The sequence below is a fragment of the Crotalus tigris genome, unplaced genomic scaffold, assembly GCF_016545835.1.
Source record: "Crotalus tigris isolate CLP2741 ecotype Arizona unplaced genomic scaffold, ASM1654583v1 scf7180000020523.1239640, whole genome shotgun sequence".
NCBI lineage: Eukaryota > Metazoa > Chordata > Lepidosauria > Squamata > Viperidae > Crotalus > Crotalus tigris.
In genome coordinates this window covers 300395-444573 of record NW_024098059.1, presented here as the reverse complement: position 1 = coordinate 444573, position 144179 = coordinate 300395, and the positions used below count along the sequence as shown (strand labels likewise).

Genomic DNA, 144179 nt, shown 5'->3' with positions numbered 1-144179 from the left:
TACATGCACGAGAATGTCAAATACAAATATGATAGATATAATACTAGAATGAGAACAAAGACTTATCTATTGCTGCATTCTATTTCTATAATGATCAACTAGGCATCCATGGGAACCCCCAAAACACAAGGCTTCCAGAGAGGATCTCTAGTGGGTTAAACATCTCTGAGAGCATCTCTATGAACAGGGTAACATTGTGGTGAAATCAGTGGCCAGGAAACAGATTCTAGCTGACAAAAATTGCTCCGGAACAAGGAGAGATAGAGGTTCACCTACTTGCATCCTGGGTACCTGCTCCTCACAAGCAGACCACAGGAATTCGATTTGTGGTGGATTGTGAGTTGAGTCTGCTTTGGAACCAAGGGATAATCAACCTGCCCAAAACTACTGTGCAGCCTGTATGGACCCATGAGTGGCAAAAAAAATCTCACTTTCTTAAATATCTTTGGGCATAATTAATTGAAAATTGAAAGAAAGAAAAAAAAATACTCAGTGTATTGCCTTCTTTTTGGGATTAAAAAGAGAAAAACAAAATTAACAAGAGAAAAATGGATTTTAATTTAAAAACAAAAAGCTTAACACAAGACAGACTGGACATTTGTGGGAATGCTGACTGTTTATTATTAAGGAAAATAGATCATAGATGGATTTTATAAAATGAAAAAATGAGGGCAATATGAGCCAGGGATCTTCAAACTTGGCCCTTTTGTGACTTGTGGACGTCAACTCCCAGAATTCCTCAACCAGGCACGCTGGCTGAGACATTCTGGGAGTTGAAGTCCACAAGTCATAAAACGGCCAAGTTTGAAGAGCCCTGAGCTAGACTGTGTGATTGTGGCTACAGAGACACATTTGGGACTAAAGAGAGAAAAAAAGCAAAACAGGGGGAAAGGAGAAGTTTGCTTTGTACTTTCACTCTAGTAATTGACATACTTTCACTTTACATATTGGCAACCACAAGTAAAGCAGCCAAAATAGGAGAAGGAAGAAAAGGTTCATTAGAACAACCTACATGGCTTTACATCAGATTTAGTGCACAAAATGTTTGAGGAATTTGGAACAAAGATGGTGGCAACAGTTGCCAATAATTTGGATGCTTTTAAATAGGAAATGGAAGAAAGGGTATGAAAGAAGTAGTTAAGAAGACTGAAGAAACTGTTGGACAATTGGATGGAGATATAACATAAATTAATGACAAAGTGAAAAGTTTGGAAACAAACTATAAATAGAGAGATAGAAAAGGATTTGGATAACTTGGCAATACTGGATTTGAAAGATAAAGAATTTTAAGATTTAGAGCAATTTCAGAAAACCCTGGGGAAAATACCAGAGAATTTTTTTAAAAAAAAAAAAGTCCCTAACTTCTTGGATTGAGATGAATGTGACACTGAGATAGAGATTGGTAAAATGTATAGTATCAATACATGATTTGCAAAATTAAGAAATGTTCCCAGGGATGTGCTTGTACACTATGTCAGGAAGAAAACGAAAGACCAAATCTTACAACAGCACTTTAATACTAAATTGAGGATTGCTAATATGGATATGATTGTACTTAAGGAAGTCCCAATTAGAATATTATGCAAGAGAAAAAAGGGAGTGAAGATAACAGACAAATTTAAACTAAAGCAATGTTAATAAAGCCTGGAACTTCATCTCCTGCTTACCAATATTTGCTTCAATTCCTCAAGTTCAGCTTTTGCAAATACCAGTTCCGAGTAAGATATACATTTCTTAAATAGTGCAGGGGAATGTAAAGAAATCATCCATCTTCTCTGCAGTTTCTAAAATTTCATTTAAGTCTTAGATTGTTGTCACTAATGCACCCCTTTGTAGCCATTTTCTTGCTTCTTCTTCTCATTTGGACACGTTTCTTCAAGGAAACTTTGTTTTTTCCACCTCTATTAGATTCTTTGGCAGTGTTTGTTAACAATACCGGTGACCTCTTGGACTTTTCAGATACTCCATATATATTTTATTTGAGGTTTTTTTTATTGTAGCTTTTAAAAAAAGCATTCTGGAGATGTGATCCTCTTGACTTTCCAATTTTCCGTTATGCCACTTTGTTTAGAATTTCCTCTTTCTAAATAAAATCTGACTCTGTTGGCCTTTGTAGGCAATTTTCCTCTTCTATATAGATTAAAACTGATTATAGTCGTTGTTTCTTTCTGATTTAATAACACCTCTCATGCTAGATCTTTGTTTTCACTTAGGATTAGTCCAGAGTCACATCCCCTGGGGTCATTTATGATATACAGAATTTTAACTCTTCATCATGATATGCAAATTTAGCTACTCTACAGGAGGCTAATTGAAGCCATCCATTATTATAACACTTTCTCCCTGATTTGATTCTTCGTCTAAAGATCCAACTAACCCTCTGGGTGGTATATTCACAACAGCTTGTTTTCTTTATGCTACTAAAGAAAATCTTTTTTAAAAGCTGTTCATATGCATGGTTCTTATTCCTAATGGTAGTGGAGGCTGGGAGATGGAACCACATTTTTAAGCACTCTATAAAGATTGTACACCATCGCTAAGGATTTTCTCCAGCTGCAACTTTTGGTCCCTCTTCCCCAATACGTCCACACATCCTCAGCAGGTGGCAGCACCTGGTCATCCTTGGTTTAAATAGAATCAGGTCTGTTTGACAAACTAGCAGAAGATATCAGGGTTACAGGTTAGCTAGACTGAATAGTAAAAAAAAAAAAAAGTGGAAGAAAATGACAAAACACCTTTGTACTGTTGCCAAGAAAACTGTACAATTCTGTGACCTCACCAAGTTTGATCGAAAGATTTTACTTTTTTTTACTTCTACACATATTTTTTTCCAATTGGGGCAATAATGATGTACAGATCTGAGGGGGGGGGGGTCTTGAAATAGAATCTCAGGCTCCCAATGCTCATTGTCCTATTTCTCTGGTGCATCTGATGTGCTAATTTTTCTGCTAACTCTTCAAGTCCTGCTCACTATCTAGGATTCTGATCAGCCTGCCTGAACATTATCAAAATCCCACTGATCAACTGAATTCAAATTTTCTCCTCAGAGCTATGTTTCAATCTGAATAATCCAAAGAGCTGGTCCAATCCAGAGAACTAGATAACCTGAAGCTAAATTATAGCAATCTTGGCAACTTCCAGATGTAGGCACCTCAATTCCCAGAATAGTCATGTTGGTTGTGTAAATTTGAGATTTGGAGTCTACACATCTAGAAACTGTCAAGGTTGGGAAACAATGGATTAGTGGGTTGGGGACTTTTTTTTTGTAACTAAAGATTTACCAGGAGTAATGAGAATGTTGTTTCTTCTCATTACATAAAATGGGAATTGTTCTAATACTATAATTATTAGAATACTGGTCCTTCTCAGTTTCAGTCTTAGCAAGATGAATAATTTCCCCCTTAGTTCTATATAATTTAGAGCTTTTATATTTCAGGAAAGAGGAATATTTCTTTCTCTGCCACCCTATATATTCCTGTACTTATTATGCTTCTGAAAAAAAAGACCGTTCTACTATTGCTGCTATGGCATTCATGGAATATTTTGATGCAAAAGATTTTAGCAGGAGTATTGCATTTGTCAATTAAATTTCTGTTTCTATGAGTGACCAAATATCCCCAAAATATAAAAAATGCATTTCTTCATCAACGCTAGCAGAACAAAGCAGCATTATATATGACAATGATTGAAATTGACGTTCAGAGTCAGAATTTTTATCCCTGTTCTCAAAATATCTACAACCATTGCTAGGGTCAGGCTGAAAGAATTGCACTTTCCCCATGATATTCTAAGATCCTTTAATAATTATTATTCAAAATATAAGAAAAAGGATACATGAAGTCTTGTTATATTTCATATTCCTTTGGAGGTGAGATTTATAGCCCATTGGGATAATGATGTTACAAACAAAACAATTTGCACTTAGGATTTACAATCATCCATGTCAAATACCAGTAAAAAAACAACATGTAAATCTCAGTGGTGGTGCTCAAGAAGCTTTGTCTGCTCTTAGGCTGAAATGGGATTAATTGCAGAAGCCAATGAGCTCCTTTGATGTGTTTGAGCTAACTCATTCATACACGTGCCACTTATTTATTTCCTACCCAAAGGAAAAATATGAACTGAATATCATCCAGCCTCAACAAATATCCACCATCCCTGTGTGTATGTGGTGCTTTCCGGCACAAATACAACTTATCAGGCAGCAAGCAGTAGAGAACCTATACTTCATTTGGCTGATGTTAAATCCTTGGGGGAGGGGAGTAAATCAATCTCTCAATTTCCTCTAGTTTAGGTGTAATAAAACCTCTTAACTGCCTAGCAGAATCTCTCACAAAGAAATTGCTTTAAGCAAAGATTAGTCGGTCTGTTTATAGACCCCAATTCATATGCTGAGATGAAGGCTTAAGGCTCTTTTCTCATACCTACTTGGTATGCTATATACATCCAGAACTATTTTACAATACCATCCCTGTTGCTTTGGCCATCCTCAGATCTTATTGTGCATACATGCATGTAAGCAACATGAACCATGAGCTCTTCATCTATCAGAGAAACAGGAGTTATGAGTGACATGTCACCTGCTGGTCTCATCCCACTCCAGCACTCTCCTATACCATCTTCCCCTAAGTGCTCCCACTAGTTCCCCAGCAACTGCTAGTGCTTTCATTTCTGCTTGCTACCATCCCTGGCCTTCTGATGCTTTCATTATACCCTAAAATGAAGCTCATCCTCACTTCCACTTTTAGGGAAAAATCCATTTCTATGGAAAACAAGCTAGGAATCTCATTTTGCTTTCAGTGCTGTGACACGAAATAACTCTGGATGGTTGTTATTTAACAAACATCAGGTGAGGGGCTGCTCAGTTCATTATTGCCTAGTCCCAATTGCAGCCTTAGAAAATTGCTTTCCATTTTAAAACTTCACAGACTGAATAGGAATTCCTTATCCGGTAACTAGGGAGCATAGGGACATTATAATATCAAAGGAAACTGATTCAGAACAAGAAAAATTAAAGTGGTAGGCCCAACGGCCCCTAACTAAATTTATCTCTTAGTATCTAAGCATGTGCTAGATAAGAATTGTTTGGCAGGCTCACTTCCATCTGGAAAACCCTTGGAAGGGCTGCTTTTCATTGCCTCCTTTTTAAACTATTAAAAATAGTAGGAGACCTTGCCATGAGCAGATTGGCCTTATTCCCAAAGTGGACAACTTTCAAACTAAGAATACACAAGATCACAAGGAACAAAATGGTAGAATTGTAGCAGAATATGTTGTGTCTCGTCACGCGGGTGTTGGGTGGTATCACTGAGAGAAATATATTAAATGAGACAGGATAATTTAAATGCACAGCTGCACATTTAGAAATAATAACTGTAATTTAAATAATGATAAAGGTCACCGTACTGTAACCAGTCGACCGTCATGCATCATAGGAACTTCAGGAGCCTGGTGTGCCTTCCTGTTTTTAGAGTGCTAGATCGTTAACCAGATAGGAGCATAACAATCCTCCAATCAGAAATGTCCTCTGTAAAATATAAATGGCCATCCTTACTTTTTTCATAATGACAACTCAAACTAAAAACCAAGCACTGTTGTCCTATTTTCAATATGCATGGACAAGTATACATTTACAAATGCCCCAGATATCTGCAAAGTGAAAAACCTGCCATCAGATGCACTTAAGAACAAATCTAAAAGGTCACCCACCTGAACGAGGAAGCCCCTTGCCCCAATTCTATATGTCTTCTAGCATTATAAGATCAGGCACAAATACATGCCACTGCCAATCAGAAAATATTTTCCTCCTTTCCTCAGAACTGTAGATGCTCCCTGCATCAAAATTAAGAGTGTCTTTAGAAATATACATTGTGTGAAGTTTGAGGTTCTCCTTTAAAACACAGAAACCTATCACTCACAAATGGGAATAAGAGGAGAGTAACCAAAAATGAGTTCCTGAGGCTGGAATATTCCCAGCTTCTGGGAATACAAAAGGAACTGGAGCTATAAAACAATTATCAACAAGATACTTGAACTGTCTGATTCTTTGCAGCAACATAAGTCTGTCTGTGGGCTTTCTATTCTATTCTTACCAGGAACAGCTACTCCACTGGATCAGTGAATATCTATGGCCCTAAAGCAGTGGTTCTCAACCTTTTTAATGCTGTGACCCCCAACCGGTCGTAAGTCGAGGACTACCCAACCAGTCGTAAGTCGAGGACTACCCAACCAGTCGTAAGTTGAGGACTATCCAAACAGTCATAAGTCAAGGACTTTCCCTGCCCGGAAGCGCTGCGCATGTGTGGTGCTGCCCCCTGCGCCGGCCGAGGCGTAGCTGGCAAGCGGCAGAGACGGAGAAGGCCGACCACCAGCTGGGCCACCAGCTGGCCCAGCCCAAGGGAGGTAAGGCACCCGCCGGGCCCCATGCACGCCAGCAACCCTCCCTGCGCCCGCCGGCCTCCCACCTCCCACCCTTGGCCCTCTTTTACTTACATTTTTAGTAATTGCTCAGCAGGGAGGGGTGGAAACTTCTAGACAGCTTGCCTTTGCTGCAGACAACTTGCAGCACCATTTGCAGAATGGGACTTTTGGTGGGCTCAGCAGGGCAGAGACAGTCTGGGCAATTCCTATTGGCTTTTGAAAGCCAATAGAATTAAACTCTATTCAAGAGAGTCTATTCTATTGGCTTTCAAAAGCCAATAGAATAAAAGGGAGTAGCACAGCTAAGGAAAAGGGGGAAAAAATTGCGGACTGCGTTGTTTGGCGACCCCCGTGAAATGGTCGTTCGACCCCAAATGGCGTCGCCACCCACAGGTTGAGAACCGCTGCCCTAAAGTCTCTTCAGTTTTTTTGCAACCAACATCCAGCCTTATCCTTAGACAGGGTAAGCAACCGTCTCAAATAGCAGGTGCTGAATGTGTCGCATGGTCTCCTACTACATGCTAGGAAGGCTGCATCACTAGGCCCTGCAAGAAATATATCGGTAAGGTGACCAATCGTCCTCCTTTAGGGAGGACGGTCCTTCTTTTGTAAGTTCTGTCCTCTCTTGAAAAGTGTCATCCTACATGTCCTCCTTTTCGGTATTTGAAGACTAATCTGTAAATCTCCATATTCGATCGATGCCAAGCCGATCCGTTGCGTGTGATGTGACGTATTTGTATTTGACATGACGATTCGTCAAGGCTCAGTACAGTGCAGTGAGACGTGATTATGAGACGCATGCGCTCCGCACAGGAGAATTGTTTCGAGAGAGTGCTCCACGTGCAAGAGTGCATTGCACACAAGTGGCTTTGTTTACTTCTTTACAGAAACACGACAAGGCACATATGCACACATTAGACTCACTTTTTTTTCTTCAATTTATTTGTGTCCTCTTTCTCATTGTAAAAAAGTTGGTCACCTTAATATCGGTATTAACCTAGGTTGGGGGACTCAAAATTCACAAAAGAAGGTTGTGTTCAATAATCACTGTGATTCAAGTATGGATATGCATATCCCCTTCATTTGGGGGGGGGAGGGTAATATGGTTTCACTTTTTGGAAGAGTATAAACAGCTACCCTAGGACTGTTATATATTCCATCTTTCAAGAAGCTCTTCAAATGAGAGGATCCTAATTTGCAGTTCTGTCTTTTGTATCAGTGATGCTACTAGACTTTGTGAGCTTCTTTCACCAAACTAACTATTGTGGATTGGCTTGTAAGCCTCCTGAATCCGTGTTTGCTATGCCCATATATAAAGTGATGGGTTGTCTGAATTATTATATTAAAATGGTGTTTATGTGTTCCCTTCTCTCCAACACTCTGAACTGTTGAATGAACTTTTTTTTCCACTATCTTTCATATTATTCCATTCACCTATTGCAGGGGTAGGCAACCTTGGCTCTTTTATAACTTGTGGACTTCAACTCCCAGCTGGCTCAGGAACTCTGGGAGTTGAAGTCCACGAGTCATAAAAGAGCCAAGGTTGCCTACCCCTAACCTATTGCAAGGCTTCATATCATAATCTAAAAGGCACATAGCAGGTTTAGAAAGAGGGCCATACTTAATCTGAAGCTAGCATCCAATTGTCTACAAACAGGTGCCCTTTTCCAACCACTCAGACCAACCAAATAGTGTAGACAAAGAAGGCTGAAGTTGTAGTCCAAATCTCCAGCCAGAATGGGGCTGAAGACACAGTATTACTCTCTCTTTTTTTTCTTTTTTCTTTTGCTAATGAACATCTGGAAATAGGCTGGCTGGTTAGGGGATGGCAGATTTGTGCCTCCAGGGCAAACAATACCAGCCTGGACAATTTTATTTCCCAGTTTCAAGAACTATGAGAATGTTGAAAGGCTCAAGAAACATGGGATATTTAAAGTCTGAAAAGGAGGGTATGCCAAGCTGGTGATTCACAGAGGAAAAATTATTTTTCCCTGCCTGTCTTTCACCTCTGCAATTTTGGACTAGGCAGGGCTGCCTGAACTTCTGACAGAAAATAAATTTTGAAAATGCACAATCCTAACCAATAATAAAGGCTAAGGTTATTTCATTGTTTGGGGATCAGTGACTCATAGGGGGGGGGGAAATACTTCTTCAGCTATATACTTGAGGAATGGTGGGGGTTGTTGGGTTTTTTTCTCCCTTAAGGTTATAATAATTTATTATAAGACAAACAGTGCAAATCAAAGGTGAAAGTTAACAACTTTTGTGGTCTCCCTTGGGCCTTTTTTTTGGTCAGCTTGAGAGTGTCTCTTCACCTCTGTTTATTGCACTGTTTATTTTAGGATGAACCCATTGAACTACAGTAATCCAGACAGCTCATTAGCTTAATTAATGCATCTTTGGCTGAAGTTTGCTTTGCACATCATTGCAAAATATTAGTAGTCCTCTCTTTTTCCTCCTCGGGACCATGTTAATTTTCAATGAAAATACATTCTAATCAGAATAGATTAGTCCTCCCAAAATAATATTGTGATTCTTTGTGTTTTGTTAGAATGAGCTCCAAATAGTGGCTAGAGCAGTGATACCCAACCCCCCCATCCATGGACCAGTACTGGTCCATGGCCCATTGGGAACCAGGCTGCACAAGCAGCAGGCAAGTGTGCAAAACTTCATTTGCACATGAGTGGGATTAGGTTGCCCATGTGAAACCATCCCCTCCCCCCACCACCACCACTGCTACCACTGCCAATCTATAGAGCCAGAAAGGTTGGGGACCGCTGTGCTAAACCAAATTAGCAGTAGCAGAAATGGAGATCCAAGCCTACCCTATCATGAAAGTTATTGACTGACCTCACACAACATGCTAACATCTCAATTCTAATTAACACATAGTAATTACTGTGTTCCTATAACATACAATGTCGATGGGCGGATGGATGGATAGATAGAGAAATGGATGGATGGATGGATGGATGGATGGATGGATGGATGGATGGACAGACAGATGAAAGGAATAACAGAGTTGGAAGGAGCCTGGGAGATCTTCTAGTTCAACCACATGCTCAAGCAGGAATCCTGTACCATTTCAGACAAATGGTTGTCCAATCTCTTCTTAAAAACCTCCAGTGTTGGAGCACCCACAACTTCTGAAGGCAAGTTGTTCCACTGATTAATTGTTCTGTCAGGAATTTTTTCCTTCGTTCTAGCTTGTTTCTCTCCTTGGTTAGTTTCCATCCGTTGCTTCTTGTCCTGCCTTCAGGCGCTTTGGAGAATAGCTTGACTCCCTCTTCTTTGTGGCAGCCCCTGAGATATTGGAACACTACTATCATGTCCCCCCTCGTCCTTCTCATTAAACTACACATATTCAATTCCAGCAACCATTCTTTATACGTTTTAGCCTCTGGTCCCCTAATCATTTTTGATAGATGGATGGATGGAGGGAGGGAGGGAGAGAGAGAGAGAGAGAGAGAGAGAGAGAGAGAGAGAGAGAGAGAGAATCAGCCTTGCTCAGATAACGGGGGTGGGGGAGCACTGTCAAAATTTGTCCTGGGCTTTGTCATTTTGCCTATGCAAGCCCCCGGTGGTGGTTGCTGTCTTAAATTTGAGAATCTTTGTGATACATAAATTAAAAAGAGATTAAAATAAGTTGTGTGTTTATATTTGCTCAATCCAGATGCCAATAAAATTATCAGCTTTATTCATGGGGATGTCGTACACATGTTCGTTTTAGGCTGGCCCAGAATCAAAAACTTAGAGCCGGTTTGATCTTATGGTGGATGTGCTGGCCTAGAAAAAAAGAGATGGTGAGTTCTAGTCCTGCCTTAGGCATGAAAGCCATCTTAGCGACTTTGGGTCAGCCTCTTGCTCTCAGCCCAACTCACCTCACAGGGTTGCTGTGGGAAAAATAGAAGGAAGAAGTGTCAGTTATGTATGCCACCTTGAATTTTGTACAAAAAAGATGTAAAAAAAGTATACACGGTATATTTAAAAAGTTATATGTAACAAGATGGGATAAAAAAAATTTTCAGAGCAACTGGCATTTGCTTTGTCTGCCACCCCACCTCCCCTTTGCAAATAATTTCCAATTCCAGGTGGGAGCTTATTCCCCCTCCTTTGTGTTCAGGTATCAAAAGCTAATGTGGGCCTGAAACTTGCTGCGGGCACTTAGAGCCAATTATTGCTGTGTCAAAGCTAACCAGTAGCTGCACTCTGAGAATGTGAGCCAATAAGCTGTCAGACTTTCAGCTTCAAACTTGCAAGACCCCCGAGTTTACTCCCACCTCTTCCAAACTGTAAAAGGAACAATGACAGCAAAAAACTTTCAGTTCACCATATACTATTCTAGCAAACCCACGTGGCATGTTGCCCCAGCAAATCCCAATAGCAAGTCAGTAAAGCTATGTTTCGACAGGGTTTTCCTCTAAGCCAAGGTGAGCACTGGATAGTCTATCTCAGAGGTCCCCAACCTTTGGGGCACCAAGGACCGGTTCCGTGGAGAAAGGTTTTTCCATGGACCGGAGAGTGCGTGGTTTTGTGTGCTGCCTGCATCCCACGGATGGGACTTTGCTTGTTTATGCAGACCGGTTGCTGGCATGCTGCAGACCAGTACCGGTCCAAAGACTGGGGGTTGGGGGCCCCTGGTCTATCTAATGCAAAAAAACAAACAAACCCACAAGCACAGGGGAGCCTTCTGGATAATAGAAGTGTGAGAAGGAAAAGATTCCTGATAACAGAGTGGCAAGGATGCTGAATTTCCAGGGCTTTGCAGCACTTCAGCACAGTTTTGCTGCCAATGTCAAGCAATAGGCAAGAAGCATTTGTACATTAGCAGAGGCCTGGTCAGTTCATTCTGTAGTAAGGCTCAATGGTTGTATTCCCAGAACCAGATAAACCACAAACTAGCCAGCCTTATTTTACCATAGTTGTTGTGTGAACCAACCACAGTCTAGTAATTCTCTGTCTCTTGTTCTACTTCATGGAGTTGTGTAGATAAAATGCTGGGTTGCTTAAAGCATGGCTATTTGGAATTGCGATCACCACCACCACCACCACTTTGCTGGAGGAATTTGCTCTGTATTTTTATTGCACTGCATGCTCTCTTGGTGTGGTTGTATTTTGACATGGCTTAGGCCAGTGATGGCGAACCTATGGCACAGGTGCCAGAGGCGGCACTCAGAGCACTCTCTGTGGGCATGCGCACTGCCGCCCCAGTCCTAGACCTTCAGCTGGGTTTTATAAAACCTTTTCGCTTTAGGCCTCTGCCGCCCTGTGCAAAAAAAAAAAGTTCAATCAATCAATTAATTGAAACTTCTTGCGGGAAAAAAAAAAGATTTTGCAAAGTTGGAATTGATTGATTGAACTTTTTAGTCCCATTCAGTCTGCCGTTACCACCGCAGCCACACCCACCTAATAGGCCATGCCCACCCAAAGGGCCACACCCAGCCAATGGGCCACACCCATCTGGCACCCAATGATGCATAAGTGGGTTTTGGGTTGCAGTTTGAGCACTCAGTCTCAAAAAGTTCGCCATCACTGGCTTAGGCTTTGAAATAAAGTATGAATTGACCCTAAATTCCCAGCACCTGCTGACATCAGAGCAATGGTTCTCAACCTGTGGGTCAGGACCCCATTTGGGGTCGAACGACCATTTCACGGGGGTTGCCAAACAACGCAGTCCACCATTTTTTTCCCCTTTTCCTTAGCTGTGCTATTCCCTTTTATTCTGTTGGCTTTTGAAAGCCAATAGAATAGACTCTCTTGAATAGAGTCTAATTCTATTGGCTTTCAAAAGCCAATAGGAATTGTCCAGGCTGTCTCTGCCCTGCTGAGCCTGCCAAAAGTCCCATTCTGCAAATGGTGCTGCACCAGTTGAGTAGTCCCCGACTTATGACCAGTTGAATAGTCCTCGACTTATGATCGGTTGGGGGGTCACAGCATTAAAAAGGTTGAGAACCACTGCATTAGAGGAGGAGAACTGTGTGAGTTGATGGGAGCAAACGATCAGCAGACTAGCGGCACCTTTTTCGACTAACAGATTTTATTAAAAGGCATAAGCTTTTGTGAACTGCCGCTCACCTCGTGTTGTGCAAATCATTTTATGCCTTATGCTTGTGCTTTTTCATAACATTTGTTAATTGGAAAAGGTGCTACCAGATTCCGTCTGATTTTTTGCCAGCACCTGCTGAGTATTCCTCACAAGCATCTGCACAATAATAATAATAATAAAGATCCAGGAAGAAGAAAATAACAGGGCAAAGACGTGCTCCCTAGCATATTGAATCCATTCTAACATGTCTGAGCTTGGCCTTGTAAAAGGCTTATCAAAGAGGAACAGAAAATCAGGTACCAACCAGCTGCAGCAACGACTGAAAACAAAGTAACCTTTGCTAAGAAAAGTCAGAGAGAATGTAGGTTTGACTAAATGGCCTCTAAGATGCCCTCCAAGTATGTATTTCTATGAACATTATCATATGGGATTGTGGGGGAGAGGGATGTAGAAAATACCCCCACAGAAAGCAAGTATATCCCAAGGACTCTTTCTGTGCTACACAAAATCAGCAAGACATCATAGTGCACCGTGAGCTCCTGTGGAAAGGACAGCAAGTATATAATGGGGTATCTCCAAGCACCCCAAAAGTCTAAGAATTGAGATTCGTATCTATGCATACTAAAACAGCCACCCACCAACCTCTCTACCTCTTATTCTACCTTCAGGTTTTATACCAGGCATGGTTAAAAAATAGCCCCACAACTCACTCTCTCTCTCTCTTAGCCACACATTCCAGAACAGATGCAAGGAGGTTACATTAGCAGCTTTATTATGGAAAATTAGGAAGCCATTTGTAAAAATAAGTTCCACATTTGATAGCACACAGGAAATATGCCTGTCAGTTCCAACCAAGTTTTAAATTCTGCAGGTTTTAACTGGGGAACAGCTGTACTCCACATTTCCAAGCACTGGATGTGCTATATCTATTGCACTAGTGAAATATGGCTCCTGCCATAATTTTTTTTTAGCACTTTTTTCATTATATGATTGGCCCTTTATGTGGAATGGCTGGACCACAAAGCAACTGCCCCAAGGGCTGAACCACTGTACTTCAGGAGATAGAAACACAACTACAACTTCTGGCTCCAACTGGCCTTGTGAGCAAGTTGTGGTAGTATAGACTGGAGATGATAACCTTTGGGCCAGGGAGCACGTTGTGAATGTACTGCTATGATACAAACCCAAGTATGATAGGTACCAAGAAGGAGGTCTGTGGGGAGAGGCAAACTTTGGAGACCCCATAGCTATGCTAACATTTCACAAAGTGAAGAAGAAAGAGCTTGCAGCCCACAGGATATATCCCAGACTTGTGGCTCTGTATAAATCATAGAAATAATTCCTTGCTTGATAATAACATCTGCTTGGCCCAAATATTCTCAATCCTCAGTTAATTTGAAAGCTGCTTGCTCTAGCCCAGGGGTGTCAAACTTGCAATGTCATGTGACATGTTGCGACGTACCGCAAATTTTTTTCCCCATTGCCGGCAATGGGGTGCGCATGGTTTTGCCATGACGCATCCGGCCCGCAGGCTGGCAGTTTGACACCCCTGCTCTAGCCTGTCAGGGCATCCTTTAATCTTTCCCTAATGTATTTTCTACCTTATCTTGTGATGGGCTTCTTTTTAATGTTCAGATCTGACAATCAGATCTCCATTTTCAGCTCTGCTTCAGTGACTTAACAAGCAAAAGTTTGTTGTATTCAGTACTCTAACTCAGGGGTCCCCAACCCCTGGTCTGTGGACCGGCACCAGGCCATGGCATACCAGCAACCGGGCCGCGCAAACAGGTGAAGCCCCATCCGCTGGATGCAGGCAGCACACAAAGCCACGCCCCCTCTGGTCTGCACGAAAAATCTTTCTCCACAGAACTGGTCCTTGCTGCTCAAAAGGTTGGGGGCCTCTGCTCTAGCTCCATTGCTCTGTTATTAAGGCGACCAACTTTTTTACAATGAAAAGGAGGACACAAATAAATCGAAGAAAAAAATATCATAAATAAAAGAAACATTTTATTCATTGCAACAATAATACAGAATACACTATAATATGATAAATGCATAATAAAAAACTTTTGTAACAATAACATTTTATATTGTAATTATGCTTACATGCCTATTAATTATTATTTAAATGAGTACTTTTCCATTGAATGAATATTTTTGTCAATTATCATCTTCTAACAATATATTGGAAATATCTGAACAAGAAATATCCTTCATATTGTATTTTATGGCAAGTGCTGCAGCTAGAGTATCAACATTCAATCTCGATTTCTCACTTTTCCAAACATCATTAACAATTGAAAAAACCCTTTCAACTGCTGCATTAGTTCCAGGGCAGCACAACGTAAATTTAACAAGAATAAATAAATTTTCACATGGAATATGTTCATTTTTGAAATGGCTGAATATTTCCACCCATCTTTTATCAATTTCAACGTGTTTATTTTCCCATTGTATTAATTTTTCAGAATTTAAAAATACATTCAGTCTTGTAATTTCTTCAAAGAGACAATTGTCGTCTATTTTAATGTCTGGCATTTCTTTAGATAAAAACTCAACTCAAGATTCAATATCTGTCCAATATACTTGCAATGAAGTCAAAAAACACCATTGAAAACTGTTATTTCCTGTGATGTTTGTTTCAGACCATTCTTCGATATATTGAAAACATTTTTGGTAAAATTTCTGCACTTCTTTGATAAACTTTTCCGTTGATTCCTCTAAGTCTGACAATTTTCTTTTTATAACTAAAGGAAGAAATTTTTCTTCAAATCGAGTTTTATATTGAAGGATAAAGTCATTCAAAATAAGACTAACTTCTGTAGCTGAAATGTGTTCACCTTCAATCTTTTGAATCGTTTTGTGAAAAATAGATGCTTGATTATGTACAAAATACATTAATATCTCAGATATTTCATTATTGAAAAATGATTCCAGGATTTTAGGATATTTGTCTAAACTTAAAAAATATGAATGGAGAGGCTCAAATAATTGTAGAACACGCTCTATAGCAGGTGTTAGAGCAAGCCATCTAACTTTTGAATATCCTAAAAGTTTTTTGTATTGAACATTCGCTTCTTCACAAAATTGTTGTAAAGTAGCCATACGAACAGTAAAATGACTAAAATACAAATAAATTGTAGTTATTATTACTTCTACATCAATTGGCATGGCACATGACACCGTGTTGATTGCATTTGACAAAACATGTGCATTACAACCTATTCCTAGTATTTTCTTTTGGAGTAAATCTTGTAATTTTACATACACATTATTCACCCCTTTGCGTCTTCGCCCACCACAATTTGTGTTTGTATTATCAGCTGTTAGTGCAACAACTTTGGATTTCAAATTGTTTTCATTTATTACTCTGTATAGATGGTTTGACAAAATTTCAGCAGTTTTGCTCTCAATGGATTCTAAATTTAAATTTTTTACTTGAATGCCCTTGGTAACATTAAAATATCTTACTAGTATTGGATACAATTTAGTTTCATTATGATTGGATGCATCGGATAAAACCGTTACAAATGTTGCAGTTTCCAAGTCTTCTGTAAGTATTTTGTCACAGTAATTTTTAAATACTGATTTAATAATAAACTCGCATTTTATCTTGGCGCATGAAAATTTAGCATCGTGAAACTTTTTCAACAATTTAGTTGTACAATCCATACTACGAAAACTTTGATTGTGATTTATGGTATGGAATGCAAATGTTCCCTCCATTGCAGCTAACTGTTTTTCATCTTTAGAATACTTTGAAGTTTTAAAAAAACTTGTTACATTTCAACTGGAAGCAGATGCATCTGATGATTGCTTATATTTCTTGGTGGTCAAGTGTTTCATAATAGCTGCTCTGCCCCCAACTGCAATACAAAATTCTCCGCTGCAAATATTGCAGAAAACAATGTTATCCTTCTTTGATGTGATGAATGGAAATTCCTTATTCAATTTATCGTTGAAATGGCATTTCCTCTTTTTTGATTTTTTCCATCCCTAAATGAAATTTAAAATTAAAAATAAAATATAGAGCTACACGAATGATGCAAGCACATTCATTATAAATAAATAAAATTAATTATTAAAACTGAAACAATAACATAAGCAAATAAACTTGTAAATAAAATTATACCGGCCAGGTGTTTTGGAGTGCTCAGCAGCAATTCCTATTGGCTTTCGAAAGCCAATAGTGGGAGTAGCACAGCTCATGCAAAAGTTGAAAAAAAAACATCAAAAAAGGTGCCGGAATGCCGTTCTGAACGTTCTATGAGAAAAAAAAAGCCCTGCAGATTAGTCTTCAAATACCGAAAAGGAGGACATATAGGAGGACACTTTTCGAGGGAGGACAGAACTTACAAAAGGAGGACTGTCCTCCCTAAAGGAGGATGGTTGGTCACCTTATGTTTATAATGCTCTATAATAATGTCAATTGACAGAACAAGGAATCAGATGATTCACAAAACTATAGAAAACAAAAACAGAATGAGAGTTTGAGCTATGCAAACAACAGATGATACATTAGACAGTAAGAACATGGTAGGCAAATTAGATCCTTTAAGTATAGATTAGTAGTACATGTTTTAGCTCATCTTATTATAGAATAGGTTTTATTGGATCAAGATGTTTATCCATAATTACCTGGGGCTGCTAAATTAACTTCTGGGTTCACACAGCACAGGGTGGGGGTGGGGGGGAAATCAGTAGATTACAGTGTGATTGGCTGTTTTGTTGCTCAATGTGTCACTGAGTTGTCAGAGGCCTTTGAATAAACCATCAAGACTAAGCCTGGGAAATGAAGGTGCTTCCTTTACAGATGGTTCTGCAATTTCTGCTTTTATCTGATTCCTCCTTTAGGTTTTATTCTCAAAAAAGCTGTGATCATAAAGGATTTTCCCCCCATGATCATCTAAAATCTAACTTGTGATTTAAAATCAGGTCATTAAATCTGGTAGCAGAGACTATGCCCTCATTCTCTATGGACTACCCTTGGAACAGTTGAAAAGCAGGAGCACTTATCTTCAATGATCAAGCAAAAGTTCCAAGATGTTAATAGGAAACAGACCAAGCAGGTTTCACATGGAGTTCAATTATGTCTGTTCATATTTGGCAGTTGATCTCCTCTCACTGGGACCTAAAGGTCTTGAAATCTACTTTGAACTCTCTCTCTAGGGGCCACTCCAGCTGTAATAGAAATAGCTATTTTTTAAAAAAAACCACTCCAAGATGACCTGGAGTGTTCCATAAAGCATCCATTCACAACATCATGGAAAATGATGGCTTACTGATGGAATAGGAGGCCCAAATGTGCAGGTAGCACAGCTTGGTAACACATCAAAAGTATTCCAAATGTCAAAGAAAATAATCCTTCTCTTTCACACATCTATCAGAGTTCTGCTCTTTGTCCATCATTTTAAATCAGGGAAAATGTGCTTCCAGGACAAATAATTTGATTCCTTATAATAAGGTTACTCTCAATCATGCATACCATCCCACCTCAGGCACATCCAATTTATTAAATTCACTACGATGGAGTATTTTCAACTTGACATTATCACCGTTACAACAAAAGAGCATTGAATTCTGGGTTTCACTTCTGTCGTTCTGGCTCATAATGGTGGGTAGAAGCTTACTCATGGTTAACCCTATGGATGGTTGAGCTTATCATATGGACATGCTCAGAGGAAATAATAGAGGATGCCGAAGTCTTTCATTTCACCTTACTCCATGCTTACCTTTATTATTACAGATTGATGAAAAGTAAATAAGAGATTCAAAAGAGTGGCTGTTCATGATTCCACAACTCCACTGAAAATCATTCATCCAACATTACTTTATAAGGAACTGCTCCTGATGTTTATTTTTAGGTCCCTGCTGTTTGTAATAGCACAGCAGGGTGTTACTTTTTTTTTTTTAATTAGGCAACATCTGATCTGACACTAGAAGCAGAAGTATTGGGATATTTCTGAAATACCCATCAGCAATCACATCATGAGTGATAATTCATACTAAGTAAAGCAAACCTGTTTTCAGTGAGTGTATTGCTGAATGAAAGGCCTCTTCCATCCTGTCTCCCATGGAAAGGAGCAGATGAAAAGATATTCCTGGAAACAGAACTCACTTCATTTGGAATATTAAGGTAGACCACCTTGAACGATGACAGGAATTTATAGATAGCTGAAGCTCTCTATTTTCTGCCTTTTCCACCTAGGCCACGCTTACCCAGCATGTAGTACTGAATAATAAATTAACCACATAAAGGTAGTCCTCGACTTACAATAGTTCATTTAGTGACCGTTCAAAGTTACAACAGCATTGAAAAAAAGTGATCTATGACCATTTTTCACACTTACAACCATTGCAGAATCCCCGTGGTCACATGATCAAAATTTCGACACATAGCATCTAGTTCACGTTTACGGCGGTTGTGGTGTCCCAGGGTTGTGTGATCAATTTTTGCAAACTTCTGATAAGCAAAGTCAATGGGGAAGTCAGATTCACTGAACAACCATGTTACTAACGTAACCACTGCAGTGATTCGCTTAACAACTGGGGTAAGAAAATGGGCCAAATTCACTTAACAAATGTCTCACTTAGCAACATAATTTTTGGGTTCAATATATATATGGTTAGTTCAACCTTGGCTCTTTGATGACTCGTGGACTTCAACTCCCAGAATTCCTGAGCCAGCATGGCTCAGCTTGGAAACCTCTCCCTTTCCCCTCAGCATGGCTGGCTCAGGAATTCTGGGAGTTGAAGTCCACGAGTCATAAAAGAGCCAAGGTTGCCTACCCTGGGTTAGTTGGTGGGTTCTTTCACCAGCTTTTATTGATAATTACTTATGTGAACACACTTAGGTAGGATTTCAGTTAGGTGAGAGGAATGGAATATCTTTCTATTCACCACCTGATCCATCATCAGTACTGCATTCACCATTCTGTTGAGTGTATCCGAGTCAGCTGCGGTGAGCATGATGGCGATAGTACTGTACCTGACATTCTACCACAAAATAGTTCCAATAAATTCAAGATCCTTTAGCCACGTAATTGAGCTATACAACTGCACTCTAAATAATTTAATGAATGCTGTTCAAGATTTACTGAGAGATATTGGGAATATGTTACTAATCAAAAATAAAAGTGACCATATTTCTGAATGCAGCCGACGCTAAAGATATGAATGGTTTATTGCAAGCTGGAAAGCCAAAGCTATTAAAATTTGTCATCTCTATAACTCCTGTTAAACAATTCTGATTGTGAAGAGATAAATGAACAGCCTATACAATCTTAATAACTTGCCTAGCTCAGACAAGCAGATAGAGCGCAGAATGACTTCATTGCGCTTTTGACTCTTGAATGAAACTGGCACTCAAAATCCTATGGAGGTGGACATAAATCAGCTTGCAAAAAAGAAGCTTGTAGACAGCCAGGTTTTAAAGATCCAAGCTTCAATGTGGGGCTCAACCCTATCTGATGAAGTTGCTAGCGATGGTTGCATATATACTAATATCTTTCCATTTGAATAAGAGTTTAGAATGAAATGTTAGCTGTAGCCTTATTTGGGACTCATGAATATGGTACATGTCCCACATGGTTCACACCCGGGTCACAGGTCTTTACACATGTCTGCTTTGGAAATTAACTTCAAAAATCCATCTGGTGAAAAACCACACTGATGAAGAAAGTCAGGAAATTTTTATATATGATATGCTTTTGATAACAATTTATTAACTGGTTCATTGATATACCACTACAGGTGTGAATGCTGACTTTATCCAAGTCATTTGCAAAGGACTGGCTATCTTAGTCAAATGTTCTAAGAGGCCATTTTCAGTCAAACTTTGGGTCCTTCTCTTCACACTCTTTTAAATAAAAAGCCATACTTTTTATTTAATTAAGAAATACATTTAACCAAAAGTGCAAGCTGCCAGCAGTCTCATTTTCATTTCCATACAGAATCCACAAATTCCTGTTCAGCTCTATTTTGAACAGTGGACAATTGGGGGTGGGGGTGGGGAGATTATTATTTTATCATTTTCCTTCTTGTTATTTTTTTATTCTTTTTATAGAGTGCTTTCATACCTGTGTACACTGCTGCCTTGAGTCCTCGACTTACAGCAGCTCATTTAGTGACCGTTCGAAGTTACAACAGCACTAAAAAAAAGTGATCTATGACCATTTTTCACACTTACGACCGTTGCAGTATCCCCGTGGTCACAGGATCAAAATCTGGACACTTGGCAACTAGTTCATATTTATGGCAGTTGCAGTGTCCCAGGGTCACACGATCAATTTTTGCAACCTTTTGACAAGCAAAGCCGGGTGCGAGTAGGCGGCAGTATAAATTTTCCTAAATAAATAAATTGCTCAAAGAGAGAGAAAGAGAAGAAACAAAAAGGTGAGACAAATTGAGAAAGATTGTCCTGCATGATAAGGAGGGCCCTGGAAGGAGAGGAGGTAGACTAGAGAGAGTGATGAGGGCATTTTCCTTTTATTGTCTGAGTGTGTTCTGTATCTCTGTGTTACACTGGATATTGTATATATCAGCAGGACTGTTTTATGTGATATGTGTGCTTTGCCTGAAGATGTGCGTACACTATGTGGCATTTTTTTTGTTGGGTCTATTTAGACCAGTGGTTCTCAACCTTTTTAATGCCGCGACCCCCAACCGGTCGTAAGTCGAGGACTACTCAACCGGTCGTAAGTCGAGGATTACTCAACTGGTGCAGCACCATTTGCAGAATGGGACTTTTGGTGGGCTCAGCAGGGCAGAGACAGCCTGGACAATTCCTATTGGCTTTTGAAAGCCAATAGAATTAGACTCTATTCAAGAGAGTCTATTCTATTGGCTTTCAAAAGCCAATAGAATAAAAGGGAGTAGCACAGCTAAGGAAAAGGGGGGAAAAAGTGGCGGACTGCATTGTTTGGCGACCCCCGTGAAATGGTCGTTCAACCCCAAATGGGGTCCCGACCCACAGGTTGAGAACCACTGATTTAGACCATATATGTATGCAGGTTTCTTTGGACATCATCAGGTTTCCATTCATAAAATAACTAATCGCGGGAGCAGATTACGGTTCAATATCTGGGAAATTGGCCTTACAACCCTTTTCTTAAAGAAAAAGCACAACAACAAAATATCGAATAATAAACAAGAGCAAACCAAAACCACACCATAGAAGCAAATAATGAACAAAGATGTTTCTTGGGCAAGCAATGTGCCTCATCGGTCTACCTCCTGTGAAATAGTTGTTGGAAAACCAAGCTGAAATGAAAATGATTATTTTGGAGCTCAGACCTCAGTTTTGCCATGTACTTGGATTTTTTTTGAAAAAAAATTACATTGTATTTATTAATAAAATATATAAGGCTATCCAACAGTGTGGCTCTGGGCAATGTGTAGCACAAAAAGAAAACAATAAACCCAACTCCCTAAACCAGGGGTAGGCAACCTTGGCTCTTCCCTAAACTATGTTACCATTCAATATTAACAACATAAAGATACAAAATACTGAATATAATACAGCAACCAAGCAACAGAACAGAATAACCACAAGTCTTAATGGCCTTCCTGAAAGTGAGCAGAGTTGGGGCCTACTGAATATCAGGGAGGAGATGGCTCCAGAAAACAGGAGCAACCCCAGATAAAGCACACTTCCTAGGCCCCATAAGATGACAAGATTTAAAAGAACGAACCTGGAGCAGCCTCGGTGGGGAATTGTCTGGGGCAGGCAAACGTTCTTGAGAGAAGGCGGTCCTTCAAGTAACCCAGTTCTATGGCATGTAGGACCTTCAAGGTAGGAGCACCTTGAATCACACTTGGAAACATATTGGAAGCTCATAGAAAAGTGGTTCCCTGGGAGCCACTCCTTAATGTCATTCTCATAGTGATCTGAATGCTCTAAGCCAGTTTCAAAAAGCTTTGACACATGGGCTGCTGCACATAAATGGTTGAGGACAGTATGCCTGCAGAGAAATGAAACGCCTCACCACTTGTCAGCACCTCAAAATAGCCCAGTCAAGAAGCACACCCAGGGGGCCTAGCCCTATCTTTATAGTATAGTTATATTTAAAAAAAAAAAAAAACCTTGCAAGACCAAAAGTAGATCTCTCCCCTCGCCTTTATAATCCAGGAAAATGGTGGGGAGGGTGTCCTTCTGAGATGCTTTCCCTATCCCCATTCCTTCAGCAGGTTCAGCTGCTTCTTATCTGACCAGTGTCTAGTCTGAGGTTCTTTCTTTTGTCTCCCATGGTCATTCCACCTATCATTACAACACTGACATGTTGTAATGGGCATCAGGGACCGGTTCCATAGAGAGAGGCCCTTCTGCGGATCGGAGGGGGCGTGGTTTGATATGCTGCCTGTATCCCACGGATGGGACTTTGCTTGTTTGCGCGGCCCCTTTGCTGGCATGGCTTGGACTGGTGCCGATCCATGGACTGGAGGTTTGGGGCCCCTGCTCTATTGTTCTCACCACTGTTTGTATATCAGGGCTGGACAAATCTTTACTAATCAGGGTTACGGCTTAGTTTTTCGCTGAATGAAGGTTGCAGTGGAAGGGCAGTGATGCAAAATGGGTGGAGCCCTTTCACACACCTAGGTGGCATCAGAATTACTGGGGTGAGAGAAGGACTTGAAAAAGGAGGTTCTGATGCCACAGACAACCCAATGATTTTATACTGCCAGATGTAGATATTTAGCTGTGGTCCAATGATCTGACCTGTAAGAAAACAACCTGATTCCATTAACAAATAATAAGCAAAAATCCACAATTATATTCATGCATCCATTGGGAAAATGCTGGCATGTCTTCATACAGCCTACTACATAATAGACATTGATATATTACAAAGGTTTGGGGTTTGTTTTTTTTCCTCCTTCGTTGCCTTGCTCGGTAATACCAGCAGCAAACTTTACTGGGAAATGAGATTTATGCCTGTAAAGGTTTGTATTCAACAGTCATTTGTTATATAGTACTGTATACTCCTTCAGAGGGGGTGATAACACACAGGCAGTAAACTGTTAACTGGAACAAAAAAAAAGTTAGCTCTAAAAATAATTGGACATCTCAGTGTGATCTTAAAACATAGGCGTTTGATATCAATCTTCCAAATGTAAGACACCAGAGTGCAAACCAAGCAAAGAACAAATTATTAAAAAAGGGGCTGAGGGATTACTTTTCTAATCAAGACATAGAATCAATTTGGACTTCCTTATTTTCGCCATATTTCTGTCTCATTAAGAATGATCATGCCCAGGAGAACTATGTTCACAATTTAATCTCCGCTTTGTTGTTTATACGGTTTGCTTGTTTATTCCTTTGTTTGAACCAAGGCTCCCAATTACGCCCTCTCGGTTCTTGAGCAGCAGTCCTAAAAAAATTCCAGTGCAACTATGTTTACGTGTCTGGAGAGCCTTGGAAATCAATAATGTATTTATCCTTACCATCTCCCATGTGTAATATTTATAAAGCCTTGAGGAGAAATTCATTTCGAGAGAGTTAAAGGGTCCAGTCAGTGCAGTCTTGCTGGATGCAGTGTTAGCTTTTGTCTGAAGACGAGAGATGTAGGATTTACTGAAATTTTTCTGAAACTGCAAAAGAATTTGTTGAAGCAAATAGAAATTATTGATAACAGTGTAACATTTTTCTTTATATTTGGAGGAAGACATGTAGATTTTATGTTTTAATATGGCTGTTGAAGTTTTAGAATGACCTGGATGATTGTATTTTCAGAGTGTAACAATATGGAGAATTGCAAACAAAAATTTCAAGAGTTTTCATCTGAGTAAGCTGATACTGTGAACATTTTTAACACTTCTCATATATTTTCTTGGCTTTATGGTGAAACCAGCTCCTTCCTTTTTTTTCTTTCAATTAAAGAGTGGAACAAATTAAAAGATTGATTTTGTACAATCATCATCATTAAATTGTAATTACAAAATGTGAATTTTATTTTTAATCTTAAAAACTTTTCAAGACTCTTTGCCATTGTGCTAATTTTTCAGCCAATACTGTAGTATTTCTCACAATTTTAAACACCAATTTAATTAATTTAATTTTGCTACAAATCTAGCAGCTAATTAAAAAAATGAATGGGTTGTACCACATTAATTAGTAAAAGCTGTTGGTTCATGTTTTCAATTTCTCCAAGAGCTGACTAACTCAATGGGTACTGAAACCAAACTATAGGTAGTCCTCAACTTACAACAGTTCACGATGACTGTTTGAAGTTACAACGGCACTGAGAAAAGCGACATGAACATTTTTCAAACGTATGACTGCATCCACACAGTCACGTGATTTACATTTGGATGCTTGACAACTGGTTCATATGACGGTTGCAGTGTCCCGTGGTTATGTGATCTCCTTTACCAACCTTCCAAGAAGCAAAATCAACGGGGAAGTCAGATTCACTTAACTAATGTGGTAACAACTTAACAACTGCAGTGATTCACTTAACAAATGTGGTAAGAAAAGTCGTAAAATGGGGCAAACCCCACTGAACAAATTTAGCAACATAAATTTGGGACTCAATTGTGATCGTTAAGCGGCTGTTTTAATTTTAAATCGCATGGATGTACACTATTCTTCAAACATCCTGAATGTGATCAATGGGTAAGGTGTCCTTTTGCTAAGGAGGTGATTCTATATAACTGGAAAAGGATCAATGAACTTGTGACTGATCATTCTGCAAATCTGTTCAGCAGAAATAGTTTCCTATCAATAATACTCTTGTCTCTAAACCTATAAAATCCTCTACCATTCCTTGGATGGATGATGTTTATCAGTGCATTTAAAAGGTGGGTGATCAAGAAATGGCAAAGAAGAATCAGAAGCCAGAATGTGATGCTGTGCTATGTAAAACTCTGGAACACACCCAAAGCTTGGAATAAAACTGCTGGTGTCCCCTTGTCCCCAACCTGCAATCTACTGCAGGCATACGATGCCTTCAGTTAAAAAGGACAATTCTGTGTTGATTGATTTTCCTTTCCCTTATAATGTATGAACACATTCATTTACATATGCTGTGAAGAAATGAGCTTTCCTAGCAGTTATCCACATCAGTGGCTGCTTAGGCCTGGTTCAGCAAACAAAAGCACAATTATGACATCACAATGCTGATAACATACTTAAACACCTGAAGATTACAGGGATCAAGGAAGCAGGAACAACAGGATTGTTGATTTTGGTGACAGACTGTTGTCATTGTGTAGTCTAAGCAAAGTCTCATATCAACCATGACTGTCAATAAAACTAATCCATTCCAGGAGAGTGAAATGTTAAGAATTTCTTAGTATTTCTGAAATAAAGACATCATGCAAAATATAACTCACTAGAAACATGCTCAGTTATGACTTCCATCATCTGAGCATAATAGCCGCACAATGTACCTAGAATGAGAATTCTTTTATAGAAAATTATAATGGATTCCAAGGACATTTCTTAAGTTGCAGAATAGTAATCAGCAAGATGAATTTTGGGCGCTATTTTACTTCTTGCTGAGACAATCTATAGGTAGAACTGAATAATTTTACACTGTGTGATTACCCAGGAATTACTTTAGGATTTTTTTATAAGCAATCCACATTTACAGTAAAATTCTATATACTATATCTAGTTGATTAAGTGATATCTTCAAGTTAGAATGTTAATCAATTTGCATTGCACAATCACACTGTAGGAGTATATATGTTCAAGCATATATATTCAAATATGTGTCCCACAAACGTACTTAACTGAAGCACCTGTTAAAATAAGCACCTGCCAAACATCTACTGTGGGAGAGTCAATTGTCATTCATGTAATTATTAAAAAGATTGGCGCCAAGATACAACCTTGTTTTATCTTTTTTGGACTGGCACTTGGAAGGTAAATAGGGTAAATTGTTGAAAGCCATAATAAATATGCATGGCTTCATGTTCTCTTGAAGTATCATGATTAAAGCTAGTAAACACTGGTTGATACATGATGTAGTCCAGCGGCTCCCAACCTTTTCTATACTCCGCACTCCTAAAACGCTTCTGATAAATTCTCACACCCCTTACAAAAGTTCAAAATAATGGCAATGAATTCTGCATATGCACTATAATTTTGAAAACCCAAGTTTTCGCATCCCTGGAATATCATCTCACACCCCCAGGGGGTGCGAGCACCCCTGGTTGGGAACCCCTGATGTAGTCAATTTTTTCCATAAACTATTTTTGAGAATCAAGTAAAAAGTGGCCTTCGAATCCATGAGGGCAGCATACAGTTTGATTTTTGGATGAAAAGAACATTTCCCGGCTTGGCACCAGAGAACTAGACAGACGATCTAATTTATCTGAAATTAGCTTGTTCAAGCTGTAGAACATTGTCTTCTATCATCCAAGTACATAGGTTTAATATGAAGGTGTTTAACATAAAAGTATTTATAATGTTCAGCAAACTAATTGGACAATACCTTCTTGGATTGTTTTATAAACATTTTAAATAACAAAATGCAATGAATTGCAGATTGAGGTGATTGGCAATTTTTTTTTTTTTTTTTGTCAAACCTTAGCTGCAACTCCCCAACAGTTGTTAACTCCCCAACAGTACTCCTTCTTGGACTTTAAATCCCATAATTTCCAGTCATGCTATCTGAGAATTATAGGAATCTGAGGCTCTTCCGGTGCAAAGGTTGTTATAACTTTACCAAGCATATACAGGCTGGTAAGATGATGCAAGATGCTATGACAATAAAAAATACTGAAGGAATAACCTCGGATGAGAAATTAATTAAGAAAATGTATAATTTTTTGTTAATTTTAGATATGGAAAGTGAACAAGTGAAAGAAACAATGATAAGATGGGCAAAAAAATTTGGTTATGATATAGAATTAGAAAAATGGCAAATGTTATGGGAGAGAAACTATAAATTAACAATGTCAACTTCATACAAAGAAAATCTGTATAAAATGTTTTATAGATGGCACCTTCCACCAGCAAGATTAGCAAAAATGTTTAAAAATACGTCAGATAGATGTTGGAAATGTAAACATAACATAGGCACGTATTATCATATTTGGTGGACATGTGGGAAGGCAAAGGCCTATTGGAAAAGCATACATATGTGGTTAGAAAAAATATTGGGCGAACAAGTGGATTTTAAACCTGAACTTTTTTTTACTAGGTATTATGTCTGAAAAGATTAATGAGCAGAAATTATATTTAATTCTACATATTACCACAGCAGCAAGAATAATTTTTGCACAGTACTGGAAGAATGAAGGATTGCCATCAGAAGAAGAATTAATCACGAAAGTATTGGAATGTGCAGAGATGGACAGATTAACTATGAGGCTGAAAGACAAAGAAGATACGGACTATTATAAAATTTGGAATTTATTTTATTCTTGGTTAGAAAAAAGAATGAAGGATTAGGAAGTGAACATGTATTAGCTTAGCAAACACCAGACAACGTTGATTGGAAAAATTAACATATGTTGATGGAAAAAAAATTAATAAAAAAGATTGTTAAAAAAAATACTGAAGGAAATTTTTGAAGAATGGAATCAGAAAGTCACAAAATCAACAATGTCTGTTCCAGCGAATTACGAGGTCATTGGAATTCTACATGTGAATGAGGGCATCTAGGAAGTAACATGTGCACTGCCTGGGACTTCCGAATCAACAAATTAGCCAGTCATATCACTGCTGGGAGTTATTGGAAAATCTTATCATTCCAACAGTCTCTGAGTGTAGCACTAGTTATTTTCCCTAGCCAAAAAGAGTTTTATATAAATGCAACCAAGACTGCAGCATAAAGCCGGTGGTACAAGTCACATCAAGACTGCTTCATTCTCCTTCATTAACCAATAGGCTTGTTTCAGTGTTGTTTTATGCAAACAATGAAATCATATTCTCTATGTCTCAAAAGATGTCTTAGGGGTCTTGTCTCTTTCTGTATGGAAAATGGGCCAGACTTTAATCAAAAGAAAGCAAAAAATAATCGTCTTTCTAAGAATCATCAGTATTTGTGGATGAAAAGATATTATTAGCATCAACTAGGTCAAAGTGGTTAAATAACTTGGGGTCTCTTTTTATGCCTCTACATCCTGGAAATAATAGATAAAGACAGTGTTCACAAAGGCTCAATGCTTTCAAATGCTATGATTCAGAATGGCAATAAAGATGTTTCAGCAGCTATTAAAGTATATAGGACAAAGTTTATAAGCTACCTAATCTCTAACACTCTCTTGGAAACTGTTGAATCAAACTTTTTAAGACATTTGCATGATGTATCCTGCTGCTTTTCTACATTGGAGACCAGAGCTATTTCAATTCAGATATAAAGGTTGCCTTGTTATGTAAAATACTGGCTTAAATTTTGAAACACATTTTATCTCCCTGATTTTCTATGGTACCTTTATGATTAAAGGGAATAAATGATACAGAGGAGGCTGGGAGCCGCAGGAGAAGGCTCAAAGAGCCGCATGGGGCTCCGGAGCTGCAAGTTGACGACGCATGACCTGTCCTAAACCATGATCTTACCACTTCAGCTTACTCAGTAAACCCTTCCCAGTAGCCCTTCATCTTGCCAATATCTTATGCCTAAAACATTGAGGAACCTTCATTCTGGCTAGATAACATGTTGCCATTAGCACAATCAGAAGGTAGATTCAGCAGTAGCTCATTGCCAGATTATCTTTATCTATGTCCAATAGGGAAAATGGAACCTGTTGACCATATACTTCTGTTGCATTATTCATTTATCTTGGGCTAGCGACTTAAGCCACTTTTATCTAAATATTGCTGTATCTTAAATGATAAAGATTGTTGTCTTCCTGCTCACACATGAGAGTTCTAGTTGCAAAAGTTTGCACAAATGTAATCCATTGGAAGATTGCTTAGATTAGCACAATAACTCATTGCATTTATCTTGTTTATCTATTTTATGCAATATAGTAACAAATAGTATGCCAGTGTATTGTTGACTGTTATTTATAAAGTGTAATGCATACCAATGGATTTTGGAGACTTCTGACTATATTAATGTTTCATTCAGTCTACATTTATCTAGCTATCTGCCAGATGAGGACATAATTATTATCTTACAATATTCTCATTTTAGACTACATTTTCAACTGTATGGTCCCTCCAATTTTTCTTTACTGGTACGTGCTAATTTTTACAGATATTCTAGTATTATGTCATTGTTTATTACCAGTTTGTGCAATCTTCTTGCAAAAGCTGAATATATGATCTGCTGTTTCTATTGCTTCTTTGCACAATTTTCCCTTTGAATCATGTGATGATTTTTCAGTTGTAGCCTTGTTGCATTACTTTGAATAGCTTCCTCTTGCGCAGTCAAAATCAAGCCTTCAGTATCTTTTTTTTAATGTTACAGTTGTAAGCCACTGCCAGGTTTTATCTTTATACACTTTCCCCTCAATTTTTAGTAGAAATTGACATAAGATTTTCTTGATAACATACTGTTCTTGTTTTTATTACATTATTTTGATATTCATGTTTCACTTCCTGTACCTTTAGTAAGTTCCAATTCTTAATCATTAATTCTCATTACTTGTTTTTGGTTGTCTTTTACATAATCAGCCAATGCATGCTCTTCTTCGACAATTTGTTTGACCTGAATTAAAGCTGTGCTTCCATTTCTGTGGGGCAGGTATAAGCTATCAATATCACAATACAGACCTTTGGAGGAAAGACAACACAATGCTTTTTGCTCCCAACCCTCAAAGCCCTTCCAGAAGGATAATATAATAATAATAATAATAATAATAATAATAATAATAGTAGTAGTAGTAGTAGTAGTAGTAATAATATATATATATATAGCCAAGATATTGTTATGGAGTTTGGCTTGGACAAATGTGCCACACTTACTATCAAACAAGGAAAAGTAGTGAAAACTGAAAGAATCAAGATGCCCCACGAAAATAACATTAAGAGTCTGGATGAGGAAGATTACTACAAATACTTGGGTATCCTTCAAGCTGACAACATCAGGCACACTGAAATCAAGAAAAAGATTAGAGATGAATACATCAAGAGAGTGAAGAAGATCTTAAAGTCCAAACTCAATGGAGGAAATACCATAAAGGCAATCAACACCTGGGCAATCCCAGTCATTAGGTACACAGCTGGAATAGTGGACTGGACTCAAGCAGAACTAAAAGCAATGGATAGGCAGACCAGAAAAATAATGACAATGAATCATGCCCTTCATCCACGCAGTGACATTGATAGACTTTATCTACCAAGGCAAATAGGTGGGCGTGGAATGCTACAAGTACATCAGATGGTTGAAGAAGAAAAAATGGCTTTGGAAGAATATCTGAAGAACAATGATGAAGATGCACTGAAATTAGTATATCAGGAAGGCTTACTGACTACTGGAGAGACCAAACTGGCCTACAAGAAAGACCAAATGAAGAACAGAATAGAGGCATGGGAAGACAAAGCACTACATGGCCAATACATGAAAAAAATAGCTGGGAAAGCAGATAATAATAAAACCTGGCAATGGCTAAGAGCAGGAAAATTGAAGAAAGAGACCGAGGGACTAATTCTGGCTGCACAAGACCAAGCCTTAAGGACAAATGCATACAAAGTCAAAATTGAGAAGACAGCAACAGACAGTAAGTGCCGCCTATGCAAAGAAGCTGAAGAAACAGTGGACCACTTGGTAAGCTGTTGCAAGAAGATTGCACAGACTGATTACAAGCAGCGGCATGACAAAGTAGCAACAATGGTGCATTGGAAGATCTGCAAAAAATATCATTTGCCTGTAAGCAAAAACTGGTGGGATCATAAAATAGAGAAAGCATAGAAAATGATAAAATTAAACTGCTCTGGGACTTCAGAATTCAAACAGACAAGCACCTGCAACATAACACCCCAGACTTAACAATTGTCGATAAGAAAGACAAAAAAGTCTGGATAGTGGATGTGGCAGTGCCTGGAGACAGCAGAATAGAAGAGAAAGAGCTGGAGAAGATAACAAAATACAAAGACCTACAAATAGAAATAGAAAGACTGTGGCAAAAGCAAGCAAGGGTAGTACCAATAGTCATAGGCGCCTTGGGTGCAATCCCAAAACAACTGGAGCACCACTTGAACACCATTGGCATTGACAAATTCGCTATTAGTCAATTGCAAAAGGTGGCCTTACTAGGAACTGCTTCCATCCTGCGACGATACCTGTAATACCATCGAACATCCACATCTGCCTATCCCAAATCCTGGGTAAGGACTCAATAGGTAGATAAAATGCCAAATCCAGTCTGAACATCTGGCTGACTGTGTGATGATTGATAATAATAATAATAATAGTTGGAAGGTACCTGTCGGGCCGCCTACATTGAATGCAGCAGCAGCAGGCATCCTTTTCTCGGAACAACTCGTAGCCGGCCCGCCATGCAAACACACGCGCCAGGGAAGCCAACATTCTAAAATAACGGATCGACAGCCAGCTGGTGGGCGCACATGCGCAGACGCCGCGGACCGTGGAATAAGTATCGTTGGAAACTACTAGAGACCGACGGGGCATGCGCGGCTGGAGAAACCCGCGGACGCAATAATAAACATTATTGGAAGTTACTGGAGAATCGCGAATCGTCGGGAAACGGCTAGGGCGTCGGGAAGCGGCCGGGGCGTCGGGAAGCATTTAGGTCAGGGTGACGAAGCAACTTTTGGGACGGTGGGTGTATGGGCGGTGATAGGGGGTGTGCTTTAGGCGCGGTTTCAGTAAATTGTATAAAAAGGGAATGAGTGTACACACTGTCAGTGCTGACTTTATTCCGTTTATTCTTGTATAATAAACTGGGTGTCCTCCTTTCCTGGCGAGGTGCTTCTTTTATGTGAGTGCGTGCCAAAGACGGGGTGACAGTAAGTCAGCACTCTCCTAAGACGTTTGCCGGGCTATTGTGGAGTAGTTCGAGGGCGTCATGGCCGAAGGGGTGCAAGGTGCCGAAGTATTGGAAGATATTCCGGAGCAGGCGGGGGATCCCGGGTCGTCTGTGGATCCTGGGACAGTGTTGGAGGGGCCGGTCGTTCGTCCGAAGGAAAAGAGTATTCCACCGGTGCTGGATGTGGATCCTGGGATGAAGCAGCGGCCGGCGTTAACTGAGGCTGTGGAATGGGGGTTGAGTTCTACGCTTCAGCGTTTGGATACTGAGCGTCGGTTTATAACGGTGGACAAAGGTCCTGCTGAGGGATGGAGGGAAAGGAGAGCGGTTAGCGACGAAGAGGGTGATTGGAGCTACTCCACAACCCCGGGACAGTATACCCTTGACGTGTTAAAGGCTAGGTTTGGGGAACCAGGATTCTTGCCAAGACAGGGAGCGATCCCACGCCGCCCCATTGAATCACCTGGATTCCGTTTGGCTAGTCCACAATTGAGGGGGTCAACAGTACAGTTGGAACGTGGGGGACATGGAGGTGTGAGATTGGGACCCATGGCTGCTACTCAAACCACTCCGGTCTCCCTACCTTTGGGACCCGGGGATCTTGGTCAACGCCCTAACATCGCGGAAGGACAGCATGGAGGCCAACCACCTGTAGCATGGCCCACAGGTATACCATGGACCCCTCCACCAATTGGAATTACTTTTGATGGGGATCCGGACAAGTTGGCTATGTTTTTGGGACATGTGTTAAACCATTTAGATCGTTTTGCAGCCCATTATTCCTCCCAATGGGCGATAGTGGTGGCGGTAACGGCCAGTTTGCAAGGCGAAGCAGCTTCCTGGGCAGCTGACCTCTTTGGAGATCATGCCAGTGAATTGGCCGACATAGGTTCCTTTTTGGATGCCTTGAGGATTAGGTTCGAAGACTCTACCAGAGCTCAGAGAGCGGAAGCAGAGATAGTGACACTGAGACAGGGAGGGAGACCAGTGAGGGAATTCATTAAAGAATTTCAGCGGGTGGCAGGTCGGTTGCGGTCCTGGCCTGAGAAATTGCTGGTACATTACTTCAAGCAGGGCCTAGATGTAGAACTCCGTCAGGCTTGTTTGGTAAGAGGAGTGCCCTCCCGTCTACCTGAATGGTATAAGACAGTAACCGAACTCCATGCAGGACTACAAGAATTGGCGCCAAGAGCATCCGCCCTACTTCCGGTATCCACTCAGCAAGCGGCAAGTAAACCAAGGGCGTTAAGTGTACCAGTCCAAACAGTTCCACCTGGGATGTCAAGGGGGACTTTCCGCTGTTATAGGTGTAACAAACCGGGTCATAGGGTGGCTCAGTGCCCAATCCCACCTAGACAGGGTTTGAGTTCGGGACAGTCCACCCTGGAGACAAAAAGACAAACCATCACCCCGTTCCGAGGGAAGGATCAAACAAAGGCGTTACAAGATGAAAGCAGCATCCCCTATAGGTCTACACCGGTAGTGCCGGTTTCCACCTCAGAGGTAGTGCCTGAGACGTATGGTCAGGACGATCCGGAACAGGATCCCATGGTATGTACTCCGGTGGTACCGTTTAACATATCGATACGTCTGACAAATTGTAGGTCGGGACAATATAAAAACTGTAAAGCGTTAATAGATTCGGGTTGTACTCGATGTTTGATTAGTCGGCAATTGGCAAATATGTTGGAGCTTCGATTGGTCAACTTGTCCCGACCTATTAACTTTGAACAGGTGGATGGCTCTTTATTAGGGGGGGCGCCGGTATGTCAGGTAACCGAACCGGTTCGATTAGAGATGGGGGAGCATTGGGAGTTGCTCCGTTTTATTGTAATCCCCTCAATGACTGAGGAAGTGATCTTAGGGCTAGCCTGGCTTGACAAATGGCAGCCGGTGATTTGGTGGGCAGATGGGTATCGCCGTATGAGGTTGATAATAGGTCCCCGGGCCCCAGGTAGTGGCGAAAAGGAGCCACAGAAACAATTACCCCTTATTGAAACGCAACACATAGAAAGAATTAAAGTAGCAGTAGAAGCTACCAGAACTACACGGCTATTCCCTGTGGAGTATGAAGATTTAAAGGAGGTATTCAGCGAACGGGAGTGCGATACGTTGCCGCCACACCGTTCCACTGACTGTGCGATAGATATCATACCGGGGGCAAAGCTGCCAAAACCCCGGATGTACCCCATGTCTCCTAAAGAGTTGGTGGAACTAAGGAAGTATATTGATAAAAACTTGGAACGGGGGTTTATAGAGCCGGCCCGATCGAGAATAGCGGCTCCAGTGATATTTCAAGGGAAAAAGGATGGTGGATTGCGGTTGTGTGTGGATTTCAGGGGGTTAAATGCGGTGAGCACTGAGACTATGTACCCATTACCCTTGTTAAAGGACATGCTATCTCATTTATCCCAAGGGAGGGTGTTTACTAAGCTTGATTTACGGGAAGCTTACTATCGCATCCGAATAAAGCCGGGAGATGAGTGGAAGACCGCATTTAATTGCCCTTTAGGCAGTTTCCAGTTTACAGTTATGCCATTTGGCCTTAAAGGAGCGCCTGCAGTATTCATGCAGACCATTAATGCGGTATTGCATGATCATTTATATCGCGGGGTATTAGTCTATCTGGATGATATTTTGATATATTCTAAAACAATGACAGAACATATACGGTTGGTCAGGGAAGTATTACGCAAACTCCTTAAGGCTCAGTTGTTTGTGAAGCTCTCGAAATGCAAATTCCACAAAACCTGTATTGAATATTTGGGGTACAGAATATCAGCTTCGGGCATAGAAATGGATCCAGAAAAGGTGAAGACAGTACTCGAATGGCAGGCCCCTCGGACGAGACGGCAATTGCAGAGCTTCTTGGGGTTCGCAAATTTCTATAGGCAGTTCATTCCTAATTTTGCACGGGTGGCTTTGCCTCTCACAGAATTGTTGAAAACGAGGAACTCCCCAGTAAAGGTACGGCCTAGTCAACCTCTAGTGTGGTCCAGGGAAAGTCAAGCTGCTTTTGAATATTTAAAGACATTGTTTGCTAAAGAGCCCATTTTATTACATCCAAATCCCGATAAGCAGTATATTGTCCAGGCTGATGCGAGCGATGTGGCAGTGGGTGCAGTGTTGTTACAACGAAATGATAAGGAAGACTTACAACCATGCGCTTATACCTCGCGCAAACTGACAGAAGCTGAAAGGAGATGGGCTATATGGGAGAAGGAGGCCTTCGCTATTAAATGGGCCCTAGTAACATGGAGGCATCTTCTAGAAGGCGCGACACATGAAATAGAGATATGGACGGACCATAAAAACTTAGCTATATTGCAATCCCCCCGGCGGTTAGCACCAAAACATGTGAGGTGGGCACAATACTTTCAACAGTTCACCTTCCGGCTTAAATATGTTCCTGGGGGCCGTAACTTTTTGGCAGATGCCTTATCCAGGTTACCCCAGTACGAGAGCCAACGAGAGGAAGTAATACAGGCTATATTGCCGCCGTATACCCAGGGGGTGAGTAGGCTAAGAGCCCGTTCTAGTTTCGAAAATTTTGAGGTGGAACTGAGGAAGGCATTATCCCAGGATTCGTGGTTTCAAACTCATTGTACGCTATTCACTCAGAGAGACGGTTTGGCGTGGTTTGGTAGGAAGCTATATGTTCCCCTTGTATTACGGGCTAAGGTTCTTCAGAGGTGCCATGATGCACAACTAGCGGGGCATTTTGGGTTCGTCAAGACGTTACATTTAATTAGGCACCAATTCTGGTGGCCTACATTAAGAAAAGATGTTGCACACTACGTAAAAGCATGTTCTGTATGTGCTGCTTGCAAAAATCAGCCAGGAAAGCCGGTGGGATACTTACAGCCAGTGGCAGACCCTGAGCATCCATGGCAAGATATTGCCATGGATTTTATTGTAGAATTACCAAGCAGTAGAGGATATACTGTCATTTGGACAGTAATCGACCTGTTTTCAAAACAGGCACATTTCATTCCGTGTAAACGATTACCAACTGCTAAACGATTGGCATACATGTTTTTGACACATATATATCGGATCCATGGAGCCCCTCGACGAATAATATCGGATCGGGGGGTTCAGTTTACAGCGAAATTTTGGAAGGGTTTTACGGCGTTTCTGGGAATGTCACAGGGGCTCAGCACCGCGTACCATCCCGCCACTAATGGAGCTGCTGAACGGGCAAACGCAGCCGTTGAGAGATTTTTGCGGAGTTACGTTTCCTATCAACAGGCTAACTGGGCTGATCTTTTGGTATTTGCGGAAGTGGCGTATAATAATGCGGTGCATACCAGTACTGGATTTGCCCCTTTTAAGGTAGTCTCGGGAAAGGATTTTGTTCCTATACCTGAATGTACGAATTTACAGACACAGTCTTATCTTCCACGAGAGTGGGTTCAATGGGTATCAGGAGCATGGTCGGCAGTAAAAACAGCGTTAGCAGAGTATGGAAGAAGGATGCGGAAGCAGGCGGACAAAAGAAGGCAACCCTGTAAACCATTCAGGATAGGTCAACTAGTATATCTGTCCACCAAGTATCTGAAATTGAAAGTCCCATGCAAAAAATTGGCGCCCAAATATATTGGTCCGTTTAAAATTGTGAAGATCATTAACCCGGTAACTGTGCAATTGCAATTACCCAGATTACTGGGCAAGGTGCACCCAGTATTCCATTGTAGTTTAATCAAACCGGTCTATATGTATCAAAAGAGACCTGAACCAGGTCCTGTCGGTAATGATTATTATGAAGTACAGGAAATACTCGATTCCCGTGTTCAAAGAGGAGAATTGTATTATTTGATTAAATGGAAAGGCTATCCGTTAACGGATGCTACATGGGTACGGGTGGACGAAGTACAAGCTCCTCGACTAGTGAAACGATTCCACAAGAATAACCCTGGAAAACCGAAATTATCTGGGGCAGGGGGAGATTGAATAAGTGACACAATGGAACTGGCATAACCTTTCTTTTCTTTCCTCCAGGGGGAGCCTTGGTAAGAGGGGGCAGTATGTCGGGCCGCCTACATTGAATGCAGCAGCAGCAGGCATCCTTTTCTCGGAACAACTCGTAGCCGGCCCGCCATGCAAACACACGCGCCGGGGAAGCCAACATTCTAAAATAACGGATCGACAGCCAGCTGGTGGGCGCACATGCGCAGACGCCGCAGATCGTGGAATAAGTATCGTTGGAAACTACTAGAGACCGACGGGGCATGCGCGGCTGGAGAAACCCGCGGACGCAATAATAAACATTATTGGAAGTTACTGGAGAATCGCGAATCGTCGGGAAACGGCTAGGGCGTCGGGAAGCGGCCGGGGCGTCGGGAAGCGTTTAGGTCAGGGTGACGAAGCAACTTTTGGGACGGTGGGTGTATGGGCGGTGATAGGGGGTGTGGTTTAGGCGCGGTTTCAGTAAATTGTATAAAAAGGGAATGAGTGTACACACTGTCAGTGCTGACTTTATTCCGTTTATTCTTGTATAATAAACTGGGTGTCCTCCGTTCCTGGCGAGGTGCTTCTTTTATGTGAGTGCGTGCCAAAGACGGGGTGACAGTACCTTGGAGGTCATCTAGTCCAGTGGTTCTTAACCTGGGTGATATTGCCCCCCAGGGGGCGATTTCATTTTTCAGGGGGGCGATGGAACGAAAAGGGGCGACGCGGGGGCGAAGGAACAAAAAGGGGGCGATATGGGGGCGATGGAGTGAGAAGTTTTGGGGACACTTTTGAGACTTTTTCGTACAGTGAATCACTGTATATCTGTCATACAAAAACATCAGATCGCTGGCTATTAGTGGATTGAATTGTGTTTTCAAATGTTCCTCCAGCTAACTTCAGTAGAGAACGCCGTACATATGTGAAGACGCATCGCTTATCTTCATGCGCGTTGCACAGCGGCCTTTACCCATACAGTGGCACGCTATTGGCCAGAATATGGGAGATATGGGGAAAAGACTGGAAATAAATTATTTGCATCGATATGTCCTGATGACAATTTTAAAGAAAACAAAAAAAAAGGGTTTGCATAAATTGAAGAATTATTTCCTATGTTGTGATTGAGAGGTTGTGTTGGGGGAGGGGGGAGATGACAACTTCCTCATTGGCTCAAGGGGGCGATTCGTTCAAAAAGGTTAAGAACCACTGATCTAGTCCAACCCACTGCTGCAGCACCACTTGAACACCATTGGCATTGACAAATTCGCTATTAATCAATTGCAAAAGGCGGCCTTACTAGGAACTGCTTCCATCTTGCGACGATACCTATAATACCATCAAACATCCACATCTGCCTATCCCAAGTCCTGGGTAAGGACTCGATAGGTAGACAAAATGCCAAATCCAGTCTGAACATCTGGCTGACTGTGCAATGATCCATAATAGTTGAAAGGTACCTTGGAAGTCATCTAGTCCAACCCACTGCTCAGGCAGGAAACCCTACACCCTTTCAGACAATCAGTCTCTTCTTAAAAACTTCCAGTGTTCGAGCATTCACCGCTTCTGGAGGCAGCTTGTTCCACTAGTTAATTACTATGATCATTGAAAGGCTAAACAGCGCAAGGATGGATGCACTACTCACATCCCATTCCCGCCAGCGATCACTGAGAAGCACAACTAATGCTGTTTTCACCTTGGGTGTCTCCACTGGACCAATTTCCATGCCAACATCCAACAGATAACAAATCTGTATCAGTAATTAATAACTAGTTTTACTAACTAGTTAGTGCTGGTTAGTTAGTACTAGTAACTAGTTTTACTAACAGCAGCAAATTACAGGTTGATGTCTTGCTAGGAGGAGGTGCATTTGTGCCCTGTGTTTTTTATATGATTTATTGAATTTATGGTCAAGGATGAAATGAAAACAGATATAGTGAAACACATCAGAGCCAAGTTAATGGTGATGTTTAAAAATTACCAATTGTCTATACCCAAAAGATTTAGCCAAATTCTGCAGAACATCATTAAAACCCATCACCTTGTGACATCAATTCCAACTGAGAATTTAGCCATTTTTGTAGAAATTTTGGCAAACTGATTGAGTAGTAAAAAATGGACAACTATTTCAAGCCAATCCATATATTTCATAAGGGGAAAGAATACGGAATCTTAGTAGTTCACAATAGCCACTAAAGTTAAAATCAAATGTATTAAAAGGATATTCAAGTGCTTTGACTATAACAGCGGCTCCCAACCTTTTCTATACCCCACATCTCTAAAATGCTTCTGATATATTCTCACATATATTCTTACAAAAGTTTAAAATAACCACAACAAAATATGCATATACACTATAATTTTTAAAACCCAAGTTTTCACACCCCCTAGAACAGGGATGGCGAACCTTTTAGAGACTGAGTGCCCAAAAACTGTCCCCACGCCTGCCCCACCCCTTGCCCGGTTCCACCTCCTGCCCCACCCCCACTCTGCCCCACCCTGCCTGCCTGCAAGGCCACTCATCACCTCCAGGGCCTGCCGCAGATCGCCCAGGCAGCCCAGCAGCGCCATGGCAGCCATGCCATCTGCCCGCGCCCCACAGCATCAACTGTGCGGGTTGGGGTGTGAGGGCAGAATCTTGTCTATGCTGCTTGGCTGCCATGTCCTTGGCTGCGCTGCTCCGCATGGGCCACGCTTGGGGGCGACTCTCCTCCAGGGGGGTTGCTGGTGAGGAGGGGGTCACGGGCGGAGGCAAGACTGGAGCAACAACTCGTGTGCCCACAGAGAGGGCTCTGAGTGCCGCCTCTGACATCCATGCCATAGGTTCGCCACCACTGCCTTAGAATATCATCTCACACACCCCTTGACTATAATATATTACGGAAGATCTCCTCTAAGACTCTCAAGGCTAATATGTTAAAATTCATTAGGGTAAACATCCTTCTATGAAAGACAGAGAGCAGGAAAAGAGTTAGGAATGACAGTTAGGAACTGAAGACAACCATGGCAAAGACCAAAGAACCAGTGAGTAGACCGATTCTTTGAATAAGGAGAGGATGCGAGTTGATATATGCTCTTGATGGCTGCTCCTTGCAAGGAGACTGAACAGCATTTTTTTGTGAGTTTATGCACCGAGAGATGACAGGATCAGCCATCTTGTTTGCAACTGTGGCAGAGGATTTTAAACCAGACATTTCAAACTCGCAATGTCATGTGATGTCGCACGACATATCAGAGCTTTTCCCCCATTGCCGGCAATGGGGTGGGCGCGATTTCCTTGTGACACGTCCAGCCCATGGGCCGGCAGTTTGAAACCCCTGTTTTAAAGGATACTAAATTTGCAAACCTCACTTTCTGATTGCTTTCAGAAATTGTTCATTAACTACTTCTAACCTATTAGAGACCTTTGGAATGACAAGTTTGAAAACACTAGGAGTCTCCTTTCAATTTGGAAAGAAAGAAAATTATAATCATAAGTTTAAGAATTCAAAGAAACTAAAATAAACTGCAAAAAAGTTACATAAGATTTTGATCTAAGAAAGTTATAAACAGACTAAGAGTCCAGATAAAATTGGAATATTGAAATTTTTACAGTAAGATTTTGGAATTTGTAAAGTACAAACAGCTTGCCATGGGAAATAGATGTTTTTGGGTTTTTACAAGACACACCACAGATAAGCAATTTTATGATTTCAAAAACTGGGCATTAAAGGGGATTAAAGATTTTAGGTATAGAAAAAATATACAGTCTGATAACAGGATGCAAAAAGTTATGACAATAACAATACTGAAGGAGTTTTTTGAAAAATGGATTCATAAAATAGTAGCCACAATATCAACCATGTATGTTCCAGCAAACTACAAGACCACTGGAATTCTAAATACGGGTGAGGGCATCTAGGAGTAACATGTGCATTGCCTGGGACTTCTGAGTGAACAAATTATCCAGTCACGTCAGAGAGGACTGCTGGGAGCTACTGGAAAATCTTATCATTCCCCAACCCATAAGTATAGCATTACTTGTTCTTCCTAGCCATGAAGAGTTTTATATACATGCAGCTGGGGCATCAGCAGGAATATTACATGCCTAGGTCCCTTCATCAGCTACCTAAGACACACATTGTCAGTGGAAAGGTCTTAGGGAACTGCATAGGCTTCCATACACCAAAATGGTGGATAAATTTGACATGAAATTAGAAGTACAGTAGCTAGTTTTCAAACAAGGCATGTCCAACCCACAGCCCATTGGCCACATGCAGCCCTAGACAGCTAGTAATGTAGTCCCACAAGATAATAAAAATATTAAAAAAGGAAAATTGTTATTTATATACATTAACAGTATTATATATTTTATATGCAACCCAAGGCAATTTCTCTTCACTCAACCTTTGGCCCAGGCAAGTCAAAGGTTGGACAAACATGAACTATGTTCTAGATAAGAGAATGCAAGAACCATAAATTACAGGATGGTAAATACAAGATGAACACTATGAAGGTCATGCCGGCTATACCAAACAAACCCAAAATTTTGCTAGTAGAACATTCTTTCTTGTGAAGTTTCAAAAAAACAGCAACAACCTGTAAATGCATTGTTCTCCCAAAGTCATGGTATTACACAGGCAATAAACAAGGTACTGTATGATGGTAAGCCATTGTGAGCTATGGCAGAGTAGGCAATCCACCAGCAGAAAGACCAGAATATCTGCCTATACACTGGCAGATGGCATTTCTTGGCACCCTGAGCTCTTTTTTTCTACCTAATTCCAATTTTTCATTCAATTATTTCAGTTAAACAAAGAAATAAATGTACGTGTGACATGTTGGAAATAAAGTATCCAACTCTAGTATTAACTTTGCCTCTACTAATGTCTCTAGGGATGGTACAGACTACATATATTTTATATTTATATTTTATATTTTACAATATAAAAATGATGGATAGCTACAACCCAACACTTTGGAAGTATGCCCACCTGCCCATAAAAATGACAAATAAGTAAAATGTATCCTTAGTTAGACTTACCTCTATGTATTATATTTACTAGTCAGGAAAGTTATTATGAATTTATTGGAAATTTACTGGAAAGGAAGTCAACTCTAAATCTAAGGCAATTTCCCTCCCCTCTAAAACTGGAAGGTTAGACAGCAAAAGTGCATCTATCACATTTCCCACTACTCTAAAATGACCATTTGTTTTAAAGAAAGACAGCAGTCTTGTGGAAAATCCATTCTAGTAAATTGAGAGACTGCTCTCTTACATTATAATATTTGATACCATCTCTAAAATAGTACTTGATTCTTAAAGATAACATATGGTAGAAAATATGTTTTTGTAAAAAAAGGCACTATATCATATGCTCCATTGATATTAGTAGCCACATTTTAAATATCTGTGTTATCAGATTTGAATAAGCAAAACTTCCTTTCTGCAAGCGCAGAAATTAGCACAGCAGCCAAAGCGCCCTACAAAATATTCCCAATGCCCCTAGTACATCTGAAAATACTAAGTTATCTGATCTTTTACAGGAGTTCCCTTGACACTAAAATCATTGACATATTTATGTTTATTAAAGTGAATATAGGTCAGAGGTAGACAACCTTGGCTCTTTTATGACTCGTGGACTTCAACTCCCAGAATTCCTGAGCCAGCATATAGATAGGTACCAAGATATAGGTAGACCTCATATTACATCCAAAATTCCTGTTGCTAAGCAAGGCAGTTGTTCAGTGAGTTTTGCCCCATTTTACATTTTTGCCATGGGTTGTTAAATGAATCACTGCAGTTGTTAAGTGAATTATGCTGCTATTAAACTTCCCCCATTGACTTTGCTTGTCAGAAGCTGACAAGATTACAAATGGTGATCAGATGACACCGGAACAGTCCAACTGTCATAAATACATGCCAGTTGCCAAGCAATGCAAATTTTGATCACGTGACCATGGGGATGTTGCAACAGTGTGAAAACTGGTCATCGGTCACTTTTTTAGTGTCGTCGTATCTAAATGAATAGTTGTAAATCACCTGTAGTGCTTCCCAGAATGGGATGAAGACTATATATTCAAATTTCTTTAGCATAATGCATTGATGGCGAACCTTTTAGAGACCGAGTGCCCAAACTGCAACCCAAAACCCATTTATGCATCGTCAGGTGCAGGGTGGGTGTGGCCATTGGCTGGATGTGGCCCATTGGCTGGTTGTGGCCATTGGGTGGGCGTGGCCCACAGAGTGGGAGTGGCTGTGGTGGTAATGGCAGACTGGGTGGGACTAAAAAGTTCAATCAATCAATTCCAATTTTGCAAGATCTTTTTTTTTCCCGCAAGAAGTTGAAATTGACTGATTGAACCTTTTTTTTTTTTGCACATGGCCGCGGAGGCCTAAAGCGAAAAGATTTTATAAAACCCAGCTGAAGGCCTAGGACTGGAGCGACGGCGCGCATGCCCACAGAGAGGGCTCTGAGTGCCGCCGCTGGCACCCGTGCCATAGGTTCGCCACCACTGGCATAATGTAAATATATCCCTACAGCTAGTTGAACAAAAATCCTTTCAAAATTTGTATCCTATAAAATTTCCTTGGCTAACTTTTCCTAGATTCAGGTCTGATATTTCAAGCATCATATTTTGATACTGAAATATTTAAATATGTGGCTGGATAGTGCTTTTAATTAGATGTACATCCTTTCATTCGGTTAATTTCCTGGCAGTGTACTTAACACTCCCTCCTACCAAACCTGTGAGATGGGTTGAGATGACAGTGACCAGCCTAAAGTTAGCTTTAGGTGACCTTCCATAGGTGAGGATGGACTAAAATTGGGATCTTCTAGCTCCTACTCCAATAACTTCACAGACCACACTACGACCACGAGCTGTGCTATTAGGGGGAAAAAAATATGACTCAGATTAAACCAGCTGCAACAATAGGGCCAAATGATGTTCAGCTGGGAAGTTAATTAACTAATTTGTGGGCATCTTATGAACCAATAATTCGAAACCAATATTTCTCAATCTCAGTATGAGAACTTCAACTCCCAGAATTCCTCAGCCAGCAAGTCTACACAACTGGTCTAAACTGCCTTGGTCCAGCTGATGTACTGAAGCTCCCCATTCCTAGAATATCTTTGATTGCCAGAATTAACATGAGAAAAAAGTCAGGATGGTTTCTTCAGTATACCTCCTCTACCCACTTACAACAATCTGAATATTAAAATCAACCTTATCTAACCAAAAGCCCTCCAGAGATGTTCCTAGAATTCCTGGCTGGTATTACCAACATACCTTAAGGAAGGAAACTGGGAGCTGAGATTTGAATATGCTTAAAGAGGTCCAGATTGCAAAAAGCTGATAAATCAACATCAACAAGTATTTATCCAGGTCCATGTGTACTACCTGAAGAATGCATGGAATATGAGAAGGATCGGGACAGTTTGTTAAAAAGCAGAAAGAACCTATCTTTCTAACAAAATAAATAAAGCTTATCTGACAATAAAACTGGCTGAGCTGGCATTGTTTTCTGCTCCACTAGCAATCACACTTAGCCAGTGCACTCAAGTTGTATTTTATTGTGGATGTTTTTGGCCCAACTTTATGCTGTCTTAAGTTCTTTCTTTAAAAAGAACAGTGAGGTGTAAGCATTCTCAATAAATAATTTTATCAAGGAGGTTTCTCGAAAAATAGCCATATATTTGTTATAGCAAATTAAAAAAAATAAAAAGAGCGAGCTTAAAGGCCATCAAATTTATTAGGGCTTTTTTTTTTAACCATCCATATGGTAAAAAGTTTCACTTCACCATTTGCGATCAAATTGAACATTTATTACAATTGTGTAAAACTCTGCTTGACCTTTTGTTTTTATTTAGAGCGCACTTAAAACCAATTCTTCTAAAGTCTGGTAGTCTTCCACGGAAGTCTCCCTCGACTCTTTCGCAAAATGCCTTTCTCGTAGTCGTGACGTCGCTTGCACTGGATTTCATAGGGGTTGTTGTTGTTTTTTCGCAAAAGAAGCGCAGGCGCTCCCAACCGTATATGGAAAACGAAGAAAACACACTTCCCTCCCCTATGTCCATAAAAAGGTGTGTTAAAAGCACACGCGCCTGTCGGGAATCTTCGGAATACGGTTCCTTCTCCGGCCGCGCCAACCCTGAAACTCTCACCTGAAACTCTCGCCCTGATTCACCCACTTCCTGCGCGCCTCCCTCCCCCCGCCCGTGCGCGCTCTCTCTCTCTCCTCTCTCTCTCTCTCTCGAAAGGCCGGGTTTTGCCTGCTGCCGTTCAGAGGCGGGTGGTGCTCGGAAGAGCCGGCGCTGTTGGAAAGGGCCGGGAAGCAACGCGGCCGAGGGCGGTGTTGGGACGAGCCGGCGAGGAGCAGAGGGCGGTGCCGGGAAGAGCTGGGAAAGCGACACAGGGGGAGGTGCCCGGAAGAGTCCGCTTCCTCGTCGTCTCCCGTGCGGACTTTTCGAGCTGAGTTTGGGACGGGGCGCGGCGGAGGCAGCCAGGGCCAGGCCAAGCGAGGCGGCCGCACCTAACCGACGACCGCTGCGAGACAAAGCGCGGGGTCGGGGGAAGAGGGAAGACCAAGCCGAGGCGGGCCTGTTGGTGGGAAAGCCAGCGTTAAATCGCCGTCGCCACAGCGGAGGGGGATAAACTGCCGCCGCAGGTAACTTTCGGTCGAGGAGGAGGCGGGTTGGAGATGGCGTGGCGTCGCTTTGTCCGGCTTGGGCCTCTCTTTGGCCGAGTTGGAAAGTTTAGAAGTGGCGGCGGGCCGCCCTCTCGGCTCCCTTTAACTTCTTCCCCTTCCCATAAAGGCTAGGCGGAGGGAGACCCGGAACTGGCCGGAGGGAGGGCTTCTCTTGCTTTTCGTTCCCTTCGCCTCCTCCGCCGGCGGCCTCCCTCCCCTCCCCCTCCCCCCGGGCGGTGTCCCCATTCCAGGGAGTAGGGAGCGCTCTTATCTTCCGAAGGGAAGGGAGGGCAGGGCAGGCGGAGCAAGGAAGCCGGTTTTTCTCTCCCCCCCCCTTCTTAAGTTTATTCATTCCGGGACCCGGGCAGGGGACTCTGACTTTAATCTGCTTGTGTGAAAGTATGTCAGAAGTTTCTTCGCGGGGTTCATGCTGCCAGTGTGGGTCACTACATATCCCATGGGTTATTTTGCTGTAGAGGACGCATCTTAGTGCAATAGGACCTTTCCCCCAAAAGGAAAGAGGACGCGAGTTAAGAGAATGGGGAGGAGGGTGGAGAAAGACTCCCTTTTCCGTCATACACCAGCGTGAGGAGTTGCTGGCAGCTGAGATAGGAAGTCGTGGGTGCCTCCTTCCCAATGGAAGTAAAATAACTTTTGAGGGACTTTTGAAAACTGCTAGTGTGAAAGCAACGAAAATGCTAGCTAAGCAGTTATTAGTTCCACAATCATCTTAAGCTGGTTTTAACTTACAGTACACGATTTAATAAAAAAAAAATTGTCAAAGAGTAGCAAGCTTCAGAAAACTGCTGTCTTAAATCTTTCTGGTTAAATCTTATGTTGATATATAAAGATCTGCGGAAGACAGCTTATGAAACAATCACTGTAAATCTTTATGGATAAATAGTATTTCATTTTTTAGCTACTGTGTTAAACAATTAGCCTGCCATATTCTTTAAGATTGGGCTTCTGTTATCTATTACTCAAATATTCCAAGTTTCATAAATCTGTTCTAATAGGTTTTTTTTAAATTCAAATCTGGTTTTTGAATGACCAGTTTCTGTTATTTTCCTATAAGCTTCTTTTTCTATAAGTAGCATTAATCAAACAGATGAATATTTTTACTATGAAAAGTAACTATAATCTTCAAGTATGTTTTGCTGACCCAGAGAACAAGTTGGGTATATTTTCTGATTAAAAAAGGTGATTTTACAGACTTGGTATTAAACTGCCTGGAGTTGAGCGGTGAAATGAAACATTCACAGCTTGTGTTATATATGATATCAATGTCTATTATGGTTCAAATGCTAAAAATATTTCAGTAATTCTGGTATATTATTGAATATAGTAGGCAAATTTTATATAAATCTTATGAAATATTTTACATGGGGCTGTTGACTCTGTAATTTGAAATCTAAACAAGAGTGCAGGAACAGTCATGTACAGTCTGTGTAATAGGAAATCCTGCCACTTCACAGCTTCTGTATCACCTGAAATTGTAAAAGAGATTTTCACAATGTCACTTAGAAGAATTGTAAGGATGTATCTGAAGACACCAGGAATTGTGCTTGATTCAAAAATGATTTTACCTTTGAAGCACATGAAAGCAATTCAGCATTGCTCCTGCAACACCATTAAGATTATCCACGTGTTAATAAAATAAGGGATTTATTAATTTTTGTCTGTGCTTATGGGGTATATCTGCAACTTTGTGTCCAAACATTTTTCACCTCTGTTGCTTTTCTGTTTTTTTATTATTTTGTAGAACTGTAAAATAGCATTCCTTTTTTCCCAGCTGTATGTTTTACAAAGACATCTATTATATCTAGCAGAGATATTATGATGAAATGCACCAGATTTTTGCTTATTTAACTACTTATTTGTCCTAATCTAATATTTCTTCACTCCCTTGGTCATCTTTGCCCACTTTCTCCACATGGTACATATTTAGTATACTTTCTTCTTTTTCTTACTAGCAAAGAGAGAAGCCCAGCTTTGAACAATTGCTTTTGGAACCCCCTCTTGAATAAGAATGTTTGGTTCTAGCATAACCAAACAGCCCTTTGCTGCATACATCTGAAAAATAGACATTGTTAACCTAAGGTCCACAATTTGGACCCAAATGCTAAGCTGTGTGAAGCAAGAAACAATACAATCATATAAATAAGGCAAAGAGTCATTCAGTCCCAATACATCACATATATAAGGCAAAGAGTAATTCAGTCTCAATGAATACATTCATTAAGATTCTTACATTAGTTTTTTATTTGTGTGTATTGGTAGCTATAAAGCAGGGGTGTCAAACTGCCGGCCTGTGGGCCGGACACGTCAGTGGAAGCTGCACCAACCTCATTGCCGGCAATGGCAAAACCGACCCGATACGTTGCGTGACGTCACGTGATGTCGTGAGTTTGACATGCCTACTAAAAAGTGATGTTGGGAACTGTTCAATTAAAAAGTAGTAAAGTTTCTTATCAGTAATATGTGACATGTATGTTCAAGATTTTAAACTGAAAACTATCTGAAATGAAGTATTCTAGATTGTGATTTAATATGACAGATTAGAGGTAGGGAATGCTTTTCCAACCTGTTTTGTTAGAAGATAATGTGGTGTCAAGAACAGAAATGGACAGCTATCTAACTAGGCATTCACCTAAACTGAAAATTCATATTCTGATATGACATTGCCAAATATATGGGTATATTGGAACACACTCTGCATGGGATTGCCTTTGAAGACCATTGAGAAGTTTTGATTGGTCCAGAATGAATGCCTTTATATGCCCATATGACTGCATGAACTACAATGATTATCAGGTTGCTTCTAGGTACAATTCAAGGTGCTGGTTATGACCTACAATACCCTACATGATGGTTATTTAAGGCAGAGGTCCCCAACCTTTTGGGCACCAGGGACCTGTTCCCTGGAGAGAGGTTTTTCTGCGGACCAGAGGGTGCATGGTTTTGTGTGCTGCCTGCATCTCACAGATGGGGCTTTGCTTGTTTGTGCGGACCGGTTGCTGACATGCCACGGCCTGGTACTGGTCCACGGATCAGGGATTGGGGACTCCTGATTTAAGGGATCGCTTATGTCCCTTGGGGTCTTCCCAGCTGATTTGAGCTGACAGATTTGGTGCACTCCAGGTTCCTTTGATCAAACAATATCTCTCAATGCATGCCTTGTAGAATGACACTGTCTTACCAGGGGCCCAAAGAGATCTTGGCATTCTCCCAGGCCTTGGAATGGGGACTCTGTTGGTTATTGGATATTGGTAAATTGTTGTGGAGTATCTGTAGATTGATTACAACAGGGGTCTTCAAACTTGGCCCTTTTATGACTTGTGGACTTCAGCTCCCAGAATTCCTCAGCCAGGCATGCTGGCTGAAGAATTCTGGGAGTTGAAATCCACAAGTCATAAAAGGGCCAAGTTTGAAGACCCCTGGATTACAATAACAAAATCTTGCAAGTCTGATTGTTTATCTTCTCCCCCTTATTTGTCAGTGAATTCTGGAAGTGGCTGCCTGAACTATTCGGTCTGGACCTAAAAATGTTTCAGCCGCTTTTTTCATAGGCAGCACACCTTGAATATCTTAATCAAAGTCACTTCCTTATTCTCTATAATTGTGAGACACTCAGAATTGTTGGAGATGGGGACACCAAATCATATAAAATAAAAGTAATAATAAATATCCATAAATGTTAAGGTTGGCGTACTATGTATAATTTGATATTTTTCTAGCACTGGAGGATGCCTTCTTGATTAGCCTTGTGTTTCGAAAGGGATTGTGTAGAGAGTTTGATAGATTAGCCTTGTGTTTCAAAAGGGCTTGTGTAGAGATTTTGATAGTATCTCTTCATATTTGTGCAGTTGCTTCAGAAAGGTTAGTTAAGAAAATAACAAAAGCTTTCTTTAACATCTGTTTGGGGCTTTGTTTTCTTTGTTAAACAAATTATGAGCTTTGAAATTTGGGAGTATATTGTGGGTGATATAAGTCTTCTATAAGAAGCTTACTTCTTCACAAAATGGTTGCAATGAAGGCATGAACAATTACTGAGATCCCAAATAATTACAGTGTTCTCACATTCTTTCTAACCCCCCCCCAATGATTTTGTGTAGAAATGGGTGCATTAATAACAAAGAATTAAGTTGTAGATATTCACTGTTTTTATTTTCCAATTTGCTTGTGGCTACACAATGTTTTTGTGAAATAATGACAATGCTAAAAGTTGTCACTTTGCTTTCTAACAAAATAATAATAAAATAAAAGTTGGAAGGGACTTTGGAGGTCATCTAGTCCAACCCTCTGCTCAGGCAGGAAACCCTATACCATTTCAGACAAATGGCTGTCTAGTCTCTTCTTAAAAACTTCCAGTGTTGGAGCATTCACCGCTTCTGGAGGCAGGTTGTTCCACTGGTTAATTGTTCTAACTGTCAGGAAGTTTCTCCTTCTCCTTTTAATTTAAAATTAAAAATCTGAAGAGCTTTAAAGTTACCCCCAAAGGAGATATTCATAAATATTTCATTTGTCTTGGGCATCATTTTAGAGACCTTCATTTTGAATTGTGTGTGTGCATAATTTTTTTATATATGTATTCAGATTGATTTATGAGCAAACAGTACTTTGCTCATAAATCAATTGATAGATTCCTTTCAGATATGGAAACAATTCTCCCTTTAAGTTGCAGGATATTCTTTGTCAGAGATAAGGACCCATACTGCATTTCCATAGTAGGTTTTCTTAAGGGCATGCTTAGGCATTATAAGCTAAAAGACTTGGCAGAGAATTCAAAAGAGATGCTTACTGCAATAATTATACCAGAAGGAGCCATTCTAAATATGTTACAGCAATGTGTGCTTCAAGTAGAAAGTAACAACATATATCCCACCAATTTCTCCTGGCTTGTATTGAGGGTGGGTTTTTAATAACTTTCTGTTCAGCATTGAGAAAAAAAATTCTGAATATACTGTATCTACCTAGTTTTATATGTGTCCATAATATTAAATTGCCACTAAATGCCATTGAAATTCTTACATATTTCCAGGTTTTCATATGGTACTTAGGATAACTTCCTTGAACATTAGAGCTAACACCAACTTGGTAATTTATCTTCTTTCAAAAGTAATCTCAGATTTTCACCATTTTATATCAGTGCAAATGGGAAAACTGAGTAATGAAAATGCTATCATAGAATGACAAAAATCACTAAATAAAATCTAAATTCAGGATGTTCCTACAGATACACTTTCTTACAGGAGTAACAAATCCTTTTCCCGTTACTGTGTGATTGTGGAACCATTCATTAATCGATTCATCCAGTGTTGGTTTAATGTGAGTGCTCAAAATAAACAGTATTAAAGAAAACATGTTCCATTTATTGTGATTATTGTTTGCCCCATAGTAAGTCTCAGTGCAGTATGCGTTTTGTAATCAAAAGTTCTCTGGATAGGAGGATTAATGGCTATTATATAATCTGCCAGACAACTATAGTATAGTACTTTCATTAATGATGCAGTCATTTAATTGTCATTTAGGCTGCTTGCCAAAACTACTACAGTATCTCTTGTTGTATCTAGAGTGAAAGTACCAGGGAAAAAAACAAGGGTAAAATTTTTGAATGGAATAATGACATCACCCGTATTGCTATCTGCTCAACAATTGCATACATTTTAGACAGATGTCACAGACGTGTTTCATTGAAACCTGTGAAGTGAAGGTTTGCTGATATGTTTTCATGTATTTAAATTTCTGCTCTTGATGTTTGGTTTACTAACTACAAAATCCACCATGAATAATCTGCCTGATGCAAGGTGGCTGAATGAGAAGTTATAGACTGGGGAAATGAACGAGAAAGAATGGTAGAAGAGGTGAGAGAAACAAAGAGCAGAACAGCCATTGAGGACAGCCATGCAAAAAGAAAATCCGGGAACTTTCAAAAGTTTCCATGGAATGAGACCAACCTGTTGTGTTGAAAGGCTCAGTGTGATACAGAACCACTTGAGTTTTCAAGAAAGTCAAAGGGAAAATTCAGTTGTGCTTAAAATAAGATTATTTCCTGTAATTGTAAAATTTTCAGCAGCTAAAAGTTTGGCTGTTGCAGTTTTCCATGAACATCCTTAAGATGCAGACATAAAAATTAATAAGCTTTCAAAATGTAAAGAAAGGAAATGGGCTTTTGAGACCAGTTTAAACTATTTCTATAGTTTAAAGTTCCTGTATTATGGAATAGTATAAGAGAATGTGTACCTATAATATGACATGGGCTTCACCAAAAAAGCAACGTGTATCTTGAATAGTTTGAAAACAGAGTTCACTCATCCAGTTGGATTGGGGAGTTGTCAGTTTTCATATTGCAGTTCCTCTACCCATATCCATCCATCTTCATGGAAAGTTGTCTTGACTGGACAACTTAGAATTAAATAGTATGACTAGAAACTTAGAATTGATTCCCCCACCCCAGTTGAATGGTTTGGCTTTGCTGTGCATTGAGGAAGTTTTCACCATTTAATTTTTTTTGCTGAAAACAACTAAATGATACTTTAATTATAATCAAAATAAAAAGTTTTTAAATTGGTTAGTTTGTTGACAGCATAATTTTGTGGTCCTAAATTGCAGCTTTTTTTTTGGTATCTATTTTGACTCCTAGTGACTGCCTGCACAAAGCCCTGCCCTTTTCTTGGCAAGGTTTTAGGGAGTGGTTTGCCACAGCCTTCTTCCTAGGGCTGAGAGTATGTGACTGGCCCAAGGTCACCTAGCTGGCCTGATATTTAAAGTGTGACTAAATCTCAGAGTCTCTTGATTTCTAGCCTGGTGCTTAATCACTACACCAAACTGGCTTTCACTTTTGAATTACATATATTCAGATTAAAATTTAATTATTTCAATTGCACTTTTAAAAAAAGCATATTTCTTCAACTTGAACCGCATGGAGCTATTAGGATACTTACTTGTCTCCATTTTATGTTTTAAAAATTCTTGGTGGATTTTAGTTATTAAGATAATGTCATTCTATAATGAAATTGATATAACTGTGCTGTTTTATGATTGTCCATACATCTAATACTTGAACACATTGCAGTAATTAAGTTTTATTTAGAAGTCTCTTTTCTGATTTTACTTTGCAAGTTTCTAATTGCAAGGTTCTAATGAGATCTACAGTCAGATCATTATGTGGAAAGCAATAAAGATGTGCAAAAATACTGAATTTGAAAATGCCCCCCATTCAAGAATGAATTGCTGTTTTTAGCAAAATGCCGTTTTGGGCATTCTGAAGTGTTTTTGCGTTTCAAACAGCTGTGTTTCAAGCATGTCTCTTGTTTCACAAACAAAACATATCTAGAATGCTTGAGAATCCATTTCATACCATTCATTCAGCAGCCATTTGAAATGACAACCCGAATCCAAAGTTGCAATTGTTGCAACTCCTTCATAGTCAAGTGATCACAATTCAGGCCCTTATGACTGGCCTCAGGGACATTGTAACTGCCACACTTGCTTAATTTTTCCTCTTCATCCTGCCTGGGTAGGTTCCTTGGACCTATTTCCCACAGGCCTTGGGAGTGCTTCCCATCCCATTGGGTCCCACAACCTTGGGCCTCCTCCCTGCCCAGTCACACCTTACTCCACTTATCTCTTCCAAAGGTTGCCTTTCCAAAAGAGCATCCATACAATGTGATGCATGGCCTTCCACTCTGGAAATGGGCAGCTTTCTTGTGATCTCCCAGAATGATGAAAGGTGGCCTCTGGAGGAAGGCCATGCATTGAATCATCTGGGTGCTGTTTTGGAAAGATGATCTTTGGAAGAAATAAGTGGACAAACGGAGGGAGGAGGCCCAAGGCCCACTTCAAGGTCTCAGCAGGGTGGGAAGCTGTGCAAAGGGTGGGGATGTAAGAGGCCCAGTTCAGGCCATGTATGAGCTGGGATGGGGCTGCAGTGCAGACCTAGGCCTGCACCAGCCCTCCCAGGACCCCCCCCCCAGCCCCCCATGCTCCATTTAAAGGAGAGATGGCATTATTAAGTAAAGGGATCATGTGGGTGCCTTGCTTAACAGTAGCAACTTATAACAAATTCTGAGCTCAATTATGGTCATCGGTTGCAGACTACCTATAAAGCAAAATAATAGGGTATATTTAAACAATGACATTTTCTATAGGATTACCTCTAGATCCCAAAAAATGAGGTTTTGAATGTACACAAGGAACTTGTTCGCATTTTATGTGATAGAAAAGTAAGTGTTTAGAAGAGGGTGTTAGCAAGAAGACATCAACATTGATAACTTCCTTAAGGCATGTAAAATATGCCATGTTTTCCCATGTACTTCTTTTGTAGTTTTGTTAGATGGAAATAGCTGTTATTGAAAGTGAGTAGAACTATATTGGCTACAACTACAAGTAATTAAACCTTAGCATTTTTATGAAGATCTAAGTCTTTGGTTAGAACTAAATTAGTATTTGCCTTTGTTAGGTATAACTTAATATGGAGTACACAGTGCTCCCACTTCCTATTTTCCCTGCAACAATAACCCTGTGAGGGGTGTGGGTAGTAACGCAGTATACTATATATACTATTGTGGCAGCAGAATATAAAGATGCAGCTAGAATATTGCTGCTGTGTTTTTTTTTTATTGCAAACTCATGAAATGGTTGGAATGGACAGTTTATCTAGTCCAGTGATGGCGAAACTTTTAGAGACCAAGTGCCCAAACTGCAACCCAAAACCCACTTATGCATCATCGGGTGCCGGGTGGGTGTGGCCCATTGGCTGGGCATGGCCAATTGGGTGAGCGTGGTCAATTGGGTGAATGTGGCTGCAGTGGTAATGGCAGACTGGGTAGAACTAAAAAGTTCAATCAATCAATTCCAACTTTGCAAGATCTTTTTTTTCCCCCGTGAGAAGTTGAAATTGACTGATTGAAACTTTTTTTTTTTTTTTTGCACACGGCGGCGGAGGCCTAAAGCGAAAAGGTTTTATAAAACCCAGCTGAAGGCCTAGGATGGCGATGGTGTGCGTGCCCACAGAGAGGACTCTGAGTGCCACCTCTGGCACCCGTGCCATACGTTCGCCACCACTGATCTAGTCCTTCCATTCTACAGTTAGGATTATTCCTTTTATAAGTCACTTTTAACTGGTGGGATATTTTCTTTTTAAAGAGTAATTGATTTAAAAGAAAACTATAGGAAGGGAAAGATAAAAAAAAATGGGATAAAGTTTAATCTAAAACAAAGGTTCCAGGATGGCATACAAAATCCTAGATATATCAACCTCAAAATTAATTTTCTGAAATAATCCAATTTCACCATGTGATCTTGAGCTATTTTCAGTTAATTTTATTGTGCAAGGTCGCATATTGATACTCAAGAAAGTTGCTCCCTGGAGTAAAGGTCAAGAAAGAAATTCCAACTACAAGTCTAAATCTCAGTTTGATTGGCTGGTCAGAAGAACTCAAATGATACATGTAAATGGCTCTATTTTGGGTCTGAGTTATTTAGTCTGAATTTAGTTTTGAGTAACCTCCATTGATTATAGTGAGTTTGCTGCATAAATAGATGTTTGTGTTGTGTAGAGAATTGAAATGATTTAATACTTTTCTTTTCTAGAAATGACTACCATTAATACAGGAAATGTTAATTTCAAATGGGACCCAAAAAGCCTGGAAATAAGAACACTGGCAGTTGAAAGACTGCTTGAACCTCTTGTTACCCAGGTAATGAAAATTTTATATGGTTATCTTTTGATTTTTTGTTATTAATGTTGTGGTTCCACAAGTATTCTCCCCAAAATTTCACACATTACTGATTTATAGATATATGAAACTCACCAGGATGTATACATGTTTTGAATGTTTCCAGATTTTTCATCTGAGTTCCCAAAAAAACCCCTTCTAGCTGAAGCTTTGTTATTTAAATATGGAGTGTGTTACTTGAGTTATCTTGTTCAAGCAATCATATTATGCTGTTTTCAGGTTACAACATTGGTCAATACAAGCAACAAAGGTCCTTCCAACAAAAAAAGAGGCCGATCTAAAAAGGCACATGTTCTTGCTGCATCAGTTGAGCAAGCAACAGAGAACTTTTTGGAAAAGGGGGACAAAATTGCGAAGGAGAGCCAGTTTCTTAAAGAAGAACTGGTAGCAGCTGTGGAAGATGTTCGCAAACAAGGTATACCTTTGATGAAGTTGCAACTCTTACGATTGTCCACATTTGTAAATTAGTTCACAGGAATTACAAATTTAAAAAAAGAAATAGTTTGCTTGTCAGTATGTGCATACAGTATATTTAAACACCAGCTTGGGGATAAGCTCAGCTTTTGATATGCATCAGCATGTCTTATGTAATTTTACATTTTTTTATGTATGTACAGGGCCTCAAAGAAGTGTATATAGTTATTCCACTCTCAGCTTAATCTCACATTGTCCTGTGAGAAGGGCTGGACAGAAAAATATTGAATGACCTTGAGTCAGCCATTAAATTTGTGGAATGAAATTTTGTCTTTATTGGCTGATGTCTATTAAAGTATTTCCTAAACAACATTTTATTGTAAAATTGAAAATAGATCCATTATTACCCGCAGAGGATTTTGTTGTTTGTTACTTCCAAAAAGCTTGGTATAAAACGGGATGATCTTAAATTGCCTTTAACTTAGGTGATTGAATTGATATCTTCTACTACAAAAAAAATCCAAAACAATATTTTCTTCCCCTCGACCCCATTTTTAAAATGTTAATAGAGCGTATTATCAGCTGACAAAAAGCTATAATTTTAATGGGGCTATGAAAACCATTTAAAACAAGATGTTTGAGAACATAATGGCACATACAGAGTACCTTTTTTTTTGCATAATTAAAACAGGCACATCATTTTCTAGGCTTCAAAAATCTCCCAGGTGTCTTCACATTAATGTGCATGCAATTTTGCTTCATTTTTCCCAGCAAAGCAAAGTAGCTGTTTATCCACATGTATGTCAACAAAACCAGGAATAGTTTCCAACTACATTTCTAAAAATATAGTATGTTTTAATAGTTCAAAAAGCATCTTGTTCAAGATTTGTACAGGCCTAAATTTGACTATTATTTAGCAATAACAGTCGACATTTTACATTATTCCCATTTTGTATCTTGGCTAGATTTCAAAGTGTACAGTATTTGAACTTTAAAAGGTATTTGAAATCCAGCGTAGAGACCAAGATCAATGCTTCCATAATGAAGCCATGCCTTTTCCTGGGCTTGCATGGTATTGCTTAAGTACATCAGACAAAGATGTGTCTTCTTTAAAAAGCCAGTAACACAGTTTACTTCTCTTTCCAGCTTCAGGTTGAATATTTGGACATTCTGTTAAGGCCATTGAATCCTATATAAGCAGCAAATCCTTAATCTTGAAATACTTGCCTAAGTGCCAACATTAAATTGTTTTGGAAGAGAATGTGTTGAAAATTATAGTGATAGAGGTATTAATGACAAGTGTCCATGCCATTTTAGTTTTGGCTGAATTGGGTATACTTGCCTAATCATCCTAAAAGCTGAAGCCTTACAGCTACTTTCTGTATATATAGGAGACTTAATGAAGAGTGCCTCTGGAGAATTTGCTGATGACCCCTGTTCTTCTGTGAAACGAGGGAATATGGTGAGAGCAGCTCGGGCCCTCTTATCAGCAGTTACCCGGCTACTCATTTTGGCTGACATGGCTGATGTCTACAGACTACTTGTGCAACTTAAAGTTGTAAGTCTTGAATATATTGTTCACTATTTTAATGGCATCATAATAAAATGAATTCAGAATCATTGTTTCTAACTTGCAGGAAAAGGTGTTAATAGGGCGAGAGCATGTCTTTTATATCCTGCTTTGGAGTTTTTAAGAAATGTTGGGTTATTGTGGACACAAGATTCTGGTCTAAATGGAACATTTCTATAAAATAAAAGATCTATTCCTATATTGTTACATGTTGGTTGACAGATTTGCCATCAGTTGAACAAATTCTGTTTTACTTCTTTACCCCAGGCAGTTCTTTAATTTAATTTGGATCTGATGTGTTCATGGCCTTTTAACATAAATTGCTATTGCTAAATTCAATATAAAACATTAATAGCTTATTGAAATCTGATACTCACAGACGTAATGGTTTTCTCTTGTTTTGCTAGCGTGTCTGATTTTATTGATTTGCTTTGGGGTTGGGGTTAGACCATATTTCTCTTGCTTAAGTACAGTGATATTATAAATAACTGCTTTTGTAGAATTCATACTAAATTATAGATATTGTGAATAATTTAAAACTGATTTCAATCTCTAGGTGGAAGAAGGCATTCTAAAACTAAGAAATGCTGGAACTGAACAAGATTTAGGAATACAGTATAAAGCTCTTAAACCAGAAGTGGACAAGCTTAATATAATGGCAGGCAAGAGACAGCAGGTATAGTAATTTTAGGATTAATACTTTTACAAATTCTGACTGTTACAATACAGAAACAATTATAATAGAATGTCAAAATGATAACATGGACCATTGTGTGAAGAGGATGTATAAATTGTGATGTAATTGCAGGAGCTTTTGTTTTTAAAGAAAGCTAAAGCCGCCACATGGGTAGGGAAACACTGTAGCTACAAGGGAGACAATTGTAAGCAATGCGCCTTGGTGGAAATCAGCCATATTAAAGGGATAGAATCTAGGAGACAAAATATACTTTTGACAGTTTATAACAGTGGCGGCGAACCTATGGCACGCGTGCCAGAGGTGGCACTCGGAGCCCTCTCTGTGGGCACGCGCACCATGCTCCGGAGATGGCAACCGTCTTCTTCAACCAGCTGCCCGCTAACTTGCCAAGGTCCCATGTGGCCGGATGCATCCCAGCACCCATGCACTTGCTGGCCTTTGTGTGCGGGGGCCGATGGTGTCAGGCAGCAGCCGCCCTGGTCCCTGCCTCGCCTTGCCCTGCGACATGGCATCCCCGCCCTGCCTCGCCTCACCCCACAGAACCAGCCTCCTGTCCACCGCTCCACCCGCCAGAGACCCCTGGATCTCCCCCAACCCTGCCCGGCCCCCACAGGCATCCCTCCCCAGGAGCAACATGGAGCTGGCCATACCCACCTGTCTGCCATAACCATTGTAGCCACACCCACCTGGCAGGCCACGCCCCCCGGCACCCGGCAATACATAAGTGGGTTTTGGGTTGAGGTTTGGGCACTCGCTCTCTAAAAGGTTCGCCATCACTGGTTTATAAGTTGCTGAAAGAGTCATGCCATAATAAGCCTGGAAGAATTACACGAATCCACCCAATTTTGTGTGAGTAGCTACTCATGTGACCATTTTACTACCAAAGAGTTTGTTTGCAATAGAAATCTGCATTTTATTGGCTCCTGCCTGCAATACTGCTGCCTGGCTCTTTCCTTTCTACATTATGCTGCTCATGTAATCTAAGACATGTAAGGTGTCATTATCTTCAGTTTGATCCTTTTTCAGAAGGAAAGATTCAAAGTGGCCCCAATTTACTACAGGTCTCTCAGAAAATATTTAACTGCTTCTAACTTCTGTCCTAAGAGCTGGCTGAATGTGGGGAAGATCTTTAGTCAGCTGCTTCAGTTTTGCTAGTCTCTTGAATGAGATTGTTTGTTTATTTATATGTCAAACTTCTTAACTGCCTATCTCCCTCATAGAGATTAGCAAAATACAAAGAGTGTCATTACTTAATCTGCAATTCCTTCTCTATGGAACAAGTTAAAATCAAGCTACCCATTTTTCTCAAAAGCTACAGAACAAGAGTCATGTCTATGCAACTGTTCCTAATTACATAATTATTCAGTTGAATAGCTTGTTCCAATTTTTTTAACAAAAAATAAAACAGTGGGCAGGTATCTTAGAATGGGAGAGGCTGCTGAATAAACTGGTATAAGGAGATGAGAAGGATGTTTGTTGTGAGATACTGCTGCCTGTTTAATACACACTTACAGATTAAGCATTAAGGTTTGGCTTATACTTTTTTCTGCAATTCAGATGGAATTGTAACTTCAGTTACAAAATTGACATTTCAGGCTTCATTTGCAAACATTGTGTTCCAGAAATCATGTAATTTCCTGATGCATCCTGATATGGGCTACCCTATGTTTCTTAATTGAAATAGGTCAGATAAGGAATGGACAATATGTATCTCTCCTGGTGCTGTGGGACTTCATCAGCCCCTCTCCATTTGGCTTTTGGGATTTATACTTGGAAGTCTCACATCTTGTCACTGCTGATATAAAAACTAAATTCCCAAAAAATCTTTTATCTCTAAATAAAATGTAACTCTTTCTACAGGAACTGAAAGACATTGGCCATCGTGACCAGATGGCTGCAGCCAGAGGAATTCTTCAGAAAAACATTCCTATACTTTATACCGCTTCTCAAGCTTGCCTCCAACATCCAGATGTAGCTGCTTATAAAGCTAATAGGGACTTGATCTACAAGCAGTTGCAGCAGGCAGTCACAGGAATCTCTAATGCTGCCCAAGCAACAGCTTCCGAAGATTCTGCCCAGCATCAGAGTGGGGGTGGAGAGTTGGCTTATGCACTTAATAACTTTGATGTAAGTTTTAAATTTGTACCATAAATAAGTTTGGCACTGTATTTCTGGAGCAATATGATTTGACAGTTTCTGATTTGCAACCTTGACATAAGGGGGATCGTTATTCAATAATTGTAAAAACTGATAAAAGTATTATTTTTCAAAATATAGTAGGATCTAACTCAGTGTTTCTCAACCTTGACAATTTTAAGGCATGTGGACTTCAACTCCCAGAATTGAGAGTTGAGGTCCACATGCCTTAAAATTGTCAAGGTTGAGAAACACTGAAACTTATTTGTAGGAATGCAAATTGGGAATTATTAAATTATGTACAATGAACACCTAGTTTAATAATGCCCAGCTCAAACCAACTCTAGCAATTTAGAAATGCAAATTGCTTGTAACTTATTTTATAACAGCACTTAAAGTCTTCTCTTATTGGAAAATCAAGAGTTTTGTATCAATTTATTTTAAATTTCAATTTTTTAGTTTTTTGAGAGAAAGTGCAACGGGCTTCCAGTTTGGAGGCTAGGCTTCCAGATTTTCCAGAATTCAGACAGGCTGTCAGATAACCAGGAATGAGGCCCTTGCGCTTTCTCAGCACAGTTACAGTTTACTCTGTTCCACTTGAACTATTTTTGAGTGACACACCTGATATACATATCTCTGGTTGAGAACCACTTCTCCTAGTCAACCATACGCAGCTCTCCATAATCTGCAAGGTACTTTTCCCAGCCAAATTGATCTTCCGTTATCCAGCTTTCCCAGTTTCCACTCCACCCCTGAGCTCAGATTGGCCACTTGGAATGAGGTCAAGGCTACTATGTCTCTGATAGTTATGTAGAAGATAGAATCTGAGGAGATGCAGCTTGTACAACAAATTAATTTACCTTTCTTACACAACTACTTGTAGTGTTCTTGATATTTTTTCTTTTGACCTGATGATCTTAAATGAGTTACTAGATTCTGTGACCCTAAAATGCTGCTGCCTCATGTTTGAGCAATAGTTTTTTGTGAAAGTTCTTACTAGGGGGATATGCCAAATATTTGGTACCATTTTTTCCCCCTCTGGTTAGAGAATGTGTAAACTTCCTTCAAAAAAATTTAAGGAAAAAAATTGGCCTCAGACTTTCGTAGAACAACTATTAAACTTTTGTTTCAGGTGAAAGGGTTTCCTTCCTCAACACAGTCTCTTAATATTCCCTTTTAATATTTCAAATAGGTCACTTCTAGCTACATTGGCAAAGTGTGGAGAAAATAAATTCACTCTCAGATGTGTAAAATATTATAGAATATATAAACAATAGTGCTATATGAGAATTTACTGAGCAGTTTCATTCTTGCAGTAAAGTGGCATAATTGATGTCAATTAAAAAATCAGATAAAAGATAATGGCATAATTAGTGTAATTAAAATATTTGGGCCTGCTGATACTAAATCAAAGAAACCTTAGCAGCCAGGAGAATTTTTAAGAAAAACAAAAAGCTGCTGAGTTTTTTAAAATAATAAACCTGGTTAATGAATATTACTTTAACATTAAGGAATAACTGGAAGACTGACAAACCACAAAACCGGAGTCTACTCTCTGATAATATAAATGAAGTCACTAATGCAGCCTTAAGTTCAAATAAATGTTTTGATGTATACTTATTCTAAAAAGTAATACTTGAAGCTAAGAAAATGACTAAAATCCGACTGTCAACATAGATCTCTGTAGACTGAATTCTAGTTTTAGCCAGTGTTACACTGGGTTAATTCTGGGTAGTATATTGATCTAAATGTTTTAAGATTACACTTGTTAAACAGAGACTATTTTGTAGTAATTTTAAGAGGTCTTCATCAAACTAATCCAGAATAACATGTCACTTTATTAAAACTTATAAACCATTTCTTTTTTTAACAGAAACAAATTATTGTAGATCCATTGAACTTCAGCGAAGAGCGTTTTAGGCCATCCTTAGAAGAGCGCCTGGAGAGCATCATTAGTGGTGCAGCCCTAATGGCTGACTCATCCTGCACACGTGATGACCGACGGGAACGCATAGTGGCAGAGTGTAATGCAGTGCGACAAGCCTTGCAAGATCTGCTTTCGGAATACATGGGAAATGTAAGTAAACACGTACACTTGCAAAGATTTCATTTGAACTTTGGAGAACAATAATATAATGTGATTTGAATTAGAAAATGTGTACAGGTTCTCTTGAAAGTAAAATTAGGTCATTAAAATTGTAATTGCCCTGTGATGGTCTTCTGCCGTGTTGCATAATTTTATGCAAAGGTGTTTTTTTTTAAAAAAAAAAATGAAGTTAAAAACTAATACAAAGTAAGGGAAGAAAAGAAAAAAGAAATCAAAGAGAACTGTTATAACTGATGAAACTTCTTGGATGAGAAGCAAAATGTTTTCATCTTTTTCCTCAAATTAAAAAAAAAGTCCAGTTGTCTTTTGAAAGAAAGAAAAAGCATCTTTGAGTCAACTATGACCTGGATTACTGAGAATCTCCTTAGATGTTTAAATCAAAAATAAAGCTAAAAGTACAAAAAGAAAAAAAAATACAAGGAAGTAACTTCCAATCTTCTTTATAGCAGTTATAAATACAACTATAGAGTTTCCTTTTACTTTATAGTTACAACATAACTCTCTTCTTTCAATAATCTGTCTAATCATCAGACCCATAAATCATAAATTATTTTTTTCTGTTTCGGGCAAAAAATCTATAAGGAGTTTCCAGGTCAACTATAAACATAGATAATTGTCTTTTTCTCTGATCAAGGAAGTCAGTTTGGCCATCTCAGCACGTTCTATCATCTTTACCAGCCATTCCTCATTGTGGATAGTGCCAGTTTTTTCCTTTGTGCATGTAATAATCTCACTGCAGTTATTGTGTACAAAAACAAAGTTCCACAACTTTTTTCCAAACTGTTCATCTATCAATCCCCCCAAAGAAAAACCTCTGCTCTCAATTGTATATTAATCTTCAAAATCCTCTGAATCAGTGCATTATTTTTTTTATTAATTTTTGAAATTGACTTGAGGATAAATTAGAATAGTAGAGAGTTTCAAGGGCTTGGATTTTTCCTCATTTAGAATTGATTCTGTATTAAAAGAGTTCCTTAATCTGGCAGGATTCTGGCAGAGGAATGTTAAAAATACATAATATGTATAAAATGAAATAATATCTTACATATAAAAACCATGTTACATTTAGTTAAAACAATACACCTGTGTGTCTATAACTCATAACTGCCAGTAATATTAATGTTTAACAGGATATATTTTTGTGCTTGAGTAGAAAATGTAAAGATAAAGGTTTCCCCTGTCCAGTTGTGTCCGACTTGGGGCGTTGCTCATCTCCATTTCTTAGCCCAGTTACAAGTATACAACTGTATTGAATAGAGCAGGGTAGACAATCTATGGAGGGATGTAGCCTCCAAAGCCCCTTTTTGGGAACTCTGAAAGATTATGCCATCACATTTTAGCATTAGATTGCTGAAGAATAATGTTATTATTTCCTGCTGATTTGGGGCAAACAATGAAAACATAGATATATCAAACTTCAAGTACTCTTAGCGTTGCTATCAAATTTTAAAATAACCCAGAAAATGGCTTGATGGATAACAATGTTAAATCTACCCCTTTGTAGATTGCCCAGCCTCCTTCATCCAATAATAGCTGAAATGCAATTAAATTAACGATTTAACTGTTTAAATGTTTCACTTATGTAAAAATGTCTGAGCAAAACATCTACACTCTGTGGATTAGAGCAGAGGTCCCCAACCTTTTGGACACCAGGGGCCGGTTATGTGGAGAGTGGTTTTTCCACGAACCGGAGGGGGCGTGGTTTTATGTATTGTTTGCATCCTGTGGATGGGGCTTTCCTTGTTTGTGCAGACCAGTTGCTGGCATGCCACGGCTCGGTACTGGTCCACGGACCAGGGCCTGAGGACCTCTGGATTAGAGAATACGAAGTGAAGTCCTGGATTACATCCAGCCTCCAGAGCTCTTGGGAGAAGCCCTCAGGGACTTTCTTTGCAGCCAGATTGTTCAAAATAATTTGTCTAATTGAATTATCAAATTCTCTAATTGAATTATATTTGGGAATACATTTGGAATATTATCAGAATTCTAATATCTATTGGCAAATACTGGGTTAAAAAATCTTTTTTCAGGTAGACGGAACAACACCTGCTCTAGCTCACATAGCATGGCTGTGTTTGTAAAATAAAGGACAAGATTGATGTGTTATAATCAACTATAATGTGATACAATCAATTAATTTCCAATCTGTTTTTATGAAGGAACTCTTTCTATTTGAATGGAAGGTAGAAAAGGGAGACAAGTTTTGGAAAAGTAGGAGATACCAGACAGCAAGTCTATACTACTTGCAAAGAAAGAATTTACGCTTTTTTAAATTGAGGAAATGTGAAGAGTTTGGTAAAGGGGAAAAAACCCAAGAGAAGATTGGGTCGCAAGTATTATAACATATTCCTTTGGTTCTTTTGTTACAAAAACATCTAAATTTACTCAATCACTAAACTAGTTTATTCTTTTACAATTCCCTTTTTTTTCTTTTCCATTATTTTTCCTCCTCAGATAAAATAGTGAGCTTTTAGAACAAATCATTGAATAAAATCATGGCTTGTTCTTGGCTTCTTTCCTTGTCACATTTAGACAGCAATAAGACAAAGCCCCTGGTTTGGACAACAGACTTGAAACTACAGATGGAGAGTCATATTGTTTGGTTAATTGCACCTGTTTGCTGGGGACACCAGAATGCATATACCGTACTTTCCGGCGTATAAGACGACTTTTGCAAGCGTTAAACTGACTTTTGCATTCGTTAAACTCGGTGCCGAAGTCGGGGGTCGTCTTATACGCCGGAAATTATGGTAGCTTCCGGCATATAAGACGACTTTCTAGACATGCGACTCGACGCCGAAGACGGGAGTCGTCTTAGACGCCGGGTCGCCTTATATGCTGGAATATACAGTATTAGAACAGCTGACATCATCAGATGCTTTATCGCAGGCATGTTAAACTGCTGGCCCATGGGCCGGACGCACCATGACGAAACCGCGCCCACCCCATTGCCGGCAATGGGGAAAAAGTTGCAATACGTCGCGCAACGTCATGTGACATCACGAGTTTGACATGCCTGATCTATTCAGAGAGAAAAAAATTCATGGCATTTTGTCTTTTAAAAAAACTCTGAATTGTTTGTTTATAATTGACAAAATAGATTTTAATTATTAGAATCCATGTTTCCCTCTATAAAAATAAATATACATTTGAAAAGCTGGCATCTAAAACTTTACCTATGGCTGTTGGATATGTTTATATACCTCTTGATATTCAAGATGCCTCCTGAAAATACTCCTATACTTGAGATATCTTCAAAGAGCATTCCTGGAGTGTCTTCCAGTAGAATATGAAAATTATCACCACGTTTACAACAGATACTTCAGCTTTGTCAGCTTAGATTTTGTGAAATACTTAAGGAGAATGAAGCCAGTAATGGTGGGAAATTGAGTGCAGTTTTCTTGATTTCCTTTGCTAATATCTGCTCTAAATATTGTAAAAACATCCTAAGGGATAGCCAGGTATTCAATATATACTGCTCAAAAAAATAAAGGGAACACAATGTGTTCCCTTTATTTTTTTGAGCAGTATATCTTTCTTCATTTTACATTTTAAATATAAACCATTGTATAAACATTCTTTTGGAAATCTACAGTCAACACATTTTTTATAGTAGCTAGGAATCTGAAGAACTCTTACAAGTGTTCTTCAAGTTGTAGGAGTCCAATTTTGACTTCTTTTCATTTCAACCATATTTTCTCGTATTTTGGTGAAACTATCTTGTGTACTTACTTTCAAAACTGGATTACAAAAGGATAGTAAGGAGAGGATGATTGAAAAGACCCATTTAGATCTTGAACAATGAGTCTAGAGTAATTTATAAAGCCATTTGTTTTGTTGTCAGTTGTGCAATTGTAGTACTTAAAGTGCTTAGAAAAAATAGTTACTTTAATTAAATAGCACTCAAGCATAGTTTGGAACATTTGGAAATCAAATAGCAATTTTATATGATAAAATTAATTGGATTGAGCAGTCACAAACACTACATATGATTCAAACCAACACTATCCTAAAGAAAAAATAGCCCTTTAATGCATATGTACCCAACTTTAAGAGGTATATTTGAGTTTTAAGTAGCTTTGCACAATTTTCAAAACTGCATCCTTCTGCAAATTAAAGCCCCAGTCACCCTTGTTGCCCAGAAGATGGGGAAAGGGAAGGACTTCACTGTCAATATACTGGTCTATATATTGACAAGTAAGGCAAGACATAATTTTGGAAACAAAATCTGCCCTATTCAGAAATCGGTGTCTTCAGTTAATCAGTCTCAATACTGTCATACTATGCACGGAAAATAGAAAACATGTACAGACACAAAATTTAAATAAAAACAGTGTTGAATAGGACTTGATGTATAATGTATGTGAGAAAGATCTTGGGAGACAGGATGAAGAGATGGTGCCTAAGGAATAGTCAGATAAGAGACAGCATAACCTGTAGCTGGATAGTGGCAGGGCAAGAGGTTCAGGAGGGATCCTCTTTAGTTTCTTGGGTTATAAAGGAGATGGCAGGAGATTGGTCCTTTCAGAAGGCACTGGTAAGGTAGCTTTACAATAAAGTAGAACTAGCTTCTGGTCATGTTTCCTGTCTGGCCTAATTGGTAAAGCTGACATCATGAAAGCTTGTACTTGAGTAGTGCTGGATGATCTATGAGTGCTAAAAAAAATTGTTCATTTAGTGATTACTGGTATATAATAAATTTAATTCAGTCCTCTTAAAAATGGAAGCCATGTAACCAGCCTCACAAATTATGACTATTTTTTTTAAATATTTGACCTTTGTTAATTACAGCATTTTGTGAATTTCTTTTCTGCATTATTGGGAAAATTAAATTCAGAAATAGTTGTGAAATGCTATGATTATGCAGAAAAGAAAATTGACTGTATCAGCAAATCTGCATTTTCCAAATCCTATTTTCAGATATTTGGTCCATTTAAGCAATGAAATTGTTATATGGATATCAATTCAATTATCCATCACTGGAGGTTTTCAAGAAAAGATTGGACAACCATTTGTCCGGGATGGTATGAGGACTCTTGCCTTGGGCAGGGGGTTGGGCTAGATGTCCAAGGTCCCTCCAGCTCTATGATTCTATGATTATAGCTTATATAAAGTATATAAATCTAATACATATTTGATAGGTTACTCTTAGTTATAAGATATAGGATTATGTGGCAAGATCCCAGTATATGGAACACCGATTACAGCAGTGATGGTGAACCTTTTAGAGACTGAGAGCCCAAACTGCAACCCAAAACCCATTTATGCATTGTCGAGTGCCGGGTGGGTGTGGCCCATTGGCTGGGCGTAGCTGCGGTGGTAATGGCAGACTGGCTGGGACTAAAAAGTTCAATCAATTCCATCTTTGCAAGACCTTTTTTTTCCCCGCGAGAAGTTGAAATTGACTGATTGAACCTTTTATTTTTTCTTTGCAAAGGGTGGCGGAGGCCTAAAGCGAAAACGTTTTATAAAACCCAGCTGAAGGCCTAGGACTGGGGTGACGGTGCACGTGCCCACAGAGAGGGCTCTGAGTGCCACCTCTGGCACCTGTGCCATAGGTTCGCCACCACTGGATTACAGTATTGAAACTTGTAACAGGAGTGTAGCTCAATCAAATACTTATTGTTTAGCACCATAGCCATTTTTGTGCTTGCTGTCTGGCAGAATTGTGAGAAGATGTAAAACCACTTTTGGTTTTGGTTTTCATTTAAGTTTAATTAAAAGCTTATCTTTATTTAAGATAATTAACCAATAGATTATTTTAACCTAGCTTATTTAATAACATATCATTAAGATTACCCATGTTAAAAAAAAGAAGCAAACATTTCTAGTGTGTGCAGGCTATAGGGGAGTAGGAAATTTTTAATAGTGGAAAACAATGTTTCCAAACTGGACTACTGTGATGAATCTTTCTGCCACTGCATTAAATTTGCACTGGAGACCCCAGGGTTCTTCTCTTCACCATAGAGCTTGTGTCATTAACTGGACCAATCTTTTTTTTCCCCTCAGGCTCTTAAAGCTATTATGGGATACAAGTTGATGGGGAAGGATTTATATACCACTTTGAGCTTCCAGAAAAAGTGAAAGATGAATATGTAAAATAAAAAATATTCACATATGCCAGGAACCATTTCTGATTAACAAGGCATCTCTGTCTCTTCTGCTTTTCTTTCCCTGTTAGAAGAATCAAAATTATGCAGTGGCTGCTAAACCAAGAAATGGTTTCCAGCACTAATAAGAGTTAAAGCATTGAGAAGGCAATGAAAGGTCAAAGGCATTTTTAAGCTTCAATTGATAATGGGCTTGTCTACCAGGAAATGAGGCCATTTGGACATTCAAATATCATTATATTTCAAAGTGTATTTAAAAAGCAAATTATTGTCCTCATTTTATGAAAAGAAAATGACATGCATTTTACCTAATTCCTCTTGGCCTATTTCCAGAGCATATAACCAAAATAATTGAAGGATATTTCAGAATAAAAGTTAATATTACTGAAAGAAGAAATTGTTATTTTTCAACCTCTAAGCAAAAAAAAAAAAAGCTAAGACAGCACCTAGAAAATTGGAGCTCTGCCTCTTGTAATCGGACAAGGCTGTCTAGTTATAGAGGGGAAGAGGAATTGCTTCATCCAAATAATATGGAATAATTCATGTTTACTTTCTGCTGATAGAATGGCATCTACTCCTGCAACATCCTGATCTTATTTAATGTGACATATAATAGCACTACTACTACTATAATGAGTATTAATAATAGCCAAGTATTCAAATGTGTCTTTAATCTGGAGGTGTTTTTCTGCCTTGAAAAGAATGAAAAACTGCTCCTCTGAAATATACTGCAAATTTTAGGCATTTGAAAAGCGAAGAGCAGTACAAGGAAAAGGGAGAACTAAACCTTGTCTTTTAAACAAGTAGCTATGTTTATTAGAAAACACTGGATAATTTTTGTGGCAAGATTAATGACTTTTACAAAAGCATCTAAGCCAGGTGAGGTTGTCTGAATTTCAGCAATTATGATAATTGAAAGCCACTTATGCAGTGAGATGAATAAATATTAGAATATATGTCTGTCCCAGAAATTATTCTCAATTTTAGATTGAAAACCCTAGATAAGCATCTCTAACGTACATTAGGCTCACCATATATTAATAAAAATGATTTCCTTCTTAATTCAAATGCAGTAATTGTTTCTTATTACTTATTGTGATCTTCTGTTAAACTGCACATTTATCTTAGGGATATAGACCCTTGAGTAGAAATGGGCTTAAGAACTACATATGTTGAATGTTTTAATATCTTTGAAGTCTACTTAAATGAATAAAATAATTTAAAATACAAAAACCAGTTCTTACAAGCCCTGAGACTTCATAATCTGTTCACCATTCTGATCCTTTTACAAAATATTTTTTCTTGAATTTTTTTATCAATGCTTTCTGTAAGTCTTTGAATGGCCTCAGAGCAATTTGAGGCTGATTTTCCATTCATGGACTGCTAAGTCTCATACTTAGAAACTTAAATAAACATGGAACAGTTTATATTATATCTCCTTATTTAAGGACTAGAAATTAAATTTTCTATGAGCCTTACCTTGCTGACTGCACATAAACTGGCAGAGGAACTAGAAATTATTTTTGTTGTACAAGTTATCAGTTTGATAGTTTGACTATGTTGGAAAATCTGGTCTTTGATATAGAAAAGATTTTTCACATGTATTCCGGAAGGTTCTACTCTATGTAGTGATTTCAGTAAAATCAAGTTGAGCAACCAACAAGAGATTAATTAATATAAGAAAATTCATAAAATGGGAGTATCAAAGGAATCTCTTTACATTCTGTCTATTGGCAGAGCCCAGTTCAGAGGTTCCAAAAAGAAAAAAAGATTTGGTAGAATATGTTGAAATTTTTTTCTTCGATTTATGAAACAGTCTCTGAAACCACAGTAATAATCTTAACACATAAAACTGGAAGTTATGCACAACATAGGTTCCTGATAAATAATTTGCAAATGAGAACATGAAGAATATGAAAATTTGTGAAAATATTTCAGTTAATGATACTGTGCTCCTTCACATTCAAATTCAATATTGTGTTCTTGGAATTTATAAAAGGCAACCCTCTACAATTTGTCATCCTTAAGAAAAATCCAGAAATTTTCTGTTTACCTGATATAAGTAACAAAATAATGTCTATTTGATCTTGATATCATGATGCCATGACATAGATAATATCCAAAACAAGAGGGCATCATATTTGTATCTTAGAAGCAAAACAATATGCTCATTCAAAAAATTTTTTCCCCCACAACCTGTATTATAAGGAAAGCAAACTTATAACCAAAAAAGAAAATCAAATTAACAGTTTCTTATTTTGAAAGGGCACCAAGAAAGAGTCAGCTTCTAGTTTTATAATATATAGATTTTTTTAATGTTTTTGTACACTGCACTTACTGCATTATGAACTTCCCACCACCACCATTGAAAATGCATTTGGAATATTGCTGGTAGAAATCATTTGAATTTTCTATTAATATTTTGAACATTTAAAAATTTGAGGGAGAAGATAGAATGATAACTGAAAAAGAAGTATAGCATATATCTTTGAAATTGATGATGCAGATATGGCCATTATTTGATTTTCATTTAGATGACATGATTTGTATTATATTATATGATGTCTCAATACGTTTTGTACTCTTGTAGAATTATTTCTCCACTAAATAGATCCTGTAATATTGAATTAATATGAATTTATAGTACAATACTATGCCAGCTAAATTATAAAGTTCAGTGTTTGTATTGGATCTTGGACTGGAAGTGATATTGAATATAATTAACCATCATAGCTTTTTCTTCCTATAGGTAGCAAAGAACATTTCATTCAGGAACTTTGCTTTCTGAAATAATGGAAATAATTTATATGTTCAAAGATTGAACAGTGCTAAAATAAGTGATGGTCCAATATTATTTTCCTTCTGGGCTTGGTGTAATTGTCACTTGAAATATCAACTATAGAAGATGAAGCATTCTGTTAAGAACTACTAAATAAAAATGGCAAAATCTGTATTTCAGCTTTGATTGGAGCATTTGAGAGAGATATGATGCTTTGGGCTGGGTGTGATCAATAGGCTCGTAATTTAACACAGTTTAGAATTAATTCGTACAGGTTAGCATATCACCTAAAATTATATTTAATGATTCAGCATTTGGATCTTTGCCAAAGATATATCATACCCATCTTCCTATGACTAAGTAATAATCAGGGGGGGCACTGAAAATTGTGTTTAAATTGCTATCAGGTGATGTTAATATTTTGCCTATGGCTTTTTCACCTCTTCAAACTCTTATTTAATGACCCTGTCAGTGTGAAAATACATATTGGGACTGGTCACAGTCTTAAAATAATACTTGCTGCATTACTGAATGTGATACCAGTAGCTATTTTGTCACTTTAAAAAATGCCCTCCTTTTAGACTCATAAAGAAAAGTAAAGTAGAGAAATCCAACTAACATAACTAGAACCAAACTGGTCTACATCTGATATATTTTGGTAATTATATAATTGTACCATGCAGCCCATATGACTGAGGTTATAGGATTAATGCATAATATTGTCCTGCACTTTCTCCTTAGATTAAAGCAATCAAATATGTAGGCATGATAATATGAGATACTAGCTAAGGAGCTAAAATTCGTATTCTCAAATCTTGTATGTCTATGAAAATTATATTAGACTGTCTAGGTATTTTCAGGTAATTTAGAAGGAAAAGAGAACAGATTGACATAGGAGAAAATAACATCTCTTAGCTACTGGTACTTCCTGCAGCATCTCCTGACTTAGTGAACTGCCCTGAAGAAAAGGGTTAGTAATAACAAAGGGTTTTAACCAATTAGTAAGCCAGTTGTTGCAACTCTATATAGTAGTTAAGTAATGCTGATGAAATAATGCTAGTCTGTATTCTGATGGAGTATCTTATGAGATACAAATGTCATTAAGATGCTGAGAAAAATGTTCTTTTAGAATGTGACTGTTAACATAATTGTAACTCAGTTGCCTTCCAAATCTTTGCAGTTTATACCTCTCTTTTCACCTTCAAACCAATTTGCTTACACACAGTTGGTTCTTGTTAAATTAGTAGATGGAAATAAAGACCAAAACATAGGCAATTCTCAGTTTGATAAGTGGAACATAGATTCTTAATAGATATGTTTCAATCCAGAGAAAATCTAGTTACCAGATGCATAGAACATGCTGTATATGGCTGAAAGATAATGGCTTATCATGTAGAGGATTTGTAGATTTTATCTACTTTTCACTAATAGTTTGGTTTAATAGAGCTTTAAGTAATACAATCCAATATATTAAGCTAAAGTAATGCCAATTATAAAACGTGCAAGTACTGGGATTTGATGCACTGGCTTTTTAAAGTCTGAAATTTCCATCCTTTTCACCCTGTTCAGACCTTTGCAATATTTATTCAAGGATGTTTATATAGCATATGCATCAGAAAAAGGATGATTTGCTTGAAAACCTTATAGCATAGTACAATATACAATGTTATATACTGATTTAAAGAATCCAAGCATCAATATTTCTTTTCCCCACAAACAAATGTCATTGTTGAACTTGGCATGATGGTTAGAACTACATATATACATTTTCTTCAAAATATTATACCTTTGATTATGTGTTCATGATTTTTGAGAGTTGTGCTAAATAATTTCTTAATTGTATTACATTTAAACTACACAAATGTGTAGTAAAGAAAGTTTCATAAACACCAAATTTTGAATTTGTAAGATCTAAGAACTGATTATTAGCTTTTGAGAGAAATTTTGTCCTACTTTAAATGACATTATAATTTTTCTCCACACACACACACACACAAAAAAAATACCAATCTGAATTTTAAAAGTTCTTACTCTTCCCATAAGTGTAATTTAATTAATTAATTAATTATATTGCAATCAGTAGAGCCCTCTCCTTGAATATTGGGTTTGTGTTTAAATTATCCAGGCTTGGAATTTACAGTGGTAATTGAGAATTCATTCTGAGAATAATTTGGTGCCGGAGGAATAGTAATGAATATAGAAAATAGTTTTCTGATATTAAGTAGACAGTTGGGCTTATTGAAAAGAAAGAGGGCTTTTTGCTTTAACAAATCCTTAGTGTTCATTTGTTTATATGTTGCTCCTTGGTATGAAATGTATCCCATTAAAGTCAGGACAGATTTAACAAAAGTTGAAGCTCATGTAATATTTGGAGACCACACTAAATGCTACTGAATAGTTGTAGCAGGTTAATATTTTGAAGTAATGAATGTGATCTTTATTTAGAAGTGGCAGTAGCTATATTCTGAATTTGCAACACATTTAGAATTCTGAAATCTTACTACAGAGTTAAAATTGTACTAAAATTTCATGCTGTAGTCTGGAAAAATCCCTTTTCTGCCCCTTTCTACTGTAGATCACAAGACAAGAGAACAATCTTTTAAGGAAATACCTTTTGGGTTTTTTTTTTTTTAGTTAGTATGTATTTCATGAAACGCTGAACTGGCTGAAATGTTGGTAAAATTTAGTAATTACAATGCATCATTTGGTAAAATATTTCCCCTTAAGTCCATTAAATATATCCCCAACAATATTTTCATCCAAATTATTTTTCTAAATTATATCTGGAGGCTTGGGAGTAAAAAAATAAAAAAATTACACATATAATTACATAACATGAAACAATATACATATTTTGGGCTGAGCATATTTAGATTCCAAACATCAGGAATGCAAATGTAATGCCAACACTGTTATTTAAACACTGAAAATATTGTGGGTTTATTTTTTTTAAAAAAAAAAAAACACCCTGAAATACTACTGCATCACTCAAAACAAGTTGCTTAGAAAAAAAATCTAGGCTTCCTCAGTTTTTGAGTTTTTTTAAAAATGTATCACATCCCTGCAATTTAAAATAAGTTTATCTCCTTTGTGTTCTTTGATTACCTGTAGATATTACACTTCACATTCTTTATAGGGTAACTGCTGACATTTGCATTGTCCATAGCCATTGATGATGATGAAGGGTCCTTCATGGGCAGGTTCATATTCATTATATGGTCCTTGGTCTGACATATTTGACATATGTAGCCGTGTTTGAGATCGTAGTTGCCTGTGGCTTTGAATAATTGAACACTGCCTAATTTTTCTTAATGTGGGAGGACAGCACTTCCTGGAGATGAACACTACAAAAATGATAAAAAAGAAAGAAAATAATAAAGCCATTGTTCCTGTAATTACCTGCTGGGTGAAAATGACATTGTTTGGTTCAGGCATCTGCTCTTCGGTGGTAAAGGGTACGCCTGTGGTGGTTGAAATTTCTTTATCTCCCACATGGAAATTTGAGGAGCTTATTCGTTTTGTATATTCAGTCGTTGGAGCTCTGTGAGTTGTAGCAATGGGTGTAACAACAGTTGATACATTCCAGCAAAGCTGAAAACCATAAACTGCATCTAGAATATCCTCTCCCTGGGTATGGTTTGGGGTATGACAAAGGATAGAGTATTCCCACCGGCCTTGGAAGCCACTGAGCCATGTGGCTAGTGCGCATATTTTGGGGCTGCATTCCCAGGGGTTGCTGGAGAGACCCACAGCAGTTAGGGTTTTAAGTGAATATAAAGCCTTGGACTCCAGAGTGGTTAGCTTGTTATGATCCATTAGGAGAATTTTAAGATTAGGCATTATTTCAAAAACTGTCATATCAATGGCTTTGATCTCATTTCCAGACAAATCTAGCTTTTCTAAAGTGCTCCAGGTCCATTCCATCCCACAGGTCAGGTTGCTAATTTTATTCCCCTGTAAGAAGAGCATGTGCAGGTTGCTTAGCCGAAGGAAGTGAGCAAAGTTAATCTTTGTCAGCTGGTTGTGCTCTAGGTGAAGCTCCCTTAGTTTGGTTAATCCTGCAAATCCATTGCGTGCCAAACTTCGCAAGCGATTTGTGCTCAAATCCAAAAAATCCAAACTACGACAGTCTGAAAACAGGCGGACTGGAATAGTCCTCAGAAAATTGGAACGTAAACTTAGGGTTTGCAGTTTACGAAGGCCATAGAACAATTCAGGATTCAAAGCAGATAATTGATTGAAAGACAGATCCAAATGTTGCAGGTTAAGCAGCTGGCTAAAAGTTGTGTTTGATAAATAAGATATTTTGTTTGAACTTAAAATTAATTCCTTGAGTTTATACAGTCCTTGAAAAGCATCTTCTCTTACTGTACCAATTTGATTATGGTCTAAATGAAGCCAGGTAAGTTGACTGAAGCTTGCAAACTGATCCCCTTCAAGTTCCATAATAAAATTGTGCCTCAATGACAAACCTAGACAGCCCTTGTCAGTGGTGTTTGGCACCGAGTGAAACCCCTGAGAGTCACAGTAAAAGAGCAGCTTCTCACAACGGCATTTTGGTGGACAAGCCGTGCCCAAGGCAGGCAGCATTTTAAAAACAATACTCATTGCATATACTGCTGCCAGCATAGGAGCCCCTAATGGCCACTTGAAATGTAAGCCTGCAGAATATAATTTAGGGAAACAACAAAATAGGATATTCTTATCAGAGGTATGTTTAGAACAAGAGGAGAAAGATTGCTGCAAATAATGACATGCATTAAATTGTTTTGGAGCTTTAATTTTTATTTAAAAAATATTCTTGGTAGAGATATCTTAAATTACTGGAATTACTGATAAGCAATTTCCCGGTCTTAAAAAAGTATTGCTCCCTAAACGTGCATTTCAAAAGCTGGATTAACTGCACATTATAAAACAAGTCAAATCAAACTTACCCATTCTTTTGAGTACGTTGGAGGTTGCATTCAGTCGTAGTTTTAGACTCAACACAGTGAGTCTGTAAAAAGCTTTAATGTTGTCAGCTTTTAAATCATTTACTCTCTTTACTGTTCTTTGATACTGAAGTTTTTAGAAAAGGCTTCACATTCCATTTCTGATATATTCCTTTGAATTCATGACCTTGATTTCCAGTGACAGATCTGTTAATTCCTGAATCGGTGCTGAATTGATTGGCAGGTTTTCTTATACTGTACAGCTGCTTAATTGCAAACGCTTTCCACAGCTATGGCTTTTTTACTCTTAACTTGTTGATGGCAGATGGGTAGCTTATCACTGAGAGAAGCTTCTGTAGTCGCTTGAATGCATTTGCTGAAAAGCTTTCAGGGCTAAGGTACAGAACGCATTTGCTTATGTGCTGCTACCACACAACTGTATATAGGCTGACGTCATCCTGTGACGTTCCTTTTTGTTTGGGTTTTCCAGAAGCTTTTGCAGTTTAAGGCACTATAGTGCAAACTCTTGAATTGTGAGATTAGACTACCACTAAGAGGAAAAAAAGTAAGAATTCTTCAGCCGATATCCAAGAGATGGGAATGATTTTTCAAGAGTGTCTCTTGCAGATTACAGGCTTATTACTACAATTTTAAGCTGTACAGATTTTTTTTTTTTTTTTGTGATTTAGTATTTGTGTTGGTATTCTGTATGAAAACTGTAGGGGTAGTACATAAGAGCATTACACCTCACACACACTTTTTGTCCCCCCAAAAAACTTAACAGGAAAAACTTGCATACGATATAGCACTTTAGAAATTAGTACCGTTCACTTATAAAGTTTTTTTTTAAGGGAAGATATTTATAAATGCATAGCTTATATTAAAAAGGCAAGATTTAAAAAACTGTAAAGTAGTGTGTGAAAATCAGTTGCACTGGGCTTTGATGATTCTTCATCTGGAGAGTTTAAACAGAATTTAGAAACATGTATACATACTTAAATACATACATGGATTCCATTCCAAACGATTGAATCCCTGCCTGGAAATTTGCAGGATAGTAACATGAGCCAGAGACGGTAGTATTTAACTGAATGCTCAGCTTTGTAGTTATCAGTTCAAATAATGTGAGTAACCTGGTAAATATTTGATTTGGAAATGGTAATATAGTAGTTTTATTCTAATTTGGCAGCATTGAAACATAATTCTCAGTTAATAAGAATTAATGCTAACAGAACCTAACTCTCACTTTATATTTTGAGTATTATTCTGTCACTGCAGTATTTTTTTAACTCCTAAAGTAGCCTGTAATTTTTTTATAGTGTGTTTGTGTGTGTGTGTGTGTGTGTGTACACGTATACATGTGCATGCACACATGATGGTAAAACTATATGATTTAGCAGTGTAAATAACTATCCCACTTTTTTCTATGCCTGTTTTTCTCAGGGAAATTACTTCCTTTTCATCTGACACTTGTAGAATTCTTGATCAAGTACTTATGGAAGATAATATATCAGGAATGTTTAGTTACTGTTCTTAGAATTTTGTATATGCAGTACTTTTCAGAAAATTACTGTTAAATTTGATCTTTAGATTTGGCTGGTGAGGTGGGAGAGGTTATCTACAAATTTTACCAGATCTCATTAGCTAAGCCAAAAACTGTGGTTGTCCATCCACAGTTAGAATGATGGAAGCTGTTCATCAGCAATCAAGGAAGCACGCAAAGTCCAAAGGGGCTCTGAGTTGAAATAGTGATTAGTAGTTAACAGACTTGACAAAACAGGAAAAAGTACCTCTTCTCCAGCACTGGAGATGGAGAATCCATCAATGGGTTTAGACTGTATTCCTGCCCAATCAGATCAAGTCAGCCAAAGTTGCCACGCCCGTCCTGGACCATAGAGATACCAGTCTTGACTTGATCTCGCCCAGGACAGATGTGCAAGGTTGGCTCTTAGGCAGGTACAGTCTCCATTGGTGGATTTTCCATTTTCCTAGTTTGCTGAGATGTACTGTTTTCAGCACAGAATTTGGCTTTCTATTAGCAATTAGTCTCCATTCAGGAACATCCTAAATTCCCTAATTCAATTCCTGACTGGGGAGGGGGGACAGAAACTGAGTTTTCCAAGGAAGGAGATCCTTCCTTTCCCCTCCTCTCCCCACTCTGACAAGTTGATCTCTCTCAGTCCTTAATTTTTGCTTTTTTCACCTGTGGACTAATGGCTGTTAGTCCCTAGCTGGTTCTGGCTCAGCCTCATTTCTACCGCAGTTTGTGGCTGCAGCTCCGGTAACAGGAGATGAGCATCGGTGGGGGAGATGTTGTTGCGATGCACCCAGGATCTTCCTAGAGAATCCCACGCGGCTAGCTTTTTTTGGGAGCTGCGGCTGCAGCTCCAGTATTCGTTCAAGCTCGTTGTATCTTTTGCCTTAGCTAGTTTCGGGGCCTACAATCTGTTTCTTGCTTCTTCTTTGTCTCGTCACCTAATTTGCCAGTTTGGGGAGCAGACTTTTCCCCCGAACAAGGGAGCGCTCGTCCTGCGCCAGCATCTTCCCCCAGAGCCTCCTGGACATGGCAGGCCTAGCCTCCTTCTCCACATGCGGACGCCATCTTGGACCACGTGGTTCCGGAACCCGGTTCCGCTACATTGTATAGGTGAAATACTGGAGGAAGGTGCTCATTCCTCCTCAACGTCTGATATTCTTACTAGTTGCTGGAGGGGGGGTTCCATTGGGGGAGGTGGACTGAGACAGACAGTCCGGGGAGAGTAAATTCTAGGGTCCACCATTGGCAAGCAGGCCGCCATTTTGGGGACAGCCGCCATTTTGTTAGCCAGATAGGCCCATTTCTACCTTGAGGCCTGATAACTCCGGGTGCACCCAGTCCCTCCAGGACACAGTTTGGGATCTTGACTTGGGTTCATCTGAGTTTTATTCAACTCAACATCTGTCAGGCAATCATTATAAGCCTTCATAATCCAAAAAGCCTTAATATTTTTACAAGTCCACCAAACATGAAAATAAGTTGCATCAGAACTACCGCATCTCCAACATTTAGGTTATAAATTAGGATACATACAAGACAACTTTTTAGGATCCAAATGCCACCTATAAAACATTTTATAAAAATTTTCCCTTAAATTTTGAGCCTGTGTAAATTTAACATTTCTAATCCAAATTATCTCTCATAAATCCAATGGAATCAGTTCCTGAATATTCTGAGCCCATTTAACCATACAATCTTTAACCAATTCCGTTTCCGAATCCAATTCTATTAACGCATTATAAATTCTTTTTATATGAGCCTGACTCTGATCTTTAATCTGAATTACCAAATTTTCATCTCCTAATATTATTCCTACTTTTTTATCTAAAATCCACCTATCCACTATTTGTAAATACTACGTGGCCAAGGATTTGGAGGAGGCCCTGGAAGTGCCTGTGGTGGATGAACCATTAGGGCCCCTAGTATCACCCACCATCATTCCCAGCGATGTCTCTGAGGCTCTCAAAGCTGAGGACCATAAGTGCGAACTCGCCTACCGCAGGACGCACCAAGCGGCTGCATGGGCTATTAGGGCGGCCACTTCCGCATCTTTCTTTAACAGATCTGCCCTTCGCTGGCTCAGGCAGCTCCAGGCACAGATTCCAGCAGAGGATATCCGCACCCACCAGGATCTTAGCAAGATGGTGGCGGCCCACGAGTATGCATCAGACGCCATTCTCCAGGCTGCCAGATTTTCCTCCAGGGCTATGGCGTCCAGCATCACTGGCCACCATATGCTTTGGTTGAAGCACTGGCACGCTGACGCCAAGTCTAAGTGGCGTCTGTCGGCAGCACCATATCAGGGAGGTAAACTATTCGGAGATGCTTTGAATCCTTATCTCACCAAAAATAAGGACAAGCGCAAGGTCCTTAATCACCTCCTTAAAAAATCGGACAAACAGTCCAATTCTTACCCACAAAGACAGTCCTTTTCGTGCAGGGGCTAGGTACAACTACACCTAGCCCTTCCGTCCCTTCCCAGCCAGGCAGGACAGATAGTCATTCAGCAACCTCAGGGAAAGCGGCCCTTTCGGGGGAACAGCCGACCATTCCGCCACTCCAGGTGACTCACCAGCGGTTCCTCCCATAGGGGGCAGACTCTCCCTCTTTGCCCACCAGTGGGAGGCCACCACCACGGACCTCAACCGCATGGGTACTCAACACCGTACATCACAGCCTGTCATTGGAGTTCATCTCCAACCCCCCAAATCGATTTCTCTCTTGCCCATACCCCCGGAACCGAACAAAGAAAAGACTGATGAACGAAGCCGTTCAACATCTGTTAAACATACGGGCCATAGAACCAGTGCCGGTGGACCAGAGAGTTTGGGGATTTTATTCCATCCTCTTTGTCGTCCCCAAGGCGTCAGGGGGATGGAGAGCCATTTTAGATCTCAAAGGCTTGAATTATCATCTTGCATATAGCAAATTCAAGATGCAAACGCTCCGTTCCATCTTGGGAAGCGTAAGAAAAGGGGACTTCCTGACGTCTATCGACCTCACGGAAGCATACCTTCATATCCCCATCTCTCTCGCCCACCGCCGGTTTCTAAGGTTTGCACACAAGGGGCGTCACTTTCAATACAGGGCACTACCATTTGGCCTATCATCAGTTCCCAGGGTATTTACCAAGATCCTGGCGGTTCTAGCAGCTCATTTAAGGATGATACCAGTCAGAGTCCAATGTTACCTGGACGACATATTAATCCAGTCATAGTCCGCCATGGTGGACTTCAAACTGGTGGTAAAGTTGCTCCAGGATCACGGGTTCTCGGTAAACTTCCCCAAGAGCCATATGGTTCCCACAACAAGGCTATTACACCTGGGGGCCATCATAGACACAGTGGAGTGCCGGGTGTATTTATCACAGGAACGCCGGGACAGCATAAGGGAGTCTGTCCTCCAATTATGCAGCGGTCGAACAGTAACGTTGGTCAGTCTCTCCCAATTGTTAGGGAAGATGATCTCGGCCATAGCGATCATTCCGTGGTCCAGGCTCCACTCCAGGAAACTGCAGTGGTTCCTGCTCCCCTTCCAGAGGTAGAACCTCAGTGCCTCCCAACAAAGAGTGATACTCCCACCTCAAGTATTGCGCTCCCTCACGTGGTGGCTATTACCCGCCATGCTCAGAGGGTCCTGCTTCAAGGAGCCAGATTGGCTCATGCTAACGACCGACGCCAGCCTGTTCGGCTGGGGAGCGCACCTTCGCTCACATGGGCACAGGGCCATTGGTCTCGATCAGACCTTCGGCACAACATAAATTGGTTGGAGCTCCGGGCCATATATCTAGCCTCTGCAACTTGGTGGCAAGGCGTCACGTATTGGTTCTCACGGACAACGTGGCTGCCAAGGCTCATGTAAACCTACAAGGGGGCAGCCGATCTCGGACTCTTTTGACCAAAGCTCTCCTACTGAGCTCCTGGGCAGAACACAATTTGGCCTCCATCAAGGCCAATCACATTTCAGGGGAGGTGAACACTCAGGCCGACCTCCTGAGCAGGGCAACGGTAGATCGCTCGGAATGGCGCCTCCACCCGAGGATCTTCAGAGAAATCTGTCACCGTTTCAGCCTACTGTTTCTGGACCTCTTTGCATCCCCGACCAGCACCCAGCTGCCTCAGTTGTTCTCCCGATTCCCATCTCCAGGGGCGGAACAAGCGGATGCTCTTTGGAGCCCATTGCCAGAGGGTCTGCTTTATGCCTTCCCCCCTCCCTCTCCTCCCGGCGGTAATCCACAAGCTTCTTCGGGATGAGTGGAGATACTCCTAGTGGCCCCTTACTGGCCAAGGAGGCCTTGGTTTGCCGATCTGAGGAATCTCTCTTGTAGATCCATTGAGGATTCATCCGGACCGGGTCTCGCTCAATCAGGAGACCATTCTCCATCCGGACCCCCAATGGCTCCAGTTAGCCGTCTGGCACTTGAGTGCTCAATTTTGTCATGGGAGCTTTGCTCCCCAGGGGTCATTACGATAATCCAGGCCTCCCGTCGCCCTTCTATAAACCTTATTTACAAGGCCATGTGGAAGAACTTTCGCGCCTGGTTCTCGGGTCGATGCTTATCACTCCCGGAGCTCACGATTCCCCATATCCTGGACTACCTGTTAGAGGGTCTGGAGAGGGGCTTGGCCCCAAACACATTGCACAGATAGATAGCTGCTCTCTCCACAGTCCTCACCTGTGACTCTGGGGGGTCTTTGGGACATCACCCCTTACTCAGCTCATTTCTCAAGGGGGCCGCTAACACCAGACCCCCTATAGTGTACAGGTACCCTTCTTGGGAGCTACCAAGAGTCCTTCGGACTCTGACCAAGTCGCCTTTTGAGCCCCTAAGAACAAGCAACGTTCGCTATCTGTCCCACAAGATTGCATTCTTGGTGACGATCACGTTGGCGCGACGTATTTCCGAATTGGCAGCGCTCTCTACTCGGGATGACCTGTGCATCTTCCACCAGGATCGAGTGGTCCTTCGCCTTGACCTCACTTTCCTTCCAAAGGTCAATTCCCTTTTCCACAGAGCCCAGGAAATAGTGCTCCCAGATTTTTGCCCTGACCCATCGCATGATCTGGAACAGCAATGGCATCTACTGGACGTCCGCAGAGCGCTCCGGTACTATATTTCACGGATAGCGGCGTTCCACAAATCAGAGGCCCTCTTTGTCTCCTTCCATCCTTCCTCCAGGGGTCAGAAGGTTTCCTCCTCCACAATTGGCAGGTGGATTAAGGTGTGTATTGCGAGGGCATACCAGGCTGAGTCATTGCCGGTTCCTCAATGGGTTACAGCTCACTCTACCTGGAGTGCAGCTACTTCCGTGGCCTGGGCCGCTCAGGTATCCATTGACACATGGTCTTCACCATCTCCTTTCATACGGCACTATAAGATCGATAGGTTTGCCTTGGGGGAGGCCTCCTTCGGTAGGAGGGTTCTCTAGCAGGTTGTACATCAAAGTGCCACACCGGACCGGTCTACTTCCCACCCTCAGGGACAGTAGGCTTTGGTATGTCCCATTGGTGGATTCTCCACCTCCAGTGCTGGAGAAGGGGCGTTGTCTTACCTGAACGCCTTTTCTCAGCACGGAGATGGAGAATCCACTCCCACCCTGGTAGGTCATCTAGGCCTAGGTTTAGTCGAGTTTAGTGAGCCACAACATCTTGCTGTCAGTCAATGGCTACGCTCACGTCAAGACTGTGATCTCTATGGTCCAGGACGGGCATGGCAACTTTGGCTGACTTGATCTGATTGGGCAGTAATACAGTCTAAACCCATTGGTGGTTTCTCCATCTCCGTGCTGAGAAAAGGCGTTCAGGTAAGACAACGCCCCTTTTCTTGAAAAAAGCTAGAGCTGAAGAAGCTGTTTCCTGTTCTAGACCAAAAGCAGTGGGTCTCATGGACTTTGAATGTTAACATGCTTGTGAAGAAGGCACAGAAGAGGCTGTACTTCCTGAGAATGCTCAGGAAGATAAATCTATCTCAGCATCTACTTCTGTCTTACTATCACAGTACCATTGAGAGTGTCCTGACATACGGCATTCTTGCATGGTATGGGAGCAGATCTGTAGCGAACAAAAAAGCTCTACAGAGAATTAGTAAAACTGCCCAGAATATTATTGGACTCCAGCTACCAGCCCTGGACAACATCTTCGAATCTCGCTGTTTGAGGAAGTTGCATAACATTCTCAGAGACTCTTTCAATCCTGCTTACAATCTCTTTGGACTGTTGCCTTCTGGCAGAAGATATAGAACATTTAAAACTCGGACCACACATTTTCTGAATAGTTTTTATCCCAGAGCTATAATTGCACTTAATAATGAACTAAAGGGCCACCATCAGTGAACTGTTGAACAGTATTACTTGGTCTGTTGGGTGGATGTTTGGGCGGTTTTAGGGGTGGGGAATTGTGGTGGGTGGGAGTGTGTTTGGGGATTATGTGTGTGGGACCTGGTCTTTGGGTGTCATGTAAATTTTGTTGTATGTGTATACTGTGTATACACATACAATGACAATAAAGTTTATTATTATGTGGAGCTTTTATGTCTGGTTCTAAGTCATAAAGAAACTTCCAAATCAGATCCAACATTCTGCTGAACTTTTTGATTGGGAAGAAAATGTGTTTTCAGAGTTATGGTTTTGAAACTGAAGACTTCCAAATACCCACTGAACGGTAACTCCATGCTATGCATAGCTATCTTAAAGTACTAAACTCCCCACTATCTTAGCAGAGTCCTTTTTATTTTAGATCTTGAAACTCATATTCTTAAATCATGCATAATTGTTTTCAATTATTCGAGGTACATGAAAGGAAGAGACCCTGAATTTTAGACAATGTCCAAGAAACAAAGAGATTTAAAAAAAAACTATGAGCATGCTCATTTATTATACGTAATGCTCAGATTTTTACCATATCAGACTTAAGTATACCATCAACTGAAACCAGTCCTGGAGGTTTTTCCCTTCCAAAGGAACTGTGCATATGACATACTTCTACTTGGGTTTATAGATAGTTGCCAGAAGCCACAATCTAAAAAAGGATAAAATTGAATTAATTCCTAGTTGTATGTAAAATAAGGCATTCCAATTTTTTTAATTGATTCTGTATGTGTATACACACACACATACAAAGTATTCCCTCTTGCATAAAGATGCAAGTACACATACACATATCTTCATTCCAGTTGAGCAGCAAAAAAAAAGAAGAAAAAAGTGGGATGGAGAAAGGTGTGAAAAAGGGATAGTCATATTTGGAATGAAAAAAAGAAAAGCTGAACCAAACAGGAGGAGAGGGGACAAAATAACTGAAAAAAGAACTATTGGGCCTTCATTTGTAAAAGATGAGTATCTCCTTTAAGTCAAAAGAGGAGGCTAAGTAGCTATCATCCTTTCTGCCACACAGAGGTGTTGTGTGGGTGGGTGTGGGTGAGTGGGTGAGGGGGGGGGGAATATATGAATATAGGACGGAAGTGTCTGTCTTGTTTATACTATTTATGAAAGAAAAACCCATCTCCACTTTAATTGAGGGAATCATTTTAAATAAAGATAATAATAGAAAGTCATTTATTTTCTTCTTAGTTTGGCTGTCTTTTTACGTAATTAAATTGAACAATTTAGATTATTGAGAGTATACTTGGATACAGTTGCTTCTGTGGTGTGGAAATTTCTCCTAATTTTTCCTTGCAATTGCCTGATGCCCTTATGATAGTCATGTAGGCTATTTGGCTGCTGTTAGTTAACTGCTCAGATCTTAGAAGAACTAAAGGAAGACAAAAGTAAAAATAACAATGGCAGGTATTTGCAAAGGCAACTGAAGAAGGTGAAATCTTAAAAGAGAAGTTTAAAGAGAAATATTCCAACAAATGATAGTAATGAAGAAATAAAGAAAATGAGGTTAATATTGCATATAGCTAGCATTTGTGGGTTTGGGAATTCAGATTATAAATGATTTGAAAGAATGAGCCAAGCCATTTGGCTTCCAATTTTAAACAATGGACATTAGAATTCCAAGAATCTTTTTCCGAGATGGATAGAACTATAGTTTATCTTAGGTAAAAATCATATGTGGGGCCAAAATTATTATACATTGGTAGCATATTCAAAGGGAACATGCATAAAAATAGAAGTGGTTTCTCCATTTGTATGTTCATTTGCTTGTTATATTTCTAGACTACCCACCAACTACAGTACTTTAGACACTGTGCACATCATTAAAATATATATCATAGGTCAATATACAATAAAAAATATCTTACTATAATAGTGATGTACAACTTTTAATCCTAGTTCAAATATATTTCCACTTATACTACTAGTCTAAACTTTCACTTATAATACATGAATTATTTTATTCCAACAAATAGGTGAATAGACTTTTTGGAAGCAGATCATTGGTTTGAATCCAGCTATTGGACTTTGTCTTCATTTTATGAGATTCCATCCTTTTAGAGCTCAATTTATTGTTTTGACATATAGTCAATAACTCTTAAGCAGAAAAACATGGAATCAGCTAGAGTATGCCAATTTCGGAAACCCTGGGTTAGAAATGCAGTAATGTGTTTGCCTTAGATTAAAAACCAAAGTTGCTTATCATAGGATACCCAGGCAATCTAGCATCCAGATTGATGAGGTTAAGTTTGAATTTCTGAGGGGGCTCCCCATATCTCAGGTGTTTGCACAATATATGTTGGTGGCATAATTATATTCCTTGTTGCCCTTCATAGTTACAATTTCCTTATCCCTTATCCATAGGTATTAGAGATACCTGACCAGGGGTATGACAAAACAGACTTGATGCCAAACCTACAACTTTGTACTTGCATTGGATGCAAGGATATAAGGACAGAAATTGCATTGCCACATGCATGTTTTTGTTTTAACATAATCTGGGTTGGCTAGAGTTACTTACGGAAGAATGTTTGCATCTTCTGTTGTATCTGAATGCTTTATTTCCCAGAGAATGTTGTTATTTTTATCCTGCCTGTTTACTTAAAAGCTCTCAAAGATAGTAATGTTTGTCATGTTTTCTTTTCAAAATATTTTAAATAACTATAACTAGCCTTATATCCTAGCATAAGCATATCCTGCTTGCTTAGTTAATGAAATTCAGCAGATGTTTTTCTAGTACAATACTGCCACCTGCACAAAAAGGGGCCTTGTGCTTTATTAGTACTAAACATTTTTCCTGAGAAATATATCTTCGATTTCCTTTGACTTTTTGCACCCATATATGTGGACATAGAATCTTGGGTTCATGCATCTGCTTCTCTATACTGTCATAATGTAACAAAGCCTGTCATGTTATAGACAGATGCCATATTTGTAAACCCGACACAAGAGCTGTTGGCCACAAGGAGCTTAAGAAATAGCTGGGGACAGAAATAGTTGCTACATTAAGTGAAAACAGTGATGTCTCCATCATTTTCTGAAAGAGATGACCACTTCTAAACAGATGGAACTAATCAGAAAAAGATCCCTAAGGGCTATTTAATCAAACAAGATTATTAGTTTTCCTAGGAGTTAGAACAATCTGTCTATGTAATTAAGAGGTTCATCTTTATTCAGGTTTCTTTTAATTCAACTAATTTCGCATCTGGATTCATATATTATTCCAAGTTATGCTTTATTTAATTATGATTTGTTGAATAGCCCATAATGGTTAATTATGCTGAAACTAAATAACCATGTTATGTCATAGTGAAATGTACAAACCACCTTTAGTATGAGGCACAAACAACCAGAATCATTTGTGGGTAGTCTCAAGCAGAGGTTTTAGTGTTGGTCACCTACGTTACAAGCATCTTGCCAGACTGATTGCATTTTCTCTTGGGATCAGTCAAAAGGCTTCAGGGATTTGGGGGGACTTGTGTTGCCTTCTGCAGTGCAAGAATTCTAAGCTCAGCCTCCTCTTAATCTAACGGGAGATTCCACCACCCCTAACAAACCTAGAAATCTACAGGAACTAAGCGTGTAATTCTAAGCATACTCAACAAAAACTGTTGAACATACTGTAATTATACTGTATATACTTTGTACCAATACATATACACTGTGCAGCAGTGATTTTACATATTACCTGTGCTAAATGTATAAATAAGTAAAATAAGTATAACAAAGCATTACTGCTTTGTTCTGAAGATACTCAAAAATGGTATCTCCCTAAAGTTTATCTTCTAAGATGTGTTTAATAGGAAAAAAATATAGTTTCAACTAGATTAAAGGATTGTGCCTGAGAATTAATCTCTTCCATATGTCCTATACTACATAGTTGTGCAAATTTTAAGATGGCAAAGTTTATCCATCATATACATTAGGCAAATAGGACATCTTCAAGGACCCATCGTGACCCATGGCAACATTTCCTTTCAATAATAAACCAGCCTCATTCTTTAGTTTGAATCTAACCATGATATTGTTCCACAAATGACTGAAATAGCGGCTTCCTGGATGTTGTGCAAAATGAATACAATATCACAACTGACTCAGACAGCTGGTTAGGAACATTGCTACAATCCATACTCAAGCCTATAAAGTGCAACTAAGGAAGCCAAATATGAAATCTAAACCATGTGCATTATCAGATATATGATACAAATATTGTATTCTAGTTTCTAGATCTGTTCAGGAACACGCTTTTCCTATGTACTACTGTTTTGATATACAAGACTTCTGCTGATTTCAGTTTGCCATTGATACTGAATGAGTGGAAAAGTCAATGGAATTTAGACTTGAGCTATTGTATAATTATAGTATTTTAAATTATTGCTGCTTTATTTGATTTTCTAGGCTGGACGCAAAGAAAGAAGTGATGCCCTAAACTTGGCAATAGACAAAATGACAAAAAAGACAAGAGATTTGCGCAGACAGGTATAGTATTAAATATGCACGGAATGCTCATGTAGTCTGCTATGTACATAGCATATCATTTATTCTAGCAATTTTTTTCAAATCAGTCAATTATAGAAAACTAAATGCTTGGATTTCATTAAAACTGGGCAGGCTAACCTTAAGTCTCGAGTATGATGCTTTCTTCATTCTGTCACATTCACAAGTGCAATATTTTTTTTTCTCTCCCCCTCAGCCCAGTGACAAGACCAAACTAAGAAAGCCAATGCTGCCACTAAATCTTGGCCTCCCCTGTACACCCCAGAGAGCATATTCCTTTATATTGACCATCAGCTGGGCAGGAGAACCTAAGATTTTTCTCCAAAACTGTTAGCAGTAGTCCTTGTGTGGTTTCTTGGGATATGAGATTAGATGCTTTGTTCCCTCACCTCAGGAAACACTAATGCACAACCAACAAGGAAATTGTCATCTAGAATAGCCATGATTAACTCCTCTCTTTAGTGATTGCAGATGTGTATAAAACAGACCGCTGGGCAGTAAGTAGCTAGACATTCTTGATCACTTGTTCAACCCTTGACAGATTCTTTAGGGATCAGTACAGGTTACCATTTCCTGCTATAACAGTGAATGAACTTTCTTTTTTAAAAAAAAATATAAAATCATTAGGGGTTTTTTTTAATCATTAGAGGCATTAGTTAAAGCAATGTTATATCTTTGTCTTTGGTCACACCAAAATGGAAGCTAAACCTGTGTTTTGACCTAGGTTCTGAAAGTAATTAAGCAAGTAATTTTTTGAGATTTCAAAAACAAAATCCCACCTACCATACATTGAAATAATTATTCTCCATGAAAGGCCACATATGTTTTAGAAGAATCACTGGTAAAGTGTATTTTAATAATGCAGAAGTTGAAAATAGTATTTTACCTTGTTGAACAACTGAAATTTGTTTTGATTTCTCTTCTTAGCTCCGTAAAGCAGTTATGGACCATGTTTCAGATTCTTTTCTGGAAACAAATGTGCCACTCCTTGTTTTGATTGAAGCTGCTAAAAATGGAAATGAGAAAGAAGTTAAGGAATACGCACAGGTTTTCCGTGAACATGCCAACAAGCTGATTGAGGTACTATGATAATTAAATCTGGATGCCACATAGGCATTGTGGGAAATAGATTGTGCCTTCTTTGAAGTATTATTTTATCCTGAGCTTTTTGCAAAAAAAAAAAAATTCAGTGAATTATCTCAAGTTTATTTCTTACGTTGTGGAAAAGAAAATACTGTACATTATCTGAAGCACTGGGAAAATACATATCTTATACAGGGCAACTGAAATGACAGTTATGAACATAGTAAAATAGTTATCTCTCTTTTAAAGTTTAAGCACTCATGTAATTTAAGTGTAGGAGTTTAAAGCAAATAACAAATCCCTGTACAAATTTCTGAATTTAGAAATGACTGTAAAGTGTTCAAAACAGCTTAAGATGATAAACAGATTTTCAATTCATCATTTCTCAAGTAAGCAAACATATGCATGAAGATTATGAGCTTGACTTGTTTACCTTAGCCCAAAAGTTTAAAGATGAGGGTAATTGAAAAGTCCTTGAGAAAAGTCACTAAGTGTTCTATAAGCAGTATAAAAGTTTTTTTTCAATCTAGCTTTTTCCACAAAAGATAGCCAATAACTATGAGTTGACAATTTTACAACATCTACCTGATGGGTTTGGAGTACTTAATGCTCTAGTAGCCCTTTTTGACAATTGATTTTTACAGTCCATTGGGAATAAGATGTACTGTACCTTGGAAATGTAATCCCACCACACCCCAACCCCCCCCCAGCCCGCTTGCTTACTCAAATATTTAAGCATAATATATTTTTATTCAAATAGATTCTTAGACTTAAGATGTCTTTGCACGTCAGCCTAATTCCTTATTCATTTGTAGCTGTTAATTAATTTCAAAGCAAAATGTAAAGACTTGATCTGCACTTGGACTGGATCACAGTCTAGATTACCCAACACATTAGCTTAAATTGGCACAAAATATTTTAGATAAACACTTATACTTATCCATTTGTTATTATATCTGGGAAGATGAAAGTAAATAGAAAACTTGTTCATCAGGCTATTGGTAGCAGCAATAGTCAGCCTAAGGCCATCCATGCCTCTTAAAATGTAATGGACAGATTCTGAGAGGATATTACAAATTTGACAAAAAGCATTATTAGAGAACTATACTGAAATTTAATTTGCCTTGTCAGCACTACAAGAAGCATTTCCCTATTTCAAGTCATTAATTGTCTTTGGATTATGCAAATTCTCATAAAAGTATATATCTCTCTCTTACCACTATGAAAAATGTTTTAGTCATTGGTTTCTACAAATGTTCCTTCTTAGTTCATAAAACGGTTGATGACAGGATAGACAGAATCCAGACTGATGGCAAATGACTTTCTTATTTACTTTTACGAGAACCTTAAAATCCATCAGTCAGCGCTTGACAGAAAACACAAAATTAGACTTTAGTATTTGAGCCCAGAAACTTATTTTTAGTACTGGAGATTAAGGAAATGCAGTCTTTTCGTGTACAGAAATCTCTTCTTAATCCCCTACCTCAGGTTTCTTCATCTTAGCAATATGATTTATGATAGATTGGAAATAAGTAGATTAAAAATAAATTCCTCTTGGTTTAGTAAATCCTATTCTACCTTCTGCCTTCCTTTGGTACATGGGGTATATGCTTTGGTTCTTTGTTTTATTTGCATATTTGTATGAAGGAACAAAGGCAACCAGTTCTTCAGGAAGTTTATTATCCTGAGACTGAACGATATATAATGCTTAGCAAGGTGAAAAACTTTCAGCTAAAGCAGGGATGTCAAACTCGCAACGTCACGTGACGTGTCGCAACGTATCGTTATTTTTTTTCCACTGTAGGCAATGGGGTAGGTGCGGTTTTGCCATGACGCATCTGGCCCGTGGGCCGGCAGTTTGACACCCCTGAACTAAAGGATAAGTGGACAGACAGAGTGACAGCCACTTTAAAAAAAAATGGCTAGAGGGAGATTCAATCCCCACCAGAAGAACAAGAATCTGATGCTGCCAAGCCAATAAAATCATTCTTTGCTCTTTTCATTATCACTTCCATATTAAAATGTGAGATTACTTACAGTACTGTGGTCTTGGGTGGACTTACATTTTTTTTAATTGAAGTGTTGACCATCAGCCCAGTTATAAACAATGTTTTACTTATAGTTTGTAGGCAAATCAGGATCACCTCTTAGACTTTGATCACATGAAATATTAATGCTGTGTTTCCTGAGCAAATGCTGCTTGTCAGGTTCTTCACTATCCTGAATGGATAGATGGAACCATATATTTTGGTGGTGCTTATTCTGGAAGCCTAATGATTCAGTCGGAGCTCAGATGAGCAAACCTGCCAAATTTCTGCCTCCACTGAGAGAAGCAAGTTTCCATCGCCTTAGTTTCAGACTCCAGAGTAGAATTCCATGCATGGCGAATAAAACTGTAAAATTTTCTAGACATTTCAAAGTAACAAAAGTATTTTCTCCTATTCTTTTTTTTTTTTCCGGGGGAAGGATGGGGGCTGGAATCGGAAGACATGTAATACCTTTTCAGATTAGGAAGTTAGTTTGTTCCTTTTTCAAAACCTGTGAATCTGGGGGAGCTGTGATTGATGCTTTGAAAGGAGAAAGTAATTAGCCTGGTAATTAGCTGCAGCCTGGGAGATGCTGTTTACCTGGTTGCTTTAACTCTTTTAGTACACTAAAACAAGGCTTCTCTTTCCAGTCTTTCTTGGTCCAATTAACTCTTCCTTACCTCCATCCAATTTTATCTTTTCCACTTGTTTTTGTCTGTACTGTATGTGTGTTAAACAGTCCTCTTTTTAACCTCATTTCTTTTGTTATTTTTTTCTTCCTTTTCCTGTTCCTGCTGGAAAGAGAGAGGGGCATGCGGTCATTCGTGGTTATATTTGTTCGTGAGAGTGCTTTGCATATGCAGTAAGGATCAATACAGGTAGTCCTCAACTTACAACCATAATGGAGCCTGCCCATTATGATCATAGGTTGTGGTGGTTATTAAGCGAGGTGCCCATGTGATGGCCTTGCTTAACCACCACAATCTCTGGTCTCCCCGTTGCAATTGTTAAGAAGAGCATGGAGTGTGCCAGGAGTGGGGTTAAGCCACCTGCAGCAGCTCCTCAGCTCACACATGGTCTGTCCTGGGCCTCCCAGGCCCTCCTCCATTCCCTGAAGCATCCTGCACTCAGCTTTTCCCTGTTGGCTCCCTGCAGGCTTTGGACCTGCTTCCTGCCCCACTTGATTCCTGCTGGCCTTGAGAAATCAGAGTTTGCCTTTGGAAGAGAGAACCAGCCGATCCACCCTCAGCCTTCTTATAGTAACAGGACAGAGGCCATGTGATGCCATCCCAGAAGTGGGCACCATTTTGCAGCTGCTCCCCACATGCCCGCTCCCAGGGCAGCAACATAGGTCCTCTGTGTAGGCTGCTTCCCATAGAATGGGGTGTCAAACTGGCGGGCCGGATGCGTCACACGTAGGCCACGTCCACCCTACTTCTGCAAAGGCATAAAACGTCACAATATGTCACAGTATGTTACATGACGCAATCGAGTTTGACACCTGTGCCATAGAAGATCTACAGAAAAGATAAGTGGACCAAGCCCTGACAGGAAGGAGGAGGATGTTGGATCAGTAGATAGGAAGCAAACTATGAGGTGAGAAGCAGGCTCAGTGGGATTAGATGGAGTGTGGAGAGAAAGATAGGCAAAGCCCACTGCAGTGTTTTTAAGCCCAGATAGATTACCAGGCATCTGAATTTTTTTCTTGTGATGCAGGGCCATAACTTCAGGCAGGATACATATGTCCCTTGGTTGAGCACCGACATAATTCAAAATGGTCACTGAACGAATGGTCATAAATCGAGGACATGTTGTACTCTAGAACACCACATTTTTCTACAAGCTATAAAACAGGAAAATATGAATGCTATATTACAATATGGAAAATTTATTCTTGTTTTTACATTCTACAACATCAAATAGATATAACGCCATAATTTTCAGAAAAAGATGTGAGGGGAAAAATATACGAGAAATCAATGTTTAGCATAAATATTTTGCCATCTGAAACTTTAGCAATTTCTATTTCTTTAGGGTTGTGAGTTTTTCAGGGTTGTGTGGAAGAGTGGGCTGCTTGGGGGGGAGGGGGAAAATTGCAGGCTCCTACATTGCACTTCTTTCCCTTCCAGTTTAGCCTCCCCTCCTCCCCCCTCGCCCTTGTCAACACAGCAGAGTTGCCAATGAGGTAGCAACCTTGACATGGTTTTGGGGAGGAAACAAGTGTTTTGAAGCTGTGCAGCCTCCATCCAGCAAACTGAGAATAGTAGCCAAATCAAAGACGTTGTTTTTCGTTCAGAAGGAATGGACAAAAGAGAGGAAAAGAACTATAAAGGCCCAACATAAACGAGAAAGCACAATGTAAAAAACTTGCTGTCCATTAACAGAAAAAGAAAAAACTTGTTGTCCATTAACAGAAAAAGAAAAAAATCTCAACTTACAACCATAGAACTGAAGATAGAACAGGTTTAAGGAAGAAATGTTGAATTGTATGAATAATAATATGGAGTCTTATGATAGAGTAATAAGTAATAGTAATAGAATACCGTACAGGTAGTCCTCAACTTGCGACTGTAATTTAGCCTGTCAATTAAGGTTGAAAATGACTGGACCCGATGTTATGATCTTTTTTGCAGTGGTCATTAAGCAAACTCATTGTTTGCTATGGGCATTTGTTTCCCCCAGAAAAAGTAAACACCTGTTCCAGACGGAAAATATTGTGAATTTTAGTCATGTGACTAAACTGTAAATGCGGGCTGGTTGCTGAGTGCCCACAAAGCAGTCACATGACCATGGAGGGGGTGGCCATAATTTCAGAACTGAGTCATAAGTAGCTTTGGGGGGGATCCATCGTAGCTTCAAACAGTCGCTAAGTGACCGATTATAAGTTGAGGACTACCTATATATTGAATACTAATACTATATTAGTATAAACATTGTCATAGTAATTGAATATATATCAGAATTGTCATAATAGTATAAAGATAGCAATAGAATAGATGTAGGAAACACATATCACTTTTATATGTTTTTTTTTTTAATAAAATAAAACATCTGCCAAACTCCTATAGGGAGATATAAAGAAACAGCCATCCATGATCCAATGCATTTGTGTTTCTTTTCATTTTGGAGCAATCCAATTGAGCATGGCTTTAAAAAGAACCAGTGAATTATGTTTTTAGACAAATCAAAGCTGAAACTTAGTAATGGAAGGGACGGGAGGAGTTTTTTCCTAGCATTTTCTAATTTTTTGTTAATAGTTACCTCATTCTGTTGGAGATCTGTTAAGTTTATGTTTTCATATTTATGAAAACACAGATAATAGAACAAGCAAAGAAATCTATGATCCTTATCTCATAGTTGGGTTCTTATGCATGAATAAAAATTCAGTTAATATAAATATATAACTGCTGCATAACACAGTTGTTTTAAAGGAAGCCTGAAAATGTATTAATAACCAATTGAATCAGTTCTGTCAGCATGAGACATAACTGATCTCTGTAGATCCTTGTGGAATCATGCAAAATAAATACCTATATTCAGGGATCATGGTAAAAATGTAAATATCAAGAAATACTTATATTCAAATGTGTCTAAAGCATTTTTATCAAATAACTTTTATTAGCATGGAGGCTGGTGGGGGTACAGCGCGCATCAATCTGGAGCTCAGTTCTCGGCTGCAGAGGCCTTTCTGAAGGCCTCTGACGGTGAAATTTAGCCCGGGATGATGCACGCATCAATCCGGAGGTCCATTCTCAGCTGCAGAGGCATTTCCTGAAAGCCCCTAATGGTGAAATGGAGCCTGGGGGCGATGCACATAAACGGTGGCGAGTGGCCACAGAAGAAGTGGGCCAGCTGGACGGGGTGTCGGTGCTACCACGGCGAGATGGGACAATGGAAAAGACATCCCCCCAAAATAAGGGGGGGGAGATCCACCTGGTTTACTAGCCATGTTTTATTTCTTGGGAATTACTGCTAAATGGAGGGGAAAGATTGCCATTTCCCAGGGCAATGGACACACTGTTCTTGTCTTTTTGCGCTACTTTTGTGTATTTCTATGTACAAATAAAGCTTTCAGTAGCAGGCTGTCATATGCTTGGTCAGTTAATATATATATAAACATTATAGAATGCTCTTTAAGGGTATGTTCTAAAATATAAAACACTTTCCACTTAAAAAACAACGCCTCTTGGTGTGACCTTTTACTGCCATGTCCGAAAGCAAATGGAAAGACTTGTCCCTAGACAACAGGACAGGTTTTCAAGCAATTCTCTAAAGACAGCTGGTTGTGGTATTTTTCTGCACCAGTTGACAGCAATGTGTACTCTTCTGCATTGAAATTGGATGCATATGAACTGCCTGCACACAAAGAGAAGATGATCATGTACCACATTCCTTTGAGAAGTTAAATGGTTCAATTGCAATTATAGGTAGAATTCTCCATATATTTTTACTTCCTGGGGTCAGTGCAGTTCTAGCAGGTGGTTCATTGCAGTTCTTCACATTCTTCTCTCTGAGCCCTCCATTCCACCTTCCCACATTTGCCAACACTGCATAGCCCAAGAGTCCTTGCTCCCTCACTACCTCTATTTATCACTAATCATCTGATTCACAAACAGGTTCCAGCAGCAGATTTGTTTACTGAAATTCAACAGAAGTAGCAACACAAGTTCTATAGTTCAGAAAACTAAATAGTGAGCAGGTCTTAAACATAATTAATGACTGAGTTCACCTGTACTGTGCTAAGTTGGCTTGTAATCTCACACAAGCAGCCAGAAGACCAAAATGCAAACTAGGACATAAAATGGTAAATGTCTAAAAGTGGAATGTAATTGATCTGGAGATATGTCCAATATAAATACAAGCCATACAAAAATGCAGTTATATTCATTGTTTATAGAAGAACGTAAAGGTCCTTGTCCTTTAAGATAAAAAAAACAGTAAAGAGTTTGTTGGGTGATCCCTGCTTTTTCTAATTATTTAATGGTCCATATTTACAGAATGTTCGAGAAACAGAGATTGAGAATAATCAGTTTAATTGGCTGATACATTGTTAATCTTGTTATGTTGTAAAGAACTTCAAGCATACCTTAATTAGATGATGATTTATATATTTAAAAGTTGCTTTTCACTTGTAAGTAGGCAAGATTAAGATAATTGGATCTGTTTTGTTAAACTTAAGCATGGTCCTCATTGTCAAATTTTCATGGATAATAATTGTAAAAGATTTTAAAGATTTTACTAGATTCTTATGAAAAAAATTACAAGACACAAGTCTTACAGTGTTATAAATATATGTTTACATTATTAAAATTCCCTGTCTGTTATTATTAGCTACCCTGAAGACCATTTTAGTGGGAAGATGGGATATAAATTTAATCAATGTGCTCTCTTTACCAGGTTGCCAACTTGGCCTGTTCTATCTCAAATAATGAAGAAGGTGTAAAATTGGTTCACATGTCAGCAAGTCAGCTTGAAGCACTTTGTCCTCAGGTAAATTGCAAGCTTGATACATCATTTTCATGTTCCAGTTGTATATCAGAGCTGTGGAATATAAGTACCTTTAGAAAAAATCTTAATTTATTGTCTGAAATAACAATTTTGAGGGTAGGTTGATTTTTAGATAAAACACAGAAGCTCATTCAAGTAGCTATAAAAACATACATTTTATTGGCTGTATTCAAGAAGCTGGATCTTTCTAGAAGTAATTTATTAAAAAGTGTGAAAGATTTAATTTAATAACATGCCAGATCCAGCAGGAATGATATAGTTTTGAAGACTGCAACATAAGGGAAAGCTACCTAAAGCTTTTCTCAGACTAATTGTATGCAACGCACTATTTCAGGACTCCACTATTAGAGATGACATCACTCATAAAAGCTCTCTATGCTTTTCTTGAAGCTTACGATTAAAGAAAGAGAAAAGGGTATTATTAAAATAAAAAAATGCATCATGGAAAACAAGTGTGTACAAGTCTTTGGTTTTTGGCCCTGCCCAAAACTTGCTTTATTCCTACGAGTTCATTCCTATGGAAATGAAGCCCCTGGCAGAAAATTCTGTCATACTTGAAAGAATGAGTCTTGAGCAGTACTATAATGTATACTACTTGAGATGGCCTTTGAAGGGCATTCCAAAACTTCATCTAGTTAGGGTATTGTAGTTCCCCAATTAATGGGATTTATAGTAGGAAGTATATGGTCATGGCAAGCCAATTTCATTCCCTGCCAAACACAAATCACTACACTGATAGCCAATTATAAGCTCTATCGCTTGAACTTCTATCACTAGACTGCATTCTACTCAAGGACCAAATCCTAATTCCTGTGGGTAAAGATCTCCATCAGTCTCTCCACTACAGCACAACCAACACGAGCTGTGAAAAAGATAACACTCCTGTACATCAAAAACATCTCAAAAACAACCAATAGATTATTACCACCACAGCACACAAATTGTGATGGAATCACTGCCCCTTGGAAAGAATAAAGAGACATTTTAGAGTCAAACCCTTAGGTCTACATCTACCCCTTCCAAAGGGAAGGCAGGCAGTCTGGTGAGATTCTTGTAATATAAGAGATCAACAACAAAATATCTACTTGGGCCTATTTGTGAATGGTTCTGATTGGTTGCACCTGACATAAGCGAACAAAAGCCCTCCAAAATAACTTAAGCAAACCAAAATTTATTATTATAGGAAGGAGAGTTCAGGTTCTTTTGCATTTGATTTGTTAGCTGCCCTGTTGAAAAGGTGGCTATAGGTTTAAAATAAAAAATAAGAGGGAGCATAAGATATGCATTAGGAATTGGGAGAGTATTAAATCTAAACCTACCTCTAGTTAGCATAACTAAATCACTTGGCTTTCTCAGCCCTCCATCCCATAGGACAAGGGTGTCAAAGTTGCCACGTATTGGGGCTTTTTCCCCATTGCTAGAGCTGGGGTAGGTGCGGTTTCGGCATGACGCATCCGGCCTGGAGGCCGGCAGTTTAATACCTCTGCCATAGGAGAAAGGCTTTTGCTGAGTGAATTGTCAGTTTCATAGAAAACCAGGCATGATGTGAAAGTTGGTAAGTCAACAACTGTGGACATTTTGCTTTGCAGGTAATTAATGCAGCATTGGCTTTGGCTGCCAAGCCACAAAGTAAACTGGCTCAAGAGAACATGGAGATGTTTAAAGAGCAGTGGGAAAAGCAAGTGCGTGTGTTAACAGATGCTGTGGATGACATCACTTCCATTGATGATTTTCTGGCAGTATCAGGTAATAGATATACATTGCTTAAATTTTATTTTTTTGAAGTTGATCAAATTTTATGAATGTTGAAGATTGCCTCAAGGAATCCTGAAAATATTCCTATTAATATTCTACTTGTGAAGGGAGTCCCAAAAATGAAAATAGTGCAGAATAAGACAGTGGTTCTCAACCTTTTTAATGTGTTTGTATTATATTGTGCCTGCACCTAAATATTTGAGGCAATGCCCAGCTGGGCAGAATTTAAGCTAGTAGTATTTAAAGCCATAAAAGTTTTTGTCTTTATCCAGGGGAAACTTCTGTTTTTTTATGAGCAAATCCATTCACCTTATTTTTGGAATCATTCTTGTGAGCAATATGGGGGAACCTTCTTTTGTGTGACTCTTAAACTATGGAATGCGTTCCTTCAGGAATTATGGATAATCTCCATTCTTTTTGTCTTTACAAAAGGAGTGAAGGCATTGCATGTTTCAAATGATACTGTTTTTTGGTTAATTACTTTGTAATTGTGTTTCTTGTGTACCCTGCAAGTTTTGGCTGATTTATCTGCTTGAAAAAGAAATTTTTAACAGATTAATGTTTTGTGCAAAAGAGCCTATTTCAGATAAATGAAATACATAAAAGAGAAGGTTAGAAGTTTCTTGAATATAAATAGCTGTGAGTACTTCCACCTTGATCCCACTGAAACAAAGCCTCTTTCAAGGGACCATTTAAAAAGAAGAGTCTTTCAAAGTGAGGCAATGAAGTAGTTAACACTTTCTTCAGAGGGAGGGTTTGAAACAAGCAGTAGTCTGTCCTGCCAGAACAAATCAGTGCTGAATCAAGTAGGACACCTTTCATTCTTATTCACAGGCCAGGTGATTTGCAGGACTTTGTCTTCTCGCTACCAGATCCAACAGGGTAGCCATACTCTTGATTTCTTTTATTAAACAATGCCCCTCATAAGACCAAAAAGATGTGGCTTCTCTATTGTGGGGCTTGCCCTATGGAATAGCATTCCCTCCCCCCTACCCAAGATTCTGACAGTCCTGACTCTGTTGGCCTTTAAGTAAGACATTAAAGACCTAACTTTTCCCTTAGGTTTTGGGGTCAGGGGAGTCCAGTTGGTTAGTTTTTATTTTTATTGGATTTATTTGAACAACGGGCATATTATACATTAATTGTTACTATAATTGTTTGGAATTGCTTTTGTTTTGTTTTATTACTGTTAATTGGCCAGAGTTGCTACAGTGAGATGGGTGACCATATAATTTGTTTTAATAAATATTCAGTATCCAGAATGAGACTTCTAAGGCATAAAGCTTTAGCAATATAGTTAATGCAATGGTGACCAATTATTTGTACTAAAGAATTTTTAAAAGCTCCCTTTTGTGAAGTTACCACATTTTTATATTTGTTACATTCCCACATTTTAAGTACTTCTGATTCAGAGACAACAAGTTTTTAGCATTTTGCAATAACAAACCTTATGTGTCTTAGGAAAATAGATGATAAAGTGACAACTGCATTCATTAAAAAGGATTTGGGGATGTTCTTTCCCAGTTTTATTAGAAATTTCAAATAAAAGGACTGACAGATTACGCATGGCCATCTAGCATAATAATATGTACCCATTTAATGGCAGTCCCACCCACATAATCTCCAAATGGGACTGTTTATGTGATATAATTTTAGTGGATTGTAGAGCCACTTATGAATAAACTTCATGATCAATTTTTGGTGAATTGCTGAAACAGATTTAAAGAGAACTCTGACACAAAGAATTTTTGTGAGGTTCCTAAAGTTTAAATCCCAAATCACTCTATTAGAATTTTAAAACTGTCAAAATTATCTGCTTTGTTTAATATTGAAAATGTATTTAGCATTAACAAGATTTATTTGTTATACATCATTCCACAGTTGAGACCAGCTGCAGACATTAATCCATGGACATCAGACTAATCATACATAGAAAAACTGCCAAATTTGGGGCATCTGATGTGCCAACCCCGGCAGATAACTGTAGCCAAAATGCTAGTGAAAGTTTGCAGTTAGCCAAAAAGCTGGTTACATAACAAACTTTTAATTGATTATTCCAAAATTAGACATCTTCACAGTCTCTTCAAATGGACACACTGAACTCCATGTTGGCAAGAAGGAATTCGTTGCTTGAAATTATCACATTACAACATTTTGAGATATAAGTCAAACTGTTGTAATGTGGTAATATCTGAATTACACTGAATTAGAAACCAAAATCTTACAGGTACCAGATAACAGTGAAGAGGTATCATTTTATTTTGATGTGAAAAACCATTCTAAGGGCATGGCCTTCATGCCAAATCAGAGTGGACAATTAATTCCACCAAGGGGCCACATGAGAAACTTTGACTGTTGTGGAAAACCAAACCAACAGGGCTGTGAAGCCGCAGATCTTTAATATGTAAATTGAAAAATATAGCAGTCACCTTCAAAATAAAAGCAATCCATGCAGGCTGGATAGGGACAGCCAAGGTCTGTTCTAGATATTGGGTTAGTCAAACGTATTCTGGCATTCCAACCAATTTGGAGCCACCTAGCTATTCTGTTCAAATATGCATGTTCTTATTGACACACCTATTGAAATTATCCCAAACGACATCTAAACACACCCACCTTCCAAATGATTTCTGCTGCTTTTATAGAAGCTCTCTATAATTGTCCCAAAAGTGTGTGCCTGACCATATAATACTAAATAGAAATCTTAGACAAATGCTTAAACTTGATAGACCAATGCAAGTGAGCTAAGTTTGTTCACATTGCACAATACAAGTGTACCATGGTTGATGCTTTTACAAATTGCTGGAATAGGTCTTAAGAAAACAGAGGAACTAAGAAGTATGACTGAATTTAAAACACATATACAAAACCATAGGGCATATATATAATTATTGAAATATGGAGATGGAACAAATCACAATATGATAAAGTAGAGGCAAAACTTCAAAGAATCGTAATACTAATCAAAACTTACTTGTGCTATTGTTTGACAAAAAATTAATATAAAATGTTGTACAGATGACATAGAAATCCATTACCAAGATAGACACATCATATAACAATGTTGACAACAAATGTTCACAACAAAGGAACATTTTATCATATGTGGTGGTCACATAATTTAAAAAAAAATACTGAAAGAAAATATATCAAACTTTTCACAAAATTTTAAAATAAAATTTGAACTAAAGCCACCAATATTTTTACTGGATATAATTCCAGAAAACATAAATGAGAAATATCACCATTTACTAATATATACTGTCTGTGGACAGCTGCAAAGACAAATTTGGAAAAAAGAAACTTTGCTGATGAAATGGAACTGAGGGACCCAAATTGGAGAGTATGTTGCAATGGCAAAACTGACAATATATTTTCATAATAGAAGTTTAACCAAATTTAAGCAGGAGGGTCTCCTTTATATACAGCATTACACATCATATAGCAAGGCAAAAAAGGAAAGTGGTTTTAAGGGGAAAAAAATTGGCAATCAATACTACTTCCATGTCAGAAACGCTGAAGCTCTTCCATGGTGAAAGCATTAGCTGGTGACATCACCCTTGCCCGGGAGGCGCACAGTTGGGGGGGTCCTTCCATGTCCCCATTAATGAGCCCCGCAAAGTGATACCCATTTGTCTACTTGAGGTCATCTGTTTTCAAACTGCTGGATTGGAGCATGTGATGGGAGCTCACCCCACCCCTTGGCAGCAACGAATCTTGAACATGAACCTGCTGATTGTCAGCCCAGGGTTCTCACCTCAGGAGCCACTGCACTCCTCTAGTCTAGAGATCAATAAAACTGACAAAATAACTTAAACAGGTACTAACAAGTAATCCTCCATGTTAATATGTTGGTTAGCAGTTGGAGAAACATTTCAAAATGGAAAGGAAGGGGAGAAAACATCATTAAAAAGTATTTCTATAATGTTTTCTTCTACAGTTTTTTTTCTTAGTCTTCAGTCTTTGTTTTATATCTTTATCTAAAAATCTATTAAAAGCAGTTGTCTATTTTTTCTGTTTATTCCTTTAACACTTTTGTCTTTATCTTTTCTCTTTATATTCTTTGAGGTTTAAATTTTTAACTTGGTAAACATTCATCGATAAAACTTAGTTTTAAAAAGGTTAGCATAAAAAATACGAAATTTGGCAGGGCATAAAGCAGACTGGAACTCCATGACCCTCGAACTGGAAGTGGCTTCACAAGAACACAAGTGCTGTGTGTTTGTTACCCCTCTCAGATACCAACAGGGAAGGACTACGTCAACTAAGCTGATGAGATATTGTAAGATCTTTAAATGACTAATTTCCAGGATGTGGAGATTTATTTTTAATAAATGTGTAAATATAGATTGCTGGGACTATCAATGAAATCCAATACTCATTCAAAGACCAGAAAACTAGACCTTGAACGCAGAGCCACAGTAGATGAAATAAAAGTGCCAATAAAACTACTGAGAAATGGTAAAACAGTTGGAATGGATGAAGTCATGGCTGAGGCACTCAGAATTGGTGGAAACTATCTGACTCAGTGAGCGCATTCACTGTTACGACTCATCTGGCACTCAGAAAAACTCTCCATTGCATGAAAAGGAGCACGTACATCACTAATTTGAAAAAAGATGACAGCTGCTAGTACCGAAGCTACTGGTATATAAGCCTTCTGTCAATCATTGGAAAGGTCTTCATGAGAATGATTCAATTTTCTTCCAGAAACAGCAGGAAGAGATAACTAAAGAACAGCACCCAACCCAATGATGCAGTGACCCAAAGTTTCATCATCAAACAACTAATGGAAGAGAATTTGATGTGACAGACTGTCACTCGCTGCATTTGTTGACTTTCAAGCAACCTTCAATAGTGTATACGGGCCAACTTTAAGAAAAACCTTGAAAACTAAATACATGTCCACAGAAGCCTACTCCAAGATTGATTGACTGATTGATCAATCATATGGCAGAGTACATGGATAACAGTAGTAGAACTATATAAAAGAAGCACATAATGCTATGGTACACAAAGGATGGAAATATGTTCTCAATTTTGTAAAGTATGAGGAATTCAAGAAGTTATATGTAAGTTATAGCGTATGTTTTGAAACACATTGGTTCATGAGAGTAGAATACACGTTCTATATATTAATATCTAGACCATTTATCCAATTAAGTGCAGTGTTTGTTAGGTGGAGAAAATCTGTTTTTCCTCTCAAATAGCAGCTAAATGATCTGATGAGGAGCACCACGGTCACATTCAGGGCAGGATACTCTGCCTCATTTAAACAGAGAGGCTTGACAGATACCACGCAAGGTGCGAATCTCGAAAAGAGTTTTCCAGTACTGGTGAGTGGCATCAAAATCTGCTAATGTTTGTCTTGGGTCAGATATATTTTTCCCGGAATCTGGACAGAAAACTTATAGCAGTTCCTGTGGCCTGTACAGCTTTCAGAGGAATTCTTAATTTAACTGACATCAGGCAAGGTTGTGTGATATTACCCCTGTTGTTCGACGTCATAGTTGATACTGTAATGATGAAAGATTACAGTATATTAATAGAGTATAGCTAAACCACTACAGGTAGCCATTGACTTACGACCACAATTGAACCCAACATTTATGTTGTTAAATGAGAAATTCGTTAAGTGAGTTTTGCCCCATTTTACGACTTTTCTTGCCACATTTGTTAAGTGAATCACTGCACTTGTTAAATTAGTCACCCGGTTGTAAAGTGAATCTGGCTTCCCCATTGACTTTGCTTGTCAGAAGTTGCAAAAGGTAATCACATGACCCCAAGACAAGGCAATATAAATGTGAGTCAGTTGTCAAGCATCCGAATGTCATTCACGTGACCATGGGGATGCTGCAACGGTCATAAGTGTGAAAAATGGCCATAAATCACTTTTTCCAGTGCCGTTGTAACTTCGAACACCCACTGAACAAACTGTTGTAAGTCAAGGACTACCTGTATTTAATCAATCTCATATTTGGTGATCATAGTGCCATTTTGGCAGGCAGCAGCCCAGAAGCCATTGACATCTTGCACAGCATTAACAAATACTGTTTGTTCACACAGGGTGAGCGTTAATGCAACAAATGTTTTGATAACTGATGGGTCACAGTTTGCTGTTCGCCACAGTAAAGCCCACATGGAGTAAGTGAACCACTTGAAATATTGTGAATCATCAGGGGAAGAAGAAGAACAGCCACACCTCTCTTTAGATTGTTACGGCACTGTAGTACCTGTCGAGGGAATGAACCATTTTTGTGGAAGCCAGGATGCAAATCTTGACACTAGTCCTGCCAGTCTTCTTATGTGGATTTGAGACATGGACACTATTAAAATCAAAACTAAACAAGGTTAATGCATCTATGATGTATACTGGGAATTTTTTTAAACAGACTTCTCAAGAATGATATCAGATAGATGCAGTGAACTATCTACATTTGAGAATTAAATGCAAATTAAGATGGTTCCGTTACAGACACATATGCAGAATGGCAGAATATTACTTTTTCATGGGAAAGTGGCCTGCATAAAGTCCAACATTAGCACCAAAGACAATATGGGCAAAGCAAGTTGAAGATGATCTGAAAAACATAAGATTCAACCTAAATCACACAGCCTCAATTGGAAACATGGGGAAAACCATTATAAAACATCTTGTCTGCTGTCCAGCAGGAACCACAACAATGTACTGGCTCCAAGGGAGTAAAGTTACTCCAAGGGAGTAAAGAACAGCAACTGATAAGAGACATTTGAAGATTTTTCTATAGTTCAGATTCAACATGCACATGCCTGTTTCCTGATCTGACGGGCCTCGTGTAGAATGCATTTCAATAATAAGAATATGATTACAGTCTGTGTTTGGCATGTTATTTATCTGCCCTTGTCCCTTTGCAAGCAACAATAGCACTAGGCTATTGTTGTGTATTAGAATCTCAGACATTTGAATCGTTCGACCAGCAGCTGTAGCATTATCATTTTATTTTCTTTTGTATAATTCCTTGTATAATTAAGTAAAAGTTTTAAGTTCTTTTCAGCAGACGTATGAAAGGAAAAAGTGGCTGTAATTAACCATCCTTTCATATTATGGACTATAATTGGTATTCCTCACTCAGTATCCTTCATAGTTTTTGGTTCACATCCATTACGCTAGCTTTGTTTTTACAAAATTGTATTCCTAGAAGCAGGTTCTGCAGCTTCTGTAGTGTGATTTAATGCATAAATAGCGGCGAAGTTTTTACATCTGTATTTTGTATACACAACACAGGTAAATGCTAGAAGCATATAAATTCAGCATCACCACCTTCTTCAAGACTGAGTAGGAATTTTACTTTCTGCCAGACATGCCAGTATGCCCATGTCTCAACTAAGCTGTTTTTAATTGCTTGATCTATGTCAGTGTTTCCCAAACTTGACAATTTTAAGGCATGAGGACTTCAACTCCCAGCATTGCTGGTTGTGGAATTCTGGGAGTTGAAGTCCTCATGCCTTAAAATTGTCAAGTTTGGGAAACACTGATCTATGTAATTCCATTAATTCTGCTGGGCATCTTACAGATTTTGTTCGTCGTGTTGCATGATTTGCATACAGTTGTTTGAATTGTTTTAACTGGGTAAAACAGTTTCTAGACCTATGTATATATATTGAATTTCTACTGCTATTATTTTAATGAGTTAAGAACCTACAATACATGATCTAAGCAGTCCAGTTCAAATTGGAAGTGACTGTTTATCACAGAGTATTTTGAATGTGAAATGTTTTATTCGTAATGATAATTATTATTACTTAGCTTCCTAGTCTGTTTCTATACTTTCCATCTTTAAGTAGTTTTCTATACAAATTATTAAAATAAAAATTCTATAAAATTTAGAAATGATTAACAAGACGGGAATGGGAAAGAAGGACATATGAGTGTTCAGCTAATTTTTATACCTGGAATGCTTCCTCCAGGAAAAGGGGTCATAGTGGAGTCTTTTAGAATTGGGTGAGTGGGGAAGCACAAGAGAGAATTTCACGATGCTAGTGCTACCACAGAAAATCTCTTCTGATAAACGGGCTTTATTTGTTGTGTTTTGTGTATTCAACGTAGGCCCTGCCCAACTCCAGTCTATTGTGGGATAATTCACAATAAAAACAAAGAGGCCTGGGAAAACAGCCAGGTTTTTAAGGCTTATTACAGGATGCCATCAGGGAGGGAACATACGGCTCTCCGGGGGAATTTTGCTTAAGAAGGCAGGTGGTAGGACACTTCTTAGATCCCAGTAGTCATCACTGTTTAATTGAAGAGATCCTGTCTCTTCTTACTGGCTGGGCAATGGCATGAAAATAGATGATCCCTCAATTAGCCAGACTGTAGGCCAATTAGAGCTTTGGGAATTACAACCAGCACTTTAATTGCACCCAGAAGGTGCAAAAAAGGACCTACTAAGAAGTGCTTATCACGGTCTGTTTTGCATTTAAAGCTTCCAAGAGGTCTTCACAGGCAACCTCAACTAAAGCAGGCCGATGTTACCAACCCCCACAACTTGTGGGTGACCTCACTTAATAGGCTCATGTAGATATTGAACATAAATAAATTGTTATGGTTAGTTTCTGCTACCATTTTGTTTAGAACCCATATTTTACCATAGAAATACTCTTTTACAATTTTCTGAAAAACCCACTTTTGTGTATTCAGGAATATCTTGCATATTATCTCATAGGTTGAATAGCCTGTAGCTGGTGCTATTTTATTTTGTTATTTAAAGATGAAAGTAAAATAAATAAATAAAGATTTTTTTAATATAAATTTAAGGATCAAATTTCACCAGCATCTAATAGTGTATAGAATCTTAAAATTTACTTCCTGAAGGCTTTGGTAAGCTCCCAGACTTAAAAGGGGGGAGGGGGAGATAGAACTCTATTAGGAATACTTTTTAATGGATAAAATGATGGCCTATTCTTACCATTCTTTTTCTCCATTCATGGCAGAAAATGGCTATTAAAAATCACAATAACAGATTGCTTTTTTCTGCTTGTCACCTAAAGCAAGATATCCCGGTGAAGGAATGGGGAGAAAAGTCTCAATAATCTTAATAAAAGCATATTCCTAATCTTGTACCTTAAAGAAATATGCTTATGTCCCATGCTAGTTTATAATTGTTGCCTCATTCAACCAGCCTTTCTCTTCTATCTTCTTCTGCCGTCATAAATATTTTTAAATATTGTTCAATCCGGAGCTGAGCAAGTAGTAGTTCCTACTGTATTAATTTTTTTTCTGCATTGCCCAGTTACATCAGTTATATTTGACATCATTATCTAACCTTTCATTAGCCATGTGTAGCTTAAGAAAAGGTTCCCTCTTACACAGCTTGATATGCAAAGAGTTTTGTTTTGTGAAGATACTAGAGAAGCTTTTGCAAGAATCAGGATTCAGTAGAGAGCATCCCCCTCCCCAAAGAAAAAGATAGGGCTGAATTTTGGATATGGTGTTTACACCTTGTAACTCTGCAAGCTTCTAAATACAGGGAGAGGGTCACTGTCCATTAAGTAATCGAAACTGTCTATTAAGTAATCAAATTACTTCCTTTGCTTTTCGTCATCTGTGGCACTATAAGACTGCATACAGCCTGTGACCAAGATTCAGTTTGTGAATCTTTTTTTTAAAGATTGGGATATATTTATGCCATATCTATACCTGCCTTATGCTAATTTTCAATGAAAGAAATGAGAAGAGATTTCCTTGTCAATGAGAATGTTTTAACTGGCTGTGTTTCACTGCTAACTTTGTATTTCAAATATACGTAGCAATTTCTTTTTAACTTGCTGGTATTGATTTACCCATTATCAGCAGCAAATGCAGTTTTCCCCGTTTCTTTTTCTTCACCAGAAAATCATATTCTAGAAGATGTAAATAAATGTGTCATTGCTCTCCAAGAAAAAGATGTTGATGGTTTAGATCGCACTGCGGGTGCAATCCGTGGACGTGCAGCAAGAGTAATACATGTTGTCACTTCTGAAATGGATAATTATGAACCTGGAGTGTATACAGAAAAGGTTTTGGAAGCAACAAAACTGCTGTCAAACACAGGTAAAGTAAACAACATAATCACACTTTTAATTTGATAGTCTTAATGAAACAGCCAGGACAACATGTTTCTCACTTCTTTCTGCAGCCCCTTTGTATTGTCTAATAGTTAGGAAGTCGCTGTCATAAAATACCAAATACTTGTTTTAAGTTAGAGGCAGAAATAGGCAGACTAATGCCATGGAGCCCTGATGGTGCAGTGGTTAGAATGCAGTACTGCAGGCTGACTGTGCCAACTGCCAGGAGTTCGATCCTGATTGGCTCAAGGTTGACTCAGCCTTCCATCCTTCTGAGGTCAGTAAAATGAGGATCCAGATTGTTGGGGGCAATATTCTGACATTTGTAAACCGCTCAGAGAGTGCTGTAAAGCACTATGGAGCGGTATATAAGTCTTAAGTGCTATTGATATAGGGCAATGTTTCTCAAACATGGTTCTTACATGCTGGCTGGGGAATTCTAGGAATTGAAGTCCACACAGCTTAAAAGTTACTGAGGTTGAGAAACATTCCCTAGAGCTATGCTTGATAATATGTGTCCTAAAATAGGTGTATATACTTTAAAAGATGTATCTTAAAAATGAAATGAAATTAAAAAATAAGAAAAGAAAAATCCTATCAAAATATTGGTTTTTAGTATTTGCATTCTCATCCTGGCCCCTTAAATGTTACATATGGCTCTCAGCCATGAAAAGTTTACTTATACAATGTAAAGCAGAAAATAAGCATCATTTTGAATCATACAGCTCTTGGATATCCTTTTTACAATTCCCATGTTTATATAATACACAATGGCCTGCCCTCTGCACTCTGAAATATATATATCTTCTCATGTATATGTCTTATTCTTTACTACCAGCACAAACATAACTTTCTCTGCTCACAGTGTTCCTCCAAATAATACATATGAATTAAAACTGCTCTTTAGTATTGTGTTGTATAATTTTTCTCTCGTCTGCTTCTCCCCAATCCATTTTTTTCTGTGTGTTCTGTAGTTATGCCACGTTTTACTGAACAAGTAGAAGCTGCGGTAGAAGCATTAAGTTCTGACCCTGCTCAGCCAATGGATGAAAATGAATTTATTGATGCTTCACGACTAGTATATGATGGAATTCGTGATATCAGAAAAGCAGTACTGATGATCAGAGTGAGTGAACTTCAGCTTTCTTGAAATAGCATTCAGTTTTCAAAATGAGTTTTATTAATAATTTAAGACATATACTAAATTCTGTGTAAATTCATGCACACATATAAATTCATGCACGCATATGCATAACAGCTTAATAACTTGAGCATCTCCAGTAACTAGTGTATCTGCGACTAACTATTTTGTATTTTGAATTCTCCCCATTACCTATATATTGATGTGCAGTTCTTTATACAGTGCGGAATCACTCTGATCACTTTCCATTCTTCTAACCTCAGTAATAAATGCAATAATTTCCAATTAAATTGTATACAATTGTGGAAAGTGATGGAAACTACAAAAGTTAGGATGTTTCAAATGACTTTTTGGTGCCTGGTGTCCCAATTGGACAGGATATGGGTACAGGCAGCTGTTTGTTGTATTTACATCACTTCCCCACATAGAAGAGAAAGATGGTATAAAGCTAAAGTACCTCAGTTTTTTTGGGCCTGTTAGTACTCTGGTCACAGTTTAATTTACTGCTTGGCATACAGTCTGTCCAACTTTGTGTCTATTTCAGCTGTTCCCCTTTCCAATGTAAACCAACACATTTTTAAATATGCATTTGGATTGTATTTAGAACAGGGCTTCCATTGTATAATATTTATGTTAGGCAGATGTCATATTCCAGAGTGGGAAAGGCCAATAACTAAAGGTGTTTCATTATTTGAAGTTTGGGAGGATTTCAAAGAGCAAAACTGTTGCCATAAAAACTCTATCCATGTCCCAAAATTGGAGTTATCCCGGACCCGTCCACTTTTACAGTGTAAGCAGTCAAAATGCCACTCAAAGCCCAAACTGAAAAAGTTCAATGTTTCTGCATTATACCAGACCACAGACAAACTTCTTTTTATGTGCTTGATCAACCCAGCTATTACAAGTTTGTAAGACGTATTTTATACTTTACTTGATGTGATTCATGAATCCAAATTGTATTTGCCCTTCTTTTTGAGTGTTCAGTGATGTCTGAAAAAGTTGCACATATTTAACTATATCTAGATTTTCATCTATTCTTAGAGCTTTGTCTGTATCTTAATGGTTTTATAATGCTATTATAATGCTCTTTTGATTGTTTAAGTGTGCATAAATGGCTGACATAACAAGTTAGAAGTGTCAAAGGATGAGCTAATAGGCTCATTGTAAAGTTTTCCCCTTTGCATTGGAAAAAAATCTCAGTAAAGAAGAATTTATAAGGACTAAGGATAGGATTCTCTTATTATTGAGAAATCATATTCAAAATCTACTTGTTTTTGATGGAGATGAGGCAGCAAAAATTTAGCAAAATGAATAAATTATAAGAGGCAAATGCCTTTTTTCTTAGGTGTTTGTTAAGAGACCTAATTAGTAACAGCTCTGCATTTTATCTAAAATACAAATTGGATGTATTTTCAAAGCCCCCAAATAAAGTATCATAAATACTTGTATAATGCCATTAGGGATTAGTCACTTTGAAAATAAAGAATAGAGATATGCACAAAGCAATTTATTCAAATGAGATGACGCTAAAAGAGAATTGATTTCCCCCACTCTCTAGATAGTTTATACACTGCAATACTACCAATATTCCCACTCTCAGGAGCTAGTACACATTCTAATTATGGTAAGCCAAGAAACAGATTTTCTAGAAGAAAGAAATCAGCAGAAACACCTACTATAAAAGAAGTACAAACTGCAGATTTCTGAAGCTACAAAAAAGTAATATATCATGTTAAATGGATTGCTTTGGTTTAATCTAGCACAGGAATGAGTTATTTTACTCAGTGTCTACAAAAATTGTATTAAAGTGTTACAAATACAGCAATATAGGAAGCTACTACTGGTAATAATATTTTTATGTCTGTTTGCTCAAGCTCAAGAAAAACCATAATATAGCAAATGTAAGTAGGCAATATTAAATGACAATTACTTTTTAAAGAGTTTATCTAACCTTTTTATCAAACTCCCAGTTGTGCTAGATAAACATGTATGAAATGTACATGACTGTTGGTATTGTTAATTATTCATCTGTCTTAAAATATGCAGTTTGACAGGTTTTAAATTCAGTGTGTTCCAAAACCATGGAAACATTTGCTCCCCTAGATTATTCTTAAGTTTGATTGGGGCTTAAACTGTTTTTGCAGACACCCGAAGAACTTGATGATTCTGACTTTGAGACAGAAGATTTTGATGTCAGAAGCCGAACAAGTGTTCAAACTGAAGATGATCAACTTATTCACGGTCATAGTGCAAGAGTAAGAGATACCTATTTAATTATCTGCTTTAATCTCATTTGTATATAGCCCTGGCCACATTAAAATCAAGATACCATCATTTTTGTCATTCCCAGTATATCTTGTTTATCTGTATAGCATTATTTGTTTATCTTCTTGTTTGGGATTATCTTCTTCCTTTATTTGTGTGGCTTCGATATAGATAAAAATCACATAACTGCAGCAGCATCTAATCTGATTTCTGAATTACCAATCGTTGATTAAAACTTAAGCCTAGCCCTGGAATAAGGAATATTCCTTCAAACTGGAATTATTTTTTATTTAAAATAATTCTATTGAGAAAAATGATCTCCAATATAACAAGTTGCCATTTGATACCATTATATTTTTATCTTCTATACACTCATAAGTGGCTACCTTATTCTTTCTGATAGCAGTTTTATTCTCCACTTGCATGAGAGTGTCCTTGTAGATGATAGTTACAAATAGATAAAACTACATGGAAGTGCTAAGCTTTCCCATTCCTTGAAGGTTTTCTTTAAAAAAAAGTTCTGAATCCTACCTTGTTTCTTGTGTGCTTAACAATGAAAGAGAAACTCGTGGAGCATTTGCTGTGTTAAACATCAATAAATACTATACAAAATAGAGTTCAGAAGAAACCTCAAAGCAGTATTTCATTTTTTCGAGTGTTCCCACAGTTCATGCTACTTGAAAGTTCAGGTGGGGGCAGTTTCTTGCCATCAGATACATCTATGAAGAGGTGGTCTTCCAAGCAAGTATCCAAGACTGCCCTCTTTGTTATTTCACAAAGCTCAACACTTTTGTAACTTTTCTGTTATAAATTTGCTTTTACTCATTGCAGTAGCCTTCCATTTTGTGTGTAGGCAACATAAACTTGGCTGCCTCAAAATGTATCTCAGGTGATTTAAAGATCTAAATCATATAATCATGATCTGATAATTACACTGTCGCCTGGGTTTTTGTCTTTCCCTCCAATTTTGCATATATGTGGAAGATTTGAATAAGATTTGATCAATATTTACAATCTGGCTTTCAAAAATATGTCAGTTTTCTATCTGAAAACTCTTTATTTTTCATCCCCTGTAGCAGTTTCAAAATATGCCTCCATACGGTGTAAAAATGGAGAAGAAAACATAAATATCCTATGTTGCCAATTTTTTCCCCATGGGATGCTTAAAAAGTCATCTTTCACCAGTACATCTTTCCATATAGTAGAGAGTAAAAAAATAATGTTCCCGTTCATCCTTTGGATATACAGTACTTTGACTCTTAATTAGGTTGGCTAATGAAAATATCTGAATAGCCAGTTATTGAAAAGCATTTTATATATAGAATAATTCTTCATTCCAGGCCATCATGGCTCAACTCCCTCAAGAACAAAAAGCCAAAATTGCTGAACAAGTTGCCAGCTTCCAAGAAGAAAAGAGTAAATTGGATGCTGAAGTATCCAAATGGGATGACAGCGGTAATGATATTATTGTTCTGGCAAAACAAATGTGCATGATTATGATGGAGATGACGGATTTCACCAGGTAAGCTTTCTGTACAAATAGGCTTTTCGAGAGCAACCTTAGTTCATGTTCCTTGTATCTCAGCTAGTTTTCCTTGACAGTATCCACTGCAGTTGATACCTGAAACAGTCTCAGACACCTTGTAAAATGATCTTATTTATTCTCTCTTATCTCTCATTCTGAAGACATTACTAAAGGAGAGCAGGGTCATTAATATGAGTACGATATCAAATTTTCTTCTCTTTTTCATTTAATTCAACTGTTCCAGAGTTGGGTCATAGACTGAAGGAGGACCAGTTAAAGTTATAATTCAATCTAGGCAGCATAGAGAGGTTAAGGTTGGGTAGTTTGTCTGCTGTGCCAGCTAACCTGTTTTTCAAGTTCCCCCTAACAGAGAAATGGTAAATTTTGCTTAATAAGATTGCATTGCCTGTATTTAATGGTATTTTTTTTTTATAACTTTGCCTTCTGATTTTCCTGTGTTTAGATTGTTACAGAGAGACATATAAACTGTATAGGAAATTCTCTTAGCACATGCATAATTAAATATAAACTTAAAATAATTTTAATCCTATATCTTCTGGAGAGTTGGCTTAGAACGGTGTTTCCCAAACTTGGCAATTTTAAGGCATGTGGACTTCAACTCCCAGAATTCCACAGCCAGCTTTGCTGGCTGTGGAATTCTGGGAGTTGAAGTCCTCATGCCTTAAAATTGTCAAGTTTGGGAAACACTGGCTTAGAAAATTAGATTTAAATGAGTTTTGAGTCAAGGTTTTTTTTAGGAACTGCACAAAGCTGGAACAGTTTTGGTAGTCTTCGTTTCTGAGCTGAAATACAATTTGTTTTAAACTGATAGTAAATTGTAGGCAATAATTAAACATTTATTATCAGACAAAATTGTCTGGTCCTGTTGAAATTATTTGAGGTGTAGCCCATGTTTTGTTATAGATTAATGGATAGACCTCAAAGATATTCTAGGGCAGTGGTTCTCAACCTGTGGGTCGGGACCCCATTTGGGGTCGAACGACCATTTCACAGGGGTCGCCAAACAACGCAGTCCGCCATTTTTTCCCCCTTTTCCTTAGCTGTGCTACTCTCTTTTATTCTATTGGCTTTTGAAAGCCAATAGAACAGACTCTCTTGAATAGAGTCTAATTCTATTGGCTTTCAAAAGCCAATAGGAATTGTCCAGGCTGTCTCTGCCCTGCTGAGCCTGCCAAAAGTCCCATTCTGCAAACGGTGCTGTACCAGTTGAGTAGTCCTCGACTTACGACCGGTTGAGTTGTCCTCGACTTACGACCGGTTGGGGGTCGCGGCATTAAAAAGGTTGAGAACCACTGTTCTAGGGCTATCCTTGGATTTGGGCTTCTCTCCTATGATTGTGACTTTGAACACCATATAGAACCTGCCACAGAATCAAATCATTTAGGAAAGCTCCGATAAGGGAAATCTCGATGAGGTAATGCCTAAAGGATGTCCTACCCAAGTTTCTAATTGCAAGGGGCAATGTAAGAGCAGCTCAAAAAAGAAAAAACACACACAAGAACAAGCTACATTTACTTTGCTCTGTAAAACTAGTTTGGCTTGTTAAGTGCACCATGATCAAATAAACTGTGGCCAAGCTTAAGTAATTTTTAATAAGATATTAAAATGTGATTGTTTAAGGAGGAAAAGCTATGTGTAAGGATATTGTAATGATACATTTAATTCTCATGCAGCTGAAGTATTTTTAGTACTACTGTTAATGCAAGTAGTCCTCATTTAATGATCCCAATTGAGTCTGGAATTTTTGACATAAGTCATTGCAGTTGTTAATCCTGTCTCCACATGAACTGACTCAATTTTACAACTGCTTTTACAAAATGAGTCACCATGGTCATTAGGTACTATGTGGTCATTAAGCAAATCCGTTCTCCCAAATGGGCATTTGTTTTTTGCCAGAAATTTCTTTTTGGGGGGAGTCATAAATCACGGTCACATGGCCACAGCATGCAGCAACCAATCATAGGTGCCTAAAATACAATCATGTGACCCAGGAGCACAGCAGTCGTAACTTTGAGGATGGATCATAAGTCGCTTTTGGAAGGGGGGAGTCTGTCATAACTTCAAACAGTTATTAAGTGAGGACTACTTCACTACCTTGTGGTGAATCCTTTATCACAGGGAAATAATGTGCAAGGAAATACTATGTGCCCTTGATTCTAGAAGACAAATATTCTGTTCTCCTTTGCAGGGGTAAAGGACCTCTAAAAAATACATCGGATGTCATCAGTGCAGCAAAGAAAATTGCAGAAGCGGGGTCAAGAATGGATAAACTAGGGCGGACAATTGCTGATCATGTAAGCTGTAACTGATTTTTTTTAATGAATCTCACCTTTAATTTTACAATATATTTTTGAACTGATGGGTCAGTAGTTTGCTTTATGGAATCTTTCTAAGAATCTTAATTCCGTATCCTCCTCTACTAAAAAGCTTCCTTCATTGCTTGCTCCCAACATTTATGGATTTGGATTCTATACTGATAACTTATTTTTCAAATAATACTGCAAATAATAACTTCCAGATGCATATATACCACATGCATGAATGAAAAAAAGAATACTCTGTCACATATAGAGTTTCACATTTATACCCACTTAATTCAAGGCACTAACATGTACATGATTAAACTGATGTTTTCTTTTTGATGCCACCAGATAATTATTTTTTATTTTGGAGCACAAACTATTTTATTGTAGAAAACTCTAATGTGTGGCATCTAAAAAAGACAGGGATTCTCAGTCCTCTTCATTTTTCTGTCACTGCCTCTCTGTAGGGAAAAGATAATGCATGTATATTGCCTTTGCTGGGAGATCAAACATGGTGTTGTCCATATTTTTGCCAATATAGTAGATAAGGATATTAGTCTTACCTTAGCTTTTCAAGATTTATCTGGGATTTTCTCCCTGCATTCTAGAATAGGGATCCCTAACCCCCAGGCTGTGGCCTATTTGGAACTGGACTGCTCAAGCAGTGGGCCAGCATGTATACACACACAACTCAACTTGTGCAAATTGAGCTGCGTGTGCACCAGCCCATCGCTCACGCGGCCTTGTTCCCTCTCCCCCCCCCCAAAAGCTGAGCCACCAAGTTGCAGAGATTGGGGACTGCTATTCTAGAACATTTCTTCTTAAATATGTGACAGTTTCATTAGGTAAACAAAATGGACTATTGTTACCTGAATCTTTTAAGAATAAAGATTGATGGAAATTAAATTCTGTTTGGTGGATTATTTCAGTATGCTCTATTTGGGGCTGCCTTTGAAGATCACTTGGAAACTACAACTTGTCCAGAATGAAGTACCAGGGGCAATAATGGATGTGCCTTGATATACTTATGTGTCACCAGTACTTCTTAAGCTGCTCTTGTTGCTAATTGGCTTATAGGTGTAATTCGTGACATTGGGCCTGGTTATCGGAGAGACTGCCTATCTCCAGTAGTTTCTGCCCATCCTGTAATATTGGGCACAGAGTGTATACTTCCAGTCCCCTCAAGCAAACATGCCATCTGTTGGCACCTGGGAATTATGTGTTCTCTGTTGTGATACCTGCCTCTGTGAATCCACCTCCCCACAGAGATCCATATGGCTCCCCCAGTAATGTTTTAAAAAAAACCACTGAAAACCTGTCTAGGGGGTCGGGTGAGCCCTTGAAGAATTTTATTTGGAATTTTATAGTAGTAAGTATTTCTTACTCCATATCTCTGATACAGTTCTATTTAGGATAAGGCTTAACAATAAATAAAATGACACTGACTTGTATTTTAATGCCTTTGGAGTGTGCTAAACTCTCTAAAGAATGAATTATCTTTTTTCTCTGCACAGTGCCCAGACTCTGCTTGCAAACAAGATCTGCTAGCCTATCTGCAGCGTATTGCTTTATACTGTCACCAGCTGAACATTTGTAGCAAAGTGAAGGCAGAAGTTCAGAACCTTGGAGGAGAGCTTGTGGTATCTGGGGTATGTACACGTGCTAATGTTTGTTTTGTGTCTTTCTAGATTCAGCTCTTAAACCTTAGTTTGCTTCAGTTGTGAAATTCTAGATGTAGAATGTAAAGCTGTTCTTTCAGCATTTTCAAATCCTCTCAAGGTTTTCGTCCCAGGATTGGAGACATTTATACTATCTTTTTCCTTCAGAAAGATTGCATGGTCCAAATTGTGGTTTAAACAATCCAGTGCGTACATTTCATTATGATGAAAATGGCTTTGTTTGCTAAAGTACCCTGAAGTAAGTCTCATTTTCATCCAGTACTCCAAGGCCAAAGCTAAAGCCATTCATCTGTTTGATTCTCAAGTCATTCAGTGACTGTATACGGTCTTATCAGGTTCCTGTGTGTTTACACAGAAACTATGTTTCTTTCAAACTTTCCACGTATTTTTGAGTGTAAATTTCTGTTATATATTTTCTTGTGATTTGTTCCCCCCCCCCCAAGCCTGCTCACAGTCAGCCACTTACATCCATTTCTATCTTCTACAGTCAGAAGACTTCCTCTTCTCCAACTCTCTCTGAAAACTTTCTTCCAGGCTGTGAATGCATTTTAATCCTCATCCTCAATTCCAATGGAGCCAGCCCACATTAATATCTTGTTTACCTTTTCTTATGCATATAATTTTGTAGTCTGCCAACCATTTTAGCACACCTCCGATTGTACTTGGATAGAGCTAATTTATTCTGTATGGAGGGAAAAACAAATTGATAGTCAGGATCACCAACCCTTCTTCAAAATGGCAGTGATTTTTGTAATATTTTTAAAGTCTTTATTGACTTGATTGTGAAGTTAAAATGTAAGTCTGAGGAGCCATGTTCAAGCTTCTGCTTTTCCTAAGCACTGTACTTCCCTTCTTCATCACCAAAGTTGGCATTTTCTTTTATTTACATGGAAGAGGCAGTTTCTTTCATTGCAAACAATATAATCCTAATTTCACTGGAAAAGGGGTCCCTTTATCTATACCTCTGTCTAGAAATCTCAGTAGTGAAGATAACATTTCTGTTGCCCCATAAATGTTCTGATTATACCTTTATTTGCATTTGGGTACTTATTAAATATGAAAAATTTGCACTCACCTTTGAGTTAGACAATTATTTTCATGGAGATAAAATCAGATAGCAAGCTTTAGAGAAGAGACAATTAGCATAAATGTGATAATAGCAAATTCTGCTTTGGTTGAATAATGGCAAACTGAAATAAGAATGGATGGATGGATGGGAGAGCACCAATACAAACAAATATACGGTATAACAAATTAATACTACCAAAGATCTGGGCCATCTTTGGCAAGAATGTTGGCACTGAATAGAGACTTGCTACCTTTACAGTAGAGAGCCAATTTGGTGTACTGGTTAAGGCATCAGGCTAGAAAGCAGGAGATCTTGAGTTCTAGTCCTACCTTAAGCACAAAGCCAGCTGGGTGACCTTGGGTTAGTCACTTCCTTTCAACTCTAGGAAAGAGGCAATGGCAAACCATTCTGAGAAACAAAACTTAGCAAGAAAACTGCAGGGACTTGTCTAAGCAGTTTTTGAGAATCAGACACAATTGAATAGAAGGGAGGGAAAAGTTTTACAAAAATACTCTGAGGTTTTATAAGGACTATAAAATGCATATTTAACTTTGAGCTCTTCTGCTGCAGAAATTTTTCTTCAAGCTAGAACCAGTAATATATAATTTAATAAAAAGCAAGTATGTCACATAATGTAAGTACCCTCTTTCACACAGCGGATAGTTAAACAATAATGGAATGTGCTACTGTTGCCCTCCCATTAAATTGTTTTCAAACTATTTAGAAAACCAATTAAATCTTACCAAACAGAAGTCATACACATTACATAATTTATTTCTGTAAGTTCTTCTATTAATGAGAAATAAAAATAAAGGCACTCCTCGAGTTATGACAGTTTACTTACAGTAGCAACCGTTCAAAGTTGTGACATAACCCCAACTGCTTACGACACAGTCCTGAGGTTACGAATGTTGCAGCACGACGGCAGTCACGCCCTTGAATTCAAAAATAATTTTCTTGATAAAGGAACCCGAACCTCAAGAGTCCTCTTAGCATTCGTTCTGAGATTCATACATTTGGAATTCTTGCATCTCTGATATATTTGAACCTTATCCTTAAACTTTGTATAGCAAACTGTGCCTCAGACTAAAGCTTTTCTCTTTTCCGGATTTGTTTGTTAAGGTGGATAGTGCCATGTCACTGATCCAGGCTGCCAAGAATCTGATGAATGCTGTGGTGCAAACCGTAAAGGCTTCCTACGTGGCCTCCACTAAATACCAGAAGTCTCAAGGGATGGCTTCTCTGAACCTTCCTGCTGTGTCCTGGAAAATGAAAGCTCCCGAAAAGAAGCCTCTAGTCAAGCGAGAGAAACAAGATGAGACCCAGACCAAAATCAAGCGAGCTTCCCAGAAGAAACATGTTAACCCAGTGCAAGCACTCAGTGAATTCAAAGCAATGGAGAACATTTAATTTGTCAGTTTCCTTCCCTTCCCTTCAGAATTTCTGCCATTTTGAATTATGTTAAAGTTTATTTACCTAATATTATGACGAAATCATTTAGAGTAAAAAGAAATAAACAGAGTTAGGAAGCACGACAGTTCAACTTTCAATCTGCAAGCATGATAGTGTTATATGGAAATGCTGTCTAGAAATATTTCTGTGATATTTCTAGCTCCTGTTTTGCATAAATAAGCCCTGCTTTAAATCTGTTCTATAACCAAAGATAAATTCACAGTAACAATCATCCTTCACATAGCTGGATCATGTCATTCTATGAGGGGAAAATTGAGCCGTCTCGGTGTGAACGGGAATTGAACATGTGGTTTTAAAAAAAAAAGTATATATATGCTGGGTGGATAAAGATCAATTTTGCTATGCTTAATAATTGGGAAAGTGGAAGCGCTAATTGCTACTTAGAACACTAAGGCAACAATAGAGGATGAGTTTGAAGGAGTAATATACTGTAGCATTCTTTCTAATTTAAGTAGGCATTGACTTTTTTCCAGCCTGAACACATTGATGCATTTATTCTAAGTAACACTTGAGGGAATACACATTAGGAGTAGATAATAGTGAGTGACAAGTTGTAGCCAACCCAGCATTTCCAAGGTAGTTTTCCTTGGGTCTCGGGAACAGAAGTCATTATAAAAGGAACTTGATGCATATTGTGCAATGTATTAGAACACAAACTTTTTACTTATTTTTGGGATGTGATAATGTCAATGCTTGGTTACAGATTACTGATATTCTTTATCACAAGACTAATAAAAAAAATTTCTTGCTACCAGTGGGTGCTGTAAATGTTGCCTGTTTTCCCTCGGCATTCAAATGCAAATCCATCACTGTGTTCTTGTAATAATTGCTAGTCATTTTCCTTTGAGCTTAAAAAGAAACTTAGCAAATAATGTTTATTCAGGCTGCAGCCTAGGTATGTCATAATGAGAGCTTCATGGCATAATTTTGCTATTTTAAATTTTTTATGGATTTCTGTTTTTATATCTTTTCCAATAAAGTATAAAAACCCGTTGTACTAGTCAGAGTTTTCTTTGGCAGTTGGTAAAATAAGCTTAATTCTATAGTGTACTGACTAATTTGAGTTAACTTTTAAGAGGCCAGTAATGAATGACTCATACATAATTTTCTTAAATGGTTTTGTTGAAAGTCAACAAGAAACCCTGCTCTGAGGTTCAGTGCACAAAAGGCAAAATTAATCACCTCTTTTGTAACTTCCAGTAGAGAAAAAGACACTCAAGAGTTAAATCAGCTGGGGTCCTAGCCTCATTTGTTTCAGAGAGTTAGTAGTTTCGTGTCCTTGTATGTCCACAATACATTTTTAAATTAAAGATGTTTTGGGTTACATGGGGGACCTGTTTTCTCTATTTGGTTTATTTGAGCAACTCATGCGCCTACATACTGTGGTTTTGTGATCTCCAAAATTTCATTGGCAATTGAACCATTAGAGTAACAGTGGGATACAAATTTAAAATTAATAATTCTAGGGGTTAATGACAATAATAAAAAAGATGTGGGGTTTTTTTCAGCAAGACACTAAACCAGTGGTGGCACTCAGAGCCCTCTCTGTTGGCACTCGCACCACCACCGCCAGCAGCAGGTCCATCAGGCCGCCACCGCTGCCCAGAGCAGGAGCCCCGCCCAGCACAAAGGAGGCAAAGCGACCAACTAGCAAGCTTGAGTTGAGGTGGGAGAAGGCTTCGTGGTATCCGCAACGAAACATCCAGATTCAGCCATAGTTTCATTCCATATAGCATTAACCTTGTGAACTCTCAAGCTTCCTCCTTCCATTATATATTCAAGATGGACAGTATTTAATATTTATTTGTTATGTATATGTAAAGGTGTGAGTCTATATATATGTTGTATATAGTATGTTTTTAGGGCGTATCATGTACGTGTTTCACTTTGAGAGCGGGCAACTAAATTTCATTTTTGATGTGTGCTGTTGTGTCCACAGTAAAAAAAAAATGACAATAAAGGTTATCTTGTCGATTGGTGGACTGGAAGAAAAGGGAGGGGGAAGCATTTACGCACTGCAAATGGGGCAGGGCTAGTGCCTGCGTCTCCCGCGTCAAATTGGAAGTGTCTTGGTGACGTTTTGACGAAGTCCCATTCGTCATCTTCAAGTTGGTGTTTTCGGCTTCGTGCTTCGAGGAGCAATGTGTGGTCTTAGCTGTTTCTTCCTTTTAACTCCAGTGGGGGTATGAACTGATTGGGTGGGAGCTTGGCTGTGTTCTGATTGGGTGGAGGTGTGTTCTGATTGGTTAGGGGCTTGTCTGTGCTCTGATTGGCTGGGGGGGTTGTCTGTGCTCTGATTGGCTGGGGGGTTGGCTGTGCTCTGATTAGCTGGGGGAGTGTTCTGTTTGGGTGGGGGCTTTGTTGTGCTCAGGTTAATCTGAGTTGCAGGGTGGTTTAAGATGGTGGGCTGCCTTGCTATTTTTTGGCTTCGTGGTCGTGCCTCATCTTCATGGTGGGTGTCAGTTTGCTTCATGTATGGATTGGAGGGGTTTAAAGTGGCTAATGATGCAGCTGTGGTCTGGCTTCTGGTTTGTGGTCGTACCTCATCGGTGTGGCTTTGGGTTTGCTTTTTGCATGGATGTGTGGTGATGATATCCTGTGTGGTTTTAGTGAGTGTGGGTCTGGTGTCATTCTTTGTGTTAGGGAATCGTTTGTCAATAAGGGCGGGTTTCCAAATGGCTGGTAGGCGGGAGGTATCATCTCGTTTGTTCATGCTGTGTGGGCGTTTTTCTATCTCGATGGCTTCTCTGATTATTCTGTTATTAAAATGTTCAGTTTTGGCGATAGTTCTGGTATTTTTAAAGTCAATTTCATGTCCTGTGGCTTTAAGGTGTTGGACCAGGGAAGATGTTGGTTCCTCTTTTTTGAGGAGTTCTTATGTTCTTCAATGCGTGCACTTATTCTTCTGTTGGTTTGTCCGATGTATGTGTTGGGACAAGCAGTGCATGGGATTTCATATATTCCTTGATTTTCTAACTCAATTTTATCTTTGGGGTTTCTTAGGATGGTGAATATTTTTCTGTTTGTGCAGAATGCTGTTTTGATGTTGTGTTTATGGAGGATCTTGCTGATTCTGTCTGTGGTGCCTTTTATGTATGGGAGGAGGGCTTTGCCGTTTTCTTGTTCTCTGTCTTGGATTTTAGTGGGGGTTTCTTTTTGGATTAGGTTTGTAATCTTATTTCTTTGGAATCCATTGGATGTTAGTACATTGGTGAGTGTAGTTTGGTTTTTAGGTGTTGTTCGTCAGCTAAGCATTTTGTTCTGGAGATGAGTGTCTTGTCTATGGAGTTGATCTCTGCTGGGTGGTGGTGTGAGAGAGCATGCAGATAGCAGTTTGTGTGTGTTTTCTTCTGGAAGATGGTGTGTCCTAGGGAGACAGAATCAGCAAGATCCTCCATAAACACAATATCAAAACAGCATTCTGCACAAACAGAAAAATATCCACCATCCTAAGAAACCGCAAAGATAAAATTGAGTTAGAAAATCAAGGAGTATATGAAATCCCATGCACTGCTTGTCTTGTAAGAAATCTCACAGTGGTTTCCAATCGCAAGAAATTTAATCAAATTATTGTCTCTAATCAAGGCTGCCAATTTCGCCACCATGGTTAGCTCTAATAGTTTCAAAGTCCATTCTTCCATTTTGAGTATATGGCCCATTTCACTCTTTGTGCTTATAGTAACCTTGGAGCTGATGGCAGATATAAAAACAAAATCCCATGTTTTCTTTCCCCCTGTTTATCAGCTGTCCCTAAAAGAAAAGTTTCAGGTTTCAATTTTACATCCATTTTCAAAATATTCTAAAAAAAGATAGATATCTGATTCCAAAATATCTTTTTGCCTGTCTCCCAAAGGTAGTAAAAATTCCTTCAAATTGATTACATTTCCAACATTTGTTTGAGACTCCCTTATACACCTTGGCAATTTATCAGGAGTTAAATACCATCAATAGATCATTTTATTAAAACATTCTTTCAAATTATAGTTCAGTGCAAATCTCAAACCCTGTGTCCACATATTTTCCCATTGATCAAGCATACTGTAATATAACCAATTTTTTAGCCTATTTAACCATGCAATCTTTAATGTATTTATGATCATTTAAGATTAAAATGCAATAACACTTTATAAGCTTTTGCAAAAAGATGTTCATCATTAGTGCACTTTTTTTCATACTTCATTTTCTTGTCTGGAAAAACAATTTCCTTTAATCTCATTTAAACCTTTCAGATAATTGCACGTGTGTAAATCAGGGGGAAGTATAATCCTCGTTCTCCCATTCTTCTCTAGATTTAAGTCTAACATCCATACCCATGTCACGATCCAATGAATCAACATAGGTCATCTAAGGTTGTTTGCTTATCACTTTCCTGCAAAACAAGCTTCTTGAGGTGAAAAAGCCAACTGAGTATTTGAAAGCAATCTGCCATCAGTACGAAACAATACTGACCGAACAACAGTCAGCTTTGTGGCTGTGAATGTTGTTGTAGAACGTGGGTTGAAATGTGTACAAGTCATTGATAAATGGTTTGATGATGCTTAAGCAGTTTTACCAAATATATGCTAAAGGCGATTTCACATATTTCCTCTGCTTCTGTGGTGCTAAGTCAGGTTACCCTTTTAAAACTGCATGTCTGAATTAGGGTGTTTGTCAAGCCACTGAAGATGGTTCTGTACCTTGTGCCTGGTGGGGCTTCGGAGTTAATGATGTAGGAAAAATTGAAAGGCTTCACAAAAGAGAAATGCACGGCTTCAGAATGAAAAGGCAGATGGGATAGCTGAAATTACCCAACCTTATAAGAGAAAGAGGAACGGCAACAAAGAACATACCACACTCTACAGCCAGAAACCTGGATGAAACGCAACTGGGCAGTGCTTCAATGGCCAGGAAGTTCCCCTCCTGGCACGTACATCAGTATCTCAGAATACGCTCTTAGATAAAGACCTTTTCATGTCTCTGAGCTCAGTAAGTGAAGAAAAGTGATGGCTAGGCCGAGGTCAACAGGAAGATAATAATAGGAGGAGGGGGAAGCTTCAGTCTGGTTTTAAAGCTTTAGTTCTCTGTTCTTCTCTATTGAGAAAAGCAGCTTTAAATATCTTTGCCAGGGAGATGAAATTGACACACAGAAAGCTGACTGTATAAATCGCTTAGAGAGGGCTGTAAAGCTCTGTGAAGCAGTATATAAGTCTAAGTGCTATTGCTAAATGCTATAGGATTACTTTCCTCCCCTGTACAGCGGAATCGTTCTTGAATTTGGATGTCTCAATTACTAGCAATACTCTCCATGTAGCCCATTGCAGACCTAATAAGAGAGCTTTGTTAGTTTATGCTGTCAAATTATTTTTGCAATTGGCACAACCACCCAACTTAACTTACCTATCATAGGTAGTCCTGAGCTGGGATAGACAACTGGGCTCCTGGAGTCAATATTGGACGGAAATGTTTGGAGGAGACTTTAGAGATCATCTTCTAGTCCAATTCTCTGATGTGTGTTGTTGTCAGATGCATGAAATTTGGTCATAAATGTGCACATTGTTTGGGAAATGATTTTAAATTTACCTTTATAATAATAGTAGTAAAGTTGGAAGGGACCTTGGAGGTCATCTAGTCCAACCCCCTGCTCGGGCAGGAAACCCTACACCATTTCGGACAAGTGGCTGTCCAGTCTCTTCTTAAAAACTTCCAGTGTTGGAGCATTTACTGCTTCTGGAGGCAAGCTGTTCCACTGATTAATTGTTCTCACTGTCAGGAAGTTTCTCCTTAGTTCTAGGTTGCTTCTCTCCTTGATTAGTTTCCACCCGTTGCTTCTTGTCCTGCCTTCAGGTGCTTTGGAAAATAGCTTAATTCCCTCTTCTTTATGGCAGCCCCTGAGATATTGGAATACTGCTATCATGTCCCCCCTTGTCCTTCTCTTCGTTAAACTAGACATACCCAATTCTCGCAACCGTTCCTTATATGTTTTAGCCTCCAGTCCCCTAATCATTTTTGTTGCTCTTCTCTGTACTCTTTCTAGAGTCTCAACATCTTTTTTACATCGTGGTGACCAAAACTGGATGCAGTATTCCAAGTGTGGCCTTACCAAGGCATTGAAGAGTGGTATTACCATTGTATTTGCGAATGGTCACTAACCAAGATAATCACTAAACAAGCAACGGGTATAATGTTCCCCAAGCATCATTTCCATAATTCCATCATTTTCCAATAGGGGGAAAAATCAGAAATACCTCTTTATTATGAATGATTTGAATCTCCAGGGCTCTGACAGATGACATCTTAAAGTTCTAAAGGAATTTGCTGATGATCCTTTATGTATTCTCTTTGAGATAGCCTGAAGAAAAGAGTGATGTTTTAGATGCCTGGAAGAAAGCAAATGTTGTCCCTGTTTTCAAAAAAAGAAAAAGGAAGATCCTGGAAATTGTGGACCAATCAATCTGATATGATTTCCTGGACAATTCTGGAACAATTCATAAAAAAGATGGACCTATCTGTATCTTGGAAACAATGCAATAATTACAAGAGTCAGTATGAATATGCTAAAAAGATATATTCTGTCACCATTTTTGTATTAAGACAGGGACAAAAAGGGGATAAAGGGGAATAACAGAAACACACTATGCTACCTAAAGGAAATGGTTGAAACTAATTTTTAAATATATCTTTGATCTTGGCCATACAAAATAATACTGATATGTCTTTTCATTGCATCCTTTCATAGCTAATCAACATATATGAACATGTGAACATACATCCATCTTCCTACATTGAAGAGAAAGATGTTTTCACTGTCTCAAACGAGTGATAAATCTCTAGTTATTCATACTGTGACCCGTTCCAAGGTTTTGTTGTATAGTTGTATATTTTTAAGCAATATTTATTTGTATGACATCCACATTGTGAGACTTTGGTTCGACTTACACTTATAGATTTAAAGTGCATTCAGAAAGTATTCAGACCCCCTTTGCTTTTGTTATGCTGCAGCCTGATTCTACAATTGTTGAAATTCATTTTGTTTCTCATTAATCTACACTCGGTACCCCATAATAACAAAGTGAAAACAAAGTTAATATCTATAAATTTAATAAAAAGAAAAAACTGAAATATCACATTGGCATAAGTATTCAGACCTTTTGCAACAACACATAAAATTTAGCTCAGGCACCTCCCATTTTTCTTGATCATTGCTGACATGTTTCCACACCTTGATTGGAGTCCACCTGTGGTAAATTAAATGGATTGGACATGATTTGGAAAGGCACATACCTCTCTATAAGAAGGCCTCACAGCTGACAATGCATACTGTAGCAGAGCAAAAGGCCATGAAGTGAAAGGAACTGCCTGCAAAGCTCAGAGACAGGATTATTGCAAGGCTCTGATCTGGGGAAGGCTACAATAAAATTTCTGCTGCACTGAAGGTTCCTAAGAGCACAGTGGCCTCCATAATTCTCAAATGGAAAACATTAGGCACAACCAGGACTCTTCCAAGATCTGGTCGCCCAGTCAGATTGAACAACTGGGGGAGAAGGGCCTTAGTAAAAGAGGTAACCAAGAACTCAATGGTCACTCTGATTGAGCTCCAGAGATTCTGTGTGGAGATGGAGCAGAGTTCCAGAAGGACAACCATCACTGCAGCCCTCCACCTATCTGCACTTTATGCCAGAGTGGTGAGATGGAGGCCTCTTCTCAGTGCAAAGCACATGAAAGTCAGCTTGGACTTTGCAAAAAAGCACCTGAAGGACTGTGAGGAACAAAATTCTCTGGTCTGAGGAAACCAAGATTGAACTGTTTGGCCTCAATTTTAAACATTATGTTTGGAGGAAACCCGGCACTGCTCATCCCCTGCCCAATATCATCCCGATAGTGAAGCATGGTGGTGGTAGCATCATGCTGAAAGGGTGTTTTTCAGTAGCAGGGACTGGGAGACTGGTCAGGGTTGAGGGAAAGCTGAATGGAGCAAAGTACAAGGATATCCTCAATGAAAACCTGTTCCACAGTGCTCAGGACCTCAGACTAGACTGAAGGTTCACTTCCTAACATGACAACGATCGTAAGTACACAGCCAAGACAACTTAGGAACAACCAGAGCCCTGACTTGAAAATCTCTGGAGGGACTTGAAAATGGCTGTCCACTGATAGTCACCATCCAACCTGACTGAGCTTGAGAGAATTTGCAAGGAAGAATGACAGAAAATCCCCCAATCTGGGTATGCAAAGCTTGTCATGTCACACTCCAAAAGACTCGAGGCTGTAATTGCTGCCAAAGGTGCTTCAATGAAGTACTGGGTGAAGGGTCTGAATATTTATGCCAATGTGATATTTCAGTTTTTTCTTTTTATTAAATTTACAGACATTTCTAAAATTTTGTTTTCACTTTGTCATCATGGGTTACTGAATGTAGATTAATGAGAAAAAAATAATTTCAACAACTGTAGAATCAGGCTGCAGCATAAAAAATTGACAAAAGTGAAGGGGGTCTGAATACTTTCTGGATGCACTGTATATACCACTCCATAGTGCTTTACAGCACTCTCTGAGCAGTTTACAAATGTTTACATATTGTCCCCAACAATCTGGGTCCTCATTTTACCAACCTTGGAGGGATGGAAGGCTGAGTCAACCTTAAGTCAGTCAGGATCGAACTGCGAGCAGTCGGCAGAGTTAGTCTGCAATACTGCATTTTAACCACTGCTCCACTCTAATAGAATATTGATCTTTCTAACACAATATTAAGATTTGGCTTTTAGCAGCCGCAGATAAAAGCTAAGACTCCTCAAGCTATAGTGACTAGTAATAGGGGTTGAAAATTTTAAGCTAGAAGACAGAATAGATTTCAAATATCAATTTCATCTTCCCCATGATTGGCCTGTGCCCAGATTTCCCCCATATCTCCCTCTGCCCATCACCATCCAGATGTTAACAGCCCCTTCCTATCCCAAGTCCCAGGCACCATCCAACATCACTGACCACATAACAGTCAACTAAATAAACTCAACCTAAATGTCATTGGACAGCAAATTACAGCTTTTAATGAAGGAAATGCAATGGTACTATGGGTAAAAGTACCGCCAAAAGCTCTGCCATGAGGTTCTCCCACCCATAAGATTAGCTAAAATGTGTTCCAATGTCTCCTCTAAATGTTGGAAATGTAATCTGACAATTGGAACATACTATCATATGTGGTGGGAGTGCACGCGAGCTCGTGATTTTTGGAATAGGATCAAAGAATGGTTGGAAGAAATATTAGAGCGAGCGGTAGAGCCAAAACCAGAACTTTTCCTATTAGGTATAACCATGCAAAAGTACCAAAGAATTATAGACCTATATCTCTCCTAAATGTAGATTATAAGATTTTTGCAAAAATTTTAGCTAATAGGCTTATGAGGGTTTTGCATCATGTTATACATACAGACCAAACGGGTTTTATAACTGGAAGGTATATGAAGAATAATGTCAGACAAATTATTAATTTATTAGAATATTTAGACAAAAATAATCAAGTCTCTGCAGGATTGATATTTTTAGATGCTGAAAAAGCTTTTGATCAATTGAATTGGCAATTTATGCTAAGACTAATTGAGAAAATGAATTTTGGAGAAAAATTTTTACAAGCTCTTGGTGTTATTTACCAAAAACAAACGGCACAACTTATAGTTAATAGGGGACTAGACAGGGTTGTCCTCTGTCACCGTTGCTGTTTGTTTTAACTTTGGAAATATTGTTGATTAAAATTCGAGAATCACAGCAAATAAAAGGGATAGAAGTTAATAAAAAAGAATATAAACTAAGAGCTTTTGCAGATGACCTGGTGGTTACCTTATCTCAACCTACTTATTCTGTAATAGAGTTATTACAATTGATACATTATTATGGACAGGTTTCGGGTTTTAAAATTAATAATAACAAGACTAAAATATTGCCTAAAAATATGACTAATTTGGATAAGCAGACTTTGGTTAAGTTGACAGATTTTGAGGTTGTTAATAAGGTAAAATATTTGGGGGTTATTTTATCTGTTTCTAATGCAAAATTGTATAAAAATAATTATGAAAGGCTGTGGGTCAATATACAAAGAGATTTGAAAAATTGGGAGAAGTTGCAATTATCTCTTTAGGGAAGAATTGCGGTGATTAAAATGAATGTTTTGCCAAAGTTTCTTTTTATATTTCACATGATACCTATTTTAAAGAATGAGGTTAATTTAAATGAATGGCAGAAAGGTATTAACAAATTTATCTGGGTAGGGAAAAAACCAAGAGTAAAACTTAAAATTATACAGGATATTCATGAGAGGGGTGGACTCAAGGTACCGAATTTGAAATTGTATTATGATGCTGTGGTTCTAACATTAATAAGTGATTGGGTTAACTTAACAAATGTAGAAATACTCCTCTTGGAGGGTTGGGATTTACTTTTTGGATGGCATGCCTATTTAATTTTTAATAAAAAGGTTGATAGGGTTTTTAAATCCCATATTATAAGGATTTCTTTACTTTGGGTTTGGAGGAAATATTATAGAAGTGATTTTAAAATTCCATTATGGGCTATACCATGGCATGCGATAGAAGGGATAAGGAGAGGAGTTAAGATGGATAGTGTCTCTTATACACAATTACTTAGATGGGATGGTAAAAATTGGCAGTTAAAATCTTTGGAAGATTTAACACAAGAAAATATTATTTACTCATGGTTTCAGTATAGACAAATAGTGGATAGGTGGAAGATAGATCGTAATGTGGGTTTGCTTAGAGAAGATGAAAACTTGTTAAAACAAATAAAAGATCAAAGACGAACTCACATTAAGAGAATTTATGGGGTGTTAGTAGAATTGGATTCAGAAGCAGAATTAGTCAAAGAATGTATGATTAAATGGGCACAAAATTTTGGTGAACCAGTTCTATTAGATACCTGGGAAATTATTTGGGTGAGGAATGTCAAATTTACACAAGCCCAAAACTTAAGGGAGAATTTTTACAAAATGTTTTATAGATGGCACCTTGATCCACAAAAAATGTCTTGCATGTGTCTTGACTTACAGCCTAAATGTTGGAGATGCGGATGTTTGGATGCTACTTACTATCATATCTGGTGGTCGTGTAAAAATATAAAAGCTTTTTGGATTAAGATATGGTGGAATATTCAAAGAATTTTTAGAAGGAGGGTAAAATTTATCCCACAATTGTTTTTGTTAGGTATTGTTACTGATTGTGATGCTAAAGAGATTATATTGATGTTAAATTTAATTACAGCTGCAAGGTTGTTAGTAGGGCAATGTTGGAAGAAAGAATCTTTGCCTACTTTGCAAGAATGGTTTTTTAAAGTTTCTTATTTGGCGGAAATGGCAAAGATTTCGGCTTTTTTGAAGGATCAATCGCAAGAGAAGTATTTTGTGGTATGGAAAAAATGGATAGATTTTATACAACATAAGTTGAATATAAAAAATATTATTTAGTTTTTTAATAACATATTTAATATTTAAAATTTAAAATATTTTATAGACTTTACTTTCTTTTTATTTTTACTTTTTACTTTTATTATACTTTCTTTTATCTTTTTCTTTTTTCTTCTTCTTTATTCTTTTTCCTTTTAAGTATTTTTCTTTTGGTATTTATGTTTTTCTATATATATATTATTGTTAATTATTTTATAATTTGTTTAATTAATGTATTTAGATTTATTCATGGTTTATATCTTTTTTAAGATTTTTTGAAGAAATTTTAATTAAGCCTATATGCAGCTCTGGGAAGGTCGGGGGAGGGAATGGAAGGGTTGGGGAGGTTTGGGGAAGGGTTGTTTTGTTTTTGTAAAATTTTAAAAAACTTTCAATAAAAAAGTATTTATAAAAAAAAAAAACCATGCAAAAGTACGACAAAGGCGTACTTTATTTAATGTTACACATTCTAACGGCTTCCAGACTGGTTTTTGCTCAAAATTGGAGGAATAAAGGAATTCCAGCGGAAGAAGAGATCCTGTATAAAATCCTTTCATGTGCTGAGATGGACAGGCTTACAATGATTATGAAGGACAAGACAGAACTCGAATACTTCAAAATCTGGGACAAATTTTACCGTTGGTATGAATTAAGGAGAACTGCTCGGATCTCAAGTTAATGTTAGGATTGAAATATATATATAACTGTACATATAATTGTATATTTAATTGTATTACATAGAAGGATGAGGCTTATATAGAGGTTAAGAATGATGTATTAAGTTTTTGTACCACGAGAAACAAACTGTTAGGAATACTTACTCTGGAATGTCACGCTTGTCCATTTTTGTTTTAATTGTATTATAAATTTTTAAAAATTAATAAAAAAAAAAAGCTGTGCCATGAGATTAAAGGGCTCACATAATAACTTTCTAATAGTGCCATGTCTTCTTTACTTGACCACTGGCACTCCATAGAAAAATTAAAGTCAAAATACGCACCCAATAATACAGCTGAAAGTTACAACTTACATCATCGAACAATAGTTTGATGTTGTGTTAGATGCCTTCAAGTCAGTTTTGAATCCTGGTAGCAGTCTGGGCAGAAGTCCTGTAGTTTAATTGGCAAGATTTTGGTGGTTTGGCATAGCCTCATTCCTAGGACTGAGAGAGAGTAGCTCAAGGTCACCCAGCTGGTCTTGTGCCTAAGGCAGGACTGATAATCTCCTGGTTTGTAGCCTGGTGCCTTAAGCCTTACACCAAGCTGACTCTCAATTTTAATTTAGATAAAGGAAAATCTAGGAACTTGGAAAAACTAGAAAAACCCTCATGTGCCTCTGGCTGACATATGAGAGTGAAATTGGCTCTCCAATCAAACTGAAGGCCAAAGATCCCGTTTCTGAAGCCTTTTCCATCTTTGAGAAACAAAAGGCTCACCTCTTCCCCTCACACACACACATTCTACCTCCATCTATCAAATGCTACCACTTTTAAGTGGTGTGCTCAGATAGCAGAAACAATTTAAAAACCCACAAAGGTGGCACTTTCTTTACTTTCATTTCTTTTTTAAAAAAAAAAAAGATTAATGGTTAGGAACAAAATCCATTAAATAATGGAAGAAATAAAAGAGAACAACTGTTCACATCTGCAGATGTTACAAACAATAGAGTCAGCACCTTCAGTTACATCTATTTTTTCTTTTTTTTTAATGCATATAATTAGTTTGAAGTTTAGGATGCCTAGCCAGCTATTATGCCCGTTCCCTCTTTGGTAGCTTCAGTTGATCAGGTCAAGTAATCATTTACCCTACAAGAAGGTTAGAAGGCAATCATAGCAGAGAAACTGGGATTCAAAGTTGTACATGTCAAAATTTGGGCAAATAGGGTGTTAACAAGCTTCAAGACCAGTGGTCTTTGCAGGACACCCAGGTTGTGAATTCCAGCAATTGTATTTTATGAAGGAAGCACTTTTGTTTGCCTTCAACCTCATGCCAATCAAGGTCATTTTCAATTCCCTGCTAGCAGTGTATCCCTGAATTCTGTTTTACATGGGAGTGTAATAGGTGAATGATACCATGTCCAGCATTGTACCAGCTTGGTGACTGGTTTAAAAAAAAAATGAAAGAGGAGAAATTCACAAACCAGACAAAGCTATCCTAACTCACTTTTTGTTTGGAGCAATTTGAAAATTGTTGATAAGCTGATATTTGGCTTGTAGTTGCCTGGTGCTGCCCCTTCTGTTGATATCTTTCATTATCAAGTTTATTTTGCCAGACATTAACCAATCTTCAATTTTGCCTCCTTGCAATATATTATTAAACTGCTTGGTAATAATGACGGGTAGACCAGTCAGATATTCACACTAAAAACCATGCAGTTCATTTTCACCTGGTGCTGACCAATTCTTAATCTTCCTTGCTTTTTTCCCACTGCTTCTACTGTTATTACTAGTTCTTTCATTTCAGCTTTTTAAAAAAATTCTTATCCACCTCCTTTATCCAAGCTGCCTTCTTGTTGGATTTCTTTGGGTTGTCCCATAGCTAGACCCAGAACTGCACTATTTTTAATTTGTCAGGTGTTGACTGGTTCACTGTGGCCTTTCCATTGATGGATTGGTAAAAATGTTTCTGATTTCACTGACATTGAAGATGTCAATAGTGTGCAATTTGAGCTTCGTATCTGATCGTGTTGGTTATAGGTGTAACTTGCTGCTTTATTATTTCCAGTGCTTCCTTAGTATTCCTTGTTTCTAGGAGAGATTTCTTGATCCAGTATTATTTGATAATCTTGATCTTTAGCTTCTTTTCTTTCACCTATTCCAGCTTGCTGGCATTTGAGCTTAGCATGTTGGTTATAATTTGCAGCCTGATCTTCCATTTTGGTGATACCCTGTTTGTTTGTTTTTCTTATTTATTGATTTTGCATCCAAGATCTCCAGTTATAACTGCAGTTGTATTGTACATCAGTTGTTTTTTATTTCTTGCAGTGAGCTGGTACTTATATTTGATATTACAATATTGGCATCTTTTAATACTTGGCTAGCTGGGTGTTGTTTTTAGAATAAGCTTCAAAGTAGGCCACATTATTCTGTTGTTTTGGGGCTGTCCTAACTCAATTACTGTTGGTTTCAATTCCTCTTGTTTTTCAGTCACTTTGTTCTTTCTGAGGATCACCACCCCCAAATCATCCCAGATCCCAAGTACCCCTGAGGGAAAGGAAAGACTGAGAAGAATCTTCTCTCCTATCTTTCATGACACGAGCAAGAGAGGCCCAGATCTTTTCTCTTTCCTTATTTCTCTTGGAAGCAAGTAGTGGAGAGAGAAACAGCAGGAGAAAGGCTGGGGAGAAGCAGGCAAGAGCAGTCTCTTTACTGCCAGTTTTCTAATCCCAAGAGGTTCCTGTTGCCAGTTGAAGGCACTAAAAAAAGGCACCAAAAGTTCCCACTGCACATGCGCCATCCTCAACCCTCAGGGCAGACAGAACTCCTGACTTACTTTAATGTTAAGCTAAAATGGGGGTCCCTTTAAAGCACGGTCAGAACTTCTTCTGGGCTGGGGCTGTTTCTGGATAGCAGCATATGAGGTGCAGGAGAGCCCTTAGTCTTCACTCTTGGGAAGACCCTCTGATCCCTGCATATGCTCACTTGTCTAGGAAGCTGACTCAGAAGAAGTCATTGGTGAGCAGAGATATAGAAGCAGAGGGAAACTCACCCTGTCTTTCTGCCCCTCCCATTCCTGCTTGAAAAGAACTTTCTGAAGCACAAGTTTGCTGCTGTCACATCTCACCTTCCCCTTTCTCAGGCTTAATGGAAATTGGGATCTGCTATTTAGAAGGGAGGTGTTGGTGGTGATGATGCAGACCCCTGGATAAAAGGCTTAAAGGCACATGCACAAATATAATGACTAATGACAGCCTGAGCAGTGACCTAAAAATGTAAGGAACTTTTAACAAATGTTGAAAAGAGGAAATTCCTGGTAATGACAAAAAATGTCTTCTCTAAGGCAAATTATCCCTGGAGTATACCTTGAGGATAATCAGGGCAGGTTAGCAAGCTAACAGAAGTAAGTGGAAGTGGAAGATGGTGCCCACTATATTGTTACTGCCTTAGCAGGAGATAAAGCTAACATTTCTTTCTCTGCATCCTTCTTACCTTTTAATGTTGAAAAGATAAACAGGTAGTCTCTTTTACTCTGTAGATTGAAGATGTCATTTGGAAGTTACAAACAAGTTGCTTACAGATATAATTGTTTGGACAATTACAATGAAATATGCTCATCTTTTATTGAAAATACTGTGTAATATTGTATATATATATATGAAAGCCAGCTGGGTGACTTGAGACAGTTTCTTTCTCTCAGTCCCAGTCACCTCACAAGGTTGCTGTTGTGAAGAAAATAGGAAGAGGAAGGAGTATTAGATATGTTCACCACCTTGAGTTATAATAATAAAAAAATAAGGGCAGGAAATACATACATACATACATACATACATACATACATACATACACACACATATATAAGTCTATCAACGAGCACAAGCAAGTACAAACAGCTTCTTTGAGAATGAATGTTTATGAATGAGGATGCTCTCCGTCTTTCTCCTCACAACTGTGCATTTGTTTTTAATGAATAATACTCTATTGGAACTGACTTGGCATTCATTGCAGCATTGTCTCTTACAATCGTTCAGATCTGTTCTCTTTGTTGAATGGCGTATTAACCTAAAATAAAAGCACACCCTCCTTCCTCAGCAGCTCTCTCATCTCTGAGAGGAAGTTCACAGAGACCCACCCTATCTTCCGCCATCTCACTTCTTCCTTTATCCCTTTTTCTGGGACAGGAAAGTCACCTTGGGAGAGATTATACTGAAGAAAAAAAAATGAAAAGAGGAATAGTATTATTCAAGTAAGAAAGCATCTGTACCATTTTTTTAAATTCCAGGAGATTCTCATTTCCCTGAGCTGGGGTTGGTAAACTAACCTAATTTTCCCAGCATATCAGAATAAAATATTTTTAAGTTTTTTAAGAGTACATTAGTTTTCCAAGAGACACCAGGACTTCTCTATTACACAACTGGAAGCCACCATGTTTTCTAGGGCCACCTTACCCAAATGTGGTGCTTTCCAAATATATAGACTTAAACTCCCAGATTTTCTGAGAATTTGCAGTTTGGGGAAGACTGATCTAGGACCTCAAGATGTACGGGTATATACTGTATTAAAATGTGGGGTTTGTCTAATTTTGAGTCCTTAGCCCCCAAATTTGTCCATTTGCCTTTGGATTGCTTTTCAGCTAAGATTTTGCTCTGAAGAAAAAAATAATGGTTTATGTGGCTCATAAAAGCAAAGCAACCTCTTTTATTCCTTGCAATATTCCAATATAATTATAACTTCTCTTTGTTTTTTATTAAGATATTTATCTAGTCTCACTCCTTGGAATTCAGGATAAATATACAGTTCTTAATTGCACAGCCATTTAAAGTATGATTCTTCCTTTCTTAGTGCCAAAGAGGAGTTGTGTTGATTTGATTTTTTATAATAATAATAATAATGTTGGAAGGGACCTTGGAGGTCATCAAGTCCAACACTTTTGCCAAAGTATTTTGTTTTGCCTAAGGTACTTTTTGTTATGCTGAGGGGAAAACCAATTGCTGCCCCACATTAGGCAGCAAAAATCTTAGAGATGGTCCTGATTTATAGATTTTTCATATCTTACCAGAAGAAACCATGGCCATGTTAGGCCCCCTAAATCAATAATTGTTTGGTGACCCTGGAAAATGATCCTCCTTTCCGAAGTCCACAGTTAACTTGTCTCTTGTTTTTTCTTAACAGATTCTCACTACTATGACAATGGCTCCACAAAGACAGAGCTTGGTCTGAAATGGCTAAGGCTCATCATTGTTATGCTTAAAGAAAACAACCTTTTCAAACTATTCCTACTACACCTATTCGTTTTTAGAAATGCACTGCCAAAAAGGCTGTTTTCTACTATAGGGCTATATAATCCAAAATAGGATACAGTACAGCTGTTATAATCATTTCAGGTTTATTTCGGGTTTGTAGAGAGTTTTTTCTCGAGTGGAAGAAAATCTTCTTTGGTCCATTCTTACAATACTAGGAAGAGAGAGAGAGGGAAGGAAGGAGGGAGGGATGGGGACAGAGAGAGAGAGAGAGAGAGAGAGAGAGAGAGAGAGAGAGAGAGAGAGAGAGAGAGAATAATGTGATTGCAATTGGATGCTTTTTCTTCTCAATCTTGGAGCTTGATTAAAAAACTATTGGTAATATTGACAACTTTAATTTCTTAGTTTTTCCATGTTTTGGTATGGTTCTCCCTTTCAAGGAGTCTACACAAAAAAATCAGTGCTGATCCCAGGAGTAGATGAATTGTGCAAACGGTTAAGATAAAGTTTGCAATGTCCTGAGAAATTGGCTAATTTGAACTCTGTGTTCAATGGCATGAAAAAATTGCTCTGTTCCTTCCCACCCCAAAAAAAAAAAAAAAAAAAATCAATAGCAAGCAAGCATGCAAGACACCATCATCCAGGAAGAAGACTTTTTCCTACGGACTGCTTCCAATACCATCCAACTGGTATTATTTTTAACCAGAAGTCACTGCAATTTTCCAGGGAATAAAGCCAGCCTCCAGGCTGATCCATCAGACCAACAGAACAGGGAGTACGCCTCATTCTCAGTTCCCATTCCATCACGTGGAAAAAAAGCTGGTACTTGTACTTCTGTCTCTGATTCAACCAAGTTGACTCTTTCCATTTCCCCAAAGTCCTGCTCTTGAGACCATTCAGACCTCAGAGTACGTGAGAAAGGGAAGGTGGGCTTTGAGCTGAATTCTCTTCTATAGCCCTGACACTACAATGCACTCCAAGGATATGACTCCCTCACGTTAATTTCAGTGTTGAAAGGTCGAATAGTGTAATAATCAGATACATCAATAGCTTTCAGACAAAACTGGGTTACGACCATTATTTGACACAACTGACATAACCTTGGTTAGACTGCCAAAATAAAATAAAGTAAAAGCTTTTCACTCCCACCCACTCCCACTCCCACCCCCACCTTTGCTTCGTAAAAATTAATGGTTGTTTCTTTCACTTAGGGAGATGTTTTAAGACAGCCGCAGTCAAAAACTCTGCTGTTAAAACAACTGAGGACATTCTCACGGAATGGACCAACTCACCGTGGCCAATTCATCTTGCCACGGAGCCAACTCATTGTGGCCAACTGGCATGGGACAACTCGCCGGACAATTCAACCAATGCAAAAGTTAAATTAATTTCAACGGAATTATAGCCAATAATAATAAAAGAAGGTCAATCCAAAAATACAAGCGTTACAATAATTTTGATGAAAATGTGGTCGCCAAAAATAAAAGTAATTGAATGAAATTATTAACACAGCTTTGAGTTGTCCTGTGAAGAATTATCCCATGGGGAATTGTCCTGCACTGAATTGGCCTTGGTGAGTTGGCCATGGCAAGTTCTCCTAGACCAGGGGTAGGCAACCTTGGCTCTTTTATGACTCATGGACTCCCAGAATTCCTGAGCCAGCATAGCTCAGCTTGGAAACCTCTCCATTTCCCCTCAGCATGGCTGGCTCAGGAATTCTGGGAGTTGAAGTCCACGAGTCATAAAAGAGCCAAGGTTGCCTACCCCTGTCCTAGACCACACTCTCAAGTACAGCTTAACTCCTAATGATTACAATCCTGCCTGTTTCTTGACAGCAGTTCAAAAGGTATTTTCTACTGCTTCCTTCTGGAATGCATTTGTCCTAGAAGTTCATCATCCATCAACCTTAAATTTTTCTAAGCTTCTGAGATGAGCCAGTGGGCTGTATATTGCCACCTGCTAAGACATATTCCTGTAACGGATTCTTAATGTAGCTATCATTCTAACAAGGCTGGAATATGTAATAAAATGTGCCAATACTGTTGCTGATTGATCAAGAAAATGTTTAATTTTGGAGTCAGTATGCCCTCTTTGGCGGTCGTGCTGAATTAAAACTGAAGAAAAAGGCTCTGGGGTTAAATTTTGGGCAATATATATATATATATATGTTTATATTCCCCAAGAACAGAAATAATCCCCAGATCAAAGAATGTAGCCATCTGCTTTTGTATGATCTTTTTTTTGACATGGCAGGGATGAAAGAAGGATCTATCCAATGCCAAGAAGTCTATGTGAGTCCTGTAGGAATCTATGTGCAGGGGAAGATATTCCTATTTCAGCTGTCTATACCCAGTTCCTGCAGATAAGAAGCCACATCATTTTTACAACATTAAAGCAGGACTGCCAAGCAGAAAAGGAATCTGAAAAAATGTGAAGCTTGCAAGCCTGATAGAAAACTGCAATAAAGAGAGAGATTCATGCTTGATGACTCCGATAAATGACTGCAGTGACCCAGTTTTTGATAGAACTTCTCCTGAGTGAGCTCAGAGGGATTGTGAGCCAGGGAATATCAGCAAAGAGATGATGTTATAAACAGGACCTTTCCCACTTGGAACAGCTCCTGCATAATCAATGAGTCCCAGCTCCCTAATACATTCCCAGGGTGCTCATGATTCTGCTGCTGTGATATTTAGATGTGGGCTGTCCTTTCCAATTTGTTTAAAATATCATAAGATTGCTCTTGGTTTTTATTGCGCCATATTAAGGAAGGAAACGGAAGCTGCTTGATCCAACTCTTCTAGCTTCCAGAACAATTCTATCTTCCAGAAGGCAAAAGAAATCCCACATGAGAGACTCCTGTCAGAACACTGCTTGTTACTGTTTCTTGGGGATTGAAGTCTCTGGTGCTTTCACTCTGATGTATGTGTATGGGAATTAGGGAGGAGGAAATAGGCCATCAGGGCCATCTAGATGGACTCATTTTCCGGCCAGCTCCCACCTGTTACCAAGGTTGCAGGGCCAGGGAATGACTTGCTATCACTTTCTCCTCTCAGAGTTCTCACAACACCTTCACACCAGCAGATTATCTCCTGATGGACTGGGGCATTGGGTGGGGTTTGAACAATGGGGAATTAGCTTAATGATTTGTGCGGGAACTTCAGATTCTGCCTGGCTTTTCTGATATCACTTTCTCTCAGTAAAAGATGCTTTTGAAATAACGCTCATTTCAAGAGTCCTACTTTCCTAAGAAGATAGCTGAGGCAGGACCTTACAGGACCTGGGCAGATCTTGCAAGGTGTAAAGATGATGATCTTGACAGAGATATCCAAGAGCTCCTGCCTTGGCAAAAGGGATGGAAGCATTTTTTTTTTGAGTCCAGAATGGCCAGATAACATTCAGAAGTCGCTCAGGCACCTCCCTAATTCAGTACAGGTAGTCTTTGATTTACAACAGTTTGTTTAGTGACTGTCGTTCAAAATTACAACGGCACTGAAAAAAGTGACTGGTGACCTTCTTTCACACTTACGACCTTTGGGGCATGTGATCGTGCAAGGAAAATTCAGATGCCTGGCAACTGACTCATACTCATGACTGTTGCTGTGTCCCAAGGTCATGTGATCACCTTTTGCAACCTTTTAACAAGCAAAATCAATCACTGAACAACCGGATTACTAACTTATCAACTGCAGTGACTCATTCAAAAACTGTGACAAGAAAGGTCATAAAATGGGGCAAAACCCACTTAACATCTGTCTCAATAACAGAAACTTTGGCTCAATTGTGGCAGTAAGTCAAGTGTCAAGCCCCGTGGGCTCAATATTGATGAGGTGGGACGGAGACAACGAAACTGGGGAGGAGGCCAGCAACGCTGCCAAATGGCTGAGAGGTTCCATGTTCAGCGCGGGAAGACCCCAGGGAGGAGAACAGCGGCAAAGACGTCTGCTGGGAGGAAGCCAGCGTGGAGACATTAGGGAAGAAGCCAGTGGAGGCTACCATCAAGGACGACGCCTAGGGAGACGCCAGGGGCAGTCCTACCTGAACAGTGGCCAAAGACGGAGCCGCTGAACAGCTGAGCATCCGTGCGTCCGACAAGCAGCTGATTGGCACAGGAGCATCACCCGGCAATGTGAACAGTCAGACAAAGAAGAGAGCCAGAGGCCTGTGTCGCTGTTCTTAACATTAGCCACCGGATGCTGGCTAGGGGGTTGGGGGATGGAGCTGGTGGGGGAGGACTGTAGGTAAGGCGCTGGGAGGAAATCACTCCCAGCGCTAACCTTGTTTGCTGTGATTAAACGCTGGTCAGACCATTCCACTTTTTGCCAGCCACCTTGATGTCTACCACTTGTTTTCCGTGGGGACCAGGGGTTGGTAAGGACACTGACATCAAGGACTGCCTGTATAAGGTGGAGGAGGAAGTCAGACTTGCAGTATTCTGTTTTTATAGCCAATCTCCAAACAGTTTGCTTCCCTGTGGAGTTGATTTCCTAGCCTTGGTCTATCTAGTGCAGTGGTGGTGAACCTAAGGCCAGCCTGCCAGAGGGGGCACTCAGAGCCATCTTTGTGGACACGCATGCTGTCACCTCAGCCCCGCCTCCCCCCATGGCCCCCTCCTCACCAGCAGCCCCCTGGAGCAGAGTCACCCCTGGGTGCGGCCCACACGGAGCAGCATGGCCATGGTGCTGCTGGGCTGCCGGGGCAATCTGCTGCGCCGGGCCATGGAGGCAATGGTGGCCCTGTGGACAGGTGGGGCAGAGCGGGTAGTGGAGTGGGGGTGGGGGCGGAGTGGGGCAGGGGACGGGGCGGGGATGGATTTTGGGCACTCGGTCTCTAAAAGGTTCGCCATCACTGATCTAGTGGGACTGGCAAGTCAGAAACTTTGCATGGACACAAGGAGATGTTCATAGGCAAGGACTGAAAAACCGGCTGGGTGACTTTGGGCCAGTCACTCACTCTCTTTCAGCCCAAGTCATCTTATAGGGTTTTCCTTGTGGGAAAACTACGAGGAGGAAAGAGTATTCGGTACGTTTGCCACCTTGAGTTATTTATAAAGTAGAGAAGATGGGATAAAAATCAAATAAATAAATGGTTAATTAATTCATAAACACCATACTCCAATTGCAATAAGGTAATCGTTCCCAAATGTGTTTCCTAGGCACTGGAATCCAACATACCTGGAGAATTGTAATTTGGAGTCTGGGAGAGGTGCTTTTCTTTTAACAAGGTTTGTTGAACAATTTTTCAACAATTCAGGTTTGCTGATAAACAAGGGATTGTGACTTGTTTAGCTATTTTTGTTTTCTTTCATTTTAAAATTGCTCTTCCTTAGATCCTCTGTAAATTGGAGGGAACGGTCAAAAATAAACCAAGAAAAAGGCAGAAACTACAAACCAACCAGGTACCCCTCCCCCTATTCACATGCAGTATTACACTTTGTCAGTGATAACCAAACCAGAGTACAGATGAGAAAAATTCCCGAGTATGCAAATAGGAAGAGGCATCTTCTTGGGGGCTAGGCCATGCCTAGAGCAGTGGTCCCAACCTTTCCAGCTCCGTGGACCGGCAGCGGTGGTGGCAGTGGCAGGGAGTAGGAGATGGTTTCACACAATCGCCTGCCACTTGCATGGCCCAGTTCTCAACAGGCCACAGACCAATACCGGTCTGTGGGCCAGGGGTTGGGGACCTCTGGCCTAGAGGCTTCTCACTTGAGAATCACTTTCTTTCACAATATTGCAGTTATTAAACAGCAATGATGATAATAATGCCTTAACACCATCAAACATCTGCCTATCCTAGTTCTCGGGAAAGACTCTACAGGTGGATAAAAATGCCAAATCCAGTCTTAACAAGAGCAACAAACATGACCAGGGGACCGGAGGATAAAACATAGAAAGAACGGTTGCTGGAATTGGGTATGTCTAGTTTAATGAAGAGAAGGACGAGGGGTGACATGATAGCAGTGTTCCATTATCTCAGGGGCTGCCACAAAGTCGAGCTATTCTCCAAAGAACCAGAAGGCAGGACAAGAAGCAACGGATGGAAACTAATCAAAGAGAGAAGCAACCTAGAA

At 38.9% G+C, this 144179-nt stretch overlaps 2 protein-coding genes across 2 annotated transcripts; one reads left to right on the top strand and one right to left on the bottom strand.

The window, feature by feature from the left end:
- Positions 1–45719: 45719 nt before the first annotated feature.
- On the top strand, positions 45720–121785 carry CTNNA1 (catenin alpha 1). Its single transcript, XM_039367023.1, has 18 exons — positions 45720–45950; positions 55566–55672; positions 55931–56126; positions 57517–57683; positions 58252–58371; positions 60253–60519; positions 62402–62605; positions 88765–88845; positions 89791–89943; positions 97371–97463; positions 99071–99227; positions 109102–109302; positions 110291–110442; positions 112602–112712; positions 114063–114244; positions 116457–116562; positions 118086–118220; positions 120442–121785. Exons 2-18 carry the CDS (start codon positions 55568–55570, stop codon positions 120727–120729), a joined length of 2718 nt encoding a protein of 905 aa, XP_039222957.1. The 5' UTR covers positions 45720–45950; positions 55566–55567; the 3' UTR covers positions 120730–121785.
- On the bottom strand, positions 70788–77915 carry LRRTM2 (leucine rich repeat transmembrane neuronal 2). The gene is made up of 2 exons (XM_039367024.1): positions 76459–77915; positions 70788–76185 (listed from the first exon to the last, which is right to left on the bottom strand). The coding sequence occupies exons 1-2, from the start codon at positions 76460–76462 to the stop codon at positions 74639–74641; spliced, it is 1551 nt and encodes a 516-aa protein (XP_039222958.1). The 5' UTR covers positions 76463–77915; the 3' UTR covers positions 70788–74638.
- Positions 121786–144179: the final 22394 nt, after the last annotated feature.

Coding starts and splice junctions, on each gene's coding strand:
- CTNNA1 (XM_039367023.1), top strand. CDS start 55,568: ATGACTACCATTAATACAGGAAATGTTAATTTCAAATGGGACCCAAAA. Junction 109,303..110,290: donor AAAACTGCTGTCAAACACAG/GTAAAGTAAACA, acceptor TGTGTTCTGTAG/TTATGCCACGTTTTACTGAA. Junction 114,245..116,456: donor GAGATGACGGATTTCACCAG/GTAAGCTTTCTG, acceptor TCTCCTTTGCAG/GGGTAAAGGACCTCTAAAAA.